This window comes from Enoplosus armatus, chromosome 16 (genome assembly GCF_043641665.1).
Source record: "Enoplosus armatus isolate fEnoArm2 chromosome 16, fEnoArm2.hap1, whole genome shotgun sequence".
NCBI lineage: Eukaryota > Metazoa > Chordata > Actinopteri > Centrarchiformes > Enoplosidae > Enoplosus > Enoplosus armatus.
In genome coordinates, this window is record NC_092195.1 from 19202497 (window position 1) to 19333232 (window position 130736).

A 130736-nucleotide genomic window follows, 5' to 3' on the forward strand; every position below is an offset into this window, starting at 1 on the left:
CAACAGGAAGTGAAGTGACATCCTCAAAGGCAGATACATAATTCGTCCACGTGGGGGCGCTGTCACGCTGCTGACGTCTCTGTAAAGGTGAACTCAGTGATAAACTCAGGTATTGATCAGCAGTGGTAAACTCAGGTATTGATCAGCAGTGATAAACTCAGGTATTGATTAGCAGTGATAAACTCAGGTATTGATCAGCAGTGGTAAACTCAGGTATTGATCAGCAGTGATAAACTCAGGTATTGATCAGCAGTGGTAAACTCAGGTACTGATCAGCAGTGGTAAACTCAGGTATTGATCAGCAGTGAGCAGGAAGAGCCTTCGTCAACCAGAGTTCAAGCCTCAGTGTCGCGAATAATATAAATATCACATTTTCTAGATAACAGATGTGACACATATCGATTTGTTTGTGTAATAATGATGAATAATACTGTCTCAGCTGAAGTAGTGAGAACAAAAGATCTGAGGTTTTTCATTAAACATGAATTCTATAACCTTTTATAAAGTGCTTCAGAGACAATCAGTGAGGCTTGAAGCAGAGGAGAAACAGTGCCAAAGCAAGAGGAAAATGAAAAGCAGCGTCAGGTGTTCAAACATCAACAGAGGTGTTACATTTCTCTTGTTCAAGCAGTTCTCAGCGTACACAGCTCCACATCAGCTCAGAGGCGTTCAGCCTGGAGGACAGAGCTGACCTGATCTCATGTTTGTCTTTAAGAAGCTCTCGGACTCTCTTTCTGCTCTGCTTTCATTTATTTCCTTCTTGTTTTCATTTCAAAGTTTCAAACACTGAGGTAAAATATTACTTCATGGAAACTGTCTTGTGTTTGGTTTTATTGTCTGTCCTGAGAGCAGCTCTAATTTGTGCCAAGACCGGTTCTTAAACTAAATACCTGAGACATGAATACAACACCTTACTGGATATGGACTTCAAAAAGGATATAAGATGTTCCCCTCCATCCCATTTAATAACCAGATGTCGTGATAGCGCACAGATGTGTTTAAAATAACAGATAATAGCAGAACAACGCTGAGAAACTGTACTGCTGCACATCAGCTGCAGGTTTGAGCCGCTGGGGGCAGCACCTCACCACATTCACTCACTGTAACATCAATGAAAGCGCACTCGGATTTGTTGTTTGTTGTTGATATTTTGATCAGGACTGTTTTTCAAGCTGAGGGCAGAAACACAGAACAACAGAACAACAAGACACTTGTGCATCCCCACAAACTCCAGAGCATCTGACCCCCCCCCCCCCCCCCCCCCCCCATCCTCTCACACAGGCTGAAAGCAGCGAACTTTACTTTCACTTTCGTTCATAACCTCTGTGGCTCAGTTTTACCGAGTTATAAGTGACGTTGACGCTCAGCCTAAATTCCCATTGGCCTCAGATGGAGGTGATGTCAGATCCTCTTCTTGTCTTACCCTCATATCGCCGCCGATGCTCGAGCTGGAGACACGCTGTCCGTCTCTCCGCATCAACAGATATACAAGTCGTGAATCTATCGAAGGTCTTTGATTCAGCAGCTCACAATGAAGCCCGGGACTCTCCTGGCTCTCCTGATAGGCCTACAGGGCGCGGCGGCAGGTGAGTTAGGACTGTGTTTTAAAGTCGGAGGTTGATTTTAAAAGAAAGAAAGAAAAGAAATGCTTCGTGTCTTTATAGTCTGTAAATGTGGATTTATGATTCTTTTGTAGTTTGGTGATGTTTAGTTGCGGGACTTCACGCAGATTATAGACAAAAGAAAGTAACAAACTCATTATCTTCAAGTTGACGTCAGTAAATCGTGTCTGTTCGTGTCATTGATCCCTAATAGTTACTGTTAGAAGGAAAGCCTGGTCTAGTTGTGCAAATGGCTGATATGAAGTCTACTTGTCTTATTTGGGTCATTATTTTAACTCGTTTTTATCATTTTAAGATCGATACGGTCTGATCGATGTTGACGCCAAACTGACGACGTAACTACGCAGCGCGAAAATATTTATTATTACTTGTTTTTTTTTTCCATTCATTAGGCTTAATTAACATATTAACACAGTCCCGAAACACGCCACTACATTTCAATATGTTATAAAAACACACACGATCAATGACAACCTGCTGAACATAGATATTAAGTTCATGTCGTCATATGATTTGATCTCTAGATATTTTCTTAAATTATTTAACATTTAAAAAATATTTCCATCCATTCCTCAGAGAATTACACAGTTTGCCTGCTGAAATACTGAAGTCCACCTCTGCTTTAAGGTTTCCATACTGGGTTTTGTTAACTGGGTGTAATTACATGACACTGGTAGTTAATACATTTACTGTTTGTACAACAGCATGCTGTTTAGTAGAGACAGACCGATAAATCAGCCACAGATATATCTGCAGATATCAGTTTAATGCAGATAGATCAGCATCAGTGTATATGTTGGCCGATAAGTAAAGAAACTAGTTTGAGGTGATTTAGAAACAGTGTCTCCATGACAGAGTTTGTCCACCAGAGGGCGCTGACGGGTTTATTTTTAAACTGAAATGTCCTGCTCAGTGTGTATCGTGGTCACCACAAAACCCCCAAACATTGATGTCATTATTGGTGTCAACAATCCAGCATCGGCCTGGCGATACTGTTCAGCATCTTAACACAGAAACATGATCCACATGCACTCAGGCAGCAGAGGACAGCGGAGGACTCAGACATGAACCATCATTTAATCGGCAAAACTCTCAGACGCCTGCAGAAAGTCAAATCTGTTGGTACTAAATGTAGAATAAACGTTCAGAATCAGGACTGAAAGCAAATAAACATCAGTTCATGGTGGAGGGATGTTACAAAGGGCATTAGAGTTAATAAAACTTTGAATCCACTAATAACTGATACTAATAGAAACTGTGCAGAATGACGACATGAGAGATACAAATATCACTAAAGAGAACTTTCTTAAATATAGAAATGTGTCCGTTAACGTTCATCTGGGATTGTCATAAAATACAGAAGATTTGATTGTCTAAGAGTTAAACTTCAATATAATTCTGCAGTTTACATAAATCAAGATGTATGAAAGATTTATCTTCAGGAAACTCACAGAGTTCAAATTCATAATTCAAAACCTGTGAAGAAGAAACACAAGCTGTAGTATAGTATAAAATAGAGACCATAAGTGCGGTTATATAATCAAATAAAACAGGTTGAACATATAGAATAAAGTTAGAATCACATGCAGCGTATATATTTTGGTCAGAGGTTTGTGATTTCAGATTTCAAACTGATACGATAATGAGGAGTGAAAGCTGCTAATGAAGCTTCCTGAAGAATAAATGACTCCACTAACTGGGAGCTGAACTGGAGTTTCACTTCGCATTGAGACGTCCAGCACTAGAAAAACAAATGGCGCCTGTTTTTACAAACTGCTTTCCATCAATGAAAGCCAGGTACACAACTGCATGACCTGAATATTTGACTCGTTTGATATTTTAATTCAGAATAAAAACATTTTTCAAGAGAAAATCGTCAGAAACAGTGAAGAGTTTCTGGAGCAAACTGTTTGTCTGTAAGTGTATTTATTGAGTGCACAACAGAGATTATTAGGATGTCTTGAATGTACTTTCTTAGTTCTTTTTGAGTCCGAGTGCAGGAAAACAAAAGTGTTGAGTGATTTATAAAACTGTGATATAAAAACTGAAATGACGACATGAACTTTTTCTTACAGTGACTCACTCTCTGAAGTATTTCTACACTGCGTCTTCTGGAGTCCCAAACTTCCCAGAGTTTGTGACTGTTGGGTTGGTTGATGAAGCTCAGATAAGTCACTATGACAGTAACACCAGGAGAGACGTACCCAAACAGGACTGGATGAGCAGAGTCACAGCAGATGATCCTCAGTACTGGGAGAGGCAGACTGAGGTCTCTGTGGGTGACCAGCAGTGGTTCAAAGTCAACACTGAAATTGCAAAGCAGCGTTTCAACCAAACTGGAGGTTTGTTTACGTTTCACTTTCTTCTGATAAAATGTTGTTTATATTTCCATCCTGTATTTTAGTAAACAGACGTTACCACACACACACACACACACACACCTTCTTCATCTGTCAGGAGTGTTTTATTCACGTACATTAAACTGTTTGTCGGAGGCTTTTCTCGGCTGAAACACACAGTCGGACTCAACAGAAACCTTACTGAGACTGAGACGACTGGATGCTGCTGTACTGCACTGATGCAGAGTGTCTGTCCATCCCATAATAACCAGCAGAGATGATTAACGCTTTGTCTCCACTAGATTAGATCAGAATAACTGTGGTGAACTGCCCACAGTGAGTTGGTCCGTAATAACTCTCCTGTAGGAGCCTGTTTATCACAAGACTTTTCCAACACACAGCTGATAGAGGAACATTACCGCCTGGTTTCTTAAACTACGGAGCGGGCCTGTAAACGGGACGCAGGCTGCTTCTGCTGGGTCCCCATATGAGAGGAGGAGCGGTATGTTTTAATGACGCTGGCCGACAGGACGACACGGTCAATGTCTCGTTCAGATCGGAGGCTCAAAACGTTTCACAGCACGACTCTACTGATGCGCAGTGCGTCCATCCCATAATATATTTACAGTAGAAGTACACATTAGATTAGATTGACTTTACTTGACCACAGTGTGTCTCTGCCATAATACACATATATAGTGCTGAAACAGTTAGTCAATTAATTGATTAGTTGAGCAATAGAAAGTTAATTGACAACTATTTGGATAATGAGATATTTTATTTTTCTATTTATTTTAAATTATATTTTATATTAATATAAATTAAATCCAGTTCAGTGTCGGTCGGACGGAAGAAGCCGTTTGAAGATTTCACCTCGGCCTCTGGGAACCTGTGATGGACATTTTTCACCTTTTTCTCGACGCTTTACAGAGTAAACGATTTATTGATTAACTGAAAAATAGTAATTACAATAATCAATAATGACAATCATAATTAGATTGAGCCCTAAATATGTAGTAGAATACAGATTAGATTAGATCAACTCTACTGTACTGATACACAGTGTGTCCATCCCATAATATATATATGAAGTACAGATTAGATTAGATTAACTCTACTTGACCACAGTGTGAGTCTGCCGTAATAAACATATATAGTGCTGAAACAATCAGTCGATCTATTGATTAGTTGATCAACTGAAAATTAATTGACAACAATTCTGATAGTCAGATAATCATTGAAGTCTTTAATTAATCAGAAAACATTTTCTGCTTCCAGTTTCTCAAATATGAGAGTTTGCTGCGTTTCTGTGTTTTATATTATTATGAATTAAATCCTGTTCAGTGTCGGTCGGACAAAAGCAGCCGTCACCTCGGCCTCTGGGAACTTGTGATGGACGTTTTAAAATGAGTAAACGGCTAATTGATTAATCGAAGAATAATTGATAATGAAAAGAAGCATCAGTTTCGGCCCTAAATCTATAGCAGAACTACAGATTAGAGTAGATGAACTCTGCTGTACTGACCACAGTGTGTTGGTCCATCCCAGCAGGCAGCAGCGAGCCGACATCTGCAGGTGGAAACGGCCGCCGGTTGTATTGAATGATTGATGGATGGACCAATCAGGACACACAGACTGCCTCCCAGTCTCCATAATGGTCCTGATGGTCTCTGCCTTATTCTGACCAGTTGTAGTAACGCGCTGCTGAACAGGACGCACTGTCCCGGCTGAGCAGGTGGAGTCTAGTGACTAATCCTGGACTGAAACTCTCCTCCAGTGGAAGCTTCTAGAGCAGCCTCAGGACAGTCTAGTCTGTAGTCTCTCACAGGAAGAGGATGTTGTTGGACTGATCCGCTGGCTGCAGGGTCTCAGTGGGTGTGATGTTCAGTCCAGGATCAGGTTTAATCTGTGTCTGCCAGTCAGGACTCCACCTCAGTGTGTGTGTCTGTCCCTGCAGCTCACATGAAGCCACACCACCTTCAACAGTGGAGATAAACTGTTGGTCTCAGTGGAGGCAGTGTGTCTCTGTGGTAAAACAGAGGACAGGGACTGTGTTAGGATCTCACTCTGTTTCCCAGCAGCCTCTCTGTCTCTCTCTCTCTGAGCCGTCCACACTGTCCAGATGATGATTGGCTGCGAGCGGCCTCCGTCGGGCCAATGACAGCAGGAGGTGTAGCTCCTCTGTTGTGGTGTCTGTGGATCAGTGTGTCTCTGTGGTAAAGATGTGATATCAGCTGATAACAGATGACTGGGCTGTGATCTCACTCTGGTTTACTGAAGTCTCTGTCTCTGTCTCTCTCTCAGGTGTCCACATTTACCAGAACATGTACGGCTGTGAGTGGGACGATGAGACTAATAAGATCAATGGTTTTATGCAGTATGGTTATGATGGAGAAGATTTCATAGCATTTGACCTGAAGACGCAGACATGGATCGCTCCAAAACAACAGGCTGTAATCACCAAACACAAGTGGGATAATAACAAAGCTCGGTCAGCACTGTATGAGAACTACCTCACCCAGGAGTGCATTGAGTGGCTGAAGAAGTATGTGGACTTTGGGAAGAGCTCTCTGCAGAGAACAGGTAGAATCACATGACCTGATGTAGTTTAAAGGACACGACAATGTTAATGTGCCTTCTTTGTTTCTAACCAACAGTAACATTACAATAAATATGAACCAACAAACAGAGAGACACTTTGTTTACACACATTTCTCTCTCTCTCTCATGTTTTCTCCCACCTCTCTTCATCTCTCTGCCTCCCTCTCATTTCACCCTCACTCTCTCCCTCACATTTATCACCACTCTCTCCCTCCATCTTCTCTCTTTCTCTCTGCCGTGTTTCTGTCTTAGTTTCTCTCTCTGTCTCTTACTCTGTCTTTCTCACACTCACTGTCCTCCTCCCCCCTGTCTAATCTACCCCCCCCCCACCTCTCTTCATCTGTCTTTTTTCCCACTCTGTCCCTCCCTTCTTCTCTCAGTTACACTTCAATGTGGTTTATTTGCATTGCATACATTTATATAGTGTGTGTGTGTTACTAAGGCATTTAAAATACATTACATTAAACAGGAATGATAATATTAATATACCGTAAATCATAATAAAGAACCAAAAACTGTGTCTCTCTTTACTCTCCAGAGCTTCCCTCAGTGTCTCTCCTCCAGAAGACTCCCTCCTCTCCAGTCAGCTGCCACGCTACAGGTTTCCACCCTAAAGGAGCCTCACTGTTCTGGAGGAAAGATGGAGAGGAGCTCCATGAGGACGTGGACCACGGAGAGATCCTCCACAACAACGACGGAACCTTCCAGATGAGCGTTGACCTGAAACTTTCATCAGTCACACCTGAAGACTGGAGGAGGTACGACTGTGTGTTTCAGCTCTCTGGTGTAGAGGACGACATCATCACCGGACTGGACAAAGCAGCGATCAGGACCAACTGGGGAAAGACTGGAATCAGAAGTAATGAAGTTGAGAAACACACATTTATTTTACTGTAACAGTCCTGCAGTTCATGTGTTTTTATGTGTGTTAAAAGTTTTGTTTCCTCATATGGTTTTGTTGTCAGTTTTTTATATATAATTTTAATGTTAGATCAGTATTAAACCAATGCACCTCTGGACCCTGACGAGGGAATCAGCAAATCCCTAAAAAGTTATTTTTCTGAAAGTCAGAGTTTTAAAGTGCTTTAATTAACATAAAAAACACAACTTTATTGTTATTTAAGTTTTTTTGGGTTTCACGTTATATTTAGAAATACGCAGTTTTTATCACAATGTCAATTTAAAAAAACATTACAAAGTTTGAGAGCTTTTTTTTCAGCCCTTGTGTGACCATTTTAATGTGTAACCACAGTTCAGAGGTTACAGGCTCTGTATTGACTTAACTACTGGTCAGTTTTAGAAGACGAGATGGAATTATTTAATAACTGGACCAACGTTTGTATCGATCAGTAAATCAGTCAGAATAAAGTTTATTGGCCACGTATGCTGACAGTCAAGAAGGAATTTGAATATGATTGTCAGCAGCTCTCATTGTGCCAAAGACCAACATGTGGGACAGAAAGCAACGGAGACATGCAGCTAAACAAAGACAACAAAGCTAGACGAGGATAAACAAGCACAGATACAGTAATTATGTACAGACAAGTAGGGATAAAACCTGAAATGAACAACAACAGCAGGACAAACAAACATATAGTGTCTGTATACAGGATGGAGGTCTGGTTGGCAAATGGAGGTTCTTCTCCTCTGACCTGCTTCATCTCTACAGGTTGTGACTGTGTTTTGTTGTTTTCTGCTCAACAGAGACGGAGAGCGCTGACCCGACCGTCCCCATCATTGTTGCAGTGGTTGTTCTTGCGCTCGTCCTCGTCGCTGCCATTGGATTCGCCATTTATAAAAAGAAGAACGGTGAGAGACAAAAACAGAAACGCTGCGTTTCTGGTTTTTGATGTTTTGTCCAGATTGCACAAAAAAAAATTCCCAGCACACCGAAATCTGTTTGAACCAACAGTGAGCGCTGTAAGGTTTCCACAGAGAGGTGACAGGAAAAGAAATAATGAAAGATCTAAACAAAAGGTTGAAGGGATTTATTTATCAGTCTGAGTGAGTAGAAGAGGGGATCATCACTGGAAAGAAGCTCTGCTATTTTCTACTGTAACAACAGAAATAATTTGTCTTTTCTTCTTATTTCAGCCAAGCGCCCTCCATCTCGTGAGTAAAACTTTTCTTCTGTTTTCTCTGACCTGACCTGATCAAAAATGTTTTCTGGATTTCCTGCTGAAGAACTTTTTCAGGGCTTTTTCCTGCATTGTTAGCTGTTTGTAAAACACAGTGTTGGATCAGAGCAGGATGTGGCTAACAGTGTGTTTCTGACCTTACAGCTGTCTCCGACCCGACTGTGGAGCAACAAATGCTTCCCAGTTAAACTGCCTGAGGGACAAACACACCACCCTGCACACAGTGAGTTGCCTCATATGGAACATGGATTTCACACCTGTTGTTAAACAAAGCTGCTTGAAACTATGTGCAAAACAACCTTCTGAGATTTCTTTTTTATCCACTCTGAAACTTCTGTGACACATCGTAGTAAATCTTTGACTTTCAGTTGATTTTCCACAACAAACTGTTTTTATATGAAATTGAATTTGACTTTTTCAGAGAAAGATGCTTTCAGAAACCTTCAGCAGGTCAGATAAAGTGTCATATTAAAAACTCGATTCATGAAAATGGTGTTGAACCAAATTAAAAGAAAGGATTGTGCTTCAAAAGCATAGAAGGTAAATACTTGGTTTAGGAAAGGTTAACACTTAAATGAGTGAATCATGAATATTTTAGGTCTAAATTATACTGTAAATATGTGACTTTGTGGGATTGAACTCTACAAACATTCATGGTATTTTCTTTTCTTTTTGTCTGTTTAGGTTTATGGATCGATTTTATCTGGAACAAGGAGCAGTGCCACCACATCCTCCTCCGTAAACTGGGAATTCATCAGTTATTCATCATCATAGCGTAGACTGACAGAACCAGGGTCAGGGATCTAGTAATAAATGCTTATTGATTGGAATACAAAGAAAACAAATCAGAAAAATGAGTTAACAAATATTTTACAAACATCATCAAACAAATGTTGACGTTAAATTATTTTCATCGTTTAGTTTCGGACAATAAAAGTGGGATTTCCTCTGATAAAGTGTTTGTTTAAATGTTGGTAGATCAAGTGAGGACGATTTATATTTATAAGTAAAACACGATCTTCCAAACGATGAAAGCGTCACGGCACTCTTCATACAGACGTTATGAAAGATTTGTGTGTTCATCATAGTTACAGTTTAACACTTCTGGTTTTGGGGCTTTCTGGTAAAATCAACTAGGATTGTAAATATACATATATTGACACACACACATCCACATCCATGCCTTCCCATTTTCATATATATATACACTCATAGGGTCTGGTGATATGAAGATATATACCTTGAGATAACAGATATTGGCACCCAGTAGAGTTCTGTACACTATTTATACTGAGAAAGTCGTCCTTTGGTTCTCTGGTTGTATTCGATCACTGGGGTCAATACTGCAAATCAAGTTTTGGAGTTTTACATCGCTGTGATGAATTATCTTGATTTGCATGATGCATTGGACACATATTTCCATCTGGTTATTACTACATCTCTACATGCCCCCCATATGCACACACATACACAATATGTGTCGATATATATATATATACATTTATTTTCCAGTTGTAAATAGTTTGCTTGTATATTTCTTTAAAACTGAAAAACAATTGATTCCGACCAGGAAGAAGCAAATAATATTTTATGTATTTGAGGTTTTTCTGAATAGATTGATCTGTTTTGAAACATGATTATATTTTAGCGTTTGGCTTTGATCCTAAAAGGGTTGTGGGAGAAATGTCCTTGTAAACATCTCCTGCTAGTATTTAGGGACACACGGGACGTTTCCCCTCTTAGTTTTGTAAACATGAAGAAATTGAACAGCGGGTCAGGGTGACGTAGGTGAATGTTTTTTGTTTTGCTTTTCAATAAAGTCCCAAATGTTCCAAATTTCTGTTTCTTTTTGTGATTCCACATATAAGCGTACAAATCTGTGACTGGAGCTACGATTATATGAATATTGAAGCTACATTTAGTATTTTACTGTCCTTTGTACTGGAAACTTTGTGATCTTTAGTTTATTGAGTCGCCTGAAATGGTTCAATTTGTTCCCTGGCTGAAGAAACCCTGACTGAGCTAGTTTGTGGATGTGCTCCATGTTTTGATTATTGGCATCTTAACTTTGATTACTTCAGTTTTGGTCAATAGCTACTTTTGTGGTACGTTGCAGAGAAAGCAGAACGTGATTATTTTGACAGATTTTAATTTGAATTTCGTCTTTTTGTCTTGTTTAAAAGGTTTAATGATGTTCAGAAGACGGAAGCTTAGTTGTGCAACATATTTGTGTTATTAGAGCTACAGCACACAGGAATGATAGTAACAATTAAAACAAGATGTGCGGCGTTTCCGTTCATACGTTTGTCAGAATTCATATAACGTTGTTGAAGGTTGTGTCTGATTTTGAAATAATTGCATGAGAGGGACTAAATGAATGGAGAAATATCTGCCTGGACACAGAAACACACCTCACCATTACTTTCCTTCAGTTCACTCACATCTGTCTCTCTCTGTTCCTTCCCTTCGTCTCTTTGTCTCTGTCTCCTGCTCTCTCCTCTCTTTCTTTACCTGTCTCACACTGATCATCTTCTCTCTTCAAGTCAATGAGCCTCATTCATTTTTCCTCCTCCTCCTCCTCCTCCTCCAGATGCCCCCTCCCCTACTTCCACACACTTTTTCAGGTTGCAGTGCAAAAAAGTTCAAGTTACCTTGAATGAACTTTGTTTTATTTAATTCCTCCTACTTTGAATGCTTATATGTGTTTATCATGATGATTTCCTGAATTGTGATCAGATTTTAGAAAAGACTTCACATCACCAGCTCAGAGGAAGATATATAATCTATCACACTACTGACTCATTATTAATCAGGGTTTTACATTGAGATGTTTCAGTAATAGAGGTTCTTCAGGGTCTAGTTAAACTACAAACACATATTACGTATATGTATATATATTATTACTCGTCAGTTTATTAAAGCTTTAGACGCTGCGGGAAGACATGGTTCTGTTTTTTTCTGGTTCTTCTGAAAGATAAAAATCACCTCGTCAGCTTGTAGACGATGACTGTCTTTGTTCATTTAGTTAAAAATCTGTTTCCAAAATAGTAATGTAAATAGTTTTTGAAATGTAATAGTTGTCTTTTATTCCCCGATCTTTAATTTGGCATTAAAATGATCACAGTCTCGATAACTGGTTTTTAATCTGACTTGTGTGCAACTGTCACCTCTACAGGTTTCTGACGGTGTGGAGTTTTAATTTAAACCACACCAACATGAGTCAGCTGATGATGTCTTCATATATTAACGCCTGCTGAACATAAACAGCCTTCTGGTCTCTTGGTGCCATATTTAATATCGTTCACTCTTGTAGATAATTAAAATAATTATCAGACTAAAACGACATGTTGACCAAACTATATTAAAATACGCTGACAGCTCTCATGTTGTTCTGATATGAACCTCCATCACTTCAGTATGCTGAGGACTCGGCTGGATCCAGTTAGACAACAGATTCATTACATGTTATAAACATTCAGTTTAGGTAATATATCTGTTTATGAAAAACATTATATAACATGTTTGATCCGACCACAGTTCTCAAGTGTACGAGCACAATGGTTGACTTTGGATTTCATAAATGGACGATAATTCATTCATTGTCAAATCTACGTCTGAAGAAATCCTTCTTTTGCAAAGAAATCCAGAGAAAAGACTCCTGGAATAAGGACTTAGAAAGAGAAAACATCAGGAGGAAGTTAACAGATAATGAGATAATGAAAACATGCTTTCACTTGATGAGAATAATCAAAATATTAAAAAACATATCAGAACTTTTTTTTTTTTAATGCAGTGACACTTTCTAGTTTTGTCATAAAATTCAGAAGATATAGTTTTACATCAAACTGATTGTCAGAAATATTGGACGTGAGGCTCAAGTTGAATTAATCAGTTATTTCACGATATATGAAGGTGAAGTTCTCCACGAGTTGGACCTTCGTTGTATCTGTCCTGCTGGGAATGCACTGGACTTATTTGAAATGAGCGCAGAAGGCGAAGAAGTCAGCAGGTTCAATTTCAAGGCATTTATTCTCTGTTCTTTCAGTCAGAGTCAGGTGTGGTTGAGTGCTTTCCTTTTCTACAAGTTGAAAGAAAGCATACGCACAAATTCAATCTGTCACATCATGAAGGAACCAAACCGCAGTTCATCAAGACATCCCTACTTCAACAGGTCATAATAATGTCAGAATGAACTAAAGAGATGAGATGTACAACTTTACAAGGACAAAGTAAACATGACTGAGGATATAAAATACAATTCACTCCACACACTCAGGAGCGAAGGACAAAGAAGCAGCTCAACCAAAGTGGAAACAATAAATGAAGTCAGGGCACACCTGTGTCAGCTGCCTGATCAGCACACCTGGGGCTGCTTCCAGGGAGCGTGCTCCTGTTCCCCCCAATCCAGCAGTCAGGTGACCTCCACTTCCAACAGTATCATCTCTTGTATTTTAAAGTTTAATCACTTAAAATCCACAAACCCTCTGACGCGACACCGGAGTTCCCTGCGTACTGTTATGTCACGTACAGCACCTCTGAACTCTGAAATAGAGATGAGCTCCAGTCGGTGCAGCTGTTTGAGTGTTTACAAGAAGAGTTCATTGACAAGAAGCCGTTCATTAAAGTTTTTATGTGGTGAACTGGACTTTGTTCTTCACTTAAAAGTGACACCGCTCAGATATCATGTGTAAATAAAATATAAAGCTGAAAATAATCTGGAGCTGTAAACTGTTTATTTGAATTTGAAATACAGTGTGTGTGTGTGTGTGTGTGTGTGTGTGTGTGTGTGTGTGGTTACTACTGTAAAGATTTGTAGAGATTACAGTTTTATTACAGAATAAAGTGCTTCTGAAAACCCAGTTAAGCGTCATCTGTTTATTTGTTGGAGGTTCATAGTTGTTTCATAACACAAAAGGATTTTTCAGGAATTCAGCCAAATACTAAAACTAATACTAAATACATGTTTAATGGATTTTATTTCATTCTATTATTCTTCATTTGATGAATACATGTGACCAGAGTCATGGATTATCATGATGCTCTGACATATTGACTCCAACAGGAAGTGAAGTGACATCCTCAAAGGCAGATACATAATTCGTCCACGTGGGGGCGCTGTCACGCTGCTGACGTCTCTGTAAAGGTGAACTCAGTGATAAACTCAGGTATTGATCAGCAGTGGTAAACTCAGGTATTGATCAGCAGTGATAAACTCAGGTATTGATTAGCAGTGATAAACTCAGGTATTGATCAGCAGTGGTAAACTCAGGTATTGATCAGCAGTGATAAACTCAGGTATTGATCAGCAGTGAGCAGGAAGAGCCTTCGTCAACCAGAGTTCAAGCCTCAGTGTCGCGAATAATATAAATATCACATTTTCTAGATAACAGATGTGACACATATCGATTTGTTTGTGTAATAATGATGAATAATACTGTCTCAGCTGAAGTAGTGAGAACAAAAGATCTGAGGTTTTTCATTAAACATGAATTCTATAACCTTTTATAAAGTGCTTCAGAGACAATCAGTGAGGCTTGAAGCAGAGGAGAAACAGTGCCAAAGCAAGAGGAAAATGAAAAGCAGCGTCAGGTGTTCAAACATCAACAGAGGTGTTACATTTCTCTTGTTCAAGCAGTTCTCAGCGTACACAGCTCCACATCAGCTCAGAGGCGTTCAGCCTGGAGGACAGAGCTGACCTGATCTCATGTTTGTCTTTAAGAAGCTCTCGGACTCTCTTTCTGCTCTGCTTTGATTTATTTCCTTCTTGTTTTCATTTCAAAGTTTCAAACACTGAGGTAAAATATTACTTCATGGAAACTATCTTGTGTTTGGTTTTATTGTCTGTCCTGAGAGCAGCTCTAATTTGTGCCAAGACCGGTTCTTAAACTAAATACCTGAGACATGAATACAACACCTTACTGGATATGGACTTCAAAAAGGATATAAGATGTTCCCCTCCATCCCATTTAATAACCAGATGTCGTGATAGCGCACAGATGTGTTTAAAATAACAGATAATAGCAGAACAACGCTGAGAAACTGTACTGCTGCACATCAGCTGCAGGTTTGAGCCGCTGGGGGCAGCACCTCACCACATTCACTCACTGTAACATCAATGAAAGCGCACTCGGATTTGTTGTTTGTTGTTGATATTTTGATCAGGACTGTTTTTCAAGCTGAGGGCAGAAACACAGAACAACAGAACAACAAGACACTTGTGCATCCCCACAAACTCCAGAGCATCTGACCCCCCCATCCTCTCACACAGGCTGAAAGCAGCGAACTTTACTTTCACTTTCGTTCATAACCTCTGTGGCTCAGTTTTACCGAGTTATAAGTGACGTTGACGCTCAGCCTAAATTCCCATTGGCCTCAGATGGAGGTGATGTCAGATCCTCTTCTTGTCTTACCCTCATATCGCCGCCGATGCTCGAGCTGGAGACACGCTGTCCGTCTCTCCGCATCAACAGATATACAAGTCGTGAATCTATCGAAGGTCTTTGATTCAGCAGCTCACAATGAAGCCCGGGACTCTCCTGGCTCTCCTGATAGGCCTACAGGGCGCGGCGGCAGGTGAGTTAGGACTGTGTTTTAAAGTCGGAGGTGGATTTTAAAAGAAAGAAAACAAAGAAATGCTTCGTGTCTTTATAGTCTGTAAATGTGGATTTATGATTCTTTTGTAGTTTGGTGATGTTTAGTTGCGGGACTTCACGCAGATTATAGACAAAAGAAAGTAACAAACTCATTATCTTCAAGTTGACGTCAGTAAATCGTGTCTGTTCGTGTCATTGATCCCTAATAGTTACTGTTAGAAGGAAAGCCTGGTCTAGTTGTGCAAATGGCTGATATGAAGTCTACTTGTCTTATTTGGGTCATTATTTTAACTCGTTTTTATCATTTTAAGATCGATACGGTCTGATCGATGTTGACGCCAAACTGACGACGTAACTACGCAGCGCGAAAATATTTATTATTACTTGTTTTTTTTCCATTCATTAGGCTTAATTAACATATTAACACAGTCCCGAAACACGTCACTACATTTCAATATGTTATAAAACACACACATCAATGACAACCTGCTGAACATAGATATTAAGTTCATGTCGTCATATGATTTGATCTCTAGATATTTTCTTAAATCATTTAACATTTAAAAATATATTTCCATCCATTCCTCAGAGAATTACACAGTTTGCCTGCTGAAATACTGAAGTCCACCTCTGCTTTAAGGTTTCCATACTGGGTTTTGTTAACTGGGTGTAATTACATGACACTGGTAGTTAATACATTTACTGTTTGTACAACAGCATGCTGTTTAGTAGAGACAGACCGATAAATCAGCCACAGATATATCTGCAGATATCAGTTTAATGCAGATAGATCAGCATCAGTGTATATGTTGGCCGATAAGTAAAGAAACTAGTTTGAGGTGATTTAGAAACAGTGTCTCCATGACAGAGTTTGTCCACCAGAGGGCGCTGACGGGTTTATTTTTAAACTGAAATGTCCTGCTCAGTGTGTATCGTGGTCACCACAAAACCCCCAAACATTGATATCATTATTGGTGTCAACAATCCAGCATCGGCCTGGCGATACTGTTCAGCATCTTAACACAGAAACATGATCCACATGCACTCAGGCAGCAGAGGACAGCGGAGGACTCAGACATGAACCATCATTTAATCGGCAAAACTCTCAGACGCCTGCAGAAAGTCAAATCTGTTGGTACTAAATGTAGAATAAACGTTCAGAATCAGGACTGAAAGCAAATAAACATCAGTTCATGGTGGAGGGATGTTACAAAGGGCATTAGAGTTAATAAAACTTTGAATCCACTAATAACTGATACTAATAGAAACTGTGCAGAATGACGACATGAGAGATACAAATATCACTAAAGAGAACTTTCTTAAATATAGAAATGTGTCCGTTAACGTTCATCTGGGATTGTCATAAAATACAGAAGATTTGATTGTCTAAGAGTTAAACTTCAATATAATTCTGCAGTTTACATAAATCAAGATGTATGAAAGATTTATCTTCAGGAAACTCACAGAGTTCAAATTCATAATTCAAAACCTGTGAAGAAGAAACACAAGCTGTAGTATAGTATAAAATAGAGACCATAAGTGCGGTTATATAATCAAATAAAACAGGTTGAACATATAGAATAAAGTTAGAATCACATGCAGCGTATATATTTTGGTCAGAGGTTTGTGATTTCAGATTTCAAACTGATACGATAATGAGGAGTGAAAGCTGCTAATGAAGCTTCCTGAAAAAATAAATGACTCCACTAACTGGGAGCTGAACTGGAGTTTCACTTCCCATTGAGACGTCCAGCACTAGAAAAACAAATGGCGCCTGTTTTTACAAACTGCTTTCCATCAATGAAAGCCAGGTACACAACTGCATGACCTGAATATTTGACTCGTTTGATATTTTAATTCAGAATAAAAACATTTTTCAAGAGAAAATCGTCAGAAACAGTGAAGAGTTTGTGGAGCAAACTGTTTGTCTGTAAATGTATTTATTGAGTGCACAACAGAGATTATTAGGATGTCTTGAATGTACTTTCTTAGTTCTTTTTGAGTCCGAGTGCAGGAAAACAAAAGTGTTGAGTGATTTATAAAACTGTGATATAAAAACTGAAATGACGACATGAACTTTTTCTTACAGTGACTCACTCTCTGAAGTATTTCTACACTGCGTCTTCTGGAGTCCCAAACTTCCCAGAGTTTGTGACTGTTGGGTTGGTTGATGAAGCTCAGATAAGTCACTATGACAGTAACACCAGGAGAGCAGAACCCAAACAGGACTGGATGAGCAGAGTCACAGCAGAGAGAGCTGACTACTGGGAGAGGGAGACTGGGAACTTTGTGGGTTCCCAGCAGGTCTTCAAAGGCAACATTGAAATTGCAAAGCAGCGTTTCAACCAAACTGGAGGTTTGTTTACGTTTCACTTTCTTCTGATAAAATGTTGTTTATATTTCCATCCTGTATTTTAGTAAACAGACGTTACCACACACACACACACACACACACCTTCTTCATCTGTCAGGAGTGTTTTATTCACGTACATTAAAGTGTTTGTCGGAGGCTTTTCTCGGCTGAAACACACAGTCGGACTCAACAGAAACCTTACTGAGACTGAGACGACTGGATGCTGCTGTACTGCACTGATGCAGAGTGTCTGTCCATCCCATGATAACCAGCAGAGATGATTAACGCTTTGTCTCCACTAGATTAGATCAGAATAACTGTGGTGAACTGCCCACAGTGAGTTGGTCCGTAATAACTCTCCTGTAGGAGCCTGTTTATCACAAGACTTTTCCAACACACAGCTGATAGAGGAACATTACCGCCTGGTTTCTTAAACTACGGAGCGGGCCTGTAAACGGGACGCAGGCTGCTTCTGCTGGGTCCCCATATGAGAGGAGGAGCGGTATGTTTTAATGACGCTGGCCGACAGGACGACACGGTCAATGTCTCGTTCAGATCGGAGGCTCAAAACGTTTCACAGCACGACTCTACTGATGCGCAGTGCGTCCATCCCATAATATATTTACAGTAGAAGTACACATTAGATTAGATTGACTTTACTTGACCACAGTGTGTCTCTGCCATAATACACATATATAGTGCTGAAACAGTTAGTCAATTAATTGATTGGTTGAGCAATAGAAAGTTGATTGACAACTATTTAGATAATGAGATATTTTATTTTTCTATTTATTTTAAATTATATTTTATATTAATATAAATTAAATCCAGTTCAGCGTCGGTCGGACGGAAGAAGCCGTTTGAAGATTTCACCTCGGCCTCTGGGAACCTGTGATGGACATTTTTCACCTTTTTCTCGACGCTTTACAGAGTAAACGATTTATTGATTAACTGAAAAATAGTAATTACAATAATCAATAATGACAATAATAATTAGATTGAGCCCTAAATATGTAGTAGAATACAGATTAGATTATATCAACTCTACTGTACTGATACACAGTGTGTCCATCCCATAATATATATATGAAGTACAGATTAGATTAGATTAACTCTACTTGACCACAGTGTGAGTCTGCCGTAATAAACATATATAGTGCTGAAACAATCAGTCGATCTATTGATTAGTTGATCAACTGAAAATTAATTGACAACAATTCTGATAGTCAGATAATCATTGAAGTCTTTAATTAATCAGAAAACATTTTCTGCTTCCAGTTTCTCAAATATGAGAGTTTGCTGCGTTTCTCTGTTTTATATTATTATGAATTAAATCCTGTTCAGTGTCGGTCGGACAAAAGCAGCCGTCACCTCGGCCTCTGGGAACTTGTGATGGACGTTTTAAAATAAGTAAACGGCTAATTGATTAATCGAAGAATAATTGATAATGAAAAGAAGCATCAGTTTCGGCCCTAAATCTATAGCAGAACTACAGATTAGAGTAGATGAACTCTGCTGTACTGACCACAGTGTGTTGGTCCATCCCAGCAGGCAGCAGCGAGCCGACATCTGCAGGTGGAAACAGCCGCCGGTTGTATTGAATGATTGATGGATGGACCAATCAGGACACACGGACTGCCTCCCAGTCTCCATAATGGTCCCGATGGTCTCTGCCTTATTCTGACCAGTTGTAGTAACACGCTGCTGAACAGGACGCACTGTCCCGGCTGAGCAGGTGGAGTCTAGTGACTAATCCTGGACTGAAACTCTCCTCCAGTGGAAGCTTCTAGAGCAGCCTCAGGACAGTCTAGTCTGTAGTCTCTCACAGGAAGAGGATGTTGTTGGACTGATCCGCTGGCTGCAGGCTCTCAGTGGGTGTGATGTTCAGTCCAGGATCAGGTTTAATCTGTGTCTGCCAGTCAGGACTCCACCTCAGTGTGTGTGTCTGTCCCTGCAGCTCACATGAAGCCACACCACCTTCAACAGTGGAGATAAACTGTTGGTCTCAGTGGAGGCAGTGTGTCTCTGTGGTAAAACAGAGGACAGGGACTGTGTTAGGATCTCACTCTGTTTCCCAGCAGCCTCTCTGTCTCTCTCTCTCTGAGCCGTCCACACTGTCCAGATGATGATTGGCTGCGAGCGGCCTCCGTCGGGCCAATGGCAGCAGGAGGTGTAGCTCCTCTGTTGTGGTGTCTGTGGATCAGTGTGTCTCTGTGGTAAAGATGTGATATCAGCTGATAACAGATGACTGGGCTGTGATCTCACTCTGGTTTACTGAAGTCTCTGTCTCTGTCTCTCTCTCAGGTGTCCACATTTACCAGAACATGTACGGCTGCGAGTGGGACGATGAGACTAATGAGATCAATGGTTTTTACCAGTTTGGTTATGATGGAGAAGATTTCATAGCATTTGACCTGAAGACGCAGACATGGATCGCTCCAAAGCGACAGGCTGAAATCACCAAACGCAAGTGGGATAATGACAAACTTTTTAACGCACAGAAAAAGAACTACCTCACCCAGATTTGCATTGAGTGGCTGAAGAAGTATGTGGACTTTGGGAAGAGCTCTCTGCAGAGAACAGGTAGAATCACATGACCTGATGTAGTTTAAAGGACACAACAATGTTAATGTGCCTTCTTTGTTTCTAACCAACAGTAACATTACAATAAATATGAACCAACAAACAGAGACACACTTTGTTTACACACATTTCTCTCTCTCTCTCATGTTTTCTCCCACCTCTCTTCATCTCTCTGCCTCCCTCTCATTTCACCCTCACTCTCTCCCTCACATTTATCACCACTCTTTCCCTCCATCTTCTCTCTTTCTCTCTGCCGTGTTTCTGTCTTAGTTTCTCTCTCTGTCTCTTACTCTGTCTTTCTCACACTCACTGTCCTCCTCCCCCCTGTCTAATCTACCCCCCCCACCTCTCTTCATCTGTCTTTTTTCCCGCTCTGTCCCTCCCTTCTTCTCTCAGTTACACTTCAATGTGGTTTATTTGCATTGCATACATTTATAAAGTGTGTGTGTGTTACTAAGGCGTTTAAAATACATTACATTAAACAGGAATGATAATATTAATATACCGTAAATCATAATAAAGAACCAAAAACTGTGTCTCTCTTTACTCTCCAGAGCTTCCCTCAGTGTCTCTCCTCCAGAAGACTCCCTCCTCTCCAGTCAGCTGCCACGCTACAGGTTTCCACCCTAAAGGAGCCTCACTGTTCTGGAGGAAAGATGGAGAGGAGCTCCATGAGGACGTGGACCACGGAGAGATCCTCCACAACAACGACGGAACCTTCCAGATGAGCGTTGACCTGAAACTTTCATCAGTCACACCTGAAGACTGGAGGAGGTACGACTGTGTGTTTCAGCTCTCTGGTGTAGAGGACGACATCGTCACCGGACTGGACAAAGCAGCGATCAGGACCAACTGGGGAAAGACTGGAATCAGAAGTAATGAAGGTGAGAAACACACATTCATTTTACTGTAACAGTCCTGCAGTTCATGTGTTTTTATGTGTGTTAAAAGTTTTGTTTCCTCATATGGTTTTGTTGTCAGTTTTTTATATATAATTTTAATGTTAGATCAGTATTAAACCAATGCACCTCTGGACCCTGACGAGGGAATCAGCAAATCCCTAAAAAGTTATTTTTCTTAACTTAAAGTCAGAGTTTTAAAGTGCTTTAAAGGAATTATTGTTGTTCACTGCGATTTTTATTAGCTGTCGACTGTTTCCTTAGCTTTGATTAATACAGAAAAAATGTCAATAATTAACATAAAAACACAACTTTATTGTTATTTACGGGTTTTGTTTGGTTTCACGTTATATTTAGAAATACGCAGTTTTTATCACAATGTCAATTTAAAAAACCATATTACAAAGTGTGAGAGCTTTTTTTTCAGCCCTTGTGTGACCATTTTAATGTGTAACCACAGTTCAGAGGTTACAGGCTCTGTATTGACTTAACTACTGGTCAGTTTTAGAAGACGAGATGGAATTATTTAATAACTGGACCAACGTTTGTATCGATCAGTAAATCAGTCAGAATAAAGTTTATTGGCCACGTATGCTGACAGTCAAGAAGGAATTTGAATATGATTGTCAGCAGCTCTCATTGTGCCAAAGACCAACATGTGGGACAGAAAGCAACGGAGACATGCAGCTAAACAAAGACAACAAAGCTAGACGAGGATAAACAAGCACAGATACAGTAATTATGTACAGACAAGTAGGGATAAAACCTGAAATGAACAACAACAGCAGGACAAACAAACATATAGTGTCTGTATACAGGATGGAGGTCTGGTTGGCAAATGGAGGTTCTTCTCCTCTGACCTGCTTCATCTGTACAGGTTGTGACTGTGTTTTGTTGTTTTCTGCTCAACAGAGACGGAGAGCGCTGACCCGACCGTCCCCATCATTGTTGCAGTGGTTGTTCTTGCGCTCGTCCTCGTCGCTGCCATTGGATTCGCCATTTATAAAAAGAAGAACGGTGAGAGACAAAAACAGAAACGCTGCGTTTCTGGTTTTTGATGTTTTGTCCAGATTGCACAAAAAAAAAAAAATTCCCAGCACACCGAAATCTGTTTGAACCAACAGTGAGCGCTGTAAGGTTTCCACAGAGAGGTGACAGGAAAAGAAATAATGAAAGATCTAAACAAAAGGTTGAAGGGATTTATTTATCAGTCTGAGTGAGTAGAAGAGGGGATCATCACTGGAAAGAAGCTCTGCTATTTTCTACTGTAACAACAGAAATAATTTGTCTTTTCTTCTTATTTCAGCCAAGCGCCCTCCATCTCGTGAGTAAAACTTTTCTTCTGTTTTCTCTGACCTGACCTGATCAAAAATGTTTTCTGGATTTCCTGCTGAAGAACTTTTTCAGGGCTTTTTCCTGCATTGTTAGCTGTTTGTAAAACACAGTGTTGGATCAGAGCAGGATGTGGCTAACAGTGTGTTTCTGACCTTACAGCTGTCTCCGACCCGACTGTGGAGCAACAAATGCTTCCCAGTTAAACTGCCTGAGGGACAAACACACCACCCTGCACACAGTGAGTTGTCTCATATGGGACATGAATTTCACACCTGTTGTTAAACAAAGCTGCTTGAAACTATGTGCAAAACAACCTTCTGAGACTTCTTTTTTATCCACTCTGAAACTTCTGTGACACATCGTAGTAAATCTTTGACTTTCAGTTGATTTTCCACAACAAACTGTTTTTATATGAAATTCAATTTGATATTTTAAGAGAAAGATGCTTTCAGAAACCTTCAGCAGGTCAGATAAAGTGTCATATTAAAAACTCGATTCATGAAAATGGTGTTGAACCAAATTAAAAGAAAGGATTGTGCTTCAAAAGCATAGAAGGTAAATACTTGGTTTAGGAAAGGTTAACACTTAAATGAGTGAATCATGAATATTTTAGGTCTAAATTATACTGTAAATATGTGACTTTGTGGGATTGAACTCTACAAACATTCATGGTGTTTTCTTTTTGTCTGTTTAGGTTTATGGATCGATTTTATCTGGAACAAGGAGCAGTGCCACCACATCCTCCTCCGTAAACTGGGAATTCATCAGTTAGTCATCATCATAGCATAGACTGACAGAACCAGGGTCAGGGATCTAGTAATAAATGCTTATTGATTGGAATACAAAGAAAACAAATCAGAAAAATGAGTTAACAAATATTTTACAAACATCATCAAACAAATGTTGACGTTAAATTATTTTCATCGTTTAGTTTCGGACAATAAAAGTGGAATTTCCTCTGATAAAGTGTTTGTTATGAAAGATTTGTGTGTTTATTTAGTTTAGTTCAGTTTAATACTTCTGGTTTTGGGGCTTTCTGAAAATAAAGTAAAATCAACTAGGATTGTAAATATACATATATTGACACACACACATCCACATCCATGGGTGGTTGAAATTTGAAATTTTGAAATTATTATATAAACAATGACAGGTTGTATCAAGGTTGCCCACCCCTATACACACACACGCAAACTATAAGCATCAGTACAAAACGTATTTAGCAGTTGTGTAAATAGTTTGCTTGTATGTTTCTTTAAAAGTGACTTTCATGATTTAAAGGTTTTGTTGATTCCCACCAGTCCTTAGCAAATGATAATTAATGTATTTTGAGTTTTTTTCTGAATTAATCAAGAGTATGTTGTTTGTTGTTTCATAATATCTATCGACCAGTTTTGAAATGATTGTTTTAATTTTAGCTTTGATTGTAAAACTATTGTGGGATGTTATGTATAAGAGGTTTTTTTTGAATTGATTGATCTGTCTTGAAACATTATTATATTTTAGCTTTGGCGTTGATTCTAAAAAGGTTATGGGATTAGATTTTTAAACATAAAGAATTTGAACGGCATACTCAAAATCACTGCTCGTGTTTGGGAACGTAGATAAATTTCAGATGCAGCTGTTCTGCTATTTAATCCCTCTGTACTGTTGTTTTGCTTTTCAATAAAGTTCCAAATTCCAAGTTTCTGTCTTTTTTTTCTTTTCTGTGACCGTAGCTACAGTTGTATGAATATTGAGTATTCACTATTGCCACAGAGACTAAATGAACCTGTAGATGTTAAACTTAAGAGCAGGAAGAACAATCATTTTGGCAGACCTGCGATCCCTTACAGATAACTGAAGGAGGAATATGACAAAATGATTTAGCTTGTTTGAGACCTTTTTAGTGAAATATTTCAGCATTCTTTCTTTAAATGGTTTGCTGCTGTCTCGGATAAGAACAGTCTTAAACACAAAACTCTAAAATTGTATTTATCATATATCACTAACAAAGAACAGGGAAAAAATAATACTGTTTAAAACTACTGTATCATGATTTGTCCTATTTCTCATTGTGTGTGTATATATATTTTATTTCTTTCAATGATTTATCAGTGAAGACTCAGCTCTTCTTCACGCTGCACATATCCAGACTCAGTGTGGTGCTTCGGTTTTCCCCTAAAAAAACCTGTTGCACTGAAATCTGCCTGGCAGCAGATGACATCTGTCAAGAAAGTCTCCAGTTCTGTGGCCAAAGAAACTTTATTTTTCTAACTAGAAGTAATGTGCTGCAGGTTATACCTACAGAACAAAATACCTCAAAGAGATACTACTGAGTGTCATGTGGCGAGAATATAACTGTCATAACATTTTGAGTACATTTTTAAGTCAAGTTGGGGGGGAATAAATCCTTTGGTTTTTAACGTAGTTTTTAAAGTGGTATATTTAGCTGCTAGCCTGCTGTGAGCTTCACAGGTTAGAAGACAAACAGATCCTCACAGACCTGTAAAGATTAAGTTGATTGACCTGCTTTTTTTATGAAGATCAAAAACGCAATGGGCAAAACCTATGTGGCCGAGTTCTGCCTGGAAACACATGACATCACAGCTGCTGCCACATTTAAATTCTGTGACAGTTTTCTTTATTTTAGTTATTTAGTTAACTATATATAGTTTCATGTTGCATTTTAAACTGTACATTATATAATAAACCATACATACAAATATAGTAATATAGTGAGATACTGGAACAAGTGGAAGTGACGCTTTAGAAATCTGACCTAACAGGTTTAAGGCTGATCTTTGCCAGATTCAAGCTCCGGAAAGGTTTGGTGCGTCCTGTATGTTACTAGTCACGTTTCGGCAGACGCCCAGCAATAATAAAACCAACTTCCAACCAACATGTTGAATGACAGTAAACAAATATGTTTTACACACGTCAACATATTCTTACTAGTGGCTAAAAATGCCTTTCTTTGTTTCAAAAAGTTAAATCTAATTCTCCTCATTTTCAGTGACATACTGCCTCACTCTAACGCATTTTGTACCTGACTCTTTATATCATAAAGCAACATAATGTACCAGTTAATCATTACAGGACAAAGCAGTGAGTTGAACAACAGTCTTTATTTTGAGCTGTGTGTTGTAATGGTGAGATTATTTTAACAGGATGTCTGGTTAGCACGTAAGCATGGAGAGCTTTCAACATGTACAGTACCAACATCACAGAATATAAAGAACGATAACCAAACAATGACAATAAGATAGATCCTGCAAAGTTTTGGTTCATATGTAGGAAAGAAATGGTTCTACGTAGCATTTGATTGATCCAGAATCAGCAATAGACCACACATTTCCTTACACACTCAGTGAGACAAAGTTGGGTCATTTATTTTCAAAATCAGATGTCTACTTCCAATATGTTTTTGAGAAAATATGTTGAAATAATTGACAAAAAAAGGGACACAGAGTGATTGATCTGAGTTTAGGGGTCAAACTCAGAACATTCCCTTCCTGTAACGGTGGATCAACTCTGATACGTCTTCCTTACACACCTTTATCCAGCCATCCTCCTGCATGTGGTACACTAGACAAACACACGGAAACACACGTGACCACTCATATACAAACACATTTTCACAAATGTACACACGAAGACAAAAATTACAATTATCAAGTGCACACAGACCACAACTTTGTACATTTCAGGACCATACAACATTCAGTCTTTGCTCCATTTAACTTTTATTTGATCGGTCTCAGTAGAGACATGACAGGAAGTGAGGGGAGAGACAGATGGGGAACGACATGCAACAAAGCCCCCCGAGCGGACATGAACCGGGATGCAGTGTAACCCCTTGGCCCCTAGTTTTTCTTTGTTTTAGTTTATAGGTAGACTCAGTACTTCATCATAAAGTTAATCTATTTTTTGTTTTGTGCAGATGATGTATTATGAGTGGTTTGGGATTGTGGGAGAATCCTTGTTGATGTTACTATGTTGATTGTTTAGCGTTGTTTGGATTATTTCATTTTATTATAATTCCAACTATTTATTTGTTTATTTTTGTTTTGTTCTTTTTGCTATGTCTGTTCATTTCCATGTTTTGTTTTGTTTTTTTTACCACTAAACATTTGAGGATGATGGAAATGTCATTAGTTTTGAAAGTATTTGGTCATAAAGCAAAGAATAAACTGAAATTTTGACCTGATGATGATGATAGATGAAAAGTCAGAGAAGCACCAAAGTTACTACAATTCATCCTGAGGGGGACATGAATGCCTGAGCCGAATTTCATGGAAATCCATCCAATAGTTGTTAAGATTTCAGTCTGGCTCAACGGACTGGCCACCTTTTCCGACAACCATACCGCTGGTGTGGCCAGAAGAACGAGATATACTTAAATGTTAAAACAAAGTTAAGGACCATTCTCAGAGTATACTCACTGTTGACCACCCCTCCAGAGTAAGCATCCCTGTGTGTAGCGTGAGCGATGCCCCGACGGCCGAGGTCATACGCCTCCTCTACCGTCATGTCTTCCCGGTAACCACTGTCCACCACTCCGTAGGCGTAACTGTTTCCACAGCCGGTAGAGAACATACGGCCAGACAGACGCGTGCCATTATCATCCACGTAGTACAGACCAGGGCCCTGGAGAGCACATAGTCATTATATGGTCTGCAGGAAAAATACTATTTTATATACCGGCAGTTTCTGATAAATGTCCAAACACAGAATACAACAGTACTTCCAAGTAGAAGTGTGACAATAATAACATTACTGCCGTCTTTTTGGGTAATGTTTTCAAATTGATTGAGCTGCTCCATCAATGACGTCTGCAGTGTACACTTAACGTCATCGAATTTTTTTATTGTATGGCTGGCTCGTTAAAGGAATTATACTTTAACGCATGAGCTCTGTTCAGACAGATTTCCATCCAGCCTGATTCAGGTCGGGCCAATCACAACTGTTTATCTAATATGGGGCGGGTTTAAGCGCCGTTGAGGCGTTTTTGTAAACAACCAAGACGGATGCCGCTGATGTGGAACGTTCTGAATCCGCTATAGTGTCAGTATTAAATGAACTGGACGGTAGTTCGCGTTATGTCCAAATGTTAAGTGTTGGCTTCTAAATCACGTCATGCCAAACGTCTGTGTATTATGTTGAACTAGAAGCAAACTAAATTGGATGTTGGAAGTAGCTACCTAGCCTAGCAGCCTACCACTACCTCACGTTTTGTTGCTCTGATTGGTTGTAACGTCCAGAGGCGTTTTGGTCTGCGCCCGTTGAAAACGCCCCCTGGAAATCGAAAATGAACTGAGAGGTTCCAGACTCGTTGGCATGTGCGAACTGGTCTGGCGATGCCAGGATATATCATTGAGTGTCATTAACAGTAAATATAAATAATAATTATTTTTTACTACAGCCATATTAAAAACATCTAAATTAAACCCCTACACACTCTTGGCTTGTACTTCTGGCTCTGAGGAGTGCAGATTGTAAGATTCACACACGTACCTCTTTGTCCCATCCACAGATCATGCTTCCCATAGAGAGGCCCATGCCTCTGTAACCCAGCATCATGTTAGACAGCAGCTTGGAGGCAGCAGCCACAGAGATCCTGTGCTTGTTCCTCAGCCTGTACAGCCTGGAAATAATAATAAAACATGGAACTAATCAATTCATAAGCTAATCAATTAACAAATCAATCATCCAAGCGGGTAGTCCAAGTTGGCCTGAACTTGTACCCTGCCAACACTGAAAAAAAAATACTCATGATACTCATACATGGTTTATAGGAACACTGACTACGAATACATTTATTTTCTGTAGTTTTACTTGGGTGGAAGTATTTTATGCGTGTTTCTGTTTAAAAAAATATATGTGAACAAGACATCTGCATGAATGTTATTATAATTATGCAAGTTAAGTTATATAATAGTTAAGTAATACCTAGTGTGACATGCATGTCTTCACATGAACTCCACACAGGAAGGCCCCAGTAGGTCAATGTGGGATTTAAACCCAGGACCTTCTTAACCACTCAACCTCTTTGCTTCACTCAAATAGGACAAACTAAATCAGAGAGCTTTCTCTTCTTCTTTCTGTTTATTTCCTTGCGATTGATCAGATATTACTCAGATATATTAGGTCATGAAGGACTGAAAGACAATGGGACCAGTATTCAAACCACTGCAGGACAGACCTGCATTCTTTGGCCAGGAGTCTCTCCCAGTACTGGCAGTCTGCAGCGCTGCCCGACATGGTGCCCAGCAGGTAGGGGTTGATCTCTATCACCTTGTTGACATCGTTGGATGCTGCAGAGCCGTGACACATTTTGGGAAAAGGAGACATTTAGTGACCAAGAATAGAGGTTGAAGCATGTCAACACTGTGAAGTAGCCCAGGGCAGCACCTTGGTCACATTTGCTGCATTATTGACATTTTGTGACCATTTACTTCATGGTCCCTAAATTTTACACTTCAAAGCTTTGAGACCTTTGTTCCTCCAGTGATCCTTTGATATGATGTACAGTATGTTGATGGTGGCTGGTCAATATGACTGACTGGGTCATGTCACTCACTATAACCCCTTCCTTTTCCCTCCCTTTCTGTGCAGACCCACCTTTTCTAACCTTTTCCAACAATTAATGTTCCATACTTTTCCAGACATGCGTATTTACCTAAGTAACGGCCCGCTGAGGCTCTGGAGTCCACAGCCACGATGACTCCATGTCTGAACTTGAAGGCCAGGGTGGTGGTACCGTGGTTCAGCTCTATACACACACCTCCGTCACGGTTGCAGGACTTGAGAAACCCTGAGGTCTAAAATGAAATGGAGGAAGGATCTCAGTGGGACGCATGATGTGTAATGGAGCTGTATGTGTGTGTGCAGGAGAACAAGAGAGTGGAATATGTAACATAACCTAATATTCTTTGACAATAACTCGTGATAAAGATAAATGCATGATATAATATTACATAAGACGCAAACACGCACCACATGCTGAAAACCACAGACGCGTAAAATAACTTGAGCCACACCGCGTCTGACGCTTCACGCTTGTGGCAGGTTTACCGGATTGAATTCAGAATATTCAATTTCTTACCAAAACTTTGTCAAATGATACTCACGTCAACACCCAGGGGTACAGCAAATTCTTGAGTTTTGGTCCCGAAATTGTAGTGGTTGGTTCGGTCGACGAGGTGCGTCTGTCCTGCAGGAAGAATCTGCCCACGGAGTTCAGAATAAGGCTTAAAACCGCTTACGTCGAAAAGAGCCATCGTGTGCTTCAGTGGATAAACTATATTCTGATTATATTCTACAGTTGAGGTGTTCTGTTTTCCAAAATGACGATGGCGATTGACAACGCGTCAGGGATAATTTCCTTGTACGTGACAAAGAATTCGAAAGTGAAAGGGTTTAAAAACTGTTTTATGTGGTCCTGTCCTCAGAATAACGTGCAAACTGAGCCAGCAGCACAAACCCGATGAGGAACTATTAATACATACATTTGGCCAGTCCTGGCTGTTTTTTGTAGATCACAAAGTTCATTGATTAAAAAATAAAAAACCCAAGAATCCCTTAAAAAAAACTTCCGAGATATTCAGCTTGAATAATAAAAAAAAAAAGACCGCATAAACCAATAAGAGAGGACTATATTTTTCTCGTCATCAGTCTCTAAGCGGAAATGCAACATTCAGGTTTCTGGAAGCCAGCAGAGGTCAATGACATTATTAATGCCTGTTTGCATATTTCAAACATTTTAAATAAGACATATAAATGAACATAACATGCAGCAGCCTATAAGCTCTTCTTTTTATTGGTGCTGTTTGGGGATTAAAATATTACAGTGAGTCTGTAAATATTTACACAACTTGAACAGAAATTAGGCAACAAGGGTCAAACCAAATTTTATTGAATTAGTTTTTATTAATATTCCATATTGTAAAAACATGTTACAGTCATCTCAGTATGGCCTAGTAGCAGTCTTCCTTCTTACTGTGGTACAGTTTCTGAACAATTCCACATCACAGTGAAGCATAGCGGCAGAGTAGAAACCATAATGAAAGCTTTAATAAAACGTTTCACTACTTATATTTAAAATCTAATGAAATTAAAGACGATTACTGCTCAATGTTGTGGTGTTATGTGGTGTGATTGTGCGTCGTGGCTCAAGCTGTATCCATCTGCTGCACGGTCTCCTGCACAACGTCCAGTTTTAAGGGGACTACTTTCTCTGTCAGAACCAGTGTCGTGCCTGGACGATATTTGTATTTCATTTTCCTAGGAAACAGATAGATAGATAGATCATTACACTTTTTACAGAGTAAATAATAGTTGGTTGTTTATTCCAAATATCACTGACTAAAGTCTCTGTCCGGAGAGCAGATCTTGAATGAAGTCATACTGGCCTACCTGTTGTCTTTGTACTCTGACTCCTGGTAGGGTCTGATGTAGTCCACTCCTTGTCTGGTGATGACGCAGATGTCGATGTTGTTGCCTGAGCCGAGGTCATTCATGATTCCTGCGTGGATGGCAAGGCGCACCAGCTCCCTCGCCTCCTCCAGCTGAGAGAGTTAGGAGAAATCCGGCAAATGATGGAGAGGACAAACAGAGACATACAGAACATGAAGGGGAAGACAGAGGCATTCATAAGTTTTAAAATCCATCTGCAGCAATTCCCAAATACCTAAACGTGTTCAGTTTTTCTATTTGGTAACAGACAGAATTCAATAGCGAGGAGAATTAATGTTTTTTTAACATGAACTGTTTGCATAAATCGAGAGGCTTATTTGACCTGCAGCCCCGCTACACTGCAATTATTCAATTAAAGATGCCCCAAAGTAAGCTAAATAATTGTGTGATCATGTCTAAATAATCAGCTAACAATCATTGTCACAATATGTAACAGCTGTCCAGGTGGCGTACCTCCAGGTTGGGTTTGAACCCGTCCTCTAGGATCCCAAGGGCAGCCAGATCGCCAGATCCTGCGTGAACACAAATTAAGTCAGATGAAACCGATTGGATGTAGTCTGAGAGCGAATAAAATGTATAGTGCAGTTTATATTTGCAAATTATAGAATTATAGACAAAGTCATAATCTCTGACATGTAAAATAGAGCATGTTTTGATATGACGTGGCATTGATAGCTTATATAAACCCTATATAACTCTTGCATTTGCCGTTTCAAACACAATGTGTCTGGTTTCTTTAAAATCTGTTTTATACACAAAATGACAAATTTGAAACGTTAAGAACAAGACCTAAGTGGTTAGCCTGAGCAGTAACAGCCAGCACGACAGAAACTCAAACTCCTCCAGCAAAGAATCCAAGAAAAACATGTCACAGGACAGTGTTGTGTCACATACCCATTGCAAGGTAAGGCACCTCATTGACGCTCCCATATGGCCCCACTGTGTACAGGTGGTTCCCAGTGCAATCTACTCCTCCCAGTATAAGACTGGCACCGATTTGGCCGTGATACCTGAGGGGCACAGAGATCAAAACACGGGAAGCCAGATTAACAGCATGTTTTTTTTTAATGAACTGTGAGTTTAACTAATGTTTAACTCATTCACACATGGGTACACGTGCATGTGTAACACAAACCTGTACAACATATCCTGTAGTATGTTGACAGCCATGATGACACGAGGGTTCCTCCCGCTGTTCAGAGAGAAGATGGTGAGGTTGGAGGAGAGAAGCTCTGTGGTCTTCTCTGTGTCTGCTGCTGTACCTGCTCCACAGCAGCTAGGAGGAGAGAGGGAGGAATTAGAGAGATTGTGAAAGAAGAGATGAAGATGAAGAAGAAAAAGGGAAATGGGACGTCAAGAACGGGAAGATTAAAGAGAAGAGAAAGAGGGAAAAGTAGAGCTTCCTTCTCGAGCCATTATGGTAGAATGTGCAGTGCACCAAAAAGGCAAATGGTGACACTTCACAGCACAACATCTGGAATAGTACTGAACATCACGGAATGATGATAGTGAGCATATCTGAGGGGTCACGGGTTCAGTGTACCCTTTATGAGACTTACTATATATTTGGAGCAATGTAATGGATCTTGGCACACATCTTGTCGGCCACCACTTCGCTGGAGGTAGCTCTTGTGTCTGCTCCCAGCACCACCCCATCCTGCACCAACACAGACCATATGGGATATTAGTAACCAGATTTTAAACTACCTTAACATGTGCACATTCATTGCATTTATGTTTTTGTCAAAGTCATGCATTGTGGAAATGCAGGTGCGACCAGGAACTTTATAAAAAAAAACCTTTCCCTGTTGTGTTCAGTGATGCTCCAACATACTAAATGTATGAGTTTCCTATTAAACAGCAACATAACTTATTTTTTTTAAAGGCAGTTATACGTTTCTGCCAGTTTCCATTTATATTATACAGGATTTAATAAAAAATAATAGCAAAAAATCAAAATAAAAGAAATAAATACTCCAAATTGTAGTTCATGGGCTGACACATAGAAGGTCACTGTTTTGGTCCATGAATATTTTGATCAGTGCAGTTTAAACAGCTTTGTACTCGCCTTGAACACCACTCCTGCTATCGTGGTGCCAGTTTTCAGAGGTTTAGGTGCCTGTCCTCCACCAAAAAGACCCTCTAATGCAGCATTCCTAGAGAGAGGGAGGGGGGAGGAGGTAACAGGGGAGGGTCAATCGATGAATATATATATTATAGTTTTAGTAATAACCGTGAACACATCATCAATGTATTGTTTCATTGACTAAACTGACAAACACGCAGGAAAAAGTTACTTTCACTTTTGATCCCGGTGAAAGCTCAATGTAACCGTGAGTTTCATTTTACTTTCTGTCATTGTTGATACAGTCTGCTGCTCAGAAGACATAAAAAGAAGCTCATACCTCGCTGTGTTGTCGAAATTAAACCCCGATGCAGGAGTTTCGAGGACATTTGATAGCGCCATACTGGATGTGATCGCGGCTTCTCTGCGCGTCTCGGTGCGTCACGCCTCTTTCCTGTCTTTCGATTTTGGAGTGAAAATGGAGAAACGCTGCACGGACTCGCAAGTCAAAGGAGTGAGCACAGGGGTGAGTAAATCCGGACCGGTTCGCTCGTATCTTGTTCTACTGATGCAGCACTAAAGCCTAAAAATGTTCGGTAGACGATTTCGCGGATGAGCAGGTGATGCTATACCTGAAGAGTGACCCAACACAAGGTGGAATCACATCGACTGGATATTCCACGCGTTTTATTATCAGTGAATTGTTTACTTGTTTAAGTTTATTCTTTACATTTCCACAAAGAAACGACAGACTACACTTTCATTTTCAGGTAACGTCGCCTTGAAAACCATTCCCTCGCAGAACTCTAAATCCCAGAATTCATAGCATGAATGAACACGAGGGCATGAGAATTTAGTATGCCTGTGATGCTGTGTAACTCAGTGTTATATTTGTCTTCTGTCATATTTGGCTGAATATAAGTACTTCTTCAATGCTGGAGAATCAAAACGTATCAACAACCACACTCTCTCTCGCCCCCCCCTCCCCTCCCCTTCCCTTAGACCACCATCCTGGCTGCCACTTATGATGGAGGGGTCGTGATTGGGTCAGATTCCCGGGCTTCCATAGGAGGGTGAGCATGTTGTGAAGATGCATTAAAGATGCCTTTTTTTGTTGAACACTTTCTTACAGAAGAACATTAACGTTCATGATAAAGATCAAATGTTCAAGTTGACACAGAAACAAAACCGTAAGCAGGATGATGAACCTTTGAATGAATCTTTTAAAACAAAAAAGGGTTGTTACAAACTGTATCAGTTGTAAGCACCAAAACAGCTAAAACACAACCTGCAATTTTACAAACTGCATAAATAATTTACAGATAATAATGTGTTCAGCTCCAGTAAAAACTACATCTTATATGTACTTCAAAACTACTTCTGTTACTGCTACTTTTACTTAAGTAAAGGATCTAAATACTTCCTGAATGAGAGGACTGTATATTATTTGGCTGAATGGTGAATAGTGCATAACTACTTTATTGATTTGGAAGCATGTGTGGGACCTCATTCCTATACTATGACAAGCTTATTGGCTTAATGATAGCACCTCTATCCAGAGATTCAACAACCTCTCTTCTCCCTGCTGCAAATACGTATGTGGTCCATCTGAGAGGTCCCTCTGCATTGTGGCTTTGTTCATCCTCCGTTCGTCCCTCTCTCTTCAGGGAATACGTATCATCCAAGACAATCAACAAGGTGATTCAGGTTCATGACCGGATCTTCTGCTGCATGGCTGGCTCACTCGCAGATGCTCAGGCCGTCATCAAGGCTGCAAAGTTCCACCTGTCCTTCCACAGGTGACACACACACACACACACACACACACATATGAATACACAGACACAGATTACTTAAATATGCACACAGACAAAACATGTTCCTTAATAATCCCTCTTTTGGTTATTTTCCACCAAATTTCCAGACCCTCTTTTATTCCTTTTTCATGACTCCTAGACAAACACAGATATGTGCATGCAAACTAACACATATCCTGCATGTGCTGCAGCTGTGTCACACACATACAGTAAACACACATATAACACTGATTCTTCACTTATACAAAATCATTTGAGAATCCAAGACAACACATAATAGATTCAAAGTCTCTTCTCTTTCCAAAAGCACAAACTTTAAAACGTGACTCTCCCTGATCTTTCTTGATCCTTCTTAATCCATAGTGTCCAGATGGAGACCCCTCCTCTGGTGATATCAGCAGCGTCGGTGCTGAAAGAACTGTGTTACAAAAACAAAGATGAGCTACAGGCCGGCTTCATCACAGCAGGCTGGGACGGGAAGAAAGGACCACAGGTAGGTAGTGATTGTGAAGACAGTCAAACATCAGAGAAGAAGGGATGATGATAGTATGTAGTAAGTCCACCTTGCTGCATATAGCTGCATTACTGATATTCTCCATCCTTCTCCAGGTGTACGTCGTGTCTCTAGGCGGGATGCTAATCAGTCAGCCGGTTACCATCGGTGGCTCTGGCAGCACTTACATCTACGGCTATGTTGACGCCAAATACAGACCCAACATGAGCAGAGAGGAATGCCTACAGTTTGCCACTAATGGTACTTTTATGAGAAGAATATATAGTGTGAAATGGAAATCAATTTTTAAGGTCAATTAAAGGTTTGTCGGCGACTCAGTAGTGGTAGTTAGGAGCTGTATACGTGTTACAAACTGCTTGTTCAACTTGACCTACATGTCTCCTGCTTCTTTTTCTTCCCGTCTGTCTTCCTCCTCTGCCCTCCCTGTGCTTCATCCCTCTGTCCTCGTGCTCACAGCTCTTGCTCTGGCCATGGGCAGAGACAACGTCAGCGGGGGCGTGGCTCACCTGGTGGTGATCACGGAGACAGGGGTGGAGCATGTGGTGGTGCCTGGTGACAAGCTGCCCAAGTTCCATGATGAGTGACTACCTCTGAGCAACCAAGGAGATTCTGATTTTTATTTAATTTTTTTTGCATTATAAACTAATTGTTTGGAATTCCTGAAATTACTTAATCCGTAATTTGCTCTTTGTAGGACCAGGATGTAACAGATTATACACACACTCACCTGGAGAACAAGTTAGACACCTGAAAAAAATATAGTTTTTTAGTCATTAGGATGAGATGTAGAATACACAATATACAAAATCTATACACAAAATATACAATTCCATATAATTCCCATTACATGTTTTGTGTTGTTTTTTTTTAATGTGAGGAAATGAAAAATAAATAAAACATTTTCCAAAGTCTCAGTTCTCTGCTTCAAAGGGTTCTTGTTGCTGTCGTCCAACATTATTTTAAAGTTCTTCATGTACTGTATGTAGAGGATTAAGTGTTTTGTGCCAATGGGGTGCCTTTGTAGCCCCAATATTTGTCATCTCATCACAAAGTCTAATGCACAATTAAAAAGTGCTTAACTCAAATGAAATGTGCGTATGTGCACAGTCCACAGCTCATCGCAGAGGAGGGACTATTTAACTTTCAATTTCGATTTAACTCAGGACAAGATGGAGTCCGCCTGATGTATGCTTTGTTCAACCAAACGCGTCGAAAACAGTTTTAGAGCTGTAAAGAAGGTCTCCAACGACAAGAAAACAATATTAAAACCGGGACCGCTCGACGGAACGGTTCGGTTCACGTCTGATTTCACCTTCGCTTCCCCGGCAGACGGGTACGGTCGTTGTCGTTACCGGGAGTCTCTGCAGTGCACCAGCATGTTGGGAGAAACGGGGCCAGAGTGGTTGTCTGAGGAGGTGAAAACCGGAGTAAGTATGAGATTTGTGAAGTCTTTGGTAGCCTGTTGATGTGCGCAGCTGTAGCTCCCGAAACACACGCGGAACTGGCAGTTACAGGCCTGGAATGAATTATAAATGCTTCATGCTTTTACTTCTGTTTGTAGACAACCATCATTGCTGTCGAATATAATGGAGGGGTCGTGCTGGGGTCTGATTCCCGAGTGTCTGCAGGGTAAGTGCATTGCCCAGATCTGTCTGCATAATACTGTCTTTATAAAGACACCAGTGATCCTTAAGCTTCTCAAGCATAATCACCCTTTTGCCTCTCCATGTTTCCTCACATACAGTATGTCCTCTTCTCCTCCCGTCAATCACACACGCACTCTCCCTCTCCATCCCTCCATGCAGGGCATCAGTGGTGAACAGGGTGATGAACAAGCTGTCTCCCCTCCACGACAAGATCTACTGTGCTCTGTCAGGCTCTGCAGCAGACGCTCAGACCATCGCTGAGATGGTCAACTACCAGCTAGATGTTCACAGGTAAATACACAAGTACACAGACAGACCTGCCCTTTTATTAAATATCACATTATGGCAAAGTATAGGAGGTGCCTTCCTGACTCCATCCACGTGAACAGCCGCAAACAGCCCATAAAATGAGCACAGACTTATAATTTGCACATTTTATGCAGTCACATAATCACTCAGATGATTGTGTCCCTTAATGGTGTGAAGGCTGTTGCCGAAGCTTCTCATCCTGCCTGCTACAAAAGTATATGAGAAGTCTGAATACAATAGTAATCCTCTGAAATACTAACATTGAGTGTTAGCAGTATTTTGGCTTTGAAAAGTTTAAAGGTGTTAAACATTCATGCCCAAGTTTCAGCTTCTGACAGTTTAAAAGATGTCAGTATTGTATTGGCCTTTACAAGTGTCCATGAGTCTAAACCACAGTGTTTGACTCCCTCTCTTTTTATGGGAGACTCTGGCACAGTATGCTTTTAATGTTTATTGGCTTTTTGTTCATTTTGAATAAACAGAACACACATTTACAAAAACCCTCCCTCCCGTCCCCAATAACACAACATTTTTGGTTAAAAGTTAAACTTAACGAGGGTAATATTGAATATAAAATAGATGCTGCTGATATTTTAAAACAATTACATGTTTGGCCGATATCATCGAGCCGCAGAGCCCCCGCAGACCCACTGTTTTAGACATAAAATATTCCACTTATTTAGTCTTTTATTAAATAAAATGTGTATATTGTATTCAGTGAAAAACATTTATTAATCTAAAACAGCTGTATGCCTACACACACACACACACCAGACGTAACAGTAAATGAATGACATCTTTACTGCTATTTCATTACTATTGATAAAATTCATGAATTCATGCTGAAGCTAGCCAGCTATCCCAACTTATAGCTGGTTCCCGTGGTGTTAGAAAGGATAGGAGGACATTATTCATTGAAGGTAGCTAGCTAACGTTAGCTTAATAACATTAGGTTAACCACTGCGTAGGGTTATCAAAACCTTAAAACTCTTGACCCGACAGACAGAAATGTATTAGTTTACGTTCCCTTACATTTAATGTTTTATGTCTTCTTATGTCAGTATTGAGATAGGTGAGGACCCCCAGGTTCGCTCAGCTGCCACTCTGGTGAAGAACATCTCGTACAAGTACAAGGAGGAGCTGTCAGCGCATCTCATTGTGGCAGGCTGGGACAGAAGAAATGGAGGACAGGTCAGTAAACACAAGAAAGAAAGAATAATGCTAATAATGTCAAAATTAATGTTTCTGCAACTTCTGCTGAGGTGACGTCTGCTGAGAGCAGCTGCTAACGTTGTCTTCTTGATGCTTTTAATAAAAATTCTTATCTCGTCAACACGCTCGATGTTATAGGTGTCCATACAGAACGACATTGTGATCTGTCTTGTTCCCCTCTGTTCCTGTGCCCTTTGACCTCTTCCAGGTGTTTGCGACCCTGAATGGTCTCCTGACAAGGCAACCTTTTGCAGTCGGTGGCTCTGGCAGCTCATATGTTTATGGGTTTGTTGATGCTGAGTATCGCAGGGCCATGAGCAAGGAGGAGTGCCAGCACTTAGTTGTCAACAGTAAGTTTTTTTGTTGGATGGTGAAAGAGAAACCAGACATTTACTGCTTCTTGTACTGACTGCTGAGAAGAGCCACCATTCTGTTATATACAATATTTTGTCTTATAAAAACTAAATCACGTAGTTAAATCTCCTAACCTGTCTCCCGCCTTCTCTTATTCTCTTTCTCTCTCCTGTAGCTCTCTCTTTGGCAATGAACCGTGACGGCTCCAGTGGCGGCGTGGCCTATATTGTTACCATTGATGAACACAGCACAGAGGAGAAAGTCATTCTAGGAAATGACTTACCCACCTTCTTTGATCAGTGATCAATATATTGTTCTTTTCTCTATAGTATGCCAAGACACTGTTGTGCAGGATGCTAATTGGGTAGCCGTTTTGCTCACAAGAGCCATAATACGCCCACTTTTTGGCTCAGCTATCGACTAATTCAGCTTGTAAAGCAGAAAATATTGGACGAGAATACTTTCACTAATAATTTCAATAAAATTAAAGATTCCTTGCATTGCTCGATGATTCCCAAAGCCATTTCAATTGTAATATCAGGTAGCCTTTGTGTTAGTTTATCATTAAGAGACTTGAGGCTGACAGAAGGTGACCTTTACTGATTTATCTGCCAAGGAAAAACTACTGAGACAAGGTTTTTCATTTCAGTCCCTGCATGTAATTTTAACAAGGTGATCTCACCAGAGGGATGACGGTAAACATTTTGTTCACCATCAGCTTCACAGAGTTAGACATGGAAATCAAATGCGATGTTTCTCTAACCACCAGGTAATCCGAGGCCTCTTCCTTCTCTTAAACTTGCTCATTATTCAGTTAGTGAGGCTGCCACATGGCAATAGTACTCACGTTTTATGTTATAATGGTCCTGAGTGGCAGAGTAAATATAAGTAAAATTGACAAAACCAACAGAAACCCTGAGATTCCTTTAGTCTCTATAAATAGTCCCACTCTCTAACATTAGCAGCAGCAGCAGTTGTCAATGTGAGGTATTCAGTTCATATCACCAAAAAGTGAAAGTTAAATTTGTTGCACCACCACAGGATTTCTTCCCCCTCTTCCTCCCAGTGTTAAAACTAGATTAAGATGCCTGGTAGATTGTTGGTCACTTGCCTACACGATTCAGACCGGACATAATTCAAATTTGAATATGCACTATTATAGTGTATACATTCACAAAGAGTGCCACACATGCTTTAAAGTCAGTTATGTGAACCTTTCAATTGAAATAAAAGCCCTGTGTTAAAAGGTTTTCTTTGTTATTTCTCTTCTTTACAATGAACCTTTAAAAGCTGTTTTCATGTTTAGGGAGAAGCTGCCTCTGACACTGACACTGGATGTTAGAACTGCGGTTTTCATCCGGGTTATTAGTTAGGAGGAAGATGAGGAGGAGGATACCAACGTGTGAAGCCACTCTGTTTTAATTTAATTACCTGAATTGTGCTTCAAAGTTTAGTTGTGTGCGCTGCAGTTCGGGCTTCAGGGAAACCCCTGGTCTTGCCAGAAAATGAAACTGAAAGTGGATGAAAACTAAAAGACTGTTACTGCGGCAGAGCAGGTCGTATGAGGACGACCGTCTCTGGAAAATGGCAGACAGTACAGCAACAATAATGCACAAAGTTGTTGGTTTGATTTCAGCGGTTTGCGTCGACCTTTCCTTGTTTTACGCATCGGGATGTGTCGCGACTCACAGCGTGTTTGGACATCTTGCGCGTCTCTGGGTTTCTGCGGGTCTCCGCTTTTTGGCACTAACTGCTGTAACTCTGTTCAGCCTTGGAGACCTCAAACCTTTGCTGATTCGCTTTATAATGACGCACAGTCTGGTGCCCGCGGTGTTTGAGACCGGGACCAAAGCGCTCTACCATGAGGAGACCCAGTGTGGCTTGTCGGCGGATACACGCTGCTGGCTGATGTGCGCCGGAGCGTCGCTGGCCGCTGCACTGTTTTGGGAAATCACCATCCCGGACACCGACGATGCGGCCGCCGGCAAAGAGAACAAGCAGAAAGCCAGAGTGCTGTTTGTTAGAGTCCTCGGCCTGCACAAGCCCTACTATCACATGCTGCTTGGAGCGCTTGTGTTCCTCTCGCTGGCTGTTATCTGTAAGTACGATGTAGATGATGATGATGATGATGATGATGGTAGAGATGCTAAGGAGATGGAGCAGACTGATAACAGTCAATTATCAACTATGAGCAATATGTTTATTAAAATGTGACTCTTAATGTGGGAATAGAAACACAAGAGTTGGCACTCTGCTCTTGGCATACACAGGACCACATTCATGATAAAGATGATGATGATGTTGATGTTGATCTGCCTGGCTGATGTATCTTCATCTCTGTGTCTGATTATGTGTACCTGTGTGCGTCTCTGCTCAGGTGAGATGTTCATCCCGTTCTACACTGGGAGAGTCATTGACATCCTTGGCAGTCAGTACCAGCCGAATGAATTCATATCTGCCCTCTTCTTCATGGGCCTGTTCTCTCTGGGAAGGTATGGGACAATGTTTCCCCTCCACGTTCATCCATCAGCATGTTTCTGTGGCTCATAGGTAATATCTGACTGACTTTCTCTTTGATTGATTGATTGATTAGCTCTGTGAGTGCAGGCTGCAGAGGGGGTCTCTTACTTTGTGCCATCAGTGCCTTCACATGCAGAATTAAAGTCAAGCTGTTTGGGGCTTTGACCAGACAGGAAATTGGATTCTTTGAGACCATAAAGACAGGTAAGACTCTTATATAATGAATAATTTCTTAGTGCACATGAGGGACAGGTCAAGACTGGATATTACATTATTATTATTATTACACATTATTATTTCAGGACAAAACAAGACAGAATAGGTCAAGCTAGACATAACAATACAGGACAAAAATAGATAAAAGAAGCAGGACAGAATAGAGCAGGACTAAAGAGGATGTAACAGAATGAGACATACCAGAGCAGAACGTAACAGAACAGGACGGGACAGAAGATAATTTCTATATATTTTCTGTGTAGGTGAAATCACATCCAGGCTGTCTAAAGACACCACCTTGATGGGAAGAACAGTGTGTCTGAATGTCAATGTGCTGCTGAGGACATTCATCAAGACACTGGGCATGATCTCCCTGATGATGAATCTTTCATGGAAGCTCACGTTCCTCGTGTTGATGGAGACGCCCATCACTGGCCTCATTCAGAACATCTACGACACACACTACCAGGTGAAAGCAGGCTAATGAGAAATGTTGAATGAAACATTGAGATCCACAGACTCATAGGTATATGATATCCATTTTTACTGACTGGTGCTCAGAAAGAGAAAACTAATATCAAAACATTTGTTGTAACCATGAAGTTAAAAATGAAATCTTTTGTGTCTCTTGTGATAATTTCTTTCCGTCACCAACGTACAGGGCCTTTACTTATTTAACTTCTGTTAAATTTTGCTAAATCACTTGACATGAAGAACAAAAAATAATTTGTCTTTTTTTTTTATTCCTGCCTCAGCGGTTGTTCCAGGCTGTGCAGGACTCAATGGCTCGGGCAAATGAAGCCGCCAATGAGGTAGTATCCAGTATTCATGTGGTACGGAGCTTTAACACAGGAAAACACGAGGGCCGTCGCTATGACGACCGCTTGAGAGACACACACACCCTCAAGACCCGCCGGGACACTGTCAGGGCTGTTTACCTGCTCGCACGGAGGGTGAGAAGTTTATCATTTTTTGTAAAATTGTGGTTTTTGGAGATCAGCTGGTGTTGAGCATATCATTGCATATCACCTTATTTAACAGTATTTGTTCCTGTGTGTGTGTGTGTGTGTGTGTGTGTGTGTCTATAGCTGACAGGGTTGGGCATGCAGGTCTTCATGTTGTACTACGGCAGGCTGTTCATCCGGAGTGGACAGATGACCACTGGCAACCTGGTTTCCTTCATCCTCTACCAGTCAGACCTTGGAGACCACATCAGGGTATAATGCTCATAATGCTCTGTGGATTGTTGTCAGCCAGGGCTAGTGATGGCAAACACCTCAAAGCAGTAGCATTTAAGTTAGTTAACAAACAGTTGAACAGTAAGGCAAGGCAAACGGTATTTATATAGCATGTTTCATACACAAGGGAGTTAAGGAGAAACATTAACAACATGTCCTCAGGAAGGCTATTCCATTGGCTCATAGCTTTTAAGTATTCTAAACATGATTGCTCGCAAAATTATTTATATTTAACATGCTGCAACTCTGACTCTTTAAATGAAAACGTGTTATCATGTGCCATCTTGCAGACACTCATCTACATCTTCGGCGACATGCTGAACTCTGTGGGGGCTGCTGGGAAAGTGTTTGAGTACCTGGACCGAAAACCTCAGGTCAGCACAGAGGGAAAACTCAAACCTGATCAGCTGACTGGGCACGTCAGCTTCCGCCGTCTCAACTTTGCCTATCCTGCATCCCCCGACAAATCAGTGCTGCAGGTGAGGTCTGAACGGCAGGTAGACAAGGGGAATGCTTTGGTTTCAATTTGGACAATTCATGAAAACAATATTGAAATGAATAGCGGAAAAAAGAAGATGAATATAGAACGTTACAATGAATGTATATTAAACTACAAAGACAAATGAATTAAAATTTTATGGATGAACATTCTCTCATTGCAGTTAAACTGTGTTATTGCAATCATTGTTATCTCCTTGCTTCAGGACTTTTCTTTGGAGCTGAAGTCAGGTCAGATGACGGCACTGGTGGGTCCATCCGGAGAGGGAAAAAGCACCTGTGTGAGTCTGCTGGAGCGATTCTATGAGCCGCAGGTTGGAGAAATCCTATTGGACAGTGAACCACTGAAATCCTATGACCACCATTTCCTCCACAAGAAGGTCATTTATCATTTCTGCTTTTCTTTGTTGTGACCTCCAGTCTTACAGAATTTCTGTCTTTTATCTGTGTTTACTGTTTTATATTTTAGAGGCAGAGATAACAATTTTTGCCTACTAAAAGTTCATGCCCCTTCTTTGAGAGCTAATCAGTGAGCTAATAAAGACAAAAAAAATTCTCAGCAATTCTGAGATTGATTAAATTATTATATGAATTATATATCTGATTATGTAATTAAAACCTTTATATGTATAACGTGTTATTTGTTTGTGTTTAACAGGTTGCAGTGGTGAACCAGGAGCCTGTGCTCTTCTCTGGCTCCGTCAGAGACAACATCGCCTACGGACTTGCTGACTGCTCATTGGATGAGATCCAGGAAGCAGCACGTAAAGCCAATGCCCATGACTTCATCAAGCAGATGGAGAAAGGCTACGATACAGGTAAACTCTTTTGTTTACCCGTATGAATGCCTACATGTAAATAGAAACCTGCTTTGGGAGTTAGAGGAAAGGTTGGGTGAATGAGGGATGAAAATATAATTTGCAGAGCAAGATTGATGATGGATAATGTTTTACTTTTTATTTATTTATCTTAAACATTCATGTATTTTGTGAATAATAAAGGCTAAATATACACATACACACAGTATTTTGGGGTGTCAGTGCTGACCAGACCTCATGTATTTGAGTTTTCTAATCCTCATATCTTTCTGCATTTTGATGTTTTTTTTTATTTTACACCTTGAACCTCAATCTGTTATGTTTTTATAATGTTTCTCAGAGGTGGGTGAGGGTGGCGGCCAGTTGTCCAAGAGCGAGAAGCAGCGGATAGCCATTGCCCGAGCGCTGGTTAGACAGCCACAGGTCCTCATTCTGGATGAAATAACCAGCTCTCTGGACACCGAGAGTGAAAATAAGGTATGTCGCAACTTCTAACACAGTGGTGTCCAATTATGTTTCCTTCAGGGCCAGAAGCCTCTAGGTTTGTATTTCAAACAATATCTACACTATATTTCTGTCATTGACTCTGCAGGTTCAGCAGGCCCTGGCTAGTTGTCCCAACCAGACCCTGCTGGTGATCGCTCACAGGCTGAAGACCATAGAGAAGGCAGATCAGATCGTTGTGATTGGTGACGGCAGAGTTCAGGAGCGAGGGACTCACCAGGAACTGATGGACAAGAAGGGGAGCTACTACAAACTGAGAGAGAAGTGCTTCACTGAGGAAAACACACCACAGTGACAAACTACTGTCACTGAGTTGTAGCTCGATGAGTACTGTGAGAGAATGATTCAGTATGACCGCATGTGTTAGACAGCAGCAGCTACCCTGAGAACAAGCTGGAGTTTATGTAAATATTTTGTATCAATAGCAGTAGTGTACATCTGTACTAATGTATTTTGCAAACTGTTGAAATTACATTAGGTTTTGTAAATTAATCAAAATAAATGTGTTTCTTCTGGAGGATATACTGTATCCACTGTATAAGTGTTCTATTTCATATCCTGGTATTTGCTAAAGATGAATAGAAGTTTGACACAACGGCAACGCAGGTCAACCTTCATTTATGATCAGGGTGGCCAAAGGTTGCTTCATAGTTATGTCCCAAATAAAAGATTAATCAGTATCAGGCATTTTGGATCATAGTCAATGACCTCAGCTGACTCCTGCCAGAACGTCAGTCAAAACGTGGATTGTATTTTTCAAGCCTTGTGTCACATATTTATAAAGTCATTTCACTAAACACATTCATAGTGACATTCAAATGACATAAATTAAAAATCGAATAAACATGGAGAGCAAAGGCTTCGGTCAACATGTGATGAGATTTGTTCCACACAGAGTTAAGAAGTAAGACGGGAAGCTTTTTCAAAAATGCCACTATGCGGATATAGTGATAATAAAAATGACTCCCAAACCAGAGTACAGAGCATGATTTTATGTTATATGCAAGAATGTGCTTGAATTTAGTTTGGGTTTTAATCCCAAAGGGAAAATTCAGAGTTTGTAGGTTTTATGCAAGCCCAGTTGGCTCTGCCTGATATTGTACTGTGGGATGAAAAGAAGAGAAACATATGACTTAAAAATGACAAAAACAAATGTGTTATACTGGTTAGTTGTCTGAGGCCTTTGGACATTTCTAATTATATATCAGTGTTTGTTGTGTCTATTGTATTTCTGGTATTAAAAGGACTCTTGACTGTGCAGTACAGCGGGGGTTGGGTTTTATTGTTAGACCTGACCTGGAAAGTCCCGGACTACCAACAGGTTTTTTTTCTGGCAGTGAGGCTGCATGGTAATGTGTGTCATAAACACCAAAGGTACAGTGAAGTGACACACAGCATGATGTCAAAACACCAACACCCTCTATTGACAGAGATCAGGCTCAGCTTAGATAACATATGTCACCATTTTGTAAAGACCTCTGAGCATCCACAAAATGGTGCCCGAAGTCACGTGCCAGAGACAAGTTAGGCATTTGTTCCTCCTGGACTGCAAGTTTTTTTAAAAACTGTTTGTATCCTGAGAAGGTTGAACATACATGTTAATACAATACAATTAAAGCATGTCTAATTCAAGACTTGTTTGTCTACGTAACTAACTGTTCTCAACAAACGGTTCTACTGTTTACTGTTTACGTATTAAAATCCCCTGGATGAATTTGTCAACCTGATAGTTTGGCGATACAAGGTTTACATCAGGCACAGTGACTCGTCAGTAAACTTGGCTGCTTCCCATCAGCAATTGTGTGCCAAAGGCAGGAGGGAACAAAGTGGAAATGCAAATGCAAAAACGTTGCCGCCATCTTAGAGTGACACCTTCATGAAAACAAAATGGCCGGCAGCGTAGAAAGTCAGGGAGTGTGTTGTATTAAAGTGATTAAAAGATGATATAATGAACCTGTGGCTATATCTTTCACGGTGGTCTAATATGAAATAGTCAAGTATATCCTCAAACCTCAGTGTGCACCTGTATGTATTGTATATGCCCGTGTGTGTGTGTGTGTGTGTGTGTGTGTGTGTGTGTGTGTCTTTGGATGTGCGGACCAGTTCTGCAACGCACCACTGCACCAAATTCCCCTCTCTTCTTTCTTTCACTTTCTGTCTTTGTGCATTCAGTGGCTGCCTGACTCAGCCAAACCCCGGCCAAGCCCAAGATCTTGAGACGGAAAGCATTCCGGTTATGGCACTCTTCTACTTGTGTTGATTGTTTTCAGCAGTAATCACAGTGATATACTTGAAATGATACAATGCACCTGCCACACAGCTTGTCATATGACAAAAGACTGGACTGTAAGCATGTTTTCTTCGAATTGTCTTCATTAACATTTAGGCATTTGACTGATCGCATCCAGAGCAACAATTAGTTTGGTTTTGGTTTGGTAGCCTTTACCAAGGACACTTTGACAGGAAAGTGGCTGTTGATGCAGATACACTGACTTTTGCATTAATCAAACTTGAGTCCTTTCAAGTACAGGATATCCTTTCCCTCCACCAGTCCTCATAGAATATATATATGAATCTGGTTTTCTCAGTGCCAAAGGGCCAGCTATCCTGCAAGTATTCAGATCCTTTCCTTAAGTAAAAGTGCCCATACAGCAGTGTGAAAATACTCCAATACGAGTAAAAGTCCTTCATTCAAAATCCTACTTAAGTAAAAGTATTATCAGCAAAATGTGTTTGATGTATCAAAATAAAAGTTATTATATAGGACATAGTTAGATTATTAATAGTGATGCATCAGTGTGTAATCAGCATTTTACTGTTGTAGCTGGTGGATGTTGAGCTTGTCTTAACTATTTTATATACAGTTTAGTAGTTTAACCATGTCCAAAGTTAAGTGGTGGAACTGCCAATAACTCATAGCCATCTGAAACATCTCAAGAGGCCCCAACTAGACAGTTTTATTATAAGGGGTTACAACAAACAACTGGTTTAATCTTTAACACTGTGTTGTGTTTTATAAACAGATCATGTGCTTTTAATGTAAAATATTAATCTGTAAAGTGACTAGTAGCTATATATGTAAATGTAAATGTAGTGGACAAGTAGAGTACAAGTACATCACAATTGTACTTGAGTAAATGTAAAAGTTACTTTCCAGCACTGAAAATATTTTTTCTATTCTACTCTCTCCCTTAATTTGGTGGGCAACAGAATCAAAGTGATAACATTTTTTAAGCCTATTGTATATTAGGCTATTTGCTGTCCCTGAAACACTTTTGAGTTAGTTCCTCTGTGTTGGCTCTTGTACAAATCAAAAGTGAGTCGTTTTAGAACTTGACTCTTGATTAGCTTCACTGTAATGTAATACTTGCTTCTCTTCTCCTTTTTAAACCAAAAGTAAACTGATGCAGCATAAAGCACAACAGAAATGACACCAATGTAGCTTCTTTTCCAGGCCTCATCTCATTTAGTTTGACAGATGATTGAAAAATGAGCTTACATAGAGTAGAATAGAATAGAATAGAATAGAATAGACAGGGGTAACATATAGCCATATAGAGTCTAAAAAGATCATGTGCAATTGTTGATCTATGAGAATAAAGTGATTCTGATAAGTCACATGATAATATTTTGCCGTTTAGTTTGAACCAAAAGTAACATTTTGTCCCCACTGTGCAGTCATTTTGAATTGAGCCAAGTTTTGTATTGTTTTATAGTCAGGTAAACCCCCACTGTCTCTTTGTGAATCCCCTAACTTCCCCTGGGGAGTGTGGCAATTGCAACATTTACTGCAGCACAAGTTTGTCAGATTGCTTCTGAGGCATCAAGCAGTTGATGTGTGGTTTCCTCAGTTAATGATAAAAAAAAACAGATCAAACACACTCTACATGGTCACATGGTTGAGGAAAGTCCCGGCTTGATGTCTGTTTTTAACTGCGCAGAGCAAAACTGGGCGAACAGAAACTGATCTTATGTCAGCTAAACAAAAACATTTACAATCCTGATCTGCAATAAAGCCTTTAAGATAGGAGAACAGCGCCTCAGTTGGTTGTATTTGGCACTTTTACCAACAGCCATGTGATTTCCTGGAAGCTCTCAGCCTGGCAGAGTGGTAAAAGTTAGGAGATTCTCAGAAGTCCCACCAAAAGGTGGAACCATTGGTCTTGACTGCCATCTAGTGAGAGCAACATTACTGCAAATGACAAAACCACCCCTGACACACAAACCACCATGGGTTGAGAAGTGGTTATAAGCGGTATTGTTATGTAGCAGTTCTTTGAACAGCGTAGGTTTTATGTTCTGGGAACTTTTGTGTTGTGTTAAGAGCCACAGGAAACCACAAGCTTCATTGTTTTTGTGTCAAATGATGAACTTTTATGCAAGTATCTAACTCTTTGCAGACTTTTAATGTAACTGAAATTCACATTTCACTTTACAGTATGTAAGTGTTTGTATGTTTACATTTAATGATAGTCTGCCTTATAGTCTGTTCTTTAACAGTAAGGCAGAGGTAGAGTACCTGGTGGTGCATGCAGACTCAATATGTAACCACAGGATGGTAAGTGAGGGAAAGCTGCTGTGAACCCATTGGACTACATCATCCACAAAACAGAGAAGTAACATGACATCTACAGAGCACCTGAGGACTACACCAGGACCTGGTAGCCCTTTTGCTCTCTTTCTGTTTCCAGCCATGAAAGGATTGACATGTTCACATTTAGAATTACGAAGAGGAGAGGAGGGGTCAAAGGAGTCAAAGAACAGGGGCAACAAGGAGCAGGTCAAGATCATGGGCACTTCAGCAGGCACAGACATGCTGGCTGTTACAGAGATCAAAACAATGGCCTTTTTGGCAGCTAGCTGATTGTTGGAACAAAGCAAAATGATCAACAGTCTAAAAAAATTATATTTGACGTATTTCCTGTCCAGCCTGATATTATGGAAAATGTGTACATATTTATACTTTTTTTTTTTAAGTGAATCCAATAGCTATGAAAAATTGAGGACCATGTGGGATCACCCACACTATGTTTTACGTTAAATTAAGAGAAACCATGGCTCTAACTAAAACCCTATAATAGACAAAAATATCTTATGCCAACCTTGTACAATTTCCCCCCTTGGATCAATAAAGTATTTCTGATTCTGATTTCTGATTAACCAGAACAGGACAAAATCCACAGTTCTCGTTCTGCGTAAAATTGTATTCCAAAGTTTATCTGAAGCTAATATGAGGCATCAGAAGTCTGACTTTTAGTCAAATCAAGTGGGTATCTTCCAAACTTAGTCTTTTTAACAGACAGTGTTTCCTTGCTGAGCTGCAGTGGAGGGTCGGTAATACAATGCACTAAAAAGACTGTAATTTTGGAAGTTATAAGATAATGTTTCAGAATGGCCTAAAATATGAAACAAATTTGTGATTTGACCAATAATAAGTCAATGTTTTTATGAATTTTATAGTGGTCAATAATAACTTGTTTGAACTAATGAAACATTAGTTAAAAAGAGCACTGCATAAACTCCATTGTTATGAGTTTGCTCAGTATAAACCTTCCAGAATAAAAACAAAAGATATAGATAGAATTGCAATACCTCCCTCTAACAGCGCTGATGCAGATTTCTTTATAACTTTACAAGTCACTGGAATCAAACTACTACCGTACAATATCATAGTGTCATGTCAGGTTTAACTTCGCGGCCACCAGATGGCAACATAACACAACATATTTCAACAACCTGAACGGCAGTAACCTGGAGTGGTCAGTAGATGGCACATTAAAACAGTAGTCTGGTAATTTATTGAATTTTGGATCTCACACACAGCTTCTGCTGAAAAGGAAAATCGTGTTTTTTCTTAGTTTTCTGTTTTAGGACCATATTAGACGGTCAGTATAATGTAACCCCTAATCTAAACCATCTGGGCAGATGTTCTTCCCTCACGCTGTTACTAATTAGGACTAATCCCCAATCACAAGATCATCCTTTATTAAAAGCCATCTTAATTCCAGGACAAGGTTTCAGATAATCTTTTTTCTGGGAAGCAGTATTTGACACTGTCTGCTAAATCCTGATCCAATCAACAGCTATGACAGCATGGTTGGCACACCTGGCTCGTGTTTTGTCTCAGTGACTTTCATCCTTAAAAAAAAAAGACAGCTGCATCATATACAGTAACTTACTTCCTTTATGCTGACACTGGCTTGTAGTTTATTTTATTTTATTTTATTTTATTAATGGTAGTACGGAAATACTTCCTCAAATCACCTTATAACACCAACATCTCACATGTAAACGCTACTCCTAAAAGTGCACAGTTATACAATATTATAATTACATAATAAAACGTTGTTATACCTTTATGTATACTTGTGAAGAAATAGTTTTCATACAGCTTTCATTTAAACATGTTTATGGCTTAAAGGTACCCAATGATTTAAGACGTCATGTGCACAATATAGAAGACTTTGAAAGTGAAAGTTGAGAAAAGATTTGATTTCTGTGGTGTTTAAGTGATTACTCATATGAAAGAAAATCCAGTCATTAAATTAAGTTAGTGTCCTTAAGTCCTCAGACTTCAGATGATAAAATAGCACTGCATTTATCTGTTGAGCATTGAGGAAAATATTAAAAGGTTTTGTTCAAAATGTTTGGAAAGAAACTCTAAAGTATTCTAAATATGTATAAAGTACAATCACTCCTCAGTATCATCTCACCTTTGCTCTTGTGTCTTTCTAACTACAAGAATGAATAAACCAGTTTGGATATGAGAGACTCTCTACCAGTTACAGCAGTTACAGACTTTGAAATGTTTCTTCAGAATCAGAATCAGAAATACTTTATTGATCCCCGGGGGGGAAATTGTACAGTACCGGTGCTCCCATTCAAGAGTAGAAAGTAGCATAATTTAGAGCTAAAAGTATGTACAAAATATAAAAATAAGAAATAGAAAATAAAAAATATACACATTTACAGTATTTAAGTGAACAATGAAGTAAAAATTATATACAATAACAATGTATATGTATACATATATATATGTATGTATGTATTGCACTTAAGTGTCCTTGATTGTTTTGCACATGGAAGACGTGGAAGAGATAAACAGGCGGAGAGAGGAAGCACAATGGGATGACAAGCCAGACTTTCACACCTGGGCCCGGCTGTTTGTACGTACACACACACACACACACACACAGACACACACAGACACACACACACACACACACACAGTCCTCTCTCTTGTTGCTGTCTTGCACTTCCTTGCATCTCTCTCCTTTTACTTACTCTTTCTATTTTTCTTACTTTCTATTCTTCTACTCTCTTTCTTTCTTTGATGCCATTGTGGATATTATCTGCATATATTGGTACAAACTTGCAGTATTTTAACCAAAAACAGTAAACAACAACATTATAGCTACAAAACTGCAAAGGCTCAGAAACATATGCTACGAAAGAGATTACGCATGTAGGATTAAGAAGCATGTTAATCTTTGATTTTATCTGTATCAGCATTAAGCATTGTCAGCCCTGTAGCTGGTCTGTTTGGTGCACAGTTGTTGATTAAACGCAATCACATTAAAAATACATTTTACGACATCATATTTAACTGGCCACAGCATTGATAACATTTTTATTTTATACATTTGCTCTCTTCCTCTCTCCACCAACCCTCTGGAAAAGAAAGTCCACCTCCATTCAGATGGAAATCACTCACCTTGTAGTCTCTGCTCCCTTTTTTGAGAGTATAATGAAGTGTCCCTACTGAGGTTCACACATTTACAACTCATTTTGCATGACTGCATAATTAATCAGCTGTTGTTTTGCTAGACTCAGATAGTTACCTTCTTGGAACTGTGCTGCCCGTGAGCTTTGGTTTTCAAATGGATCTCCGCTTTTCATTTCTATATTGCCTGAATAAAAGCGTCAGTTCAAAATAAAATAGAAATATGATGCTATATAAGTAGTAAAAAGGATAACACTTAAAACTTGACTTTTCTGGTAAGATACGTGTATTAGAGTAACATGAAAAAAAGTGTTACACACAATCATCTAATCAATCCATGTTAAGAGTCTAACAAAAGTTTAACTGAACCTACTGTTGTATTTGGCTCTCTATAGGACACATAGTGGCCCATCTCTGGTTTATAGTGCAGCACAGAATGTTCTGTGTTCTGCAAAATGTTCTGCAAACACAGCACGCAGCAATGTGTTTATTTGTGTAGTTGTAATGTGATTGTCATATATTGATATTTTGAAATGCTACATGTAATAATACTACCTGTTTGGTATCAAGTAGGGCTGCTCATGCTAAGCAAGCACGAATGCTGCTGTAATGCTCATTGGATAAGAGTCACAAAAATACATATAGCTGCTGTAAATGATTTTTTTTTGAAAATGTTACGTGAAAAGACTCAATGTTACTATGTTGGCAAAGTGGAAAAAGAGAAAAAAGAGACATTTGCAGCAACAACACAACAGAGAACAATGCAGGTGTGTTTTTCAATACAGGCTTTGTAGAGCAAACAATAACACATTGGGATGCAAATGAAAATAGCTGGGAATGGAAAGAACAGCACGCTAGAGCCAAATACTGTGATTAAATGTACAAAACAATTTCATGAGCAGAGATAATGCGAGTAGCACTGTTGACATAGTGAGTGTGTGGGTGTGTGTCTCTGTGTGAGATGAAAGTCTGCATGCTTGCAATTGACAGTTTTTAAAAGAGAATGTGATGTTCAAGAAGAGATAACGCAACAACATCACTGAATAGGACCCTTAAATGCACAGTACTCTTCTGTATCTGAAAACTGCTGCTTGCATCAGTTGTCAAAGGGACTGCTGTTGCTAAGGAAGGCTCGCCAGCCACAGTGAGAGAAAGTGAATGGACTGAGGCAGAGTCCTAGATTTACAGAGTTATGCAAACACAAGCCACACAAAACACTTAGAATACATTCAGTTTGTTACAGCCTACTTATGACACCATGGCTTATGCAAACAGCATAACAACAATCTGTGATCCTGGAGTTTGGCTGTCAATACTGAACCAGGTTACAGTATATTTGTAAAACTCTGTCGGTCTATGACTCAGGACTGAGGGTTGGGAGGGAGAGAGCTTCCTTGGCGACCATTTCTGGACTGATTGTCATCATGTGATGAACTGATGCAGCCAAGCGCTGAAAAAAACAAAGAGAGGGACACACAGGGAGAAAGAGAGAGAGAGTATGTGAGTGTATATGACAGAGAGAGAGAGAGAGAGAGAGAGAGAGAGAGAGAGAGAGAGAGAGAGAGAGAGCACCTCTGATGAGTCAGAGAAGGCTGATTCTGACGTAATCCACCAACCCCTCCCTTCTTCCAGTTCCCCTGCCTACATGGCAGTTCCTGGATATTCAGGCCGGAGCCTGTTTCCCCAGAATATACAAAGTATACAGAATATAACAACATAACATATTGTGCATTTTATCTAGTTACAGATAAGTGAATGATCAACGATGTTTAGCTCGCTCATACTTTTGGTTTCCATGCCAAAACATTTGCTCATCCCTTTTTGGGAACAACGACCATTGGAGGACTGATGAAAGAAATCATTATAATGAAATGTGCATATTATAGAAATAATAGGAAATAAGAATATATTTTGGTATTCCCATTTATCATTTATTTTGTTGTTCATATCATTTATGTGTGGCCCCCTTCCCAGGAATCCACACCCCAACAACACAGACATCAATACACACATGTATTACCTATGCAGACCTGATCAGTATGGCTGAAACCAACCCTGGGAAACCAATAACATATACAGCCTGGCATGGCAAATATATAATGACATCAGAATCACAATCAGAAATACTTTATTGATCCCCGGGGGGAAATTTTACAGTACTGGTGCTCCCATTCAAGATTAGAAAGCAGCATAAATTTGAAAATAAAAGTATGTACAAAATATAAAAATAAGAAATAGAAAATAAAAATATACACATTTACAATATTTAAGTGAAAAATAAAAGTTAAAAATATATACAGCAGCAATGTATATGTATGTCAATATATATATGTATGTATTGCACTGTCATTTAAGAATAGGTAATATTGAGGTAGTATATGTAGAAGAATCAAATGAATGCTCAATATTCAAAGAGAATTGTGCAAACATTGTGCAATGGGTTTGCAAAACAAAAGACAAGACATGAGACATTAAGCTTGTCTCAATGTAACTTTGCTCATTATGAAGCTCAATGATCTAAAGATACAGTAGCCATGCGTGAAACTCACTGTTCATCAGCCAGCAATCAAGCACATCACCAGGCTGTTCTGTGTTAGTGAACAGGTGAAATATAAATATCAAACTACACCTGGAGGAACACAGCTTTGATCCCAATCACATAGGTTTGATAAACCAACTAGGTTGTAGTAATGCCTCACACAAATTAAGCTATTAAGATTAAAATTGCCTAATAAACCAATCAAGTAAATGTAAAAAAAAAAACTGTGCTTGAATTTGGGCACTAAAGATATGACTTTTGATATATAGCAAACTCTGTAATGTGTTTCCTGATCCTAGGTATTAAAACACAGCTGTTGTGTAATATTTTCAAGGCAACACAATGCATCGTGGAAATGTATCCCTATTGCTTCGTAATCAAAGTCTCGCTCTTAACTGAAAACACAAAAATTGCATGTATTTGTGCAGATTGTCTCTGCCCAGTGGCAAACAGGAAAAGCTTTGTTGGTGAAGCCAATTCACCCTTTTCAAAGTAAGTTTTGTAATGAGTTGTTTTAAGATTGAATTTAAGAATATACAAACAAGGCACATTTAAGACCCTGACAGGCTGTTGTCTAAATAGTCTACCTCAAATATTTAATTAGAAACAGTAGAAACAATAAATAATGATATTTAAAATGACTGGTTTTAAATTTAATTTGGCATGGAGTCACAGAACTACACCTGATTCTCTGAAAATTAGATTTCACCGTCTAGATAGACAGACAGACAGACAGACAGATAGATAGATAGATAGATAGGTAGACAGACAGTTAGATAAATAGACAGACAGACAGGTAGATAGATAGATAGATAGATAGATAGATAGATAGATAGATCACTTGTAATTCAAGGGCCAGAACAAATAACAAAAAATATTCTGTTCTGGAGAGCCTCTGTCATTCAAAAGCATGAAGCACAAAACCTGAGGCCTATGTGTTTCTCTCCTTCCTGCTTTAATCTGGAAACCAACACTGCTGAATCCCACCTCCTTTCCAGGGGACACTCAAATGTGGGGTATTCACATTTACCATATGAAAAAACCGCGAAACTGCTCTTAGATCAGCCTCTTGCATTCTCAGTGCTCATCGTTGGTAATGCGTCTTCATGGCAAGGACGCATGCGCAGTTCCCCGTGTTGCAACAGACAGAGATCGACAGCAATCGTCACCTGGAGAAAACAGGCATTTCTAACCCTTTTGAGACAAACTGAGAAACTACACATGAGCTGTAAAGGATTATTGCGATCACAAACGGATTACAATAGAGGAAGTTTGGGAAATAGCACAATCAATAATACTGAAATGGTTTTCGTCACGTGGTCAAGCTTGACCAATCGGAGCGAACCAAAACCAGCGGAAAGTATGCTCTTTGTTCGGATATTTTGCCAACTTTATCCACAAATCTGAGCCTAATACTTTGTATAAATCACAGGATGTGGTTATGGAGGGGCCGTTTTATGAGAAAGGACACGCTGTGGTTGCGTTTTGTTTCGTTTTTTTTTGCGGGATGCCACGTGTTCAAGTTTTGATAAACAGCGCTTTAGGCTTTTTTCATCACATGACTCCCCTCCCCCACCCAGCTCGCGGAATGGGGGAAGAAGGCGGACATGTTTGAGGGAAATGTGTTGGTTAAAAAGTATCGAGGTGGAGGACAAGAAGATTATTTGACGAAAGGTTTCGCATTATTTTTTGGGGGATTTACCGGCCGACATTTGTATTTATTTTAAATTCAAGGTTTTTATGTTATGCTTTGAAAATGTGTATTTCTTTGTCTTAATTTAACTTTTTTTTTAACCTACCAGTAGTGCACTTTTTTTTTTTTACAGCCTAAAGTTGTCAAGACTTTAGTAATATATAATATTATAAGGATTTAGTTTAACTTTCAATCGTTTATTTGAGTGACATTGTAGGGAATTTGTAACCTTGGTGTGGGGGATGGGCGCATGTGGTTAGGTAACCATTTTGGGTGGTTGTTGGATTTTTTTTTTTACAGTGTCGGTCGCTTTTTAAAACTTGAGAATTATTGTAAAGAATTACTAATTTGGCAATTGTGGTCCTTGTATCGTTTTTGATTTGGTTTAATCTCTTGTAAAATCTCAAGTCAGGTATGGTATTTGTTTTCAAACGTAGGCTGTATAAAAGAATTGCGATTTTCTTTTAGCTTTAATTAACGAATTAATTGTGAGTGCGATTGTCTCGTAGCTGGTTTTGTCAGAAGCAGCCTTTACTTTGATCAGATGTAGTCTGAGGTCAGTGAGGAAAAGTGCTGTGTCATTCAGTGGATATTGCTAGTTCTTATAACCCCGTCTAGTTGTGGTCTTCTCATTGTTCGTTGAAATAAGTAGGGACTAACCTCTCACTCCTCACCGATAAAACGTTACCTTCAATCAGAATTGTAAGCTTGGACTTTGTCCTAGTACTACTTTTCTCTTTGTGAACCCCGGAGGCCTTGTTTGGCTGTGTGTTCTCAAATGGTGGCCTCTTTCTGCAGCAGTTGACCGTTACTTATTTCAGTTGTGTTTGCAAGCGAAATATGTATGAGTTTTGCACGTTAAGCTTGTTGTTTTACCTTACTTATAGCAAATAATTATACTGTAATACTGTGTCACTGTACTTAAAGATGGCGGCGGTGCGCCTCTTCCGAAAGACAGAAATGCGGATATTCTGGTAAGTAGAGAGCTCGTGGGGAGAGGCTCTTGGCTCTTGGGGGATACGCGTGACCTGGTGGAAGAACCAATAGGCTTCTTGGTGTTTACCCTGGAAGCCCGCGTTACAACCATATTGACCAATCCCTGCCGTCGGTTTGCACACGTTGACGTAATGTAATATGATAAGGAGGAGGGTGGCCTCGGTGCCTTCGCATTTTGTACAGGATTATATGGAGGAACCAGTTGCAGATAGCATTTCTGTAATACTGAATAGGCTGGGCCAATAGTATTGTGCAATTTCCATGACGGACAGCAAAAACTTGCGAATGGGTTGGGCCGAAAGATTGCCATTAAAGCCTCAGTATCTAGGGGTGTGGTGACTTTGACGGACACGGTAAACAGCGAGTAGAAACTCAGAGGGCGTGGACACTCTGAGGTAGTCTATCCAATAGGGTGAATGGTCGGTCTATAAAGTAACGGGTGTAGTCGCATCGTCGCCATTTCAACGAAGCAGTTTGAAGGAGTTTACCGTGGCGGGGAGCGGAGAAATCTGACGAACAGAAACGGATCCTGGTCTGAGTCTAGCTTAAAACAGAATCCGGATCCATCCTGATGGATATGGCTGTTAACCCGCTCCTTGACAGGTATCTACCGGTACAATTGACTATCAGCTTTCCGTCAGAGGGAATATTATAAACATTTCTCATGAGTTTTTTTTCCCATAATCGGTGCTGTCGGTCTGTTTGCTGTAATACGAGTGGAAGAGAGAAATGGACACTGAATGTGCTGCAGGAAGAAATTGCGTCGTTAAAGACATGAGAAGCGAAATTCATGTTGAGGAAACAAAATGTGTTTGTGGTTCGTAACAAGCTGCGACTGTTGTTCGCACTATGCCGGCGCCATCTTCGGAGCGCCTCTGCCGTTGGCCGCTCTCTCCCGCTGCCTGGCAGTTGGTACTAGCATTGCTAGCATTAGCTTCCACATACCAAGTTTTCTTAATAATAGTAGCTCTACCATTCTTTGAGTGAAATCGGTGTTGGTTATATAATGGCAATTGTATCGCTATCAACGGCCTGACACAAGGTGCGCTAACAACACTTACTATTAAGTAACGTTATCATGTAAGTAAAGTTAACGTTATGCCGGCGACTGACAAGATGAGCAGCTTTTGGCGAACGTGAATTGAGCTTAAAAAAAGTAGAGTGCGGGCGCGCTGGCATTATTGCTTGTTTTGTCAGGTTGTTGTTGTAGCCATGTGACGGTCGGGGGTTGTTGTGATCACTGGTACGACGGCAAAGGGCTAACGTAGCTATGGGTGTTTCAGTTGGTTGCCTGGTTACATCGTCACTCAACCCAAGCTGGGTAGCAACTTTCGTTGGAACTTTTAAGTTACACACTCACCAACTTGGTTGATTTTACTTTATTTATATCGCAACTCGACTGTACTTAAGTATCAAGTTTCCTGTTTTTTGTATTTTACTTCGGCACTCATGCCGCCTTATTTCTCATATTACATTTTGCTAATATGTTAATCCGATTTACAGCTAACATAAAAATGTTTGTTTAGTGTTGTTAATTGTCATGTACATGATTACTTTCCTTTTTTAATAATAAAGTACACTAACTGTCAAATGTGTTTCCAAAAGTTGTATCATTCAAAACAGATTGCTTTACCATAAACTATTCAAATAGACTGTCCTTCAATTTTATTATACACGTATTATTTATAGGTATACAGTAAGTACCTGCAGTGGCAGCAAAGTTTACCTTACGTTGTATCTTGCTGAATTTTGTTGAATATGCACGAGCAGGGCGGACTACTTCCTGAGGTACAGGTAGGCAGATGGAGACATCAATTTGTTACACACCTGCCCCATGGGATCCCTTATTTACAGCGTGATGCAAACGCAGTAATACTATTTGCATCATTTGCTTTTGGGTCACTTGAAGAGAAAAGCGCTTAACACCTATTTGGTGTTTTTAGATATAAACGTATTGCAAGGGGACATGCAACATCGTCAATACAAACAAATGTACAACGGATGTAGCTTTAGTGTTTTCCTGCAGATGACCCCCAAATGCCCCTGTTTGCTGGTGAGTTCAACGAGGGCAGAGGATGCTTACAACTCCTGACATCAGAGTTAGCAATGCTGGTATATGGTTTTCATTAGGGAAATGCAGTGATGCATATATGGCACACAAAAGTACATGTCTGCACCTAACTGGCAAGTAACTGGTAATCAGAGCAGCCAAGTATCAAACGTGTTTGAGCGAAGTGTCAGACACCCCTGAGTATATGCAAGTTGAATTGCAGCAATCACACTTCTGGTACTAATATGGACGTGTGAAATGGAGCCCAGAGTTTTGGTTTTGGAAATATAAGCATTGTTGAGAGGCTGCACTGTTCTCATAGAAGTGTATAACTGCGTGCTCGGAAGTCTAAATTGTGCAGGTTGGTGTAACACCAGTCTCGGTTTGCTGCATCTTGACTTGATTGCTTATGACTGCCCCACTTGGCTGAGTGCAGCTCTTGGAGAGGGGTATGGGTGTTTCATAGCTGAACCAGCCCACCATTCGTTGCTACAGTGTCACCACAGTTAAATTAATACTGGTGAGATGGTCTGTAGAAATAATGCTAATCTTGTATTTATGTGGAAATGTGGATGGACATTATTATGGCAAGTGCAAAGTCTGTATGTCTCTCAGTATGTTACTGTCAGTCATATAAAAGCATGGCGAGTTGGTGTTTACAAAAAGAGTCCTAGAGTATTAAGGGAAATGTTTTTATATATATTTTTTCTTTTGTAACGGTCACAAAAAAGTCCAGTTAACCTTGTAGAGATGCAGTTTTTATCTGTGGTAAAATGTGGCAACCCAACTGTAACTAAGAGGTTATCAAGAACTCCCTCTCCTGAGTTAAGCTAGTGTAGCCACATTCCAGGTTATAGAGCAGTGAATCATTCTGTGTAGAGTAGTCTTGCATGCGTTCCCTGTGGAAACTACCTGTTAACTATCCAAGGTGCAGTGGCTAACACAGCCCCAGTGCTACTGATAATGTGACAAGTGGATGTGCACAACACAGCAGGATGTTTACTTTAAAGTTTAGAGATCATTGACATGACAGAGTGGCTGGTGGCAAACCGGTTTCAGGCAATATTGTGCATTTCTGGGCATGTAATTGCACCTCTGTTTGAAAACTGTAGAATAGTCCAGCGCTTACATTTCAGCCAAAACTCCACCTTCAATCCTTTTGGGAGAGCTTTTTTTCTACGGGGAAATGGGGGTGGGGTGTCTGTCTGTGAGATAGACGTAGAGAAGAGGAAGTGGTAGTCATGCATGTTCTCCCGGGACTGGGAGTGCTGATTTGGCAGGAGTATATTCCGAGTCAGGCTGATGTATGCTTGAGTAACGCTTAGAACATGCGACTGACTATGCCTGCATTGTGAAGGGGATTTGCTCTACAATATATGCTTGTGAGTGCGCAGTAGGGTAAGCAGGATTAATTGAGTTTGATAGGATGACATGCACTGTATGCCAACAAGAGAACAATATTATGTCAGGAAGATACAATAAGATAATAATTAGATTACATATTAATCCTAGATGTTAGAGGATGGAATATATGGCATAAATGTTTCTGCCAATACTGAAAAAATAGTCAGTCTTAAGTTGCTACTCCATCTTCATTTTGAGTTGCTGCAAAAGCAGACGGTGTACATGGCTCCATTAATTAGACATGGTACTTTCCATCACCAACAAAAGGACAGAATAGTAGTTTGACAGTTGAACATCAACAATTTGATGATTTTGTTGAGGTGAAGAGCAAACTTGTTCACTGTAGTAAATATCTACATTTTCTTACCACATGTTGGCCTTGACTCATCATTCTAACAACTCCTGCCAAATAGTTAATTGATCTTTCAACTACTCTTTACAGCTCCCATGTCGGGGTTGAGGTTGGCATAATGGGGGTCACAACGATGGACCATGGTTCTGGCGCAGCTGGAAAACGCATCAGAAAACCTTCACTACTCTATGAGGGCTTTGAGAGTCCTGGGATGCCCCCCCTCAATCAGATGGCCTATTCTGGACCCCCACATCCCCCGGTGAAAGACCCCAGCCGACAGGGGAGGATGACCAACCAACTTCAGTTCCTACAGAAAGTCCTGCTCAAGTCTTTGTGGAGGCACCACTTTGCCTGGCCCTTCCATGAACCTGTAGATGCGTCCAAGCTCAACCTGCCTGTGAGTATGAATGTCAAGAAATTGGGAAGTACCCTCCTGTCTAGAGGAGGGACCATCCTTATTTCTACAAACTTGCTCCTTTTGAAATGCACTGCCCAGGGTTGAAGTGGGAAACAAAAGCTATTTTAGACTAACAGGTTGTCATCTAACTAGTTGGTAGCTACTTAATTTCAGTTCAGTATCAGTTTGTCTTTGGAGGTCCTTTCCTATTATATATCGTAATTGGTCAAAATGTAATTTTGGGATGTAGTGGTCACTGTTTCTTGCCCTCATAGTGTCTCTGTCTCCCTCCAGGACTATCATAAGATCATCAAAACTCCCATGGATATGGGCACTATTAAAAAGAGACTAGAAAATAATTACTACCGCAGTGCCAGTGAATGCATGCAGGACTTCAACACCATGTTCACCAATTGCTACATTTATAACAAGGTAAGACTTTGTGTGTGAGTGTGTCTGAGAAAAAATGAGCCTGAGACATCCTGGCAAGATAATGTTTCATGCCAGCTGCTACTGGTAGCCTGGACATATGGCAAACTCCTGAATTTGTCCACAAAACAGGATTTATATAACATTTAATATAAATCAAACCCCCCGGTTCAGATGCAAAATGTTATTAAAGTGAAGCTATCAATTTATTAAATGTATTTTTAATTTTGTGAGAGTATTTGAGAAACCATGCCATGTTTACTTATTGTATGTGTAAAAGTGTGTTTGTGTGTTTGTCTAACTACAAAAAACATCTTTCTACTGTACTACCTCTTCTGCAGCCTACAGATGACATAGTACTGATGGCCCAGTCTCTGGAGAAGGCATTCCTGCAGAAAGTGGCCCAGATGCCCCAGGAGGAGGTAGAGTTGCCTCCTCCCCTTCCGCGGGTCAAGCCAGGCAAACCTGGAAGAAAAGGCAGAGGTAGGCAGATAAGGACTGGCTGCAAGCAGACGTGTTAAGTCTGCAGTCATCATACATACAGTACTGGCATATAATCTTTCAAAAATGCATACACACATGGATGTATGGGCTGAAATCATTTTACTGAACATTTGTTTTTGTGAATCTGCTTCCCCCTGTTCTCCTCCTATCCTCACCCTCTCTCTCCCAGTCTCTGGAGGAGTGACAACAGCTCATCAGGTCCCTGCTGTCTCCCAGTCAGCGTACTCACCTCCTACCCCCGAAACACCTGACTCCATCCTCTCCACCCCACCACAGACACTTTTGACTAAGAGCCTGCCCCCTTCCCTTCCAACTGAACAAAGCATCCCTACCATTACAGGTCTGCCTCCAACACAGCCCACCACTAAGGTAATGATTTTGACAGTATTTTGAATAAAGCTAATGAGGACCAAAGACAACACCTGTCTCTGACTCACCCTCTGTTCATCGTCTTTTCTTCAACCACAGAAAAAGGGTGTGAAGAGGAAAGCAGACACAACCACCCCAACCACTGTAGCCATGCCCATCATGGGCACCTTAGGCGTCAGCGGCATCAGCCTGGGGATGGGCGGTGGGCACGACTCCCCGCTCACTCTCACTTCTTTGGGGGTGGACCACAACTCCACCCTGGGGATGAACCAAGGCCTCAGCCTCAGCCAGGGCATGGGTATGGGCATGGGTATGGGCATGGGCATGGGCATGGGCATGGGTATGGGTATGGGCATGGGTATGGGCTGTGGAACAGTGATGATGGGTACCAAATCGGCAGCGGGGGGCAGGAGAGGAGTGAGTGGACGACCCATCAAGCCTCCCAAGAAGGATTTACCAGATTCCATGGTGCCACCACCGGTGCGCCGCAGCAAGCTAAACCCCCAGCTGCGCTACTGCAATGGGGTCCTGAAGGAGCTGCTGTCAAAGAAGCATGCAGCATACGCCTGGCCGTTCTACAAGCCTGTCGATGCCTCGTCACTCGGCCTTCACGACTACCATGACATCATTAAGCAGCCCATGGACCTCAGCACCATCAAGGTACTTGCCTTAGGAATACACACACACAACTGTATGTTGTGTTAACTTGTCAGAACAGAGGAGTAGGGTGTTAATCTATTCTCCAGTCCTGCTGCACTGAATTGCAGTAGTCAACAGTAGCGGGTGCAGAATGAAAACAGGGCAACGCTGTGATATATCTCTACCATATTGCCCCTTTACAGTGCTTTGAAAACCACTTAAACCACAGGCTGCAATTTGTATAAAATGGTTTCAAATATCTCAAAGATGTAAGTTGGATGGAAAGTATTGGCAATTACTCTAACTGCCCCCCTCACCTTCTTTTCTGGTATATCTTCTCTGATGGAGAATGAGCGTTTGCTTTAAGGTGTAGTCTGTTTGTAATGCCAAATTAATTAAAACTGGTACTCCAGTGACACCAGGCAATAGGGCACCTAAATACAGTATTTGGCTAACATCTCTTCTCCTCCTATTGTCTTTAGCGGAAGATGGACAGCAGAGAGTATCGTGACTCCCAGCAATTCTCTGCTGATGTTAGACTGATGTTCTCCAACTGCTACAAATACAACCCCCCTGATCATGATGTGGTAGCCATGGCCAGAAAACTGCAGGTAATGTTCTTATTCCAGTGGTATGACTATTGTAGTTTTTGCATAAGCATAATTGAATGATAGCAGTTTCCCTCATTGTCTTATGCATCAAATCGTCACAATGTTCTTGCTTTTATACTGGCTCATTCACATACTGTTTAATCCTTTTAGGATGTCTTTGAGTTCTGCTTTGCTAAGATGCCAGACGAGCCTCCAGCACCCCCTAGCTCCTCATCTTCATCCTCTTCCTCTTCCTCGTCATCTGAGAGTGAGCTCAGCAGTGAAAGTGAAGAGAGCGAGAGCAGCCCCAGCTCTGACTCTGAGGAGGAGAGGGCAAACCGGCTGGCAGAGCTGCAGGAACAGGTTTGTACTCCAGTGTATGCACACACACATCAGAGAGAAGACTTTTTCTTGTGGCATTGGATGTAACTTTGCTATATCCTTTCCTCTGTATTCCATTGACTCATCTGCCTTTCGTTCTCCCTTCAGCTAAAAGCCGTACACGAGCAGCTCACTGCGCTCTCCCAGGGCCCCATCGTCAAACCCAAGAAAAAGAAAGAGAAGAAGGACAAGAAAAAGAAGAAAAAGGTAGAAAAAGAGAAGCATCGGAAGATAGAGGAAGAGCTGCCGCCTGTAAAACCGGCCAAGACCCCCAAGATCACCAAAACTCCAAAACCCAAGAGCAACCGAGGACCGGCCTGTCCTGTAATGCCAATTAAGAAGGCGCCGAGCAAGAAAAACAACAAGAGCAAGTGAGTACTGACACCTATTGGACAATGTTGGAATTGAAAGCAGGTTGTGCATGCTGTATTTGCACGTCGAAGATGCCCCAGAAATTCTGCAAGAAGTCCCAAAAGGGCTTCACTCTATCACAAAGTCAGACAGGTTGCTGCATGCTGTAAATTTAATAGAATTTGTTGTTGTAGTTTAAAATAAGTGTCAGTTAGAAGTGATTATCATTAATGCAAGCCATATAATGTGACGTCAGCTTGCTTGCTGTTTCTAAAGACCATGCTCTGATGTTGATCGTGATCTCTTTGTGGGTTAGAATAGACCATCTCTCAAGTCATCTTTTAACGGTCTCTCCCTCCGGTCTTCCATCAGATCCAAAAAGGGCGGCATGACGTTTAGCATGCCTCAGCCGGTCCACGATCCCATAGTGAGTCATTTCGACTCGGATGAAGAGGAGGAGACGGCACCCATGTCGTATGATGAGAAGCGTCAACTCAGTCTAGACATCAACAAGCTGCCCGGTGAGAAGCTGGGCCGCGTTGTTTACATCATCCAGTCCCGCGAGCCGTCACTCCGAGACACCAACCCAGAGGAGATCGAGATAGACTTTGAGACACTGAAGCCATCAACACTGCGGGAGCTGGAGAGATACGTCATGACGTGTCTGAGGAAGAAACCTCGAAAGCCATATGGTTAGTAGAAGGGGGGGACGAGATCATGAAATAATAGCTGATTTAGGTCCATAATCACGAGATTTGTTGCTTCACCTTTCTAATTAAAATGTTCATGTTTTCTCTTATGTTTCATTCTTGCCCTCTGTTTGGTTTAAGTATATCAGTATGAAATACAGATTCTTTTATTAATTCTCAGAAATAATTACAACAGAAGGACAGAAACTCTGATCCTTGGTGTTCTTTGGGCCTTTTAACTACCCCAAACTCTACACGCCTTGAAGTATTCACTGGAGTCTATCAGCTATAGATCTTTGATAATGTAGTACAGCACCCCCATCTTATTGATATTGTTGTCTGTTTGTATACAGCAAGTAAAAACAACATTGCTGGCAAGTCCCGGGAAGAGCTCGCTCTGGAGAAACAAATGGAGCTGGAGAGAAGGCTGATGGACGTCAGTGGTCAGCTCAACTCTGGAAAGAAGCCTCCTAAGACCAAAGGTAAGTCCTCCATACTGCTATCTTAAAGAGTACAGTGTTAGGGGTGAAAATCATTAAATATTGATCTAGTCCAGTTTAAGAATAAGGTGCAAGATAAAGGTTATGTCAGAAACTGGTCCGTGTTTTTGCAAATCACTTTTTTCTGGGTAGCTGGTGTTAAATTTAAAGATGTTATAGAGTTCAATGGCCCTTAAATTTCCTTTCCTTATATTTAATTAAAAGCTTTATTAAAATTAAATTAAAACCTCACTCATTGTCATGTGTTGCACTGTTGAAAGAAATATTTTTAACAGTGCAGTGTCTGTTGTGGAGATATTAAAAGATTAAATGTTTTGGTTACGCTGTCTATAAATGTTTTATCTCATGAATGTGAAAGTCAAAATATGCACCACATGGTCTTGATTGTGTGTTTTTGTTTTCTCCAGCAGAGAAACCTGCAACAGAGCCGCACACGCAGCCGTCACGTCTCAGCGCCAGTAGCTCCTCCTCCGACTCCTCTTCGTCATCCTCTTCGTCCTCATCCTCAGACACAAGCGACTCAGACTCTGGCTGAGAGGCAGAGGGTTTCCTTATGAAAGGGTCGAGTGAGGGGACCCTTGAGTTTCGCTTTCCCACTGAGTGGACTGAACTGCAGTAGAGCTACTGACGATGGAGCCGCAGGACGGATCAGAGGAGACCAGAGCTGGGCAGAACTGGTCCAACTCAACAAGTGTCAAACCAAGAACGAGAGAGATGGGGCTTTCCCTGCGCTCAGCTCATTCATCCAGTCCTGCCCTGGACACAGAAAAGTTGAGGATGGATGAATGAATGGAAAGAAGGAGACTCATTGTAAAGTTCTGCCGTTCTCTGGAGAACTGGCCTTGTCGGGCAGAGCGAGGGATGCTCCATCTCCTGCAAACAAAAGGAGAAGAGCGACGCATGCGTTGGAGGGATAAGGGTGCTAGAGCCAGAATCAGTCTTATTTCTGGAGATAATTTCCCTTCTTCCCGTGCTCCCTGTCTTTATGCTGTATAGATAAGGTGTACAGTTATATAAATATCTATTTTTCTTTTATAAAGAAGCATTTTATGGAGCTAATTTATTCCCTCATTCTGGGAAAGATGAACTGGTGTGGGCGGAGTTGTGGTTTAGTTTTTGTTTAGTTTTTTCTTGAGTGACAGAAGGTAGAGGGGAAACGTGTGTGTGTGTGTGTGTGTGTGTGTGTGTGTGTGTGTGTGTGTGTGTGTGTGTGTGTGTGTGTGTGTGTGTGTGTGTGTGTGTGTGTGTGTGTGTGTGTGTGTGTGTGTGTGTGTGTGTGTGTGTGTGTGTGTGTGTGTGTGTGTGTGTGTGTGACAGAGAGAGAGAATGTGTCACATATGTGTTTGCATGCACATGTGCGAGTGCGAGATCCGGCACCACAAGTGCAGCCTTGTGACGTTCCTCATAGTTTTGACGCAGGCGTTGAAAATCAGTCTGCACGCAGAAGCACCTTGGTTCAGTAGAATACAGAATGCATGCAATACAGAGGAGCTGACAAACATCTGCATACTCATGTACTACTTTACTGCATCCTTGTGTACTCATGTACTAGTTTGAAAGGGTTGGCCACTGTATAGAAATGTGACATAGTTACACATCAGTTTATACATAAATATTTCTGTTCCCATGTGTGCTGTCTTTTTTTTTCATCCATTTCTCTGTAAAAGTGTTGCTTTTTTTTCTTCTTGTGACCAATCTGCTAATAAATTGTGAGGACGTGTCTTGTCCACTCACCTGTGCCCAAATAACATCTTGGTTCTTTTGATTTCTTCTGGTGTTCAGGTCTGTTTGACTTAAGTCACTAAACATCCGACTAGACTTTGAAGTTGCAAGAAAAAGGTTTTGCTGATTCTTGCGTTTGGTATTTTATTTATGCAGGTGAAGCACTTTGGGTTGATTTCCTGTGGGCCATCACTTCTTAACACCATGGTGTCACAAAAGCAAAACGGCTTTGTCTTTAAAACAATTTGGCCTTTGAGATCTGTGGCAGCTGAGTTTTATTTTCTGTTTTAATTGAGTTTTGTTTAAGAGTAAGTTTACTTGTTTGTGTGATTAAAAACATTAGTAATAACAGGTTGGAAAGTTCTCTCCAGCAACTTTAGGTTGTGGATGGTGAGATTTTATCTTATTCAGCCTCCTTGGCAATAGATAATTGGATTTTTTTTAAAGCAAAAGCAATGTGGCTGGTGTAAACATGATTTTTTTTTTTTTAATTTTGGGATCCAGCAGCCAGTTTAACCAGTAGACAGAAAAAGTGGTTTAAATGTTGTGAGTAATAACAATGCACTGTTTGTTTGGTGGTACTACTAAACATTTGTTTTGTTTTAGGTAAGGTGTGTATCATTTCAGTTCTTTTAAAATCGCCTACGGCTTGAGATTGGAGTATTGTATGTTGGAAACGTATTATTTATTTAGAAGGAATTTGAATGGAAATATTGAAAGTAATCAAAAGCTTTTAAATCGAAGTCTACTCTATAAAATATGCACAGATTAACTGTCAGGATTGTAGAAGTGTACATATTTTACAGTCTCAATCTTTGAGCATGTTTTTATTTTTCCTTCAGTAACTTGGTCGAGCTTTTTCTTTGTCTCTTGGGCTACTGTTCTGAAACAAAATACAGTTGTCGGTCTTTTCTGAAGTTTGTCGGAAATCTGAATGCCTCTACTTGACTCCATCATTTCATCTGAACATCTGTACATAAATAAACTGAGACGTGTTCATCTTTTCACTGACTGGGGGGGATATTTTTATTTTATAATTTGAGGAACATACTGAGCTCATACAAGTCTAGGAATTAGGATGTTTATACATGACTTAATATAAGAAGCTTTTGAAAACAGATATTTACTGATACAAAATGTATCAAAATGTACATTTTACTATTCTATATTTACAAAAATAGTAAAATGTCATTTTTTTTAAAAACTAATTAGGGAGGATGTAGTTTTATCATCTACTGATCAACTCAAGTCAGAAATCCATGAAAACGAGTGTTTTGGCTCCATCTAGTGGACAAACCGAGAACTAAAACAACGCAGTAAAAACATCATGGCGGCCGCCACACGACGTTTTATCACTGGGAGACTTGACCTATACACCGCCCTCTGGTGGTCGCAGTGCGTTACTACATCTCTAATGTAGGCTAATTTCTAATTTAGGGCTACCTAAACCCAGAATTTTGGTCTATCGGCTATATATTTAAATACCCTTCAATGACACGGTTTTTATTAACCAAATAGAGTTGTAAAATTAATATTTTTCCAGCTTTTTTGGCCTTTTTTTAGGATGAATCCTCTACTGGGGAACACAACTTTCATGTTATCTTGGCGCCATCTAGTGGACAAACCGAGAACTACAACAACAGGAAATTAAAAAACATCATGGCGGCTGCCACAAGGCTTATATCAAGGTTGACACTGGTCACTGGTAAGTTTATAATTTACCGTGTATCATTTAGTGTATATAGTTAGATAAATAAGGAAAGGTGTTCGGGATGCTGTTTCGCTTTGCAGGATGTCTTTTACGTCGTGCGTTTGTCGTCAGTTTCCCCGTTTAAGCTAGCTAACGCTCGCTAAGTAGCAACTGATTTGTTAATGTTAACTGAGTGGAGTAACCTTGTGGAAGTTTGGTAAAGTTTTTTAGGCCTATGTTTTTCTACTAACTCACAACTAGTTAGCGGGCATTTGGTTTTAGCTTTAGTGAGTTAAATCCCTGATCCGTGACATTGAAGAAAAAAGTAGTAACGTTACCATCTAGGTCAGGGCTGATTTAAGTTCATAATCATGATAATAAATTGAACGTCGAGTGAAAATAAAACTGCCCATAGTACTGGCTCTGAGTCATATATAGTAATTATTTTCTGGATCAATCGTTTTTTTTCTATAAAATGGCTGAAAATAGTGAAAAAATGTGTCCCTGATCAGTATCATTGTTTATTAAATGACTAAAATTATTAATCCATTATCAAAATAGTTTCTGATTGATTTTCTTTCGATTGACTAGCATCATTTCAGTTGTAATATAAATGATTTATTTTAAATTTCCAACACCAAACAGTGGAAGCTAATGCTCTTTGCTCTTTGGGATAGAAAAGTGTCTTTCACCTGAGTTTTGGTTTCTGGAAGTTCTGTTTGCAGGAAGTATACAATACAATACAATACAATACAGTACAAATACACAAAATAGATCAGTATAGTTATAAGGATAAATGTTGACAAGGTCAGTGGATGAGTGAAGAAAAGAGATGTGTTGGGTACTCTTTAATTTTATTCCATTAAATGAATCCCATTGCACATGCAGGCCTGAACCCTTTGGCTAATCCAATTAAAAAAGAAATGGCTCAAGTTAGCCTCCTGTCCTGTTTGTTAGCTTACCTATCTTGATTGATCTTCCCATCAAAGATATCCAGAGAAGAAGAACTCCTGGCACTTACAGCCTTCCCTCTGAAACCATGAATCCCTCATAAAGCTGCAGTGTCGACTGTCCTCCTCAGGTGCCACTCTGACTTTATGCTGCTCTCTTCACACCCAGGAGGAGGCAGTGGCATCGGACGGGCGGTGTGTCAGCGCCTCGCCTCTGAGGGCGCCTCCGTGGTGGTCGCAGACATCAGCGAGGAGTCGGCCAACGAGACCCTGGGGAGCCTGCCGAGTGACCTCAGAGGACAGGATCACATGGCGGCTGCGGTGGATGTGTCGTCAAAAGAGAGTGTAAAGAAGCTGGTCACAAGTATACAGGTGGGTAATAAAGACAGAGAAACACAGAAACACACACTGTCATTCTGTTTAAGTCAGATTCTGCAACATTTTCAGAGAAATACATACATATTTTCTATATGTTAGAATTTTCTTTTTCCCCTCTTTCTGTTCTGTTAACAGTTAATGTCCTCCTCTCCCTCTGCAGACTCATTACTTTCAGCCTCCCTCAGTGTGTGTGAACGCAGCAGGCATCACCCAGGACGACTTCCTGCTCAACATGGAGGAGGAGCAGTTTGACAAAGTCATCCAGGTCAACCTGAAGGTACGCAGCTGTGGCACACCTGGGGCCCGTACCACGAAGCCAGACTGGTGGGTTATCCAGCTAACGTGGGGCTATCGCGAAGCTGGCTCGCTTTTAATCGGGGTAGATCACCATGGTAACCTAACCTGCAGGGCTAAGATCAAAACCTGTCAGCAGCCCGACTGCTAACCAATGAGATCACTGGAAAAAATGCGTTATAATTCCTACAGGATCCTGATAGGGACAAAAGTACTGCCTTTACAATAAAGTGACAATAAAGAGCAGTATATATTTTTTATAGGTCTGCTGTTCCAGGTTTTACATTTCCACTCTGGCTTTAAAACTTTTAACAAACATAGGCATAGTTTATGAATTTATGAATGTAATACTTACGATTAAAGTTGCATTTTAATTACGCAAACTTTCTTCCTTTCCCGAGAAGATTCCTGAAAGTGTCGACGTTTTTGCGCTCTTATTCCATCCCTGCTGCTCAGAGTAACACGAGGCAACTTTGTGATAAGAATTGGAAACAAAAAGTATACTCTCTGTTGTCTTTTTAATCAGAAAACCTCAGCTTTTGTTGTTTTAGTTGCTTCCACGACAAACCAAACTGCAGCAGAATCCAGACAGATTTTCCACTTTAAATCTTTAACAAACTGAAAGTCACAGCAGCTTAGAGATAAAAACATTCCTTGTGTATGACATCTGCATCTCTGTCTTTCTGTTGTGTGAAATACTGAAAGTTAACACTGCATATTAAATGAAGATCAGAGAACAAAACCGAGTGAAATGATTTCTTCAGTCATGTTTCCTCCTGCGTCTCTCCCAGGGTTCATTCTTGGTCATTCAGGCTGTCGCTCAGGCTCTGGTGGCCTGTGGAGCACCCAAAGGATCCATCGTTACTGTGGGCAGCATCGTGGGAAAGGTGAGATGCCAGCAGGCCTGGCAGGCATATCGTCTCTTTTACAGTTTTAACATTCAGATGAAGCTTTTAGGTTTTTATCCAGAAAGCCACAACAATAAGTGTGGAATTATCCAAAGCTCTTAGAGGATAAAGGTAGCGGTTTTAACCTTTCTGATGAACATTTTCCAAATCATAAGATACAAGAAGGAACTTCCACAAATCCAACGAGGACATATTTTTATTCTAAAACACAATGAATGCCAAAGTTGTATCTGGTGGATTTGAACTTTGGCTGAAAAGCCTGCTGTGATACAGAACCTAATGCACTGTGTGGTTAACGTTTGTAGGTGGGAAACGTCGGACAGGCTAATTACGCCGCCTCTAAAGCAGGAGTGGAGGGTTTGACCAGGACCGCTGCCAAAGAGCTCAGCAGGCGAGAAGAGCCTGATGCACCAGTAACACATCATGAGACACAGAGTCAATAAACAAATGAATGAATGCATCTAAATGTTTGCTTTCCTTCTCTTCTCCTCCAGGTTTGGGATTCGGTGTAATTGTGTGCTGCCAGGATTCATAACGACTCCGATGACGGATAAAGTTCCAGAGAAGGTTATTAACAAGGTGCGACACACAGCTTTAGTAGCACTTCATCTATCAGGAGGGAAATCGTGTGTCAGGTGGAAACTGCTGGAGGATCAAATAATAGTAATGTCCTGACCTCTGAATAACATGCAGTTTATAAAATCAGACATCTTTCGTGCTGTAAATGACGTTTTGTGCAAGTGAAGACATTTAAATAAAGTTCCACAAATGATTGTTTAAGCCAGGAAGGCAACATGGACATTTCTAGGTGTGAATTAAAGTCAACATAAAATGTAAACCTTTTCATTTTTACAAGCTATAATAAAGTAAACACCAATTTAACAAACCAATGTTTTGCTTGTGTTGCAGATTAAAATGCAGTTACTTGACCTCTTACAAATAAAATAATATATATAACCTTTTATCTATGTGGCACTTTTCAAACTATGGTGATCGTACTTTGTTGCAGATTAAAGGGTCAATTATTAATAAGAAAGTGGCAAAAAATGTGAAAAACAAATCAAATCTGTTGTTTTGGAGGGGCTGCAGAAGTCTTTAAAACACAGCAGATGAAACTAAGAACTTCTGCATAACTAAACATTATCAGGCGTCAGTGGGACAGTTAATGTTTTTGGTTGAACTGACCCTTTTTAATATAATATACAGTGCTGTCCTCCTTCACTCTGGCTCTGTGTCGTGTTTTTATGTGTTTCAGATGAAGTCCTTGGTGCCTCTGGGAAGAATGGGTGAGCCTGCAGGTCAGTGAAGACGCATGTTTAACGTCACTCTGACACTGTAGACCTTTATTCTCATCTCATAGATGTTTAGAATGGAGAAGTGTGGCAGCTCCCAGCAACACAAGAATCTGCTAGGTTTTTCCTGGCGGACACAAAAAACACTTTGATTTGTTAATATTTCAAAGTTATAAAAACGGACTCTCTCTCTCTCTCCATGACTTCTCCACACCTTTGATCCTCCTCCCTTCAGTTTTTGTCCTGTACAGTGACATTAAGGGAAGGGATATGGATTGTACGTAGTCTACATGTGTGTCTGACATGCTCAGTTTCCAAGACTTCATCACACTTCACATCACACTCTTCCTTCTGTCCTCCCCCAGAGGTCGCTGATGTCTGTGCCTTTCTAGCCTCAGAAGACTCTCGATACATCACAGGAGGCAGCATCGAAGTGACAGGTTTAGTATGATTCAATTCTCCGTCAGCTGCTTCTGTAAAAACACACCTTTAATTTCATCTCTTCTCATCAGAAAGTGGATAGTTGTTGCTTTTAAAAGTGACAAGTTCGCCTCTGCTAAACATTTATTGACCAATATACAAAGTGTTAAAGCTGAACTTATGTGTCTGTCTTTGTCAGGTGGACTTTTCATTGGATAGATCGGCTGTCCGTCACACTGATGAAGACCAATGGGAGGCCAGTTCCTTCATAGTGAAAATGATTATACTTTTATTAACACTTTAGTCATGGTTATTGTTGATTTATGTTTTATAAATCTGCTTGTAAACATGTATGATACAGTGTAAAGCCACTTTTTGTGCCAATAAATGAGTTTGTAATATTTTTATACAGAAAGTTGTATTTTAATTTGAAAGCTCACAATTAAAACTACTTCATTTAACCCTTCAGATGTCTGTAAAGCCCTACACACAATAGTACCATTTTCTTTCCCGATTCATCCTAAACTTGCTTTGGAGGGCGGATGGGATTCGAACCAGCCACTCCAGATCTACAGACATTTTTTAGAGATCATGCTGACGACTCTGTCGAACCTCTTCGTATTTTCTTTGTTCTCTGGGAGCCTTTATGCAGTCGCTCTGGAAGTTGGCTTTTAAAACACTGTTGATGGTCAAAGGACTGATTGGAACCACTGAACTCTCCAGATGCAGCAGGCGCTTAACTCACTGAGCTCATCTGCTTCTCGACATGTTTGATAAGGCTTTCAAAATGCAATCGAATTTGTTGGCTTTTAAAAGCGGCTTAGAAGTGAAAAGGGTTCAACAAATCTCTCTGCTGTAGGTTAGTGGATGCTGGTTTTCACAACACAGCTAAACATGCAAGTTAGGTTTTCCCAAAGATCATGCAACAGTATATTCCCCAGAGCCACCAAGTGAAACAACAGTCGAGCAATATTTCCACGTAACTTTACATTTTGAAGCACAAGTTCAGAGGTGAAGGAAAAAAAGGGTTCACCACTGTCAAAACCCTGCACAATGTTTTACACACTGACAGATGCCAAAGTCCTGCAGAAAAATGAAGGTTTCTGTTGTTTCACTTTTACTGTAAAAAGCAAAGCTAGTATCTCTTGAACAGCAAACCTTTAAAAGTGTATTTTTTTCTTTGTGCTCTTAAAAGAAAGCTACAAAATGCACAAATTTTGATGGTTCACAGCCAGTTGTTTTAAAATATGTGATATGTTTCACGCGATATACATAAACTGACGATGATCAATCACTTTCACACGTGCATTACATTGATGGGAAATTCACAGGGGAAGGAACTCCAAACGGCCACAAGATGTCGCTGTTTCTCCGTGTAGCAACAATAACAGGACTTGTGCGGACAACGGTGCAGAAATAGATAAAAAAAAAATAAACTCGTAGTAAAAATAAAGTGAGGTGGATAATCTTTTTAATGTAAAAAATAAAAAAATATATATATAAATGTCAAAGACACGAATTAACTTGTAATTCGTCCTCTCGGATCAATTTGTCGTCGGCACAAGTTAACAAAACAGTGCAGAAACACACTTTTATCCGGTAAAACATGTTTATCTAATGGACGTGAAAGATAACTGTGTGTTTAACAGCCAAAACCCGAGCTACACCCTCGTGTTTCAGTCCAAAAACTGCATTAAAACGTACGACGTAAGCATCTTCGCAGTAAAACAAGTACAACCTAGCATGCTAGCGGCTAACACTGTTGGTGCACCTGCTTAATTGACCGGAGTAACCACAACAACTGTAACTTTAGTTCCTACTGTTGCTATAACTTAAGACTAAAGAAGATGAATGACTAAATAATGCACACAAATGGTCAGAATATCTACCTATAGAGAGATTTGAAACTGACTTTTAAGCTGAGCAAAAGCTGTATGTTTTAATAAAAAAGAAGCATGATTCACAAAGGAAACGTTATATTTTACATTTACATTAATCACTAAATATTTAAATTGACACACCTATATTGTGGGCTGTCTGTCTGTTGTCTTTTCCCAAGGGGACACACAAAACTGCCTATAAACCACCTGTTTGATTGAGATACAGAGACGTTTTGTGGCCATTTGCATGCAAAGAGAACTACTGATGACGGGTTTGGAAGAAAAACAAGAGTCAAGCAGCTCTTTTTAAAAAGATTATATATTACAGAAACAAGAATTTAAAAAATTACTTACACACATTAGAAAATAATACTTTTTCCTCTTTTCAGCACCATATTTTTTTTGTTGAAACGTTTGTCTTCAACACAATAAAAACAAACAAATATTTGAGGTCATTCTCTCTGGAGAATCTCATGGTCAGATTTTTGAATTTTTAGGTTTTGGCCATCCCACCCCGTTTCCCTGCTATATTAAAAAAAGACAAACAAATAAAAAACAAACAAATAAAACCAGAACCCTAGTATGATATCACCCCCATAGACACTCATGGTGGCTGACAGAGTTATCCCATCCCTCTCACAACCTTCCTCCTTCCCGCTGTGGTCTCAGATAGAAATTTAAAAGATCAGAGGATTGTGTGTCAATATTTGAAGCAATGACTCAGTAAACTGAACTTCTCTGATGTATTTCAAAGCCTAGTGAAGCAATAACCTGAGCCTGAAACCAATATACGCCAAGTCAAACAGTAGCAACGACAAGGAAATGTGACAGAACTGGAGAGTCACCATTTAATCATTACAGTGGAAGCAAAATTTAACAGCACAGTACAGTTGATGAAAACACTAAAAAGGGATATTACAATAAAATATGGCCACAGATTCTTTGGTTCTACAGAAGGAGTTTGGACAGGGCGTGAACAGAAGCACCATAACTCAGGCTGGCAGTGAGTTTAACATGCAAGTCACTCGCTTCACTTGACCTTCAAGTGTCAGCTACAGGAAATAAATACAAATGAAATATACCACATTTGAATGGAATATTTGGTGGTTCTTGTTTTTTTTTTTTTTTATCTCAAAGCACCCTGTTTGTTTTAAATAAATACAATAGAATATCACTATTTCTGTACAAATGGAATGTAATGCACATTTTTCCCAGTAAAAAGCTTTATGAAATTGTAAAAGAGACTAAAGAAAATGAAGGACTCGAAGACTAAAACTTTTATGCTTTGGTATAATTAGCACCTTGCCACACAGTTTCTTTCAGTAAAGCATGCATTTTATTCACTGCTGTAGGAAAAATAGGAGGGAACTTTGAATCTCATACACATATTTAAACCCTGATGTTGTTCTGTGCTTGGATGCGAAATCAGAAAATGTGTTCTGGATGGAAAACATTAATCAAAGTACCCAGAAAGTGACTCAGTAAATACTGGACTGGTGTGTGGTAGCGACCCTGGTAGCCTGATCCACGATTTAAAGAAGAATCAGCCGTGTTAAAAGGCACATGCAAGTACAATAGCATTCAGTTTAGCACAGTTTACAAAAATAATGGCTTTTAAATTCACTGATCGACACATCTTCTATCCTGCCTCACTGCGTGCAGCAGGTTTTGCCCGACGTTAACAAATGAACAAGAGAGCTTCCGCTGCTCTCAGGGCTCAAAGATTGTCCAGTTTAAAAAAGAATAAATCCTGCGTCACATTAACCTCGCTGCCATAACACCAGAAAGACTTTTCAATCATCAGTTTGAGCTGTGAGTCGCATTTTTAGACTGTTTTAATAAAACTGCGAGGTGGTCATGAGGAGAAGATTACAAAGAGTAGAAAATTCACATGGTGGCAGCTCAAACAAGACAAAAAAAACAGATCAGTCTCACAAGCACGACACAGCTGGTATCATTTGGTCAGATCCCTCTTTTTATTCTGGGTGGAAACTGGTGGCTTTATTTCTTTGGTTCCTTTTCATGTAATAAAAAAAGAGCTGAGAGTTACTCTTCAATGTGAGCAACATGGTTGACAAGTTACTGGACTTTCATTCATTTCTTACAGAACTAGACGACCAGATGAGTTAGCCCTCACAGAGATGGCCCCCGAGGTTTATGTCAGCCACAGCCGAACATTTTCCGGCCAGAGTTTGGTGTCTCCTGACTTGATTTGATTTGAGTTCTGGCTGGCAAGTGCAAAACGGATAAAAAAGTTGATTCAAAACTTTCAATTCTCAACAACTTTTCATCTGGATGACTAAAGGATTAAACGCCAAAGCCGTGAACCAAAACAGGCGATCGAACAGTTCAAAACATCATTGATGCAGACGGCTACACAGGAGCCTCTTGCACCTCTTTTCATAAGAGAGTGACCGCCAACCATGTTGCTCGCAGTGTGAACGTGAGATTAAAGAAGTGGAAATAATGTCCGAGTGTGACCCTTTTTTTTTTTTTGGAAGGAGGAGGGGGGAGGTAGAGCAGGTGAGATGAGTGGAAAAAAAGAGAGACAGCGGGGAGGAGAGAAGAGTGAGAGGGGGATCGGAGACGGGGGGCTTCAGGCCTCAGGTCGCTGGCTTGCCCTCTTTCTCAGGCCGGCCCCTTTCGCTGCTGGTAAAGAAAACACTGTTTTATTCCGAAGAACTCTCTCCTGGTTTTTCCTTCCTTTCTCGCGGTCGTGCGCCCAAACGATGGTCTCCTCTCCGCGAGTTTTTAAAAAAAATTCTCTTCTCCTTACTTTTTTTTTTTTTGACGTCCATGAATTGTTGGGAGGATGTTGCGTTCCCCAGGCACGTACTTGAGTGTGAGTACGTGTTTGTCTCACAACAGCATCTGTGTGTGTAGGTGTAAGTGTGTCTGTGGGTTTGTGTGTGTGTGTGTGTGTGTTTCATATCATTTACAAGTTAATTTACAAATTACTGGGCATGTATGTTTATTATATATAAGTGTGTCTCTAAGTGCATGTGTGTGTGTGCGTGAGTATTTGCATGTGTTGTTCTTTGCATGATGTGTGAGTGCGTGTGTGTGTTTTTAGCCTTGGAAACAGACAGGTCCCACTTCAAAGCCAAACTGCTGGTTGCTCTCCCCAAAGTCTGACACCTTGATATCCAGCAGAGGAAGATGCTCCACCTGCGGCGTGTTGATCTCCAGGACTGTCCTGTCAAAGCCCTTACGATACTGCAGAGAGAGACAGGGCGAGAGACACGTGTCAGAAATTGGAATCAAGATATTTCCACGTGGCATGGTTGTGAACAAAGACACGTTTGTCAGTGTGAAAATGAGCTCGTATAATTTTAATTACGTTCATATTTTTTTAACTCTGCTTCATAACTCGGGGAGAAAGAGAGAATTCACAACTGATGCACTTTAGATGAGGTTGCCTGGTGCTTGAAGATCACAACGGATAATCATTTATCATCCCCATTCGTGAAAACACATCTTACTGTTACTATTTCAAAAGATCACTATAGGCAGTTCTCAAGAATCTTAAGCTAAATGCTTCATGACATCCTGTAAATGTCAACGACAACACTCGTAAAAGTGTAGTTTTGGCTTTTTAAGAGCATTCAAGGGTCAAGAATATCATCAATCGATCATGTCAATCAGCGTAAATGAAAAATAAAATAAAAACACAGTTGCAGTGGTGTGGTTTCTCCTGTGCTGTGCATTTTGTCTTATTTATTACTTAATATATAATATGTGATAATGTGTTAATCAGCAAACATCAATAACATGAATGGTTGTAGAGGAGGGAGGGGAACCCTCTGAAGTTCATGACCTTAAAGGTCCCCTGAAACAGGATCATGATGTAATGTGATGTATTTCCTGTTGGAACAGGATGTTGAGGTGGGACACAACACATGAGGGATCGAGCTACAGTGAAAACCAATAAATATTCCTTAGAGGGAGAGAGGCAGGCTGTTCAAAAATGTGCTGGCTTCATGGGTTACACGTTGGATGGGTTATGGCTACAAGTGCATGTAAAGCACTTTATAACTTTGTTTTGAAAAGTGCTGTGTAAATTAATTAAGTTTCAGTATCAAAGATACAGTGTTTTCCAGGAGGTGACAGAAGTAACACGGGTCTGTGTGTAAACTCACAGAGCAGCCATCGACCAAGGCTTTGATGTAAGGGTTGGTCTCGTAGCTCAGCCTCTCCTCGTTGGCACCCTGGAGGTGCAGCGCCCGGTCGTAGCTGTTCTTGGCGCTTTGGTCGGCCCAGGCCACTGAGCGGTGGCAGTGGTAGGTGAGGTTCTGACGGGCCTGGACGCTCAGGAGACGCAGGAAGCCCAGCTGGACCACGCCCACAGGATCGCCGTTAGAGTCCACGTAGGAGAACTGAGAGGAGGAGGAGGAGGAGGAGGTAATAGAATGGGATTTGGAGGAAGGGAAAGGTGGACGGGCAAAAGGAGCGAGGAAGAGAAAATAGATGGTGAGAACAACAACATAGAGGGTAACTAAGTAAAGTTCAGAACTAAACTATTAACTAACTACAAACAAAAGTTTCATGTCTTCATGTCACAGAGGGTTACTAACCTTACTACCAGTGGCGAACTGACTGTACCAGGATCCTGGAGTCTCGCTGTCCCAGGAGCTCATCTTCACCTGCCACCAGAATTGTCCACATCACAGATTATAGTCAGACACGTTTAGTTTGATATGTTAATTGTTGCACAAATAAATAAATACAGCTTGTGTGGGAAAATAAGACCATTTTACACCAACCTGGACCAGGTTTTTCTGAACCATTATAGCGCTGAGATCTTCTTAGTTTTATTACAAATGTGAGAAAACAATCTCTTTCTTAGTGTCTTAGTGTGCAGACGCAATTGGGAAATTAGTTTCTACCCGAATGGATCATTCCTGTTACATGTTTAGTTTAAAGGATTTAATCTTAACTTGAACTCAGACACTTTTATTTTATAACACAGGATTTTGAGGAGATTTTACAGCGTCGCTGATTTGGTGGACTGACCGTGTCGATGGTCTTGCTGGGGTACAGGCACGTCTCTGCTCCGTTAGTGAAATTACAGAAGACCTTGAAGGAGTCTCTGGAGCAGCCCTGGTTGGGGTCAATCCAGTACTCTCCTGCAGAGGGCGATAGAGAAACAAAGCAAAGTGGAAAAAACATAAAAAGTTACGTTTATTAAAACAAATCTTAAGTTCTTTATGTCATTTTAATGCAGTAATATGTTCTTAGTTGTTATATTAGCATGGTGGAGGGATCATCACCATAAATATTTGGGTTCATTTCCTTACCGTCTTTGAGGTCTGGCTGGCTGAGGTGCAGGTCTTGGCAGGTGCGGGCAGGGCTGTCCTGGGTGCCCAGAGGGAAACGCATGGTCTCGATCTCCTGTCGAAGGGAGTTGAGAGAGCCGAAGATCTCCTCCATGCCTTCACTGCCCATCAGGAACTCAGTGCCGGTGGCATCAGATACAGGCATGTTGGGGTCGGTCTCGGAGAGCAGCTGGCTGGCGTCGATGGACCGCTTGGACTTGGGACTCCTCTGGATGGGCAGGGGCTGAATGACCTCGCCTGGAGGGCCCTGAGAAGCAAGTTTACATTTGAATCAATTAACTGACCATCAACAGCGAGGAGCGCTGAGCGAGCAGAGAGGAATTTAAATTATACATTTCTTTCTTTCACAAAGAAAGGTGATGTACTTACAGGAGGTCCGGCAGGTCCCTGTACACCCTTTTCTCCCTTTGGACCAGCTCCTCCCTAAACACACAGCAGGGAGAGGAAAGATCCAAGAAGCATTACTACATCAGATCCAAGTCAATGCATTTCCTGCATTTTTTTTGTAATACAAACACTGTTAAAGTATACTCACAGAAGAACCCTTAGCTCCTTTGATACCTTGAGGACCCTGTAAAAGATATGAGGCGTTAGTTTCATGATGGCGACCATCCTTCAGCGTTTTACTGCTGTCACTGATTACTTTGGTAATTAATAACATCTGAGGAAGTGAGCCAAAAGATGTTCATGGGATAAAGCAGTACAGGCACTCACAGGCAGACCAGGAGGACCAGCAGGGCCGATGGGTCCTGTGCCTCCAGACATTCCCTGTAAAACACGAAACATGTCTAACATGAGTTTTCATACATTATTATCAAAATTAATGTGAATAACGGAGGTTGAGCTGGCCCCCTCTAACACATGTGAAAGATATCAGACTTACAGACTCTCCCTTTGATCCAGAGGATCCCTGAGGCCCAGGCAGACCTCTGTCTCCCTTCTCTCCCTGCTCTCCTGGGGGTCCGATGAGACCGATAAGACCTGGGTGTCCCTTCTCTCCCTTGGCACCGGGGTCTCCACGCAGACCAGGCAGACCAGGAGGTCCCTGCAGGAGGAGAACAACAGGAGATGAGGAGAGAGAGGATGGCAGAGAGGGAAGACAGGAAGAGGACAGGACTGAAACAGAAGAAAAGACTACTGTTTGATCAAAACTAACTTTACAACTCATTTACTGAATGTACTGTGTGTGTCAGAGAGCAGAGTAGATTTATACAGGAAAATAAAACGCCATTGTTATCTTACAATAGGTCCAGGTGGTCCTTTCTGTCCAGAAAGTCCTGGAGATCCTTGTTCACCCTGGAACACAGTTAGAAACACATTTACGGTGGCTGTCCAACACCCCACGCAACAAATAATGTATTCACATCACTCATGGAACATTGATTTGTCTCGTGGTCGCATTAACAAATACAAAAATAAATCTAAATCTTTACTGACCACTGATCCCGGAAGTCCTCTGAGACCTTCTGTTCCTGGTTTTCCTGGTGAACCCTGGGGGCCGACGGGGCCGGTTTTTCCTGGGGGACCGACAGCACCTGGGTCTCCCTGTAAATGATGATGAGGAAGTTATTCCATGCATTATGTAACAGTAAGTTATGTATCACAATCGCCCAACTAAAGAAAATGAGAAGAGAAAACTTCGGTTGCACAAGTTGAAAAATGTACTAAAATAAATCAAAATAATATTTAATAAATGTAAATGTAATAAAATATGAATCTCATGGACTCACCTTAGTTCCCTTCTCTCCCTGACGTCCCTCTGGTCCTCTTGTTCCAGCAGGACCCTGTCAAATAAAACATATATATACAACATTAGCATTAACAAACAAAGTATATAATACATTCTGCAATTTCAAGTTCCACAATTTCATTAAAACTACAGCAAGAAAGATAGTCACTAGATTATGTCATTGAACTGTGCATCACATATAGGCCACTCTTGGATGCATGATGGAGGAATGCATTCATGACTGCCACTGTGCTGTTCTTATGCAAACACCCCTTGGTAGAACCCGGTGCATCAAATGATAATGGTGACCTTACCCTCTTCCCTAGGGGGCCGGGAGGTCCGTTCTCACCAGGAGGTCCAGGGGATCCCTGCAGTAGGAGGCAGAGAGAGCAGATTGAGGACACAGAGACTTTTTTTATTGTTCTTTCACATATCTGCATTGTTGCATCTTTTGACTTACAGACTCTCCTGATTCACCATCTTCTCCTCTCTCTCCCTTAGCGCCATCTTGACCCTGAAGTAAAGCAGATCAGGGTTAGTGGTTTTTCTTCTGTGTGCGGAACAAGCTGAACTGAACTGTTGGCAGCCGTGCAGCCACATACAACCCAGCTTTGACATCTGACAGAATATGTTATCGATATGGAGTTTAAATGAGATGCTGACGTTTATTCCTCAAAAAAAGATACTCACTCTGGGTCCAACCTCACCAGGGGGACCAGGATCACCAGGGAAACCAACAGGACCCTGAAGTCAGAGACAAAAACAAAACTCTAAGAGGCAGAAATCAAAATGTCGTCTGAATTTATGGGAATAAAATTAGGAGAAAGAAGAAAAGACCACTTCTGCAGTGGAGTCTAAAGTCATTGATGTGTGAGGCAATGTCATCGTGTGTGTGTTTCTGTTGTGTGCATGTGCAGTGTGGGTGTCATACAGGGTTTCCTTTGGGTCCGTCGTCTCCAGGTCGTCCTCGGCCTCCAGGAGGTCCAGCAGTTCCAGGTTGTCCGGCCTCTCCCTTCTCTCCGCGCTCTCCACGAGGACCCTGCCAACAGGAGCACAGAAGTCTTTGTTAACTCATGGATGCTATTAACAGGTCAGCAAGGTGACAGTATCCTGATATCTCCAGCCACAAGGTGTTAGGGTCAGACCCTCAGCCACTCACCTTCTTTCCTGGCTCCCCTCCGATTCCAGGTGGTCCGCCCTCACCGGGCTCTCCCTGAGGAGCAAACAGTATTTCTTTTAGTTCAAGTTGAAATTAATTCAGTTTTTATTTCTTTGGACACCCTCAAACTCATGCAGAAATATTGCTTCAGTGTTGGCAAAAAGATCTTTATCGCTGCACCTTCTCTCCAATAGGTCCAGGATTACCCAAACCACCAGGAGGACCTTGAGGACCCTGAAAAACACACACAAAAAGATTGAGTTCACATCAAAATGTTTTAGTTACAGCTGCTTTACTCGTTTACTTACCTACCAAACAATAACTCACAATTTTACCATATGAAAAGTAGCACAATAGAATAATTTTGCATAATCTTTTTAATAAACAAACCATGGCAGTGTGATGGCACGAGTGCTGTTTTTAAAACAAAATTCAAGACTATCGCTGTTTTCAGAACTCATTTAGTGTCATTTAACACGCTACCTCTGACAGTTAATGTTGCAAGAGCTGTAAACACTCACGTCAGCGCCGTTGGGTCCAGCAGGGCCACGGGGTCCTGGGGGGCCTGGAGGACCCTGGAAACATAAAGAGGCTCACGCTTTTTATCATCATTTACGATTTTATTGCGATAATATAAATAACTGAAGCAGTCATTACAACTGACATTATGTATTTCTGAAACTCACCAGAGGTCCAACATCTCCCGTCTCTCCCTTCTCACCTGGTGGTCCTGGTAATCCCTGCAGGAGTGAGAGTTAAACAAAGATTTAATTCAGCTTAGCAACTTAGCAAAAGAGTGTAGCTCAGCTAAATATTTATATAAAAATGTCTCAAATAAAGATTCAATAAAGACTTGAGTGAATCTGACTCTGAAGTGAGTGGCTTTTGTTTTACCTGCAGTCCGATGGGTCCTGGGGCTCCTGGGAATCCTCTGGATCCTTCGTCACCTTTAGCTCCAAAAGGCCCCTGCTGGCCCCTTGGTCCAAGCTCTCCATCGGCACCCTGCACCATAGAAGAAGAAAAACAGAAATAAAGACATAAGAGATAAGAATAAGTTGAAAACACTGTCTTCATCAACACTGAATGTTCAGCTTCTCATCATTACAGTAATGATCGGCGTGTTCGTGTAATTAAATTTCCATTTTGCAAAGCATATTTTATCATATTGATAGCTCTCGTATGATACAACACTTTGTAGCTTTGTTGGGAAAATGATCTGTCTCTTATGTATTTTATAACCTGGTTTGTTTGGAATAAATAGAAGAACTGAACTGTGCTGCGTGAGCAGTGACACCCAGCTAAACAAGAAAAGAGTGCCACCTAATGCATCAAACTGCAAGTTCACACAACCAGGTACAAGTTTGTACTTACAGCAGGACCAGGCTGACCGACAGGACCCATTGGCCCGGGTGGACCAGGAGGACCCTACCAACAAGCAAAAAAAACAAGAATACCAACAATTAACAAAACAACAAAACAGCAGTGATACGATAAACAGAAACAGCATCGTTAGATTCACACAAATGACATTCTGATCATTTCCAAGCAGAAATCCATCTTGATGCAAGCCAGCATCACTCACATGCTCTCCTTTTCCTCCCTTGGCGCCCTTCTGACCATGCTCTCCGACCTCTCCCTGCATTGACAAACAAACATCACGTTACAGCGAAGACAAGTTAGAAACAAAGCTCTGAAATGAATAATCATCTCCTCAGAAAACAGCAGCGTGGATGCTCAACTCAGTTACCACATTTCGCCATATTAGACGTTATGACACATTATTATGGATGATTGTTAAGATGGTGGACGTGTTGGTGTGAAGACTGTTACTTAGAATTACTGGCCTTGTCTCCGTCCTCTCCGGGTACTCCAGGTGATCCGGCAGGGCCAGGCAGACCCACGGGACCCTGCACTCCATCACGACCTGCTGGGCCAATGGGGCCTTTCTCACCCTTAACAGGAGAAAGAGAACAAAGACAATCAATAGTTGTCTTTGGATCTTATTCCAAGTGCACCACTACACACTGGATGAAATTCTCCAGAATACTCACAGGAACTCCCTTCTCTCCAGCGGGTCCAGGGGGCCCCTGGGGTCCTGGTCTGCCAGGAGGTCCAACAGGTCCAGCAGTACCAGCTTGTCCCCTCTCGCCAGGAGACCCCTAAAAAGGTACAATATCATAGAGACAGTACAGATTACAGCAGGTATTCATTAAGTGAATACTTAATTCTTAGGCTAATGGACTGAGACTATTATTACCAAATAAAAGAATTTCATAATTATCATCAATCATATCCCATCGTGAAATAATCAAATATTTGAAATATTAAAACCCACAAAATGAATTATAGCCAGAAACAAATACAATGATATACTGACCTAACTCCAAGTAACTGAGTATTACTAATTATTATTTTCTTTCCATAAGTTGGACTTAGGGTGTTATGAAAATAAACTTTTCATATGGTTTGAAACGTACAGCTGATCCAGGAGGTCCGGCAGGTCCTTCACTTCCCTTCAGTCCTCCACCTCCCTGGAAGAAAAGACAAGAAGGGATTAATCAGTAATCTTTCTCTTTTAGGCACTTTTATCCAAAGATCAATTCAGTGCTATCAAAGTGGTGATCAGTATAAGCTTTAAAAAATTAAATGGTGCCTGGCGATCTACACAGTATTTCTCTTGGTCATACTCACAGGGGTTCCAGGCAGTCCTCTCTCTCCAGGGAACCCTCTCAGTCCTGGGGGCCCGTCTTTACCGGGGCCTCCGGGTGGTCCAGGGTCTCCCTTGGTGCCCTCCTTCCCTGAGGGACCAGAAAGTCCCTGCTCTCCAGGTGGACCTGGGGGTCCGGGGTGGCCGCGCTCGCCCAATGGGCCGGTCTCTCCTGATGGACCCTGCAGGGGGTGGGGGGTGGGGTGGAGAGGGCAGCGAGAGGAAGAAGATGTAAGATGTTGGGAGAGAGAGGAAATAAAGTGCAAAGAAGGTGAGAATGAAAAGAGCGAAAAGGATAAAACAAATGTCGGACAAGTTGTGTTGTTATGAAAACTGATGCACCATGATCGGGAAAACTCACCTGAGGTCCAACGACTCCAGGAGGCCCAGGTGGACCCATTTTACCTTGGAAACCCTGGAGGAGGGAAACTCAGTTAACGAAGAATCTACAAAATATTGAACCTTGTTCCTGCTGTTCAGATGCATCATAATATGTGTGTGTACACAAATTAACCAGAAAATCTGTTATTAACTAACTGCTGGTACATTTATTATTTTACGATGTTTTGGTCTGTTCAACCTTCATCGGTTATATTTTTTTCTTTAAGAGTAGTAAAAAATACAACTTACAACTTCTCCTCTCTGTCCAGGGTGTCCAGGCAGCCCGTCCTTTCCTGGTGGTCCCTGTAAGGAAACATCAATCAACCATCATATGTTAATTAAATCTCCACCTTAAGAGGGCTTTCCCTACAAGGAACATCAAACCCAAGACCATGTTGGAACAATGTACAACAATTATCTTATGAACAGCCAAGTGATACCACCTTGAATATATACAGTATCAGTCTATGAGAAACTGGCATCAAAACATTTACTTACTGGAGGTCCCTTTGGTCCGGGGAAACCATTGGCTCCCTGAGGCCCGGGCAATCCCTGGTGAGACAGCAACAAATGACATAATAAGAACATTTAAGAATACCCATTCAGTTACAAAAATCTTACAGGATGAGACACAGACTTGAGTGTAAGCTTTTTAAAAATGAAGCGCTCACCCTCTCTCCAAGAGGACCAGGAGGGCCATCGCTTCCCGAAGTTCCCTAACAGGCAATAATAAAAAAACAGCAACACAGTGAATAAAAAATTAAGTCTTGGATCACAAGCTATTGTTCTTGAATATGTTTAGCTTCTTTAAACAGATGGCACCCAGTGTTTCAGGCAAGAGGGCAAAGAAAAGGGATAAGAAATATCACAAGACTGTGCCGTGCACTCGTGTGGACACAGTTTGTCGGTACAATCTGGATAGATTCTCTGCGTGGACAAACCTTTGCTCCTGGTTTCCCAGTCGCCCCCCTCGGTCCTCTCTGCCCTCTGGGACCCTGATGGACACAAACAGTGAGAATAATTAGTGAAAAGCCTTCATCGGTCCAAAACAATGCTACTGTGGTTACCTTGATGTTCGATTAGTTTTAAATTGATCAAAGTAGTGCTTAATGAATATCATATCACTCCCTGAAAACCCTCCATCAGCTGTTTAACTTGCACATCTTGCTGCAGGGATGTACAGGTGCACTAGGGTCCCCTGTGACATCACTGTTGGGTGTGGTTACAGGTGCAACAAAGCACATTTCTGACCACAACCAACCAGAGCTGTAAGAGGTGAAACAGGCTTGAAACTTTCAACCAGAGGGCAGTGGACCTCTGCTTTTTTAGCCTGGAGCTCAGTAAAAGTTTTTATCCATCTGTGCTCAACAGCTTGAGGGGAAGAAAGGTCAAAGAGCATCATTCTCTGGCAGAACAGCTTTTACGAACTGTCAGAAAGAATGAATGAATAAATGTGAAATGGTACCGTTGGTCCTCTTTGTCCTCTTGGTCCTGATTTGCCACTAAGACCCTGAAAAAGCAAACAAACAAACAATTACAGACTCAGCCAGACAGAAGAGAACTGTACATTACTGATTATACAACTTAATCTACTGGATCCATCAGTCTAGCTTATCTGTGGAGAGATTATTAATCAGATCTTTGATCACTGATCATCTATAGGCTGAAGGAGCTGAACAGTCTGACTTGAGAAGCAAAATCTTCCACAGAGCCATCGCCTTACCCTCGTTCCCTTCTCGCCGTTTGAGCCAGGGAATCCTGGGAATCCAAGAGATCCCTAAAAAACAAATCAACATCTCAACATCGGCAGTGTTTCTCCCCATACAGAGGCCTGGTGATCACTAGTGTGAAAAAATAAGTCTTCCTGAATGAATAATATAAGATGAATGAGTCAGTGAGGATGACAGATCCTGTATGTGTTTTGTTTCTCTTACCTTAGGTCCTTGTCTTCCAGGATATCCAGGAAGTCCAGGTACACCAAGTTTACCCTGAAATCACATGTTGACATCATTAATCATTATCCTTTAACTTCATTGGGTCACAACATCTGCAGTTGTGTTTAAATATTACCAACCAGTTACACAACAAATCGTATTACAAGCCTGCCAATGATGATTTGTTCAAATTCAGACATATATACCATAATATGAAGGGTAAATGAGAATTTGCTGATATTGTGCTCAGGTGTGCTACAGTCATATTAACATGCAATACAATGTATGGCAAAATGTCTTACAGAAACTCAAATATTCAGTTGCAACAACTAAAAATACAACACAAAAGGAAAACACTTTTGTGAAAATTAAATGGCCATTTTTCAATTATAAAATACTGTAAATTCCATGTTTAAATGTCAGGTTTCACTCAAGTGCACGTACATGTACAACCACAAGAGGGCAGCACAATGATATTTCCTGCCTAATGTATTGTCAAAGAAGAAGAAAATGGTAACGATCTTGGTAAATTTGTGGGAAATATCGGCAGTGAAATCCAGTTTCAGGCGACTTTCACTTTGATGAATAATACATATATATATCAGTGACCTATCTGGTGTTACTAAGAGCCAATCATGTAATCAGGCTGTACCTTCTCTCCAACAAGTCCAATTGGTCCGAGCTCACCAGGGGGTCCGACGCGACCCTTTGGCCCCTCTGGACCATCCTCTCCTCTGGGCCCTGATACTCCAAGCTCACCCTGCGAGCAGGAGACAAAGCAAAACCATCAGTGATTCATTAACCCATTAATCATTCTATTAATGAACTGATCAGCCAACCAGTTACTCCACCAATCTATCTTACCCTCTCTCCCTTGACACCAAAATCTCCCTTAATTCCAGGGAAACCATCTTCTCCCTAGAAACACAAGCAGACAAAAAACATACAGTACAAACTCAGAAAAAGACTATTTCAACCTCGTTTTTGATTCAAACTCAAAATCCTTTCCGACAAAGACATGAACATTTTCTAACATATTTGCGTGCTTTCACTATTGTGATTTAATGAGTGAGTGATGTTTATTTGAAAGTATTAAACTGTAATGAATCACTTACCTTCTCTCCCTTGTGGCCCTTCAGTCCACGGATTCCTTGACCTCCCTGCAATTAAAGCATCCCATAATCAGTACACTGATATGCTTGTGTTGGTTCAGTTTATTTGCACATGCAATGCAAAATCCCCCCGAAAGGGAAAGCAGCTTAGACTGTGCAAACTGACCTCACAATAACAAAACCTGCTAGTTGATTTCTACAGACCTTGATGCCACGAGGGCCAGGATAGCCGATAGCTCCCTGCGGACCGTTGGGACCCTGGAGAAGGTCAAAGAAAGAAGGACGAGTTTACAACACAATAAATATCTTAAGGTAAATATGTTGGGTGTCATTTCGACATGCACAACTACAACCACAAAGTTACTTAAAGTCACTTTCAATCAAACTCTTTCAGATGTAATATGTTTCTTCTGCTATGAGTCATATTTAATTGGTGAATTGAGTTTGTTAGATGGAACATATGTGGTACGATGGGGTCATGATTGACACCCACCTGGTTTCCTTTGGTGCCGGGAGGCCCCTCCTTTCCTGGGTGACCCTGAGAAGGGAAGACAGAGAGTTCAAGCCACAGGAAGGACATCCAGTGTTGGCAGATTCAACTTAATTCAGTTTTTATGATATATACAAGGAGACAAACGTACAGGAGGGCCGTCAGCTCCAGGCATTCCTGGCAGACCTGGTTTTCCTGTGGGACCCTGATGGAGAAGACAAAGTGGTCATGAGTGAGAGCCCAGAGCGTGGCAGTTTTGCACTTGAAACTTTTTGGTAACTGCCATAAAACACCAGAAGAAGAACAACAACGTGATAAAAACAAATACATGCTACAATTATGCATTAAACAACTGTTGAAATCGCTCTCTTTCTATGCTTTAGTGAGTTACTTCAGCTGCCATTATCACAGGGACTGTGCTAATTATTGAGCCTTGAGAGTTAGCTGTTTTCCCATTTCCAGTCTTTATGCTAAGCTAAGCTAATTGGAATGAAAGAATCATTATATAATACACTTATTTGTCAATTTTATGCTGAAAATCTGACAAAAAATACTTTTAAAATCCTGTCACTTTTACTTTCTGGTTGGATTGGACGTTGGATTATGAACCATGAAAGTAGGGAACAAGTTAACATCCTGTATCTTGAGGTACTTTTAATACAGAGTTACTTTATGTATTTTTGGTTTCTTACTTTCTCTCCTGGGGGTCCGAGGGCTCCCTGAGGTCCTGGCATTCCCTGCAAAAAAAACCCCAAACAAAAAACAAACACATGAGACTTATGCTCAACGTATGGGATGAATGTATACTCTCAACTGTTTCCTTTTATTTTTGTGTGCATGTGTACGCGCGCCTATGCTCTTTAGCACACAATTACTTGATGAAAGAAGTTAAAATCACAAGTATGTGATACTGGGGAGCTGTCCTCGGTCTCACCTGAGTTCCTGGGGTTCCCTGCTGACCTGGAGGTCCTGGCTCTCCTTGGGGACCCTGAAGAGACAGAGATACAAGAAGATAAAGTGATGATACATGCAAACCAAACAGCCGGGCAGAGTGAAGAACAGATAAGGACGAGAGAATCATGTAGAATCAAAAGAAAAGATTTGCATTATTGTAAGGTGTACTGATGCTAATTATCTGCTGATTCAAAAGTACAAGGTTACATGATAACATGGTAGATAACTTATAGTGACACTGACCAAGTTCCCCTTGGGACCGTGGGGCCCGTCATTTCCTCGTACACCCTGAGAAGAAGAGAGGATGAATATAAAAAAAACTGAATCCATTCTGAACAAAATCAATGTCAACAATTCAAAAACAATTCAAACAGAGTTTCACATACTAATAACTAACTCACTAAGGTGAAGCAGATCTTTTTGTCTGCAGTGGGAGCTGAAACTATCCCTGCTGGTGCCTTGCTCAATCCCACTCACAGCAAACTAAAGACCGTGGTGATGATGCCAGTGCGAGTCTTCACATTTGTGGGAATCAAACACTGCTGCTTAAAGGGGAACGCCACCGATTTTACACATAAATGTCTGTTTACAGCCGAATCTCCGACCGAACTGTTGGCGGCCGAGTCGCATTATGGGTAATCTAGGTGCCAGGTTTTGACAAGGAGGAAGAATGCGTGGAATAAAAAAGATGATATCTCTACTGCGTTCTGCTGCAGTGATTTTGATCCTTTAAAAAAATTAATTACCCATTGTGAGTTAGACAATATTATAGGACTGCAGTGCTATTTCTGTGGAGAACTTTTTAAGGGAAGAGCTCAACCACTTGAGCAAAACAACTCTAGTACATATAAATACATGAGTGTCAAATGGATACTTGGGACTTGGCTGCCTAAATCCTGGGTGATACTGGGTGTCTTGGTATTGTTTTGAGGTGACTGTGGGAACATTACACGCTCATTTTTAGATTACTGGATATCCCCTTCTTTATATCAGGTCACAGGGTGTTGTTTCAGGAGGTGCTGTGGGTGTTCAGTGGTCACACAGGCATGAAACAATGCAGCTAAAATCACAGCAGCACAATGTGGTTTGAAATTGTTTTTACTCACAGGAGGTCCAGAGATTCCAGGAGGACCTTTAGGTCCGAGCAAACCACGAGGTCCCTAGAGACACACACACGCAAGCCAAGATCAGTCGGTAATCTTTTTTTACATTTCCTAATTACAAATTGGATTCTAGAATAAATCATAATGTAGATTAATATTAATGGGAGGTCAAAGGTAAACAACAGCTACAGTAGCAACATTAGCATCAGGACAAACTGACGAATGAATATATAGTAGTATACTGATCATTATATTGTAATGAGTGTTACTGTTTGTTGATAAATAATACAAGTGTTTATAAGTGTTTAATATTTTGGTAGATGGCGCACCTATCGTCTTCAAAAATAATTTTTGTTGAAGGGAATTGTTTTTTTAATGATATCATTGATATTAATGTGAATGTATATTCCTATAAAAGATTGTAAAATATCTGATGCACATCCAAGCTATTACTTGCAAGAAATGGACGCATGTGTTGGTAATTGTTTTGTAGAAACCACTGCACCATACACCTGTGATCCTGACAGCACTCTCCATCACTGCCTCAACTATTTCAGGTATCAGTGCTGTGGTGAGAAACAACAGGTGTGACGGTAGCGGTAGTGCTACAGGTGGATATACAGAGATGTATTTCGGGAGGCTGTTTCTAACAGAGTGACATCGAGGGAGAGATTTATAATAAGCTATGTTGTCATGGAAACACTCACTGGTTCACCTGGGAGACCCCGGGGTCCGACGTCTCCGTCGTCTCCCTGGAAACACACACAGAAACAACACGCCAAGGATGGAAAGATGCCGATTATTAACAGTTATGGAGTGCCACAGTGACAGATGTTTTGTTTTTGTTGTTGATGTTTTTCAAATTCTTTTCTCATATCTCCGTACCCTCTCTCCGTCCTCTCCTTGAGGGCCTGGGGGTCCCAGTGCTCCAGAGTCACCCTGGGGAGATGACAGAGCGGAGGAAAATATTTAGCTCTTCTTACAAACAGATGTGCAAGTATTAAAGTTCTTAGACATATTCAAGAACAGTCAATATTTTTTACTGCCACCATAACTATAATAATAATAATAATAAGAAGAAGAATAATAATAATAGTGTGTGAAGTGTGTGTGGCATTTTGATTGTGATTTGCTTTTGACTCACCCGGTGTCCTTTGTCCCCGGGCAAACCAGGAAGGCCATCAAAACCACGGTCACCCTGAGAGAGACACACAGACATGTAAGGTTTTATTACTGCATGTCGAAGACCAATACCAAGTAAAAGCTGGCTTAATCATACTCCTGTGTAGCCTACCAAGTTACACATTTCTGATTTCACAAATTCACCACTAAAAAAATCTAACAAGCATCTAAAGCCTCAGGGGAGATATATGTTTAATTTTGAGGCAACATCACAGTTACATAAATACACAAGTATTTCATTTGTTAAATAGGGGGATCTGTTGCATCTACAAACAAAGAGCGAAAATCAGAAGCCAATAGAGTTGATTTAGACGACGTCCATGAAGGAGAGAGAGGTTACCTTAGTTCCAAGCTCTCCTGGCATTCCCCTGGCACCATCGGCTCCAGCACGACCCTGTTAGGAGACAAGCAGACAAAGAACATGTTTTAAAGTGCCATCATATATGACACACAGTTGTACCACATGCCAAGTACCCATGTTTTGTTGATAGAGAGAATTAAACAGGACTACAGGAGAGCGCCGGGTCTGGAAATACATGACTCCTTGTTTAAGCGCTGCAGAGGGTTGACAAAACCCTCTCTGGAGACAAAAACCTTCAAACAATAAACAACTTAATGAAAAAGCAATGGGCGGCAGGGCGGCCATTTTTTATACTCACTCTTCTTCCTGATTTGCCTGGAGGTCCCATCATACCCTGGGGTCCCCTGGAGCCCTGGAAAATTAATTAGATTACATACATAACGCTGTTCTGTAAATGGAAAGGGTGATTTGACGCACAAATAATTTAAATTTGTTTTTACCTGAGGACCGGGGTCTCCACTCTCTCCCTTCAGACCAGAACTTCCTGGATTTCCCTAAACAGACACAGTAATCATCACCATCATCATGAAAAACTATTTATCCTTTCACGTCACTTAATGATGAGAAAACAATCAGCTTGATATGAACAAGTAAGGGTCCAAATAACAGATAACATACCAGGGGTCCAGGGCGTCCAGTGAAGCCCATTGGTCCAGGAGGTCCTTTCAGAGCCATCTAGAGACAACAACATCTCAAAATCAATGATGATGGAGGCACGTCAAGACTCCACTGACATGATCCTTGAGGCAAACTAACCGCACAGTGGAAATGTGAAGTAAAAGTGATGACTGACCCTGGCCTGAGACAAGATGGCTGCTGCCTGGGCTTCCTGTGCAGACACGACAGGACCCTTATCTCCTCCACTCTGACCAAAACGGAACTGCAAAAAGAAAAGAAAAAAGCATTTAGACTATGCGAGTGACTAATGAATGGTCACAGTTGCAACTGTTGGATAAATTGAATATAATTTATCGACAAAAAACACTGCGGAACAATTACTTGAACTAATAAACAAACAAACAAATCAAAATATGATGGCAGGTTTATAGACTGGAGCTGCGATCAGTGAGGAACCTCCAATCTATTGGTCTTCATCCAAATATTTAAACATAAGCCTGCATCAAGCTGTGTACTGAACATACAGAGAACTATACCGAATATTTAACAAGGGTCAGTGTTAAATCTTAAAGGTATCCACAAAATGTTTTCCCATGTTGGAGCAAATATCATTCACTTTAATGGCCAGTCAGATGGTATCCATTTCTAATAAAGGATCAAAAGTTAAGGGTGACTCACAGGCAGCATGACTGAGGTCCCAGGAGGTCCAGGGACTCCATCAGCTCCAGGCAGACCAGCCCTACCAGGAGGACCCTGCGTGAAGGAGAGAGGGAGCGGTGAGCTTGCCGGTTCACGGAGAGAGTGGAAGTGAAATACGCTTCTCTTGCAAAACGCTTCTGCAGTCACCAATAATGTCTCAGAATCGTCTGTGCACAGATTCTGCACTAATGTCTCTACAAACCTGCACCTCTGTAGATAAAGTGAAACACTCACCCTCTCGCCAGGGTCACCGACAGATCCAGGAGGTCCAGAAGAGCCGGGGGGGCCAGAAGGACCCTGAAAGATGTGGAGGAAGAGTGCTTAAGTATTCTGACTACAGAATCAATGTCAGTGTCACGTGCAGATTTATTACAGTGTTACAGGAAGATCCTAAACATAACATTCAAGAAAGAACGTTAATTGTCACATCCTTGCAATAGAGAAGTGTACCGGCTAAGGTGCTATTTAATATTGGCAACAAGCAAATTACACTACGACCAAAATAATGACTAGCTCAGAGAATAAAGGTACTAATCTAGAAGAGAAAACTACAGGAGTGTCAATATGATATGTAGAGGAAAGTAAAATGTCTTTTGGAAAAAAAAAACAAGGGAATAATCATCATCTACTTACAGCAGGTCCCTCAGGTCCTGGAGGTCCTTCAATCAGCATACCCTGCAAAAGTCAAAATACAAGTCATTACTCCATTAATCAGGCTCCTCTGATTCTGTGAGATTCATTTTGTTTGTAGTGCACCTTAACTAGTACAATTTTCTTTACTAAAAACATGTTTGGAACCTTCTGGAGGGGCCTGACCCTTTTCAACAGGTGCATTTCAGGTTAAATAACTTATTTCAGCATTTTGGGACTGAAATATGCACTAAAGAAAAAAACCTGCTTATATAACAGATGTTCAGCCGTTTAGCTCATCTACGAGGACAAGAAGCTTAGGTTTGTCATTTACTCTGTGGATAGGCATGTTTGCTGCCATTTGAACTACGAGCTGTCTAAGCTATGGGGAGTTTGTTCCCCATTATTGGCACCAATTTAAACAAATATGGAACAGGGTGGGTAACCAGTTGTAGATATATCAGGTGATATTATAACAGAACAGGTGTGGTTCTTCTGCCAAAGTAGTACTCTAACAAGCGAATATGCGTCACATTTTAATAACACCCTCAAATTAATGTGGCAAATCTATCTAAATTGATGAGCAATTGTCCTTCCTTTCACAGAGCAAGCCAGTTTAAATACACCTGCTCAGGTAAAGACAGTTAGTAACTCACAGGCTCCAAGACAGCAGGTTCTCCTTTCTCTCCTTTCTGGCCTCTGACGGCAGCCTGAGGAAAACACACATGTAGCCAACAACACAGCGTAGTCAGTATAGAGGTGCTTACACACACCCATTGGAAATGAAAGACAACACACTTGCTGAATGCTTATGACAGACAACAGTATCTCACATAAAGACGCCTTCATTATATCAAACACTGACATGACAAAATGAAAACCTGTTTTTGCTTGCGATAAGCTTTCGTCCAAATACCGATGATTCAGTGGTTCTGTTGTTCCATTATATTTTGCATAGATACAGAGAATCATCTGGGCTTAGCAGCTCTAAATGCAGCCATACACTGAGATAAATGGCATTCAAGACAAAAGATGCAGTAATCGGTTACTGCTTCACTTCCAAATGCCTCTTTATGAAGTGTATCTGATAGTTCAAGCTATCGTTTATGTTTATTAGGATCCCCAATAGCTTCTACCACGGTAATAGCTATTCTTCCTGGGGTCCTGAGTTGCTCACTATACACCGTATAGAGTAAAACCTGTTTCAACCTCTGATGTGGGGGACTAGGTCTTGGTCCTTAAAGTTTTGAAATGCATTCAAATACAGATTTCTCTGTGATTGATTGAGCTTGCCTGGCATAAAATTGAATCTGTGAACACGCCTTACTAGCATGGTGGCCATTTTGAATTTACTTATATCACATTGGGTGGGAAACTAAAACATGTGTTAACAACCAATACATAAAATGATCTAAGGGCAGACCGGAGTTTCATTTTTAATGTCAAGTCTAAATTGCTAACTGTAGTTAAAGTTGTAGCTGGTCCTCCTGAGATATCTAACCTGATTTTATAACTTTTAGGTCTATCTGAAGTCCACACTTATGTGTTAAAGTGAAGGTAGTCATGGCTACATTCTCCATCCCAGTTTTCTGAAGTACCGTGTGTTCAAATTAGTCACCATGGGTAAGGGGGTCAACAGTTCCCAGAGTGGTAAAAAACAGCCTTTGATGGCCTTTGAGAGATGGCAAACTCAAACAAGTCATTTGAGAGGACATTGAATACAATTTGACAAAGACTAGGATTCAGAGTTGGTTGAAACTGATTTTGTTTGTTTGCCTGTGAAGCAAAACGACTTACGCCTCCCTCGTCTGTCACAGCGGACAGGGCGGGGCCCATGTTGGCATCGGCCTCTCCAGTCTCCAGTAATGGCTCATTGTAGTCCCTGTAGGAATAGTCGTATTCCTTAAGGCCCACGTCCCCAGTCACATACTCCTCGGTGAAGGCCTCCTCGCCCCCACCTCCTGCCTTGGTGGCATCTACCTCCTCTCCCACCAACGATGGCTCCACCTGGGGCTGGGTTGGGTTTATCAGAGCCGCAACGGGATAGATAGAGGGGCACGAGAGGATGAACCAAGCAAAGGGAAATAAAGATGCAAGAGGAAGAAGGAACAGTGAAAGGAGGAGGGAGAGGTATGTATGAAGGGGAAATGTTAGTAAAGGAAAGAGAAATATAGAATGAAACGAAAGGGGAGTGGAAGGGGGGCATATATAGAAAAAAGTGAGTCTTACCTCTTGCAAATAAACAGTGACATAGGGACAGAAAACAACTGTGGGGACTCTATCAGTCCTTCATGCTGTAACTTCAGTCTGATTTTTTCAGGTGAATTATGGACCTTAAATCTTCTGTTAATCAACTATTGTTGAGCTTATGATAGTATGTGTTTCCACCAAAGCATATCCTCATCAGCCTGTGTGTGTTGACCTGTAACCAAATCCAAATTTGCCTAAATATATTATCTGACATTGTAAGTTTGGAGAGAAAGAGAGAGAGAGAGAGAAAAGACACTTTAAATGTCAAGGTCATGCTTGCATAATCCCTGAACACACAGAACTGACATGAAGCACTTGGTGAAAACAAGCTGCTGATATGTGCTAGACTATGCAAAGCAAAAACTATGTTATTTTCTATTTTACTTACCATGGGTGTTTTAAAAACAAATATGAATCCAGTGGAATTATTCTGTACGGTTACCTCATATAAAAACGTGAATACATCTGAAGCACTATCACAACAAACTGTGAATAATGTGTATATTTGTTCCTAAAATATACCATATTGAACTGACACATTTCTCACCAAAACAGTGGCAAAAACATTCTCAGAATCAAAATTGGAAAACAAAGTCATCAAAGTCAGTTAATACAGATAAAACAGTAATGGTGACAATACGGATTATTGCCAAAATAAGTGAACTGTGAGAAACAGATCAGAACTGTGAGAAACTCATTCTCAAATTCTGATAGTTCAGGGCTGTAAAGTAAGCCACGTCAACTCCTGTATTCTTTAGTTCAGTTAGAATTTTATCCCAAACAAGAATGCATTATATTCATCTCCCTTTGTTGCTGTGGTTAAAACTGCACATCAAATATTCCTACGCGGATCCCTTTTTCCACAAGAATGTTGTTCTTATGTCAAGGTCACGACCTGATCAGCGAAGGACCTCGGGATGAGAACAAAACAGACATCTTGTTGTTAGGGAAAATGGGAGCCACATAAAAATGTTTGATGATACAAGCAGATGAATGTGGTGCATTCCCCTTTGAAGAAGCTTTTCTCCTATGTCTTGTCACGTGGCATCGGTGCCAACAAAACATTGATGTGTGGTTAGAAAAGTGTAAAGAGAGACACAGGGCTGTAACTACTTGGTTAAACTACATAGACTGGGCTCACCACCACACAGGTATTACACTGTCTTCTTCCTTTGGTGATGGAAGTCTCTTTTGTTAAGGTAGTGATTTATTCTTGTTTTTGTGTTAATTGGTAACTGGAGTTTTTATATTTTACTGTGAAAATTAAAATCTATCTGGAGATTTGGCGTTTAATTTACATGTATGTCCTCTAGATCTATTCTGTCGGTCTTCCTTGACTGTTTCATCTCCTCGATCTGTGTCACTGACCAGTGTGTCATTTTCTTTTTACCTGTACAGGGACCTCTTCTTGTCCAATCACCTCACCCTCTGGCAGTGGGACCGTCTCCTCATAGTAATAATCAGTCTCTGTAGGGGTGTGGCCAGCCTCGGAATATTCAGTGTCTACATCCTGATTGGTCAAGTTGACAGGAATTGGAGAGCAGGGAGGAAGTAAGCAGATTTGATTGGAAGAGCGTGGTTAGTTCAAAGTCTGCTTGTAAGTGATGATGAGTTAAAAGAAGAAAATGGAACACATCATAAAATTGTCGTTGCCAGAGGCAAAGAAGTTTTTACTGGCAACTCACATTTTTAAAGTTGATCCATTTTAGAAAAGAAATTTCAGGTAGTTTCTCAATAACTATAAATTTTGCCATATGCAAGATTTAGGGAGTCATTGAGACTACTTTGCTGAGATTTCTTTTTGTTGTATTGATGAACATTTTTTGCTTTTTAAAGCCCACAAAGCCAAGATTCATGAAAGGGTGAAGTCTGCTCTTATTGGAAGTAGGACTGAGAGCCTCTATCCATCCCTTAAGATGAAAACATCATAACTTGATGCTTTGGGATGTCTAGTTTCACCCAAGACCAGAAAACAGAGAGACAACCCCAATCAACAGCCTCACAGAACTTAATTCAGTTACTTAAATGTAACAGTCAACGCATGCTGTGAATTTACCAGAACCCACTAATGACCATGAACCTCACAATGTCTCTCTACCTTGACGCATGTCAGCTTCATAGTAGACTACACATTGAATGAAATTTGACTTCTAATGACGGCACACATTTTTAGTTTCTGTGAGGCTGCTTTATTCATATTTGATACAAAATATGGCCAGAGACAGGGAGACAGGTGTCAGAGAGAAAACACAGGTACTTCAAAAAAAACAAAAAACATAGAGAGAGAGAATGACAGAGTGACAGGGGAGTTTTGTTGTGTTGCTTGTGTATAGAATGTGATAGTATTTGTGTTTTCTCAGGTTTAGTTTTTGTGCCATAGAAATCCATGCTCATTCATTTGACCGATACGTTAATGGTTTCCCCCAAAAAGAAAGAGAGACGGAGTGCTGGAGTGTATTTAGGTTCTGAGATCCAGTTTCAGCAGCTTGAAGGTAGGAGTATGAAGTGAAGTAAAGAACAATGAAACTGTACAATTAGCCATGCTTCAATGTGCACCGCTGTATCATATCATATGGAGAAGTGAGGGTGATCATGAAGATCATATGATATATAAACAGAGGACAGGGCACCCAGCTTGGTATGAACCACCTTCCACTCTGAAGACCAGATTGTCCACCATCAAGGATTTACCTCAAAATTTGCACTGCCAGCCACCTATTGAAAGATCAAGCTATTCATAAAAGGGACCAAAGTCGTAAAAACAGTTCCACAAAAATTTTGTTGCAGACCCTGGATGGTGGAAAGACCTGTCAACCAGGTGGGACAGATGGGACATACGACTCTGGACATTCTGACCCAAACAAGGGCCCTCCTGTTGTACCTGTTGATAACCGTTGGTAATTTTCTTCGCTGGGACTGCACTTCCACTCAGCGCAGTCTTGCCAAAGGGTGGGAAAGGTTTGTGCAGGGATTTGACATTAATGTCCACCACCACCTTGGATTTCGTGGGTCTGGGTGGAGTGGGCCGGACAGGGGCAGATGTCGGAGCTTCTTTCTTCAGGATGGAAACCTTTTCGACCACATTCTTCACTACTTTGCTCACTGTTGCTTTGACCAGAGGGACTTTGGTGACCACAGTTTTTACTTTGGTGACCTCTTTGACCTCTGCCTTTACTTGAGTTTTCGCTGCTGGAGCTTTGGTGACCCCAGACTTTGCCGTTTTTGTAGGTTCAGGTTTTGATGCTTTTGTGGATTTTGGTGCCTTAGTAGCTTCCACTTTGGCAGCTGATTTAGCTGCACTGACCACAGTCTTTTCTATCTTTTCTACTTTAATAACTTTCTCAGTCTTTGCTTTTGTAGTGGTTTCAATTTTTGCCTGATTTGCAGCACCATTACTAATGGCTTTCTTTTCTACCACAGTAATAACTTTGCCATTGCCATTAGCCTTAGCCTCACCATTGACTTTATTCTCAGCTTTGCCATTAACTTTTACTTTAACCTCTTTAACCTCAATGGTAGTTTTGCCATTTCCATTGGCTTTCTTCTCTGCTGTAGCTTTGCCATTTCCATTAGTCTTAGACACAACCGTGGCTTTTCCATTTCCATTGGCTTTCTTTTCTGCTGAGGATTTTCCATTTCCGTTACCATTGACTTTCTTCTCAGCTACAACCTTGCCATTGCCATTTCCATTCACTTTGGCCTGAGCTGTAGGCTTGGCATCAGCTGTAGTTTTGCCATTGCCATTTGTTTTTGCTACAGCTGCTTTTCCATTGCCATTGCTGTTGGCTTTAGCTGCACCATTTGCTTTCTTCTCAGCAGCTGGTTTACCATTGCCATTCTTAACTGGGGCAGCTGTGGGCTTAGACTTAGCTGCTGTTGTTGGTTTGATCTTAGACAAGAGGATCTCTACTGCAGTGGGCTTTGCTTTGGATGGCTTGGCTGAGGAAGACTTGGGAGCTTTGGTGGGCATGGGCGACTTGACTACAAGTTTGTATGGTCTAGTCTTGGCCGGCTTAGCTGGAGTGGGTTTGGCTTTGACAAGGGTGGATTTAGTGGGGGCTGCTTTTCCATTGAGCGCCTTCTTCTAATATCCGTGATTATTGTTTGGTTGAGATGTTGTTTAGTATGTAAAAGTGCATATTGACAAAGACAGAGAGAGAGAGTGGAGGAAGACAGTGATACATGGAAGGGTTGGGAGGGGGGTGAAAAGCACAAACAAGGGATGGACAGAAGGAGAGAGAAAGACAAGAGTGGATGTTTTGAGAAACAATGACATAAAGATGGCCAAGGCTTGGATGATTTACTGAGACTGTACAGGCATTACTGGATACAGCAGAGGATTCATACTAACAGTAAGCAAAAATACAAAAGTACCAGTACTTAAATTAAAAATCCACATTTTGAGAAATTGCATGTCTTTGACCCAAGTTATTTTGAAGGTTTTTTTTGCTGATCTCTCCAGTAATGCCATTCCCATTATTAAATGACAAAGCAGCATCTTTGTGCTAATATGAACTGGAGCCTGTGGTTTGGCAGAGGCACTGAGGGTGTGACTGATCAGGTAAAGCTGGTGCTGAACACACACACACACACACACACACACACACCCACATAGTTTGTGATGCACTGAGCGGTCCAACTGCAAGACAGAGAAGGTTACTGCTGTTTAGTCATGCAAAAGAAGGAGCATGGATGCCAAGCTAACATGCAAATGCATATCTGTCACATAAAACCAAAAAATGAAAATAATAGTGCGTGATTCATTCCACTACTCATGCTGCTATAATAAAAATACATGCAAATTTACATTGTAAAAAAACTCAAAAATTTCACCCAAATAGTGTAAAGAAAAAACAGACGATCATCCTGAACATAAACTCTTCAAATATGCAATACAGAACACAAACAGACTTAAAGGAGACAGAATGTGGCATACATGTACATGTCATGTATGTCATACAAAGGTCAGATATACAACCATGAATGCATATACCAAGACCAAAACATGTGCATTGATATTCCCATGTTGACTGGAAAATTGGTCAGGACACTGATGATGCAGAAGTACAGTAGGTGCATGCGGTGACATCCTCCAAGACAATTAAGAAATCATGCAAGTAACAAGACAATACAGACACATGCCCTGGCCAAATAGTATTGTAAATCTAATGTTTTTTTTTTTTGGTGGTGATGAATTGTGAAGCCAAATGGGTGGAGTTTATCATAAATGACCAGAAAATTCAAACAATCACAGGAAAGTCAAACACCCATCGTGGGACAAACCCCTTCTATCTTGTACACAACGTAAATTAAAACAAAACTTATTTACAAAGACTATTTGACCAAGATCAGTTTAAGAAAAGGTCACACTGGTTCTTCTTATGTGTTTCATATGCTAACTTGTAATCCATTGGTTTGATATGGTAAAGTCAGCAGATCCACAAATTAACTCTCCTTAAATTCTCAAAAGGTTTTCACTCTATTTGGGAGAAGGTATTCTGGTTCGGATTATGGTGCAACAAGATGGGATATATGAAGAAGGAGGGAAGACTGGAAAACTGAGTGGACAAGAATGGGAGAAAAAGTGTGCATGTGTGCGTGACAACACAGCTGCACCTACACCACCCCAGTGCCCCCACTTGGCCACATCTTAACACACATACATATATGACAACGTGTAAATGACATGAGGACAAAAATATAATCACAAGGAGCAAAGGTAATCCTGTGTGGCAGAGGCTGTGGAAACCAGGTGGATGCGTGAGAGGTCAATGTGGATTAAAGAAAAGGTGAAATAAAACAAAGGAGGTATGGAGCGATGAGGGATGAGAGAGGCATATGCTAAAAGTGAAAATGTAGATTTCCAAACACATATATTAGGGAATGTGTAACGCAAATTTAGTTTGCATTGAAATATTTAGCAAGCTAAACCTATTTTATGAATTATGCCTCCGTTATTGCTTTAATACCTCTCTCTCTCATTCTCCTTCCCTTCCACAAACCCCGCTCGTGTTTTCCGTCTCTCTTGCTCCCTCTTTACCTGTTGATTGGGGGCCCCAGGTTGGGGAGAGGAGGAGGGAACGCCTGTTGTTTCCTCATAATAATAGGGGTATTCATGGTCATCCTGCTCCTCATCAAAGTACTGAGAGAGATGGGGGGGGGGTGGAAAGATTGAAAGATGGGAAGTATGGAAGGAGGGATGGGTTGGCAGAGGGGAGGAGGGTACATGAAAGCAAGAGGAATGCATGAAGAAGGGGCGAGTGGATTTCCAAGGGGAGGAGAATAGGGGTTGCACAGAGGAATATATAAAGGGGGAGAAGAAAAGGGGTGAATGTGGGGTGAAGCAGCGAGAGGGGAAAAAAATAAAACATGGTGATAGACAGCGGGAGACAGCAAAGGAGGTAATAACAAAATGCAAAGCTTTAATTTTTCCATTCATCAGAAGGAGTCTGTGCTGCTGGTTAAAATGTGTTGATATTAATGATGTCCATACACAGACGACCTTGATGAATGAGAAAACAGCAAAACATAAAGCCAATGAATAAAACCACACTGATTTATATTCATTCAGAAAGCAGTCATTTCAACAGCATCAACATGACAGGGTTTGGGGCGCAAAGTGTTGGAGCTCTGCACAGTGACTGATACAATTTGTATTGACTGATCCGGCATGCAGGCTTAAAAAACAAGGTCATGTACTTTGGATGGATGAAAGCGGATGAAAATCATCTGCTACTTTAGCTCTGTGACGCAGCTGATGTCAACTCCCAAATATCAGTTTCATGTTTTTGAGAGAAAAAGAATGAGGGAGAGCTTGCAAAGCTTATTATGTATGTAATGCGTACAACCAGTCTCAGTAAGCAAAGAGGCTCCACCTTAAGCCATCTTCATGCCAAATCCTTATATGTCTCAATTTAACCAGAAAACCAATCAGAATTTAACTTCATCTGCATGTTTTATGTACTGAACAAGTTCTCTGTCTTTCAATCTATGGGGAAAAAATGGGGAAAGACATTGATGTTTGCTTGTATCATCCTCTTTCCCCAAACTTTCTATCTTCCATTGCAGTAGAGCAGAAAAAAGTGACAACTAATCCACTGCGGTAACAATTCAAGCTTGTGTTTCTCAAAGGCAAAGTGTATGAAATGATGGAAAGGTGTAGTTATGGAAAGGTACGATATTACCCAGGGTTACCCCAGGGACACACAGACCGAGGAGGTGAGGAGGAAAGTGGATGGATACAAACTGTTGCTGATGACGGGGATGCGTGAGGCAGACAGAAAGGGAGAGCAGCACTTTGATGACGTTATTAGACGACCCAAACTGAACCTGAGGACTTGAGCATTTAGTGTGGCCTTTGTTTTCACTATCAGACCATATTTTCATGTAGTGTAGATTTCCAAATGTAAATCATATTTCTAAAGACCGAATTTCTTTAGTCTTTGGAAATGAGTTGGTTTTGTAACCCCCTTGAGAGGTACATCGGGAGGAACTTGAAGCAAACATGAGAAGAACATGCGAACTCCAGGCAGAAGGAATTTGTGCCAGTATTTTTTGATTCAGAAGATTCCTAACTGACCCAGAAGTATCTATTAAGTGACAGCCATGATAAGAGCTGGATGAACTCTAAACTCTAAATTCTACACTGTACATACTGTACAAATGACCTACATTTTCAGTATTTCTCCTCCATATCTTTCCTTGATCTCATTATGTTTTCCATTCAGCTCAAGAAAAAACAATGGCAAGACACAAACAAACACTTTCTCTAGACTATTCAGTGATCCAGTGAATATTTGAATAGTTGTCTTTCTTCAAGTAAATAATCTTTTGCCACAGAAAAGTCCACAGATTGTGTTTGGGCCTGCTTTATCGGAGCTACAGATGAGCCTACAGTTTTATGAATGAGTTGTGTTAGCATAGTGCTGAGTTATCCGCTCTGTAACAGATGCTACTCAGCAGTCTCGTAATTGCTATGGGATTTGTGTGTGGCTGTGTATTCACTTTGTGTGAACAACCGAGAGCTCACCCCGCAGTAACCTTTGTAAGAGGGGAAAGAGTGTGAGTGAAATATAAAGGCTAGTTACTGGTTTCAAGATAATTATTCACTAAGAAGGTTGATTAATGTTTCACATGTGTGGAGGAGCAAATGTTGATTTCATATGTCTGTGTATGAACCCGCGTTGTGGTGGTGTTACTCACGTATGTGTTGGGGTCCTGAGACTGGGTCTTGGGCAGTGGGGAGTCACAGTCAGGGCTGTAGTGTTCACAGAAGTCATAGGCAGCCTGGGGGTTGGAGGCGATCAGCAGTTGCTGGATGTCTCCCTATGAAGAAGAGAAAAAACAGATCAACAAAAACCTGTACAGCTGCAGCATCTATTATGGAGCTCAATGGAAACTATATTAAAGTATATTAAGTATTAATGTGTTTTTAATTTCAATTAATGCTTTTATGACTAAAAGGCAAAAACCTGCACCAACAAATATATGATTTGCCTGTTCAAACGTTGTAGTTGCAGACAGCAGCAGACTTAACCAGTGACCAATATCCAGTTATGCACATCAGGGTCCTCACCTGGAAAACCTCCTCGTCGAGCAGACGGGCTCCGAACACTGTGATGCCGTTGGTGTCAACCTCTGCATGGTTGCCGCGAGGCAGGGCGCGGGTCATCTTCTTCTTGCAGTCCAGCAGCAGTGTCACGTTTTTCTTTGAAACAGAGAAAGCGATGCGATGCCACCTAGAGACAAGGAGGAGGAACCGAAGGCGAATAAATGTGTAATGTGACAACAGGCCTGATTAAAAAGGTATCAAACCAACCCTCAAATCACATATACATTCCCAACCACCCACACCCACATGACCCCAATCGTGTCGTCTCAACCAGTCACAAACTGGTTGTCGCTGGTTACTGACTTGCCATCAGCCAGGTTGACGCCTCTGAACAGTGGGTAGTCCTCAGGGGCTGGCTTGCCGTTCTGGTCCTCGTACAGGAAAACAGGTGAGCGTCCCATTTCAATGCCCAGCTGCTGGATGCCCTGCTCGCTGTAGATGGAGAGGAGGAAGGCCTGGAGACCAGCCTGGGCCTTAACCAGAGCCATGATGGAGAAGTTCTCCGGGAATCGACCTATTGATGGAAGGGAGGGAGGGACATTGAAAGAAGGGAAGGGTTATATTATAAACATGGGTCATTGTTAGACTGGCTCATGAGTATTTTACAAGAAGAAGAATTGAGGAGAAGGAGCCAGTAATGGAGAAAGGAGCCACGAAAAAAAGTTGTTCTGTAAGTTGACAAGAGGGAGGAGTGTAGACAGACCCGGACCTTGAACCAGATCATTTATTTATCACGGAAAAGAAGTGATGCAGCAGAGCGAGCTGAAGGTGAAGAAAGAGAAGGCAAAAGGAAAAGCTTTCAAGCAGGAAAGAAGAGACAAGAATAGCAAAGTCGTGCAGGATGAGAGATAGAGAAGAAAGTGTGAAAATGACACTAATGATGAGCTCCAAGTGATTAAAGTAAGTGTCAGGATCAACTGATTAGGGAATATCAGATATAGCCCCATGTGAAGCTGGCATAGATGATGAGGACACATAATAACAGGTGGGCAGAGCTGGAGAAGGAAGGCTAAACCTCAGAAAATGAGTTGAAAATCAGTTTTGACTTTTGAGGATTTTTTCACAACCACATAAGTGCTACTTTCTCTTTTCGCTCCTCACTCCAGGGTGTCAGACAGTACTCTAAAGTTAATTTGTTATGGCTCTCCCACACAGTTTAACTCAGCTCCTGCACTGCAACACATAATTATACTTTATATCCACGAGCAATCTAGCAGAGGGCACAATAGCCTCACTTAACTCCAGAGAGCTCAGTTTAAAAGACATCTAAACATAAATAGCAACCTGTAACTCTAATTGTAGGTTTCTGCACTCTGGAATTCATCGTAAATATGTCAAATATTACGCCCGTCCTAAAGTGTGCTGCGGTACTGGTGAAGTGTACGACACAGGAACGCACACCTTCATTTTTTCAGATTTGTTTCCTCTTTCCTGAGCCAAATAAAATAAACAAAATTTAAAAGAGTTGTATGTTTGTAATATTGTAGACAATGATATACTGTACCACTGAGTTATTTGCATGGTAGGAGTTCATTTGATTAATATTGGACTATTCTTACAGTTGTCCATAGCATTAAATTAATATTAATGCCAAGCGCTAGCAGTGACGTTAGCTAAGGTTCGCCAAGTTATTACACAAGAAAAAACAGAGGACATCTTTGCGTGTATTACAGCGCTTATGGCCACTTACCACATACATGCACAAATATTTTTATTAATATTAACGTTTTGTGGTAACGACCAAGTTCTAAAATACCAATTGTACCTAATTGCAGTCATGCCAATAAATCAAAATTTGAATTTAAAGTGGAAACAAAAATAAGAAACAACAAAATAAAAGGCCTGTCTATTCAATCAGTTGCTTCACAAACAATTTTGTAAACCAGGTTTATTATGACTTGGTTGCATTTAATAATACAATACTGATAATGTCAAGTCCATCTCTTTTGAACCAGCCTCTTACAAGTCCTCCAACATAAATCGCTAGAGAACCTCTTTATGTAAAACAGACATGAAACTTTACAATTTACAGATCAGTATCCCCAAAAACTCAAACAACCAGTCCCGGTGAAGCCTACCTGAGAAGAGCTGCTTGGTGGGGGCGGAGATCTGGGCCTTCTTGGTGATGCGGTAAGCATGATCGGGGCTGCTGGAGCGACGGGATGTGCAGAAGCCGGGAACTTTCTTCACGCCCTCGGGGAGAGAGGGAACCTGCAGAGCCCGCAACACATCCACTGGGTCTGAGGAAGAGAGGAGGAGGAGCAGAAAATTGTCATTACATTTTCTAACAAATAACTCATTAGAATAGTTGATGAGAATGTGTGTGACACATATTCAGTAAGTAAACAAGTGAAATGTCAAAGCTGAAACTTTAATACACACACACACACACAAATCACTAATCCAGCTGGTCTGTGGTGCTTTCAAACGACAGAAACTGAAACCAAAGATGTTAGATTACACATCTAACTTTGAGTGGATGTAGAGGTGCACGTACAGCAAATCTGTGATGTCTATAGATGCCAGTGAAGACTACTTCTCCTTCATCATCCTACAGGCTGTATAGAAATCACTGTGAGGGTCAAAGCTTACTCCTGAAATGTTGCAACGCAGCCCTTCTTTGCTGCTGCAGAGACCCAACTTTGCCCAGAGGATCAAAAAAAAAAAGCTAATCTGGAAAGAAATCTTAAATGTTCTTGCAGCACTAATGCGATATAGGAGCAGGTACAGGGGATGTCCACAATGGCTACCACTGTACATTTTGGTATAATGTAAGAAAGGAAGCGCTGTGTGGGAGCAAATGGGCCACAGTCCAAGCCACATATATGAACCACTGCAGGGCAGGTACAGTAAAGCTCAGTTTAAACCAGAGCGGAGAAAGTGCCCTCTATTCTGCTCCCATTTATCAAGCAACTGAAACAAGTGGCTGTTGATGTGATAGTGCTGAGTCAAATTAATATTTGTATGAGGATGACATGCACAAACACACAAAAATGCAGGTATACACACACACACACACTTCAGATAAACAGTATACACCCTGACATCACATAAACACATACACTGTACCACCAGTCTCACGTCCTGCCTCCACTTTCACACGCTGAGGTCAACCAGTGTGTTTCTCCACCCTCAGTCTGCACTGTGGTTTACCTTGTTGGCTTTCTCACATTGCTCAAAGGCACTGTGTCAGTCTGTGCATTTCAGTGTGAAAAGCAGGACTCTAACTTCTGGAATTTGGGGTTTAATTCCCTTTATGACCACCCATGCTATAAAAAATACTGACAATTTGGCGAAAAGCACCATCTTATGTTGTGACTAATTTCCCTACATGAGCTCCTAGACAGCAGATTCAGAGACGGAAAATCTAATTTAAAATAATCTATTTTGTGTTACCTGATGTTCACTTCTCAATGTTTTCTCTTTGCCCTCTAAAGTCTTACTGTTTTGGAAACAAACATCTTGAATGAACTGATAATTTTAAACACAAATTACACTTAAGTGTGTCATGTCAGCACTTATTTCACCACAGTAGGCGTTAAATCTCAAAAAGGGCGGCTGTCTAATCACTCACATGAGTTGACTTGTACTGTCTTGTTACAGAACAGCATTGTGGTAAATGTTGCTCTACATGTCCAAATCACGTTTATTGAGATAACTGGTTGTTCAACGTGTTTTTAGTGAAATGCTGCTGTGTGCCCTGCTGTCTCATTCAGGATGGAATGACAAATATGCATGAGACAAATTCTGCCAACATTTCAACACAGAAGGTTTGCATACACTATCTTTTTTAAATATTTTGCAGTCTGAGAACCCAAATCAAATGTAATCATAAAGTCCACCTTAGACGGTTTTGAAGTGAGGCAGCAATAAACAGCAACATCCAGTATTCACATTTTCCCGAACTCAGCTATGCTCCCTCAGTCTTGGCTGGCCTCCCTGTGTTTGAGGTGCACCAGAGAGCTAACTTTGCTGTTAACAGCCAATTAAATTCATTTACAGCCAGCCCTGCTATGGCACCTCTCATAATAAACTTACGGCGGCAGTGTAAAAACTACAGCTCTGATGAAATGATAACAACTGATCCCTCCTGTGATGCAGCAACTATGAAGTTACACGTTTGTTTTCATTCAACAGCTGCAAAAATAAACTTTTAATTTCCAGGCGCTTTAAAAAGCATCGTGTTTATGCAGAAATGATGGAATCATGCTCACCTCAGCATGTTTGAAAAGGACAACAGAGCATATGAACACAATGAGGAAGCCCATCACCACTTGGGCCACTATTGCTGAATACATATGACCTACTGGTACAGTAAGAAGCTGTAAAGAGCAAAGCCACTGAAGGATGCAGTTCATGCGCCGCTCTTATTCAACACCAGTGTGTCAACAATACACCAGGCAACACTTGTTATAATGTTATATAATGCAATATATTATAATGTTGATGTTAATGAAACTCTTTCAAAATGTTTTCTAGAAATTGTTTGACCAAATCAACGATGACATCAACTCCTGACCGGAGGCACAGCTGTCCATCAGGACAAAGACTCGTATCACCTTATAATAAAAACACAAACTGACATGCATGAATGTATTCACCTGACAACACTGTACCACTGCATTATAAAGCCATCTTAGTGTGCAGCCACTTACGATGCTTCATATTGGCCTCTAACGTGAAGTTTCCTCGTGTTTATCCTAAAATCACACTGATCCCATCAGCGGCGCTTGTGTTTAGGTGACACCCAGTGTCTCAGAGTTAACAGTTAGTCAAACCGGCCCGCAGATGGTAATATTTATTCAGACAGAGCAAATGGTGCGTTAATATTGCCTCAGGGTGTCTAGACCACAGTCCATTAACGTCACTCTACACCAGGGAGAGAAGGAGGAAGAGGGGGGTAAGACATGAAGTGAGGAAGGAGGGGAGGAAGAGAAGGATGTATAAGTAACATGTAAGGAGGAGGGAAAGCGAGAGTTAGATGGAGTGGTATATTGATGCTACATTAACCAGAAACTTCCCTAAAAACAGCTGCTTGAAGGCGGAAATGAACAGAGGAGAGATTAGTTGGTGAAAGCGGAAAAGTGAGACAGGTCAAAACAGAAATGAAGACACATGTAGAGAGGAGGACAAAAAGAGAGAGGGCAATACACATCAAGAGGGATAAAGAAAGGTATGGTTCCTGGCTGAAAATTCTGTACTTTATGTCGATGTCTTGACGGGACTGTTCTGTTCTTTAGTCCATAAAATGTTACAACATAAAAAATGAATGGAACCTTTCAGACTTTGTGTGCAATTGACCTGAGGGACATTTCATTTTTTTCCCCCATAAGACTTTTCAAGACTTTTACAAATCTGCACAGGAATGCTGGGAATGAGAAAGAGAAAGAGGGAGCGGGATGAAAGGATGAAGGAGGGAGAGAGGTTCAGGCCGAGGTGGTGTGTGTGTGTGTGTGTGTGTGTGTGTGTGTGTGTGTGTGTGTTTTGGGGGGTCAGGCAGTGACAGTAGACAGCGTGGTTCTGTGATGGCAGGATACTGGATCAGATTGCAGCCTGAACTCCCCCAGTACACCCAGTACAATGTGCCGCTCTGTTCCCCGCTGCCTGCCCAGCTCACATCTGCAGCCGGGGCCCTTCCTGCCTGGAGGACCACAATCACGACAAAAACACACCCAAAAAAATAACACGCAGGGCCACAGAGGAACACACTCACACAGCCCAGGCAGGGAAAACTGCACCAATACACCTCGTGAGACGAGGAGTGGCAAATATGAAACTAGACAAGGTAGAAAAACAGAAAACCAGGGGGCACAAACTCTCTTTCTTTACTTTCTTTCTTCTCCCTCTTCTCGCTCCATCGGACTTTCTTACCATAAGCGCTCACAGATGGCTGCAGCCTTTTGATGTAAACGCAGGCCAATTACACTGCTGTCATTAAGACAGGAAACAGGGCTCCCAGGCACGTGAGGGCAGTTACAACCAGCGCTGTAGGTAAAGATTACAGTAGCCTGTACAGTTATCCCTACTGACAGCTGCACTGGCTCAAATGAAAAAGGCCATTTTCAGTACATATGACACTGATACCAGAACATTAATACAGTGCCTTAACGACTAAAACGCATCTACCTGATGTTGCTAATTACACTTAAATGGAATCTGAAGTAGAATCTTGTATCTTGGTCTTTCCATTTTTATTTTATGTATTTATTTCAACAGCACAAATAGCTAAACTGAGCTAAACCTTTGTTTTTTGGGGATTGTGAGATTAGTTGTGCAGGCGTATCGAAGTTTGAAATCTCGTCAATGTAAGTTTAAAGAAGTCTCTGCAGTGCTTAAAAGCAGTGAAGTTGAATAATGTTACAATACATTGCTGATGCTCAATAAATACCACATATGTCCAAAATACCAACATTTCAGAACTTTAGAAACAGACCCCAAATGATTTCTTAGGTTATCTATTCTGATTCGAACCCATTGAGGTACTATGTAAATCACTGAAGCTGGTATAAATCATCTGATCATCTGAAATGATATGCTGTTGTGTATAATGGAGCACTGTACGATGGGGAACAGGTGCCCCAGGACTGAAACAATCCCGTCACTGTTACACTCCAACACACTCAGTTCCACAGATCCTCAACTGACCAAACAAGCAGACCACCAGCTCAGTTCACCCTGATAGAAAACACATGTGGTACCCAGGTTGGCAGTCACACTGTAACTGTAAAATAAGGTGTGCTGCTAAAACTGCGATAACTTTGTATTACTGTAGTTCCCCGCAGCCTCCACTAGATGGAGCTAAAAGAGATTTAATGAGGTTGACGACAGGCATCACCATTAACAGAGTACAGTCAAAGTGTGTTGAACTGCTGGAAACACATGATGTTACACACACTCATGTTTACATGTACACACACTACGCTAACAGACACGCTCACAGGAGTGAGAGATAAACAATGCTAATGCTTACTTAACAATCAACTATTAAGCAAGTGTCTGTAAATTCTGACAGCTAACAGGGTAAACGACTTGGCTAACACACACACACACACACACACACACACACACACACACACACACACACACACACACACACACACACACTCTTCTATCTGAACACAAAGCAGCTGGACACACAGATTAGACCCTGTATGCACAAGACACATCAGAATGAGAAGGAATTCAGCTTGTTGGGTTTCTCATGAAGCCACATGACACGTTAAAAAAACCCAACTTAATTAAATAATCGGAATAAGGGATATTTAAATATTATGCATACGTTTTTATGTTGAACCCTGAGTATACTGCACGCACACACACACACACACACACAGCCATAATCAGCCCTCTGAGTCCTGGTCATACCATCACTGCAGCCTTGTGTGAGGTGACGACTGTATGATTCTCAGTCCACTTCAGAGGAAAACCTTTATTTCCTCTCCTGCGCTTTAGATGCTCTGTGCAACAATTTCTGTGCGTGTGTGTGTGTGTGTGTGTCCTTTCCTCTTTTGGTACAGCTGTGCTAAATATCAGACACACACTCCAGCTGACATGTTGACCCCTCAACTCTCACATTTACACAACGACCTTCTTGTTAAGACACACAGAGCAAGAGCGACGTGCAATACTGACCACAGATTGACACACACATGGACGTACAAATTCATCTGTGCACCAATTTTCTGTCTCAATATTTGAGTCTTCTGGCATTTCTAAGAATAAACAAAGATGTCTGGGGGGGGGCTGAGATGAGAAAAAAATGAGCATAAGAGAAAAAGCATTGTAAATTACAAAAACTTAAATATAAAACTAATTTGAAAATTGAAACTACGTGTAAACTAAACTCCAGTTGTTCCTCAATCACCAGCTGTGTCTCCATCCACCCAGCTGACCACGACAGCTAGGCGTATGAGCTGCTGCAGGTTATAATTTACAACATGGTGCTCTATAGTTACGGTTTATTTATAATGCCTTGCATACACAGACAGAAAATCCATTATGAGTACCCATGCTGTAAAAAGGGGGTTATTAGACTTTACACTATTTATATGATATAAAATGAGGGTTTGGCTTGTCAGTGTGGTGTAAATTACCATGTAGATGTCACACCATGTGACATTGTCTGGCTAGCTGCTCCAAAAGGGAAAAGACCAATACAGAACTATCCTTTGTGCTATGTGAATATCAGTAAATCCTGAGCTCGGTGTGAGAGGGAGCATATTAATGACACCAGAGTGAGATGGAAATGAAATTTACATAAAACCTGAAGGAGTTCAGAGTTAACAAATATGACGAGAATGATGTTGAGCCTTGATGACAGCTGCAGATCGGTGACACAGAGCATCTGGATAGCATAATGTGAATTTATAATAACACAAACCGTGCTGCTGCTGCTTATCTCTTACTGAACAAAAGAACTGATGAGGGATATTGATTAACGATGAGAAATGCAATGTCTGCTTGCCAGAAAGTCTTACAAACTGAGTAAAATAATCAAAGTACAGCACAATACGCAGACAGCAGGTTTGCTTATCAATTCATGAGCTGTCTTTGGACCTTTGCTTGCAACGTGATTATGCGCTGAGGAGAAAAGAGATTTAGAAACTAGTTAATTTCAGTTGAAAAACTGTCAAACACCCACGTCACGCAGCAATCCGAAACACAGAATGAGTTGGTTTTACTGGACTGGAGAAGCTTTTAGAGGCCACAGAGCTAAAGGGAAAGTGGAACATTATTTATCTCTGGGTGAAACTAAACATGCTGTTAATGCACCTAGCATATAAACAAGAAGAGGTCGAGTGGGTACAACTATTCTAGAAGAAATTATTATATATTAATGGATAACTACTATGACAACAGTATTCCTTTTTATCCCGTGCTTTTAGCCTTTCACACCTGCCTCTATCAGCACTAATTATCAGTTCTAATGAATCCCACAGTCCACGTGGTTTATCCATCACTACAGGGCAGTGCCAACATTTACTGTACTGTGTTGCAGCCTTGTCTGGTTTCTTCATTCCCTCCGTTGAGGAGCCGCTGCCAACATATGCCCAAGTCCTCTGCTGTCCCCTCTGTACCATTATGTGGTCTGTGCCAGTCTGTGTGTGCTGCACTGACGCTGCCGACGTGTATCGCGCTGGAGTCTCGTGTGGTTTCAGGGCTGGAGGCCACAGTCTTAGTTTGGATCTGAGGGTGGATACTGACACCACAAGGCCTACATGGGAGCACAGGGCCCTGACCAGGAGACAGTCAGTGGTTCCCTGTAACCTACTGTCACACGGGCAGACAGTCAACAAGGGCACAAATAAAACACTTTTGAGGAAGAGTCAAAAAGTTTTACGGCATGTTTTATAAACCCTAAAGATGCTGACCAAAACAACACCCTCGATCTCCATTTCACCAATCTACTGATCTAATCCTAACAGTTCAACAAACTTACATTTGGATGAATGCACTGTACTGCCAATATATTCATATGACATCAAACATCTTCAACAACAGTGACTGGCGGTGTCTGAATACCTACATTTATCTCAGAGTCTAGCCAGAGGTGACAAGTCAGACTTATAATAAAGACAAGTGTAACAGCAGTGGGCCAGCATTACATAATCATCATCATCACTGTCTATAGCGACACCTTCTCAGTGTGGAAATCCCCACATCAGAAATCTACCCTCCATGCTGCAGATCTTCATAGGTGTAATTTAGCTGGAAAAAACAAGTGTGAGGAGGCGGTGAATAAAAAGCACTGCAGAGTGAGTGCAGGAGGAATTTGACTGGTTGTCATGTGTTGTGTCTGGATCTTACTGAACCACTCTAAAATAATTACTAACCCAATATATTATGGAAATATATGCAAAATCAGTGTAAAAAGCACTTAAACAAAAAGTAAAAAAGTAAAACACTAGAAATCCTGTCACCTTGTACTGAAATATCAGCTTTTGTTCCTGCAATAATTCCACCAACACTACAACAAATACATTTATCCTTATTTCCCATTTACTCATGTGTTCATCTCTCCAGGGTATTTCCCTGCCTTCCTCCCAATGCATGCTGGGATAGACTCCAGTCCACTGAGCCTCATCAGAAAGAAACAGGTATGGAGAAAGACTAAAGGAATGTTGTATGCTACTTAAATGATGAGATAATTGGGGATTACAGCATGAGGCCGCTTCAAATAGTCCCAGGTAAGTTATGATATTGCAGGTAAATGCTTTCTTGTGACCAATTCGTTTTTGGGATGTTTTCTATATTTTAAACGCTACTGTGTCTCACGCCAGTGTAAGCAAACAGCTAGCTCAAACCAACATTTAAAACTATTTTCAAATGCATAAACTGTATTGATGTCTGGAAAAGAGATGTACATTTACATTACATGTAAAAGCACACAGCTGGTCTCTGCACCCTCCTACACTGACTTCCTAGAAGCAGCAAAATAACAGTGACTAGGAATAGCATCCTATACAGACAGTCTGTCATTATAAAGTTGGCACACTCTCCTGCCGTCCTTGTACATCTTCTACTGAAACAGAATGCCTCGGAGGAACGACGCCTAACCATGCGCACACACACACACAAACCGCTAAATCATCACCTATGAAACCAAGGAAGAAGGAAGAACTATCCTCTACTCACTATGGTCCCTCGAGTCTGCAGTGCTAATGTGGTTTAGTCTGAGAAAGGATTTTACAAGTTCACAGTGTGAGGGGATGTCATGGTTTAGAACCGAGGCCTCAGGAGCGTTTATGTGAATCTCGCATTGACTTCTTTGACGTCTAAATGTTTTAATCTTATAACCACAGTCTGGGTTTTATCTGTCCATTCAAATGGTGTGATTTTGCATCTGTGGTTGAGGCCACTGAGAGGCTGAGAGTAATGGTGAGCGTGTCTAGCATACAGTCACAGTTTCCTGGCCAAAAAGATACCTAAGCCTCTCATAAAAACGGCTCTAAACAGTAGGAGTTCATTTTTGTAGGCTTCAGACCAGCAGAGTTACACAGTGTGAAAAGGAAATCCCACAGTAACGTAAGTAATGTAGGTTCCCATTCGAACAAATCTATCTTAAAATCACCAGTAAACTGAGCCCAAAGCTGTCACCACCAACGTAGCAAATCTTAACATTACACATGGTTAGGTTTAGGGTTGAGCTATGGCTGGGGTTTGTCAATCCTGGCAAAGGAGAAAGGTCTGCCTGGGAGGCTCAGCTCAGGGCAGAAAAGGTCTCCAACCACCTGTGTGTGTGTGTGTGTGTGTGTGTGTGTGTGTCAGTTTGGTCTTTCTGCATCAACTAAATCTAATTTTTCAGAGGAGAGGCAGTCGATTGGTGAGTTAAAAAGTAAACTGCCAGTTCCTACCCACCACTTTATCTGATGACTACACGGCTGACAAAGTAAAATCTCATTGGTTTTGGCTCACAGCTAGTGTCATGATGAGAAATATGTGCAACGCTGACATCAGATGGGGATAAAGCATCTGACTAGGCCAGACTAGCCAGTACCAAATGATTTAAACGAACATGTTACCCTGGTAGCGTATGGACGTGGATCACCAGAGCCACAAGGGCTCATGGGAAAATGATGACAAAGCAGAGGAAAATCAAAGGGACATGGTTAAAGCTGCCAGACAGAGTCACATGTGACCGACAGAAGCCTGACATACTACAAACTTCACTTCCATACAGTCACAGGAATGAACTGTCAAAACCCTGCTCTGCAACCACATATAGGAGCTCTATTCACCAGCAGAGAGAGAGAGAGCTGGGTTGTGTTATGTTTAGCCACACTGAGACAGGCTGCCCTTTGAGGAGCTCTGCTTTGAAATGAGGTTGAGGAACATCCATGTCAAGAAAATATTACCCTCTGATTTTCTCCCCCCTTTGAACAGAACTCGGCTTTCATGCCTTTCTAGGTCCCGCTGCTCTCTGGGTGACGGCGGTGCCTCATCCATCCCGCCTCCTTCTTTTCTAGTCTTCATTCTCCCAGCGAGGAGAGAATAAACATGAAAGATTCTGACCACGTTCTTCTCTAAATCGGTCTTTCACTGCTTGGGTGGGGCGCCGTTATAGTTTACACTAACATCTGCGCCGCTGCACCACACTGCGCGCACAGACGCACCGCGCACGCAGCGGTCCAGCGCGTCTGGCCAACCATGCGCATATCATCCATCGCTACGTGCACGGGCACCTAGGGGACCAGGCACGCGCTCACAGATAAAGGGAGTGTTTTATCTGCGTCACTCTGACATTATCGCCTCCGCGCGCACAGCGCCGCCATACGCATCCTTTCAGATGAGAAGTACAACCTGTCCGAGGGGCTGCACACAGAGGCGCATTCACACAGATGTGGCATACATTTCCACAGCCTGAAGTGTGAAAAAACATCCATAGCTTACAGACGCATATACACAAACACAACTGTACAAAGCGCACACAGACACGAGACACTGGGCGCTTTCACTCCCAAACCCCTGCGACCGAGCTGCTCCGCCGCATAATAACCTATTCATAAAGAGCAAAAATGTCTCTGGCTTCCGCCTCCAAAATACACACGGGAGACCACGGGAAGGTGCAATCGCCTCTCGCAATCTGAAATTGGAAACGGGGCCAAAGAATACACTGGAGGGGGGCAATTTATGTTACAAAAGCCCCCTTGGTCCGTAAGCTGTCCCCGCAAGTTATCCAAAAGGAAGAATAAAGAGCCATTGATCCATCTGTCAACGGAAACGTCTTAACTAAATGTATTTCTCCAAAAACGTTTGTGTAAACTAAACCAGGTGTTTCTGTTCTGGCCTGCATGACGTGTCTCAGCCAAAACGGTCAAACTTCGCTTCTCCTTAAAGAACAATAAATATTCAACAATACCCAAAAGATACAAACGGGTTTTCCAAAAACAACGAACACACGTTCATCATTTAAACGTTGAAACCTCACAACATCTCATATTCAAGCATCACAACTGTGCGTCGTGTTGCTGCACTTTTTTTTAAAACATCGTTTTATCTTTAATGGTATGTCTTTCCATGGCGTGCCGCGTGCCATTCCGCATCAAAGCTCCTCAGTCAGATCTGAACTGATCTGGACTGATCTGGACTCAGGTGAATCAATGGATTCTCTGTGTTAAAAATAACTCCAGACAACTAGTGGTGCGTCAGGGAACTGCAGCGCATACAGATAATTCTTTTAGGCGAAATAATCTATAACTGTGGAGAGTGATGGAGGGGGGGGCACACACAACTTTACAGGAACGTAAAGCCTTAAAGTGACAGAAAATGTCTAAAATCGTCGAAGCCATTCCAAATATGACTGTATGTGTATTTATTGTCGCTATTAAAATGAATACAAACATAACCTGTTGTGCAGAGAGAAAAACGCAAAATCAACTTTCCATAGGCTTCCTGTCACATCCTACAAACTAGATGCAGAGACCCCTCCTCCCTGGACAGCCAGACGCAGTGATGGATGGACGGGTGCACAGGCTGAACTGGTAAACACAGTCCAGTTTACTCACAGGCCAACATTCACTTACGGTACAGCAAAATAAATACCAGTACAATTTTCAAAAACGGGACATTTAGCCGAAAAACGTCCTCAAAACGTCGCTCTTAGCACCGTCTTAACCCCTGCCCCCCTGCCCCCCTGCGGATGGGTGGCCAGAAGTGCGTAGAATGAACACCATCCTGTCAAAACTGAGCGGGATTCTTAGTGAAACTAAGTTTGTAGGAAGATAAATAGGAAAAGTCAACATCAGGCAAATTATTCAAAATGACTGAAGCACCTGGATGCTTGAGATGTTCTCAGCTCAGCGGCTGAGACGACACCTGTCAGCAGGCTGCATGCGCGCCGAGAGGCCGAGAAGATGGTGTCCGAAGAAGGACAACAACTTTATTAAATTAAATAAGGCGTTTGTATGTCTTCCTGCAGCAAAAACATAGAATAAAGAGCTTTGTAACCGCTCTCCTCTGTGACCACTGGTTGGTACGGACCTTGAGTAACATCCGAAGATCAAGAAGATTTTAGACGCAATCTCCACAAATAGGTCCATTATCGGACACTCAGATTTCCCTTGCACTTACACTTATTCGTATTTTCCTAACTAACTGTCAATTTCAAGACCTTTAGGGACCAGGGAGAAAACACAAGTCACCCTGGATGCTTTAGGAATTTGACTCAATGCAGAAAGCAGAGATAAACTTCTGAATATGCAGGTATCGACGCAAAAATAACCCCAAGGAGATTTCCATATGTGGATACTGTGGAGTTATGTTGTTGGGCCATTGTTGACCTCATTTCTCGGGGAAAATGTAAAGAAGCATGACAGATGCGCAAGTGTCTGATAATGGATGAGGTGTACATGTACTACGCACAGGCAGAGGAAGACGTTTAAAACGGAAAAACAGTAAAGGTGGCCAAATAAGAATAAGGCTCGTTTAAAACGCACAAAAAACATCATAACTGTGAATAAGAGAAACCGTCTTACCTGCACGAACCACGGTCGTTTGGCACACGGCGAGCGCCACGGTTACCAAGGCGAAGGATGAGAAGTCCATGCGCCACGGTCTCCGTTTCTTCCGGAAGGAACAATCTCCAGTATCCATAGTGTTGCAGTAGTTTGCCGGCCTGGTTGAGCTGTAAATGTAGGATGTGGTGGAAGTTATCCTCTCACAGAAAGCCAGCCGACGAGAGGGACCCGACTGAACCTTCTGCGAGGCAACAGACAAAAAGGCACGCCTCTGGAGACGTCGCTACCTCTCTCCCGGAGACGTTCCTTAATGAGTTACCTCTGTCTGTCTATGTTAATGCACAAAACCGAAACACTAAAGGGGGTTTGGGGTGAATAAATATCTTTTATTTTAACGTTTAACCCCTTAGTGCTAAAGCCCCATTGAGTCACACTGGGTACGAGTACCCAAAGTGGAGAGAGCAGCAGAGAGAGACCTGGAATCACGCTCTCTCTCCCTTCTCTCTCTTTCCCTCTCCCCTTCTTTACTTACACACTTACTCCCACGAAGAGTGAGAGCGTGTGTGTATGTGTGTGTGTGGAGAGAGAGAGAGAGAGCGAGAGAGAGAGAGGCAAAGGGGGAGAGGGAATAGAGGGCGTGCGTAATTGCGCCGTCGGCGCACGTAGATCTACGTGTAAGAAGAAGCGTCTCAGAGTGTGAACTGAACGGTTTTAATGAGACGCACATACAAATATTTCACCTCACACACACAACAATGGTGTCTCTGTTTCCAACCGTGAGTTCGTGGGTTAATGTTGCTCATTGAACACACGCCAATCAGTGAAAGGTTTTTCTGTCTTCTCTCTAAACGGTTCTAGTTTACTGAGAAGGGCAGCCAGAGTGTTCTGTACGTCCTACTTTCTTGTCTTTGTACCTGTGGCATCTCAAGATTGGCTTTATAAACCATGAAGAACCGTTCAGGTAAAAGGTGCACGAGACAGCAGGGCCGCGCACCGCGCTGAGCCAGCAGAGGAGAGTGAGCGTCCGGCCAGCCAATCAGGCTTCTGTCCGCGTTACTCGTCACGCCCCTTTCATCAATCATTGGCGCTCTCCTCTCATTCCGATTGGTCAGTCCCACGTGTCCTTGTTTTGCAAAATCAGCTCAGGTGCACATAGAGGGGGGGGGGGGGGGAGAGAGGGGGGGGGGGGGGGGACATGACTAACCAACAGCGTGTTAGTCCGTCTCTCACTAATTTCCGACTTCCCTACCCTCTCTGTGGCACTCGACCCTGTTGACAACATGTCAGTTGGATCAGCTCATTGTTGGTGTTGGTCTTCTCGTGGGATTTGATGACCATGAGAAAAATGTAGAAATTCACCAGACATCCAAAGAAATGCAGAGTCAACAATAAGTGAACATTATAAGCTTCACAAATGTAGTATTCACTGTAAGGTCATTGTACGGGATTGTATTATACAGAATATTGTGATATTTATGTGCCTTTGTCATGTCTGTATGAGAATACCTGAAAGTCCAAGCCAAGTTTCAAGCCACTGATTCTATTTTGGCACTGAGAAGATATCAAACCACTGGGACATAAACTTTAAACCAACTTCAGTGGTAATCTCAAAGAGACATTCCTTTCATAATTTCAAAGTCGCTTTCATATCTCTACCTGTCATAAACACTCAGTAGCATCTTCCATATTTCAAACTACCCCCCGTGCCCAGCTGTCTGCCTTGTAAATGTTACTACAGTCACACAGCCCATGGTTAGTCACTTTCTTTGACTCCAGAAAGCAGTAATTAACCATAATTATCCCTTGATGCTCTACACCACTCGCTCTTTCTCACTACCCTTTATCCCCCTCATGTCTGTCTGATTCTCTGAGGGGATAAGGAGGGGGATGTGTTTCCATTTTGTGGTATTTCCATGATAACCCCCCCTTACTATCATTCTTTCTCAGGGCTTTGTAGCAGTAGAAAATACTGTAAAGGCAAAACAACAGCGTGAAACTTCATGGTTTTCCTTTACCTTAAATCAAAAAACAGATAACAGACAGATTACAGAGAGATAATCAAGTCTGGGTTTGCAATTTTTAAAAAGGAAAATATATCCCTACATACTTAAGGGAACGGAAATGTATTACCTAGTTTGGGTATCCCTTGGTATTGATGAGGTAATTGGTGAGGAGTTGCATTTAGAGTTCAGATGACATGCGTAAGTTAAATATAGTCATGTGTGTCTCATGGATCTACATGTGTAAAGTTCACTTATGTAGAAATGAAATGAAATTCAAGTAACATTCCTTTTGTAACTGGCAGAATATTATTTGAGTTATTAAGTCAGAGCTTATCTACACTGACTTGCAGCGATAGAGGTTTTAGTGCTTTGCTCAACAGCATCAGACCCCTTTCTATTGTGGGTTGGGGTCTCCAAACACAAGGTGACCTACTATGAGCTTAGATTACAATCATCAATCACAACATTTAAACTAAACTTTGAAAGGTTGAAAGTAAGTTTTATAAATGTAAACTGTGATTTTAAAACTGAAAAATAGGATTTTAACATTTTAAAATAAGATCTGAATGTTATGAAACAAAAATATTTACAGTGTCATGTTTTCAATATCACAAACCAGTGTGAATTCACTTCTTTTCTGTAGAGGTGCATCACCTAAGCACATTACATTTTACATTTCTTTAAAATGGCCAAAAGTGATGAATGTAATAATGTCTTTGAGTTACCTACTTACTTCTGAACACACTGCAAGTCGAACCCACTTGGGGGGAAAATCAGAGCAGCGTAGATATGAGGTAGACTATGACAGCAGACTAAACATAAACATGCTACAGGTATACATTAAAAACTAAACATTTGTGTCAGTGTAGCAGTACTGTTGTCTTTACGGAGTGGAGCAGTGAGTATAAATGTCTGGTAGGACACAAGAGTTTCATTAGATTTTCAGTGGCGACCCTCAAAACATCATGTAGACCCTCATGATGTTTTGAGGATTTTTCTACCTTGACTAGAAGGACATTTTGCGTGAAATATGCGATTTATTTTGACCCATGGGCTCATAAGATGCCTGACTCCATCTCTTTGCCCAGAATACATGTCTACCGGATACTAAATTCCAGATGAAGAGAAAAGGGACACGCTTAAAGTACTATGGCCATGTTTAAGCTGCCGTTCAGCGGTAACGTACTGTCTATGAGTTTGCATACAGGGCTGCCAAAAGAAGAAAATTACAGAAACTACAGGGGTGAGCTTTGATGTATGCAGAATGAGAAGGAGCGGCCGCCGTGTGATCATTCTCTGAAACCATCAACTAGGCTGCTGCATCCATCAATTATCCATCAGGAATCATAAGGAAAACGGGGTTTTTATACCTATATATTACTATATGGAAACCAAAAGGAAAATATAGAATTTCATGTTCTCAGATGTTGAAGAAAAACCATAAAATACTTCTTTGATGGAATAAAAAAAAACCCAAAAAGAGAACAGAGGAAGGCAACAGAACAGCAGGGAAGCTGAAAAGACCAGAAAGCAGAGAGTAACAAACCAAATGCTGGAGCATTTAATGCAATAAAATGAAGTATAAACAATATAAACCCAGAATTTGCCATTTACCTGAATGCCGAGTTGTTATTTTGTACACACTGCAGCTTCACTGAGCTGTTATTCGTACTAAATCAGAAAGTCCAGGAAACGCTCCCTCACTGTGGCGGCTCTGGGTTTTCATTTTGGCTTCCTGGACACAGCGGATCAAGTGTTTTTTTGAGAACAGACTGTTTGGTTCTGGCCTCCTTGTGCTCTGAAAGTAGATGCCACAAGTTGTAAAAAGAGACACCCCAAGAGACATCTGTGGTATGTGTTTGTGCTAGACTTGCGCACATGTGTGTATGTACAGTTTCTATTCACTGAAAGGGATTTGTTATATGTAAATATTAAAGGTCTTATTCATGTAAGTGCGGTTACTATTACTTTTTTGTCATCTTTGCTCTCATCCGCTCCTCTTTCTTCTGAACTAACTAAAAGCAGGTTCACAACAGGTGTTTCAGCAGACGCCTACTTGTTATCAATCGGATCCTGAGGCTTGCTTCCATTTGCTTTGACGTGCTGCGCGTCCCTGTAGGTGACGTGACTTGATGAACAGTCTGCAAGACGTTTGGATTTTGGAGAGAGAGCTGGAGGAAACATAAAAACACAGACAGCAGGAACCAAGTAGTATTAAAAAGATGTACAGTAATGCTCTCACAGACTTATCATATTTATTTACAGAAAACAACACAGCTGTGGTTGTGTTGAGCCAACTATTCAATACACGAAATTCACTTTTGTTTTTTCAACATATTCAAAACGTTTTCTAGTCTTTGACAAAGTACCAGGAACAAATAGTGCCTGGGTGGCGTCAAACGCTGCCTAGACTTGTAACATGTCTTTGATGGCACAAGGGACAGTCGCTTCAGATCCTGTGTGTCTGTAATTCTACTTGCCAGGTAAAATTCAAGTAATCGTATATTAAATCTGTCCAGGACAGCTTTACATAGGGGGACATCCACATGGCAATAAACAATATAACAGTACACATATATTCATGAGTGGACTTTTGATTTGTCACTTCCAGAGATCAAAACGTACGCTGCCACGGAGTCACCATATTACACCGTTTGGTTTAATATGGTGACTCTATTTTGCTGTTACAGCATGTAAGATGGAAGAATTTGGCTTTAAAATCGTGTCCAGTGCATTTTTAGTATCTAATGTTTCATCCCGAGCGCCCACACCCTTAACCAAAGCATAAAGTATTTATGCCGTAGCAACAGTACAATCCACACAGTCTGCTGAGCATCCACATTATGGAGGTACCACAAATTCCAAAGGACAGGAATTGCATGTATGCCCCCACCAGCAGCATGACTTCATCATCCTGAAAGAGACTTATAGCACATCCCAGTGACCACTTCACCAAGAGGTGAGGCTGCTCAAATGTTACGATTTCCTGACATCAAAAGGCAGGTGCTTCCACTTGTCTAGTGCAGAAGAAAATCTGTGTAACAGGTCAACGTGAACCCTTCAATTACACAATTAAGCTTCAATGTCGGCCATATTTGAATTAATAAAGCCTTATAATTAGCTGGGCAGTAATTTAAGGGCTATAAGAACGCATGGACCACAAGGCTTCCCTGCAGACGTGGCCACCCACCAAACTGACTTCTGACACATCCAGTCAGACGGCACTGGAATCTTAACTGGCTGTAATGTCAAAGGGTGACTAGTATCCAGCTCAGCTGATAGAGCTGCCTGGTGTGGCAACATCTGGGTCAATGCAAGCAAGGGAGACTTCAAGAATGGATGAGACCGAGGCAAGGGCGTCTGCAGAGGGATGGAAAGAGATGGCATTAGCTTTTGGAGACCGACTCAGCAAGTGCCTGTGGGCAGCTCTCTTTCTGTGCGCTATTTCCAAAAGGAGAACCTTGTAATTACAATAAAGCGGCCATATTATATTGCTGACTTCCTTGAAAAGTCTGTATTTTACTGGGCAGGGCCGCAAACGCACACACACCCTGCTAGCCACAACACACTGAAATAGATCAGAGCAGGGGCTCGCCTGGGAGGAAACGGAGAAAGGGAGTGGACTGATACTCTCGGCACTAACAGTGGGGTCAAAGAGTGTGTGTGATGAATACACACTCCGCTGGCCTGGTGAAGCTGCTGGAGGTGTGCGGAGCCAGGTGAAAAAGGGAATTTAGACAGAGAATGGGTCAGTGATTTTGAATCTGGCCACCAAACACACCCTGCTAACCACATACCTCGAAATAGGCAGGAGAGGAGGAGGAGGGAGGACAAGGGGTGATGAAGGGGCAGAGTGAGGGAGGGGGGAGGTACAGCAAGGGTACACCTAAGTGGGTGTGTTTTTCTGTGTGGGGTGAGTGTTCACGAGCTCTGAAGTTTGCGTGCCAACTGATGTATAACAGTGTGTTTGTGCGAAGGAGAGAGTTTATTTAAAAAATGAGCACACAGTATATTTTGCCAAAGTGTCTTTTGATATTTGAGTTAAAAAATGCAATGTGTTCCCTTCACTCTCATTCTCAGCATTTCTCTTGTGTACGTGTTTTATTGGTGGCTTTCAACGCTTAGCAATTCTTTTTTGGGGAGTTTGTAGGCAGCTTCCTTACCCTTTCACGTTAAATATAGCAATAGGTGAACTCCAAGATTTGCTCAATTTAGCACAATTACTCACTGTTGGAAGGTAATTTGCCCAGATGGCGCATAATGGCTGTACTAATAAAAGGCAATTAGAGGGACTGGTGATATAGCATGAACCAGAAAGAGGAAAATATGCTATACTGAGCCACAGGGTGAATTATTTCAGCATATATATGAGAAGCAGGTTTCATATGCAGTATATTAATTTGTCAAAAACATAAATTCAGCACACTACGAGCCTTATCGTGCTACACAGAGGCAGGATCGGTAAAGATCCACATCTACCCAACACTGAAATACCTGAAATTGTAAGAAGTGTGTCCACAAGTACTGCCAATTCATTTTTTGTATCATAAATGCCCATGAATACTGCCTAAGCCTGAAATAACCACATCTAGAGCTGCATCTAAATACCAAAATCCCCCAAATGAAACACAGCCAAAGATGGAGGAGAGAGATAGGACTCGAATGAAGGTTTGAGGAAACTGCTGCCTGGGAGGGGATGTTAGGGCCGTGGAAAGGTACAGGCAGGAAAAATCACAGGAATGAATAGGGAGAAAGAGGGGAGGGGGGGAGGATGGGTGGGCAGGGAGCTGGTGGTGGGGGGCACACAGGCATGCAGAGGGTGAGAGGGAATGAATGAGGGCCATTGATAAAGAAGGAGAGAGAGGACGGAGGTGAGGGGACGGAGAAAGAGAGAGAGAGAGAGAGAGCAAAAAGGGAGGGAGGAGGGATCAAACGGTATTTACACATGGAGATTCCAGGAGGGGAGGGAAAAGGTGGATGGACGGATGGACAGAAGTGTCGCTAAGTGACCTACTGACTAAAACACAGGGTGGGACCTCGGCGTCTTTGACACAGCAACATATTTGTATCCTCAAAGTCGCAGGTTTTTCCACAAATGAAGTCATCTAAACAGCTGTCACTGCAGCACAGTCGGCCACAGCAACGTTTAGAGCAAAGGTTACCTCAGTTTAAAGGTGGCACTGAAGTTCCCATGCAATGGAAAACACCTTTTGTGTGTTGTTACCTTTGATCACCGGTTATTTTGTTCCACTATATATGAAATTGCATTTATACGTCTTTTTCTCTTCCTTTTACGTATCTAACTCTAATGACACAAAAACGTTGGGGACAAATCTTCCGTGATCATAAATGTTGAGGTGATCCGGAGGTCAGAGGTGTGGTCAGTCTTCAACATCAGCTGACTCTCCTAGGAATGGCTCAAAGATATAACCTGATGCCTGAGATTTACAGAAAATAAAATAAAGTCTTCATCTTTGCCCCCCTTCACCTGAGCCATTACATGGGGATGACGAGGAATCCTCAACAGCTCACGTCAGTTTCCATGTCCCAGTCTTTGTCCGAATTTATTTTCAACCCTCTTAACAAATCCCTCAAATACAAATACTGTATACCACCATGCAAAAACCCGGAAGAATAAAGATGCTAATTACCAGGTATTTCTACTCCATACATCGGGAACATGTCGGACAGACACCACTCCATCACAGGGCCAATCCTAACAGACAGTTTACCTCTTTAATCAGAGCTCTGGAGAAAACAAAGGAAAGAGCACTAAGCATTCTGCCCTAATCCTGGATTCTTCCAATGTTCTGATTTAATTTCTACAGCTCGTGTGAAAACCAAGAAGAAACAATAGCTTAATAAACAACTTGGTGAGGTTTATCACTCCCCCATTACAAGCTGTGGCTGCCTGTAAAAATGACCTGTATTTGTTGGGTTAAGAAAGTGCTCGTCATTGACTCTGCCAAGACAAGAGAGGCGTTTTTCAAGACTCAACAACAACAAGTCTGCCTTGTGGGTTTTCCTCATTGTACGGGATGAAAGAGGAGAAGCAGCAGGTATGTGAAGCATTATAAGTATTCAGTTGGCTGAGTGGTGAAGGGACAGAGGGCAGCGAAGCCCGGCTGTGACCCAGACTAATCAGCCGGACACTGTGAGGTCGAGGCGAAGGTCAGGTGGGTCATTTTGCCGGTAGAGTGACACCTTGCCATACCTGGCCCAGCTGACCATTACAAAGACCTGCGGATGAGCCAGAGCAGCAGCCAGGAGCTCGGAGGCCATTTTCACACCAGCTGCTCAACTGAGCTCTTCCAGGCTGAGATGACCTGAGGTATTAGGACTGCATTTGTCTGTCGATTGTGAGGCATTGGTTATATAATAACAGCACAGAGAAGGAAAAGTGTTTCCTTCCAAAATGAGGAAAAAGCTGTCAACTTGAATAAAAATGAAGATGACTAAAAACTTGACACGTCAAGGAATTTACTTTTAGGTTTGGCTCATTATAATGGACCTAAATGTTAGTAGTAGATTACCTGACGCAAGGTAATTATCATGTAACACCTCAAACAGAGCTTAGTGGTCATCAGGTATATTACACTGCAGGTAACAAGAGCAACAATAATGACCCTTCATGCTACGTTAACATTTGACCCTTACTGGTGAAACAACCTCCCTTATATTATTTAGCAAGTGGTCATGGTATATGCGAGAGAATACACTCTGAGGAGTCCCATTAAAGAAAAGAATGGATTTGGCAGAGGAAAGGTTCTTCACCTCCACCTCATCCATTTTATTACGTCTTGTCACCTCAGCATACATTGTCAGATGAGAAGGTCTATTTGTGTGCTGTTTCGGACTGGGAATTTGACTGATTTTGTGCCAACGTGTGTGCTGTTATTCCGACACCTGAGCACAGCTAAAACATCTACAAAGCTGGTGAAAGTAGCTCCAAGAAGCTGATTATTCTTTTGAAAGAAAGCCAACAAAACTTCGCTCAAGTGAAATGACTTGATGCTACAACTCACTTGGGTGTTGGAGTCGAGACGTGTGTGTTAACACTGGATAAACCTTTTTTTCTTCATGCCTACTTGGGAGATGGGAGATTTTTAATTTGACACTTTTGACAATTTTGGCAACATGAATTAGTAAATGGTACTTTGTGTATTTTAATTTTATTCATATGATGGTTTTCTTATTTATATATAATATGACAGTGTATAATAATGTTAACACAACTCAACGTGTATATA

The 130736-nt window shown here is 41.1% G+C and overlaps 10 protein-coding genes across 13 annotated transcripts; 7 read left to right on the forward strand and 3 right to left on the reverse strand.

Moving 5' to 3' along the window:
* Positions 1-1410: 1410 nt before the first annotated feature.
* Positions 1411-10536, forward strand: LOC139298708 (class I histocompatibility antigen, F10 alpha chain-like). 2 transcript variants are annotated; one of them, XM_070921431.1, is made up of 8 exons: positions 1411-1586; positions 3698-3964; positions 6266-6544; positions 7101-7428; positions 8265-8371; positions 8657-8674; positions 8845-8923; positions 9385-10536. In XM_070921431.1, the coding sequence occupies exons 1-7, from the start codon at positions 1532-1534 to the stop codon at positions 8886-8888; spliced, it is 1098 nt and encodes a 365-aa protein (XP_070777532.1). In that variant the 5' UTR covers positions 1411-1531; the 3' UTR covers positions 8889-8923; positions 9385-10536. The 2 variants fall into 2 exon arrangements, with proteins under 2 accessions (XP_070777532.1, XP_070777533.1); XM_070921432.1 differs by having other exon boundaries at positions 1412-1586; positions 7101-7421; positions 8267-8371.
* Positions 10537-15098: 4562 nt separating this feature from the next.
* Positions 15099-24147, forward strand: LOC139298956 (class I histocompatibility antigen, F10 alpha chain-like). Of its 2 annotated transcripts, none has more exons than XM_070921786.1 (8): positions 15099-15273; positions 17383-17649; positions 19951-20229; positions 20784-21113; positions 22041-22145; positions 22435-22452; positions 22623-22701; positions 23158-24147. In XM_070921786.1, the coding sequence occupies exons 1-7, from the start codon at positions 15219-15221 to the stop codon at positions 22664-22666; spliced, it is 1098 nt and encodes a 365-aa protein (XP_070777887.1). In that variant the 5' UTR covers positions 15099-15218; the 3' UTR covers positions 22667-22701; positions 23158-24147. The 2 variants fall into 2 exon arrangements, with proteins under 2 accessions (XP_070777887.1, XP_070777888.1); XM_070921787.1 differs by having other exon boundaries at positions 20784-21104.
* Positions 24148-25551: 1404 nt separating this feature from the next.
* Positions 25552-29928, reverse strand: psmb8a (proteasome 20S subunit beta 8A). The gene is made up of 6 exons (XM_070921789.1): positions 29576-29928; positions 29125-29266; positions 28648-28759; positions 27960-28089; positions 26888-27092; positions 25552-26030 (listed from the first exon to the last, which is right to left on the reverse strand). The coding sequence occupies exons 1-6, from the start codon at positions 29723-29725 to the stop codon at positions 25942-25944; spliced, it is 828 nt and encodes a 275-aa protein (XP_070777890.1). The 5' UTR covers positions 29726-29928; the 3' UTR covers positions 25552-25941.
* A 411-nt stretch (positions 29929-30339) lies between these two features.
* psmb13a (proteasome 20S subunit beta 13a) lies at positions 30340-33475 on the reverse strand. Its single transcript, XM_070921788.1, has 8 exons — positions 33326-33475; positions 32989-33076; positions 32480-32577; positions 32056-32196; positions 31815-31930; positions 31374-31432; positions 30861-31012; positions 30340-30728 (listed from the first exon to the last, which is right to left on the reverse strand). The coding sequence occupies exons 1-8, from the start codon at positions 33385-33387 to the stop codon at positions 30617-30619; spliced, it is 828 nt and encodes a 275-aa protein (XP_070777889.1). The 5' UTR covers positions 33388-33475; the 3' UTR covers positions 30340-30616.
* On the forward strand, positions 33379-36224 carry psmb12 (proteasome 20S subunit beta 12). Its single transcript, XM_070921790.1, has 6 exons — positions 33379-33511; positions 33988-34058; positions 34653-34784; positions 35166-35295; positions 35412-35556; positions 35773-36224. Exons 1-6 carry the CDS (start codon positions 33464-33466, stop codon positions 35898-35900), a joined length of 654 nt encoding a protein of 217 aa, XP_070777891.1. The 5' UTR covers positions 33379-33463; the 3' UTR covers positions 35901-36224.
* Positions 36225-36480: 256 nt separating this feature from the next.
* On the forward strand, positions 36481-40086 carry psmb9a (proteasome 20S subunit beta 9a). Its single transcript, XM_070921584.1, has 6 exons — positions 36481-36743; positions 36878-36945; positions 37122-37253; positions 38333-38462; positions 38692-38833; positions 39013-40086. Exons 1-6 carry the CDS (start codon positions 36504-36506, stop codon positions 39138-39140), a joined length of 840 nt encoding a protein of 279 aa, XP_070777685.1. The 5' UTR covers positions 36481-36503; the 3' UTR covers positions 39141-40086.
* A 272-nt stretch (positions 40087-40358) lies between these two features.
* On the forward strand, positions 40359-45153 carry tap2a (transporter associated with antigen processing, subunit type a). The gene is made up of 11 exons (XM_070921491.1): positions 40359-40935; positions 41215-41329; positions 41431-41561; positions 41837-42042; positions 42329-42526; positions 42662-42790; positions 43102-43290; positions 43516-43689; positions 43968-44127; positions 44468-44604; positions 44720-45153. Exons 1-11 carry the CDS (start codon positions 40359-40361, stop codon positions 44924-44926), a joined length of 2223 nt encoding a protein of 740 aa, XP_070777592.1. The 3' UTR covers positions 44927-45153.
* A 12371-nt stretch (positions 45154-57524) lies between these two features.
* brd2a (bromodomain containing 2a) lies at positions 57525-68964 on the forward strand. Of its 2 annotated transcripts, none has more exons than XM_070921219.1 (12): positions 57525-58185; positions 61479-61785; positions 62080-62217; positions 62556-62697; positions 62888-63087; positions 63187-63747; positions 64209-64337; positions 64488-64679; positions 64806-65068; positions 65421-65740; positions 66091-66219; positions 66648-68964. In XM_070921219.1, exons 1-12 carry the CDS (start codon positions 58154-58156, stop codon positions 66770-66772), a joined length of 2538 nt encoding a protein of 845 aa, XP_070777320.1. In that variant the 5' UTR covers positions 57525-58153; the 3' UTR covers positions 66773-68964. The 2 variants fall into 2 exon arrangements, with proteins under 2 accessions (XP_070777320.1, XP_070777319.1); XM_070921218.1 differs by having other exon boundaries at positions 57527-58185; positions 66645-68964.
* Positions 68965-69618: 654 nt separating this feature from the next.
* On the forward strand, positions 69619-74277 carry hsd17b8 (hydroxysteroid (17-beta) dehydrogenase 8). Its single transcript, XM_070921974.1, has 9 exons — positions 69619-69664; positions 70769-70971; positions 71138-71254; positions 72063-72158; positions 72485-72570; positions 72674-72758; positions 73435-73477; positions 73837-73911; positions 74091-74277. The coding sequence occupies exons 1-9, from the start codon at positions 69619-69621 to the stop codon at positions 74108-74110; spliced, it is 771 nt and encodes a 256-aa protein (XP_070778075.1). The 3' UTR covers positions 74111-74277.
* A 4563-nt stretch (positions 74278-78840) lies between these two features.
* On the reverse strand, positions 78841-121657 carry col11a2 (collagen, type XI, alpha 2). The gene is made up of 65 exons (XM_070921201.1): positions 121502-121657; positions 109106-109267; positions 107331-107541; positions 106992-107154; positions 106619-106741; positions 101298-102500; positions 99807-99926; positions 97964-98179; positions 96823-96876; positions 96170-96211; positions 95771-95833; positions 95516-95590; positions 95013-95099; positions 94838-94894; positions 94660-94713; positions 94518-94571; positions 94199-94252; positions 93821-93874; positions 93562-93615; positions 93384-93428; positions 92680-92733; positions 91817-91861; positions 91554-91607; positions 91312-91356; positions 90771-90824; positions 90623-90667; positions 90334-90387; positions 90133-90177; positions 89882-89935; positions 89670-89777; positions 89018-89071; positions 88807-88860; positions 88549-88593; positions 88025-88078; positions 87755-87799; positions 87582-87635; positions 87333-87386; positions 87064-87117; positions 86687-86884; positions 86473-86526; positions 86047-86154; positions 85840-85947; positions 85578-85631; positions 85367-85420; positions 84890-84997; positions 84682-84735; positions 84517-84570; positions 84176-84229; positions 83996-84049; positions 83768-83875; positions 83527-83580; positions 83297-83350; positions 83151-83204; positions 82838-82891; positions 82545-82652; positions 82350-82403; positions 81991-82152; positions 81822-81875; positions 81643-81678; positions 81477-81530; positions 81069-81354; positions 80785-80897; positions 80346-80414; positions 79911-80147; positions 78841-78987 (listed from the first exon to the last, which is right to left on the reverse strand). The coding sequence occupies exons 1-65, from the start codon at positions 121617-121619 to the stop codon at positions 78841-78843; spliced, it is 6525 nt and encodes a 2174-aa protein (XP_070777302.1). The 5' UTR covers positions 121620-121657.
* Between the last annotated feature and the right edge of the window lie 9079 nt (positions 121658-130736).

Coding starts and splice junctions, on each gene's coding strand:
- LOC139298708 (XM_070921431.1), top strand. CDS start 1,532: ATGAAGCCCGGGACTCTCCTGGCTCTCCTGATAGGCCTACAGGGCGCG. Junction 6,545..7,100: donor GAGCTCTCTGCAGAGAACAG/GTAGAATCACAT, acceptor TTTACTCTCCAG/AGCTTCCCTCAGTGTCTCTC. Junction 7,429..8,264: donor ACTGGAATCAGAAGTAATGA/AGTTGAGAAACA, acceptor TTTCTGCTCAAC/AGAGACGGAGAGCGCTGACC.
- LOC139298956 (XM_070921786.1), top strand. CDS start 15,219: ATGAAGCCCGGGACTCTCCTGGCTCTCCTGATAGGCCTACAGGGCGCG. Junction 15,274..17,382: donor CCTACAGGGCGCGGCGGCAG/GTGAGTTAGGAC, acceptor TTTTTCTTACAG/TGACTCACTCTCTGAAGTAT. Junction 20,230..20,783: donor GAGCTCTCTGCAGAGAACAG/GTAGAATCACAT, acceptor TTTACTCTCCAG/AGCTTCCCTCAGTGTCTCTC.
- psmb8a (XM_070921789.1), bottom strand. CDS start 29,725: ATGGCTCTTTTCGACGTAAGCGGTTTTAAGCCTTATTCTGAACTCCGT. Junction 28,760..29,124: donor CTCAGCGGGCCGTTACTTAG/GTAAATACGCAT, acceptor ACGGCTCTGCAG/CATCCAACGATGTCAACAAG. Junction 27,093..27,959: donor TCTGTGGATGGGACAAAGAG/GTACGTGTGTGA, acceptor TGTGCTCTCCAG/GGCCCTGGTCTGTACTACGT.
- psmb13a (XM_070921788.1), bottom strand. CDS start 33,387: ATGGCGCTATCAAATGTCCTCGAAACTCCTGCATCGGGGTTTAATTTC. Junction 32,197..32,479: donor TACATTGCTCCAAATATATA/GTAAGTCTCATA, acceptor CTCTCCTCCTAG/CTGCTGTGGAGCAGGTACAG. Junction 31,931..32,055: donor CTACAGGATATGTTGTACAG/GTTTGTGTTACA, acceptor TGTGCCCCTCAG/GTATCACGGCCAAATCGGTG.
- psmb12 (XM_070921790.1), top strand. CDS start 33,464: ATGGAGAAACGCTGCACGGACTCGCAAGTCAAAGGAGTGAGCACAGGG. Junction 34,059..34,652: donor TCCCGGGCTTCCATAGGAGG/GTGAGCATGTTG, acceptor CTCTCTCTTCAG/GGAATACGTATCATCCAAGA. Junction 35,296..35,411: donor ACGGGAAGAAAGGACCACAG/GTAGGTAGTGAT, acceptor ATCCTTCTCCAG/GTGTACGTCGTGTCTCTAGG.
- psmb9a (XM_070921584.1), top strand. CDS start 36,504: ATGCTTTGTTCAACCAAACGCGTCGAAAACAGTTTTAGAGCTGTAAAG. Junction 36,946..37,121: donor GATTCCCGAGTGTCTGCAGG/GTAAGTGCATTG, acceptor CCCTCCATGCAG/GGCATCAGTGGTGAACAGGG. Junction 38,463..38,691: donor ACAGAAGAAATGGAGGACAG/GTCAGTAAACAC, acceptor GACCTCTTCCAG/GTGTTTGCGACCCTGAATGG.
- tap2a (XM_070921491.1), top strand. CDS start 40,359: ATGAAAACTAAAAGACTGTTACTGCGGCAGAGCAGGTCGTATGAGGAC. Junction 41,330..41,430: donor GGCCTGTTCTCTCTGGGAAG/GTATGGGACAAT, acceptor TTGATTGATTAG/CTCTGTGAGTGCAGGCTGCA. Junction 42,791..43,101: donor ACCTTGGAGACCACATCAGG/GTATAATGCTCA, acceptor GCCATCTTGCAG/ACACTCATCTACATCTTCGG.
- brd2a (XM_070921218.1), top strand. CDS start 58,154: ATGGATATGGCTGTTAACCCGCTCCTTGACAG. Junction 62,698..62,887: donor ACCTGGAAGAAAAGGCAGAG/GTAGGCAGATAA, acceptor TCTCTCTCCCAG/TCTCTGGAGGAGTGACAACA. Junction 66,220..66,644: donor GAAGCCTCCTAAGACCAAAG/GTAAGTCCTCCA, acceptor TGTTTTCTCCAG/CAGAGAAACCTGCAACAGAG.
- hsd17b8 (XM_070921974.1), top strand. CDS start 69,619: ATGGCGGCTGCCACAAGGCTTATATCAAGGTTGACACTGGTCACTG. Junction 72,159..72,484: donor TGGGCAGCATCGTGGGAAAG/GTGAGATGCCAG, acceptor TAACGTTTGTAG/GTGGGAAACGTCGGACAGGC. Junction 73,912..74,090: donor AGGCAGCATCGAAGTGACAG/GTTTAGTATGAT, acceptor TGTCTTTGTCAG/GTGGACTTTTCATTGGATAG.
- col11a2 (XM_070921201.1), bottom strand. CDS start 121,619: ATGGATACTGGAGATTGTTCCTTCCGGAAGAAACGGAGACCGTGGCGC. Junction 91,608..91,816: donor ACGGTCCCAAGGGGAACTTG/GTCAGTGTCACT, acceptor CTGTCTCTTCAG/GGTCCCCAAGGAGAGCCAGG. Junction 86,155..86,472: donor CCGGACCTCCTGGATCAGCT/GTACGTTTCAAA, acceptor GTACCTTTTTAG/GGGTCTCCTGGCGAGAGGGG.